The 143,792-nt window shown below is 42.3% G+C and overlaps 5 protein-coding genes across 5 annotated transcripts; 3 read left to right on the top strand and 2 right to left on the bottom strand.

The window, feature by feature from the left end:
• Positions 1 to 1,258: 1,258 nt before the first annotated feature.
• Positions 1,259 to 11,552, top strand: KRT85 (keratin 85). Its single transcript, XM_056798178.1, has 9 exons — positions 1,259 to 1,773; positions 2,563 to 2,771; positions 4,129 to 4,189; positions 4,350 to 4,445; positions 4,784 to 4,948; positions 7,519 to 7,644; positions 8,696 to 8,916; positions 9,373 to 9,404; positions 10,467 to 11,552. The coding sequence occupies exons 1-9, from the start codon at positions 1,354 to 1,356 to the stop codon at positions 10,658 to 10,660; spliced, it is 1,524 nt and encodes a 507-aa protein (XP_056654156.1). The 5' UTR covers positions 1,259 to 1,353; the 3' UTR covers positions 10,661 to 11,552.
• Positions 11,553 to 15,200: 3,648 nt separating this feature from the next.
• LOC130454434 (keratin, type II cuticular Hb5-like) lies at positions 15,201 to 38,632 on the bottom strand. The gene is made up of 9 exons (XM_056798179.1): positions 38,118 to 38,632; positions 34,217 to 34,425; positions 26,858 to 26,918; positions 25,349 to 25,444; positions 24,492 to 24,656; positions 23,570 to 23,695; positions 23,142 to 23,362; positions 22,636 to 22,667; positions 15,201 to 19,981 (listed from the first exon to the last, which is right to left on the bottom strand). The coding sequence occupies exons 1-9, from the start codon at positions 38,538 to 38,540 to the stop codon at positions 19,821 to 19,823; spliced, it is 1,494 nt and encodes a 497-aa protein (XP_056654157.1). The 5' UTR covers positions 38,541 to 38,632; the 3' UTR covers positions 15,201 to 19,820.
• A 27,911-nt stretch (positions 38,633 to 66,543) lies between these two features.
• Positions 66,544 to 76,483, top strand: LOC100026833 (keratin, type II cuticular Hb3). The gene is made up of 9 exons (XM_001377283.4): positions 66,544 to 66,967; positions 70,074 to 70,282; positions 70,786 to 70,846; positions 71,427 to 71,522; positions 72,528 to 72,692; positions 72,902 to 73,027; positions 73,889 to 74,109; positions 75,597 to 75,628; positions 75,999 to 76,483. The coding sequence occupies exons 1-9, from the start codon at positions 66,584 to 66,586 to the stop codon at positions 76,163 to 76,165; spliced, it is 1,461 nt and encodes a 486-aa protein (XP_001377320.2). The 5' UTR covers positions 66,544 to 66,583; the 3' UTR covers positions 76,166 to 76,483.
• Positions 76,484 to 93,941: 17,458 nt separating this feature from the next.
• LOC100026816 (keratin, type II cuticular Hb6) lies at positions 93,942 to 101,641 on the bottom strand. The gene is made up of 9 exons (XM_001377270.3): positions 101,230 to 101,641; positions 100,207 to 100,415; positions 98,983 to 99,043; positions 98,183 to 98,278; positions 97,272 to 97,436; positions 96,937 to 97,062; positions 96,392 to 96,612; positions 95,052 to 95,083; positions 93,942 to 94,905 (listed from the first exon to the last, which is right to left on the bottom strand). Exons 1-9 carry the CDS (start codon positions 101,599 to 101,601, stop codon positions 94,703 to 94,705), a joined length of 1,485 nt encoding a protein of 494 aa, XP_001377307.1. The 5' UTR covers positions 101,602 to 101,641; the 3' UTR covers positions 93,942 to 94,702.
• A 12,512-nt stretch (positions 101,642 to 114,153) lies between these two features.
• LOC100012075 (keratin, type II cuticular Hb1) lies at positions 114,154 to 124,457 on the top strand. The gene is given in 11 exon segments (XM_001362702.3): positions 114,154 to 114,588; positions 117,380 to 117,588; positions 118,410 to 118,470; positions 119,412 to 119,507; positions 120,488 to 120,652; positions 120,877 to 121,002; positions 122,032 to 122,252; positions 122,981 to 123,012; positions 123,793 to 123,833; positions 123,835 to 123,892; positions 123,895 to 124,457. Coding segments are annotated over 11 exon segments (1,521 nt in total). The 5' UTR covers positions 114,154 to 114,222; the 3' UTR covers positions 124,041 to 124,457.
• The last annotated feature ends 19,335 nt before the right edge of the window (positions 124,458 to 143,792 follow it).

Raw genomic sequence — 143,792 nt, forward strand, 5'->3', positions numbered from 1 at the left:
TTGGATGCATGAGGAATTCCTGGCTGGAGAAGAAAATGGATTTTCCATCTATTTGGCACCTTTTAGAAGAGGGGAGAACTATAAGGGCTCTTTCTTTTTTTCTCAGCTGGAGAAAAAAGCCCAGAACATGTCCTAACAGAAACCAACCAACTCTTTGGTTCTCCAACTTTTGGTTTTTCTAGACTCTTGGTTTCTCCTTTTGACCTTTTCCCAGTTTCCAAGTGTCCTTATTAAGGGCAATCAAGTCTTTTGAACAGTCCAGGGAAATGGTTTGTAGGGGAAGAACTAGAAAGGATTTTTAAAATTATCTGATGGGGGGGGGGGCAGCTGGGTAGCTCAGTGGATTGCGAGCCAGACCTAAAGATGGGAGGTCCTAGGTTCAAATCTGGTCTCAGATACTTCCCAGCTGTGTGACCCTGGGCAAGTCACTTGACCCCCATTGCCTAGCCCTTCCACTCTTCTGCCTTGGAGCCAATACACAGTATTGACTCCAAGAAGGAAGGTAAGGGTTTAAAAAAATGATCTGATGATTCTCATTCTTGTGACCATAAATAATCTAGAGGAGGTAGTTTAGGGTTTTACTAGGAAAGGAAGAAAAGCTAGAAACAGACCTTCTGGGCTTTAGTTTAGAGGGGACAAATAGGTTATCTGTCTTCTAGTCTCTACAGGCATTGTGAGAAGCTGGGGGATTACCAAAATGACCTCTCTAGGTTTTTGAAAGAGTTTTCAAGCACCAATGTATAGGTCTGGCACGTTCCTGATTTTATGCCAGTGGAGCTGGGTTGAATTCAAGGATGAGGTGGAATTGATAAGAAATGGATGAATACTGAAGGGAGGCAGGAGAGAGATGTAATGACTTTTTCAGGCTTCTGCTCAGCCCTAGAAATCTAACTGCTAGAAACCTTCAAACAACCAACATCCTCTAAGTCCCCTGCAACTCATCTTCCTGGTCTGTTTAGGAGTTCAGCTCAGTCTCTGGGTGTGGGTTGGGGATACCTCACAGGGAGACTGTGTGAAAATTAATTACTTAATATATGTAAACTAGCTTTGAAGATGAAAAGTGCAAACGCACAGTGTTCCTAATAACATCTTCAATACTCTTGCATCGCCCCAGAGTCGCCTCTGAGCTCACCATTAAGATGAGTCCTTGGGGAGTTGCTGGCAACCTCCCCAAGCTAATAAACAAGATAAAATGCATTTTCACTCCTTTTATGCAGCTAACCCCACCTCTGCCCACTAATAAAAGGTCCCAGGCAGATCAAAGAGGAGAGAAGGACTCTGCGCCCCACACTCTCGCTACTGGTACCTACCTGTCCATTCTTCCTATTCCATCGCTCAGACCCCATCAGCAACATGTCTTGTCGTTCATATCGTATCAGTTCAGGATGTGGCATTACAAGGAACTTCAGCTCCTGCTCAGCTGTTGCCCCCAAGACTGGCAACCGCTGTTGCATCAGTGCCGCCCCATATCGTGGGGTGTCCTGCTACAGGGGTCTCACTGGCTTTGGCAGCCGCAGCCTATGTAATGTGGGGTCCTGTGGCCCCCGAATCTCCGTGGGAGGCTACCGTTCTTTGGGCTGCAGCCGGAGCTTTGGCTACCGCTCTGGGGGTGTGTGTGGGCCCAGCCCCCCCTGCATCACCACTGTGTCTGTCAATGAGAGCCTCCTGACCCCCCTCAACCTGGAGATCGACCCCAATGCCCAGTGTGTGAAGCATGAGGAGAAGGAGCAGATCAAGTGCCTCAACAGCAAGTTTGCTGCCTTCATCGACAAGGTCAGTAACACCTCCTAGCCTCTTTGGGAGCACAGGATCCTAGGAACCACAGGATTTGAGCTGCAAATATGGCAGCTCAAAAATATTGTGAAAGTAGGATTTGAACCTAGATGCTCTGGCTCCAATTCTGTCACATTCTGTAATGAGGCTTCCATCTGCTGCACCACAGTACCTCCTATCTTTCATGCAGAGCTGAGCACTAGGCAGGAATATAGAGGGAGAGAATGCAGGATTTGGGAGATCCCAGTCTGATGAGGAGAATGGGATACACCTAGGAAGAACAAGAACAGGGGCAGCTTAGTGGCTCAGTGGATAGAGTACCAGGCTTGGAAATAGGAGGTTTGGGGTTCAAACCTGGCCTCAGACACTTCCTAGCTATGTGACCTTGGGCAAGTCACTCAACCCCCATTGCCTGGCCCTTATTGCTCTTCTTCCTTGGAACCAATACACAGTATTGACTCTAAGATAGAAGGTAAAGGTTGAAAACAAAAGTATCTACCTTGTTCAATAATTCTCCCTAAGAACACTTAAAGGTAGTGTTAGTCCACTGGCTTCTTCCCAAGTGTATATTTATTATTCACTTGGTCCCAATGTCCCAGGCAACCAGGGAGGGTCTTCCCTAAGAAAGGGAAACTGGAAACTGCTCTTTTGAAGGTCCCTTCCCAAGGAGACAGAGGACAGCTAGGGAACAACTACCCTATAGCATGCCTGGCCTCCTAGGGATGAGTGTGGTCTGCTCAGTGGCTGGCTCCAGGCTCTCCCATGATATCTTTCTCCATGGTGCTGTAGGTTCGGTTCCTGGAGCAGCAGAACAAGCTTCTGGAGACCAAATGGAACTTCTACCAGAATCAGAGATGCTGCCAGAGCAACATGGAGCCCCTGTTCAATGGTTACATTGAGACCCTGAAGCGGGAGCTGGAGTGTGTGGAGGCTGACAGTGGGCGTCTGTCCTCTGAGCTCAATCACATTCAGGAGGTGTTGGAAGGCTACAAGAAGAAGTGAGTCCTCTGGGGAGAGTGAGCCAAGACGTTCTCTTAGGATGTGACCCTGAAGCTTAGCATCATGAATAATAATAATAATAATAATAATAATAATAATAAAGCAGCTTAGCAGTGTGGCTTAGAAGGATTGGCAAGGGACTTGGTGAGGGCTGGGAGATTTATTATGTGGGTGATCTTGGATCGTGTAACCCTTGTGCCACAATTTCCCCACAATTCCATCAGAAAACATGGTCATTTGGTTTGTTTCCTGGCAATATTGTATTGTATGGAAACAACTTTAGCAAAGATAAGGACTGGAACTGTAATAAGAAGTTGAGATCTGTCTAATTTCCCAAAGGTCTAATGAGCTCAAAGGCTGATGACTTCCCCAAAAGGTCTCCTGAAGAGAGGTTCCCTATGACATGGTTGTTCCAAGCATTGGGTGATACAAAACCTCCTTCTAAATCGTTCTAAAGTGTCATGGATGGCATGTTCTTTGAGAGAAGCATGAACTTCCCAATGCAATGGCACCCTCATCATTGAGTGTGTATTCTTTAAAACAAGCCAGCTTTGGCCAAGGGAAATGGAGACCTCAGGATTGGCAGAGAATCCAGCCTGAAGCAGGGCAGAGAATTCTAGATTCAGAGCTGGAAGAGTCCTTAGAGACCATGGAGACTAGCCTGCTCATTTTCTAGATAAGGAAACGAAGACCTTAAGAGTTTAAGCGACCTTCCCAGCTAATGTCATTTAACTTCTTGCTTATGCTGCTTATTAAGGGAACAACTGATTGTGTAAATGACTTCTACAGTTAGGTGGGATTTGACCCCCTGTCAACCTGAGTCTAAGTCCATTACACCACACTGTCTTTCCATATCCTTCTATCCATGCAGATTAGTATCTGTTCAACTTAGAGGAAAAGGAAGGGAAGGACATAACATTTATTAGGTATCTCCACTGTACCAAACATGTGCTAAGTGTTTTACAAATATCATCTCATTCAATCTTCACAACAACTCTTTTCATCCTCATTTTACAGTTGAAGAAACTGAGGCAGGGAGCAATTAAAAGATTTGCCTAGGGTCATGCAGCTAGTAAGTGTCCAAGTTTGGATTTGAACTCTAATTTTAGAGAGTTGCTTAGGGCTCTGAGATAATAAGTAACTTGCAGAGGATCACTGGGCTAGTAAGTGTTCCAGTTGCAATTTGCACTCAAGTTTCCCTGGTCCCCAGTCAGGAAGCGTGATCTCCCATGAATACTACACAGAGCAGATTTGGGACAATGCATTAATGAGAACCAGAAATGAGTGTTCAACTTGTGGATTCTTGGACTTGGGTCATGGTACTCAGCTCCTGCTCTCTCCTCTCTCTGTGCCCAGGTACGAAGAGGAAGTGGCCCTCAGGGCCACCGCCGAGAATGAATTTGTGGTGCTAAAGAAGGTAAGTGGGCCAGAGAAATGGCAGCCGTGTGTCCCTTCTAGCAGCTTCTGGGGAACTAATCCCTGTCCCCTCTGAGCCCAAGAGGACTGGGGCGAGGGGAGGGCTCCATGGGAAGTCTGCCAGCATCTGCTTACCTTCCCTCTTTCTTCCCCACTTTCAGGATGTGGACTGTGCCTACTTGAGGAAGTCTGACCTGGAGGCCAATGCAGAAGCCCTCACAGAGGAGATAAACTTCTTGAGAGCCCTGTATGAGGAGGTGAGAAGGGGAGAAGGGAACTGGGTCCCCCGCCCTGAGGCAGCAGGTCAGGAGGAAGAGGAGGAGAGAGTGTGTGCAGGTGTGTTTGTATGTGGATGGGAGAATGGAAGCCATAACAGACCCGCACCTCAAGTCCATCTCTCTGGAGGTTCCGTGCCTGTGTGTGTGTGTGAATGAGAGAAGAGTGGAGCAGGGATTTCAGGGGGAAGCAGGAACCCCCCCAAAGAGGACATCTATTGGCACTTTGCCTGGCCCCTGGCAGGGGGGGGGGTTTCTCTGCCCTCTGGAGGTGTCAGGGACTGGCCTGAATGCCAGGGACTGGATGTTGGTCCCCACAGGAGATCCGGCTCCTCCAGTCACAAATCTCCGACACTTCAGTCATTGTCAAGATGGACAATAGCCGCGACCTGAACATGGACTGCATAGTGGCCGAGATCAAGGCTCAGTATGATGACATCGCCAGCCGCAGCCGGGCTGAGGCCGAATCCTGGTACCGTACCAAGGTAGGTCGGGAGATTTGGTGCCTGGCTCAGAGGTGCCCACAGAGGGATGGTGCTGTTAGAGCTCCCGTTTCTACAGTGCTTGAAGGGCTAACGAGTCTTTTTATCACGACAACTTTAGGAGTTAGGCATTCCCTAATGGGAAATCCAGTAATCTTCCCCCACACCACGCTGAGCTTGTACAGAAGGGTCTTCGGTCTTTCAGGTCCTGCTCCAAAGCTTCCTCTTCCATGGAGGAATCTCTACCTATATCTGTTTCTCTACTATTCTGTAGCTTCCCTTTTTCTCTCTTATTCTTTCTCCTCTTCCTATTCTTGTCCAATCTTGCCTTTGGCTCCAACCTTCTTGTTCCATTCATTCATGTTCTTCCTTTGCCAATATCATGCAATATATTTACATACACACACAAAGTATAGCCACAGCCTTGTGCAGTTGTCTAAGACAGCCAAACTACAAGGCCTGAAAGGATTTCCTCAAAAAAAGAAGAGAGAAGGACAGCTAGGTGTGTAGAGAGTCAGGCCTGTAGTCGGGAGGATCTGGGTTCAGATCTGTCCTCAGACCCTGCCTAGCTGTGTGACCCTGAGTAAGTCACTTAAGCCCATTTTCCCAATCCTTAAACCTCGTCTGCCCTCGAGCCAATACTCAGTAACAGTTCTAAGACAGAAGGTAAGGGTCTTTAAAAAAATGAGCAGAGAGTCTTAGAACCCTCTAGATCTGTGAGAAGCATTTCCAAATGGAATTTCCAATTCTGCCCAAGGGAATGGAAGAAACTAAATCAGGAGTGAAAGAAGCAAAGGGAAAGATTACAGAACTACAGTCAGGGCAGCGACAGAGATCTATGAGGCATCATCATGAAGCATTAGGTTCTGAACTTTATACCAGACTTATTTTTTGACTCACAAAATGGTATTCAAATGAATACACATTAGCCAGGGAATGAGGATCATAAAACTGTCTTTTGGGGAATACAAAACAAAGAAAACCTATTAGGAAAATTTCCATGTTTGATCCTATTCCAGCAAATGAGAGATTTTTTCCCTAGACTCAGTTATAGGACCTCTGATAAAATACCCAACTTCTCAGAGCCTCAGAGAGTCTTGGCTGTTATCCCACAAATGGTTATTTTCTGTCTTAGAATCATTACAAAGTATGGGTTCCAAGGCAGAAGGGCTAGGCATTTGGGGGTAACTGACTTGCCTAGGGTCATACAAGTTACAATACAAGTGTCTACGGTCAGATTTGAACCCAGAACCTCCAAACACTGGGCCTGCCTAATTCCTGCCCCTATTCCATAGCTTTTGATGAACTAAAGGTCCCAAATGTAATCTATAACTGGAAAGCTCTTCTCATCTGTAAAATAAAAAAGCTAGACTAAATGGCCTTTAAAGTTTCCTCTAGCTCTAACATCTCATGATTCTCTAATTCTAAATATTCATGGAAATTCATGCATTTCTGAATATCCATTCATCCACTTGCATTCCTGGCTAGTTGAACCTCAGAAATTCACTCTTCCTGTGTGCATTGGCACTCTCTGCCTCATTGGCACCTGTCTAACCCGTAAAACATAATAATAATGCTGTATGTTGGGGGAATGCCAAAAGGAAGATGCAACCAAGTTCAAACCAGCAATCCAACAAGCATTTATTAGGCAACTACTATGTGCAAGGTACTAACAACTCAAAGATAAAATTAAAAAGCAGTCCCTGCTTTCAAGAAAATGGTGCGCTCCTGGAATGTAGCCTGCTCTGAGCATGTTCTCAATCTAATGGAAGAGACGAGATGGATAGCTGGGATGTGTAGGATAGAGCTCCATGAAAGAGATGTAAATGAAGACACAATGGTGGACCCAGAAGCAGCCAGACAAATGGCCACACATCTACTAGGGCCCTGGTGCAGTGAAAGAGACAGAGCACCTGGTTTCTGAACCCAGCTCTGACACTTAAGATCTGTTTGGTTTTGGTCACATCAATTAAATCCTCACCTATAAAATTAAGTAGATGAACTAGATGACGCCAATCTTATGTCTATGGTCCCATGATTGAGCAGGGAGTAGTAGCTAAAGGACTAGAAATATGGTGGGTGTGTTCACTGGGGACAACTTACTGGAAGAGGGAAGTTTGGAAGGAGGAAATAAGATGAAAAGGTTGAGGGAAGAAAAAGATGGAGGATGCTTAGGCTGAGAATAACTTCAATGAACGTTCAAAAGTGTGAGAATCGCAAGTCACTTAACCCCCATTGCCTAGCCCTTACCACTCTTCTGCCTTGGAGCCAATACACAGCATTGACTCCAAGACAGAAGGTAAGGGCTTAAAAAAAAGTGTGAGAATCGAGTTGGAGGATGTGGGGATGTGGGAGACAAAGGTTAAGTTTGTCTGGTTGAGTAAGAAGAGGAAGTGATGGCGAGGAGATGGCAGATGGTGGAAATGGCTAGAAAGGTCTTGAACCCCAGAATGAAGAGTATGACCAGAAGTGGTAAGATCCACTTGGGGTTCTGAGGAGGAAGAGCCACAAGTGTCTCTGTCTCTGATAGTGGGACTGGCTTCTTTAATCACTTATTTGTTATACCCTTGCAGTGTGAGGAAATGAAAGCCACAGTGATCCGCCATGGAGAGAGCCTTAGAAGGACCAAGGAGGAGATGAATGAACTGAATCGCATTATCCAGAGACTGACAGCCGAGATTGAGAATGCCAAGTGTCAGGTAAGAGTGATTAGATGGAAAGATCTGGTGCAAATGCGTCTGCCACCCTTCTCCTTTCCTCCCAAAGACTTTTCTGAACCCAGCCTTAGTAGATTTCTGTGGGAAGCTTCAAGGATGAATTTCCTAAGGGCTCATGTTCCAAATGGGGAAACCCAGAAGGTTTGTAAGGAACTTTTATTATATCACACATTGTGAGAGGCTGGCTAGAAATGAGAGTCTTGTCTTTGGTTCCCACTGACCTTGGAGTCAGGAGAACAAACTTAGCTCCGATGAGACTCTGGAGGATGTAGGTGGTAGAGTTCTCCAGCCATTCCGATATGAAAATTCCAGGGGCCTTTCTCTAATCACTCCAGAAGGAGAGACTACAGTTAATTGGGAAGAACTTTCTAATGTGAAATTATGACATGAATTGTCAAGAGGGATTCTGGAATATGACCCCAAAGAGCAATAAAATGGGGTCAGTCAGCTATAAACTTTGATCACATAAGCTCTCTGAGATCTGATTTCCTTATCTCTAAGATAAAAGAATTGGACTAGATCATCTCTGAAGATATATTAGGAAGAAAAGACAACTATTCAGTAAATGACTACTATATGCCAGGCTCTGTGCTAAGCACTTTACAACTAGTATTTCATTTGATTGGCACAATAACCTTGAGAGGCAGATGCGATTGTTATCCTCATTTTACAGCAAAGGAAAGTGAGTCAGAGGTTAAGTGACTTGCCCAAGGTCACAAAACTAAGTGTCTGAGAACACATTTAGACTCAGCACTCTATCCAAGGTGTTATCTGACAATTTTTATCTTTAAACCCATTGCCCTCTCATTGCCATGGTGTAGTTTTGAGAGAGATTCTTGGGAGAAAAAAAATTAGATGAAGAATAAAATTAAGTCAAGAACCCTTTTTTTCCTACTTATCATCCCCATTTCCCCCGTCTCCCCCCAGTGACCCAAATTTATCTCCTTCTCTCTCCAGAAGCCTTTCCTCATCATTTGGTGCAAACAAAAACTGTTTTCTCATTCCTTGGTCCCTCTGTGTCTCTCCTCTGTAGCGCTGTAAACTGGAGGCTGCAGTGGCAGAGGCTGAACAGCAGGGTGAGGCTGCCCTCAATGATGCCAAGTGCAAGTTGGCTGAGCTGGAGGGCGCCCTGCAGAAGGCCAAGCAGGACATGGCTTGTCTGCTGAAGGAGTACCAGGAGGTCATGAACTCCAAGCTGGGGCTGGACATCGAGATCGCCACCTACAAGAGGCTGCTGGAGGGAGAAGAGCACAGGTGAGACCAGCCAGAGACGTCAGGCAATGTGGGCAGGATGAAAATCCCATGGAGCCGTATCTCTGACCATTGAAGCAGGACGGTTCCAGGTTTGATGAAGAATTTTCTAATGGAAAATGTTGGCATTGCCTACCAAGAGCAATTGTGGAATATGGGGCCAGAGTGGGTAACTTTAGGGGTCATAGAGCCTACAACCCACAGACCATCCTACTGATTCTAAACACGAGAGGTGCAACTAGAAGAGGGATTTTGGATAAGTTTGTAGGTAGAACTTAAATTTCCTACAGAGACTTTAGGTTTGGGGAATTCAAGAAAGGCACCAAAAGGTGCGGGATCCACAGGATCCAGACCTTCCCTCCACTTCTATAAGTGCGCCATGAATATCATTGTCTTCCCTCAAGGAAGGTAACTTGAGATGAGCAGAACTAACCTTATCCCTTCTTCCTTTTCCCATAGGCTATGTGAAGGTGTGGGCTCTGTGAATGTCTGTAAGTATCTTTCACCCAAACCTTTTGATGAAATGACTTCTTGGGCAAAGTTGGTGGTTCCAACTTAGCAGTCTGAATCCATAGATAACCTGTAGAATTCAGTGGGTCTTCAACCAAGCACCCAGAAATGTTCTTGGGAGGTTCCAGGGGAGAGGGTGGATTGCTGGGGCTAAAGCTACAATAAATAGCTTTCTGGTGGTGGCAACAATGTAGACTATGAGAATTGAGGAAGGCAGTCTTCTAAGATCAATCAGTTTTGGGGCAGTGAGAGGGCTCAGTAGATAGAGGGCCCTGGAGATGGGAGGTCCTGAGTTCAAATCTGGTCTCAGTCATTTGCTAGCTGTGTGACCCTGGGCAAGTCACTTAACCCTAATTGCCTAGCTCTTATCACTATTCTGCCTGGGAACCAATATTTAGTACTAATTCTAAGAATGAAGAGTTAGGGTTAAAAAAAGAAAAAAAAGATCAATTTTTTGTTGTTGTTGGAGAATTAGAGCAGTATTAGGGCACTGGATCCCTGAACTAGAAGTCCTACCACTATTCTGCCTAGGAACCAATATTTAGCCTTAATTCTAAGAATGAAAAAAAAAAGATCATCTTTTTTTGTTGGAGAATTAGAGCAGTTTTAGAGCACTGGATCCCTGAACTAGAAGTCCTACCACTATTCTGCCTAGGAACCAATATTTAGTACTAATTCTAAGAATGAAAAAAAAAGATCATTTTTTTTTGTTGGAGAATTAGAGCAGTTTTAGGGCACTGGATCCCTGAGTTAGAAGTCCTAAATTCTAGTTTCATGGTTGCTCGTACCATTAACTACCTTTGTAATATTGTGGAAGTCACCTCATTTGTTTGGGTCTCAGTTCTCCCATCTCTAAAATGAGTCAGTCGTACAAGATGGTCCCCAAGGTTCCATCTAACTCTCAAATTCCATGACCTACACACTATTTGACATCTGCTTGGTAATGGCTGATCCGATGACATGCCCTGAATGCTAGAGAGAAGACAGTAATGTGTGAGATGAGTCCATTTATTCCCTTCACACTTCTATGTCTCATTCCACAGGTGTCAGCAGTTCCCGGGGTGGGGTGACCTGTGGGGGTCTCACCTGTAGTACCACCCCAGGACTCCAGATTGCCTCAGGCCCTTCTGCCACTGGGGGTAGCTACACAGTGATGGCCCCTGATTCCTGTGGCCCCTGCCAGCCCCGATCTCTGGGCTTCAGCTGTGGGAGCAGTCGATCGGTCCGCTTTGCATAGAGAGCTGGGATCTCATGCCAGAACACACTCCTGCCCTCCCAACTTCCTGCCGCAGAACTGACGATGAATGGAATGTCTGTGTGGTTGCTTCCTTGAGACCGAATTCCTGAAGACTAAGCCTTGCCCTCCCTCCTCCAAATCATCCTCCGTGATAGCTGCCTTTCCACCCCACTCCCTGGCTCCCATTTTAGGGAGCTAATTGCCAGGGCTCTGTTAAACTTCCATTTAAGGGCTCGTTTCTAACTCCCTTCGCTATTTAGTTAAATCCCACTCATCATCATGCTGTCATCTCTGTATTACTCATCTCACTTCTACTGTCACTCTCTAGGATAACACCAATAATCCCCTAATGGCAGGGCAGCCTGGGAAATTTACCCATCCCTCTGGGCAGAGCCAAGAATAGGACTTCTCTAGCCTGGAAACCCAACAGAAAATAGAAACCCAATCCCCAACGCCTGCTTTCTCCTGGCCAGAGATGGAGGGTGTCAGCTGTCCAGGGGTATCTCTTTCAGGAAGCAACTGATTTTTTGTGTGGTTTTGTCTCTGATTATCTTCCTTCTTCTGCGTTAACCTGTTCTGGCTCACCTCCTGATGTGGTTTTGCAGTTGAGAGGCTGGTTATAGCAAAGAACTCCTCCTACCTGTAACCCTTTGAGGGAAGAGGATTGCACAGAAGTCGTACACCTTTAAACATTTCAAAGAAAACGGAATGGAAAGAGGGATTGCTTCAGATCTCCTCCCACTGTGCACAAAAGGTGTTTTACTAATGGAACCAACTAGGGTGGAGAAGAAGGTTAGGCCACTTCTTGTGTATCCCTCTTTGTTGTAAATGTCTGTGGGTGCCTTGCCTTCTGGTTGTCTCATTCTGTATTTCAATAAACTGTTGCAGCGTCTCAGAGGTGTGTATTTGAACAAAGGGGGTGGGTACTCCAGGGGGCACAGAGCATGTCAAGACTGAGCCTGACCTGCCCACAGCCCCTCCTGCTGGGAAGACTAGGGATGCTGGATCGCTTGCATTCAGGAGCTCTGAGCTAAAGTTGGCTGGACCATCGGATTGACTAAGGAAGGGCAAACCAACCCAAAGAAGAAAAGCAGGGCAGTCAACGTAGGCAACAAAGGACATCAGTTTCTTCTTTTTCTTTTTTTAAACCTTTACTTTCTGTCTTAGAATTAATACTAAGTATCAGGTAAGGGCTGGGCAATTGGGGTTAAGTGACTTGCTCAGAGTCATACAGCCAGGAGATGTCTGAGGCTAGATTTGAATCCAGGACCTCCTGCCTCCCTAGCCCAATTTCAAAGAAGAAAAAGAAAAAGCAAGAAACATGCCAAGACTGAGTTCATCATTTTCCTGCACCTGGGTTATCAATAACAATCTACCTTCATGCCTCCAACTTACTATTGTTCAGTTCTCCCCACATTCTCCATACCCCTTTCTCTGCAATGTTTATTTCTTTTGGGGGCTTTTTCCCCCCTTTTTAAATATTTTTCCATGGTTACATGATTCCTGATCTCCTCTGCCTCTCCCAAATCTGACAAGCAGTTCCTCTTGGTTAGACGTGTATCTTCACTTATTTCTTCACTTCATTCCTTCCTGTACATCTCTACAATGCTCAGCCTAGCCCAGGTCTTTATCAGCTCACTGCTGGAGGAGGCTTTCATAGCCTCACCACCATCTTCCCTACCCTAGTGCTTTCCCCCTGCCAAGCATCCCCAGAGCAATGGGATGCCATGAGAACTATCTGGGCAAACCACCTCTCTTTGCCTTCTTACAACAAAATCAGACTTCCCTGCCAATGCTTTAAGACCTCTCAACTAGGGTTCTTCCCCTACTCTGACCACTTCTCACCCCCATTTCAGCATCTTTTCAGTACAGATTCCCTGATTCTGGAAACCACCCCATCCAGGGAAAACTAGCTCTCCCGGCTCTGAGACTTTCCATCGGTCATTCTTCCTGCTGGAAACCCCACCCCCCCTTCCTTCCCTTCTGCTATACTTGGTCCTACTTCTCTACTCGACTTCACATTCCCCTTTCCTTGATTAGAATACTCCTGTTCTGTTCTCCCTTGCTTCCCTCAGCATTGGTGCCCCAGTTCTATTCTTATCTTTCCATCTCTCGCTAGGTCTAGATTGAGTGTCAGTCTCTATCCAATCTCCATCCTTTAAGGACAATCTGGACAGTATCCAGCACATTTCAACTAGGTGGCAGAGTAGATAGAGCGGAAGCCTGGAGTTAAGACAACTTGAGTTCAAAATCCAACTCAGATACTTACTAGCTGTGTAACTCTGGGAAAGTCAATCCCTCTGCCTCAGTTTCCTCATCTTAAAACTTGGGACAACAATAGATAGCATCTAGCTCCAGAGTTCATGTGAGGATTGAATGAGATGGTATCTGTAAAGTGCTTAGTACAGTACCTAGCACAGAGTAAGTCTTATTATTATTATTTAATCCAAAGAAAGTCAAATTGGAAGAAGTCGAGAAGGTGGGCAGACATGTAAGAGATCTGCGCTGCTCTACAGTTTCCTGTCACAGTCACAATTATTACATTCCTCAATAATATTAGCATTTCTCAGGTGAGTTTCTCCCTGTTACTGTCTCTTTCTGGCTTCTTTAGTCAAGACTAAACTCAAGCACCACTTTCTGCAAGAGATCTTTCCAGATCCCCCCAGAAGAAGTTAGTGTCTTCTGTCTACTTTGGTCGTATTTTGCTTATACTCATATATAGCCATGAATCCTCTAATAGAATGCAAACTCTTTGAGGAAAGGAACTAATTTTGCTTTTTTTTTTGCATTGTTTGAACTCTTTTTTATTTATTGAATTTCATTTTTTTTCAATTATGTATAGAAACAATTTTTATAATTATTTTGTGATTCAGATTCTCTTCCCTCCCTAAATAGACTGATAACATTTATATCAGTGCTTTCATGCAATGCATATTTCCATATTCCCCGTGTCATGACTGAAGACACATATCACACATACAATAAAAAAACAAACTCCTGAAGGAAATAAAGTCAAGGATGCAGTGCTTTGGTCTGCAATCAGATTGCATCAGTTCCATCTTTCTCAGCCCAGACTCTTTACAGTGATTGACATATAGAAAAGTGCTTGACAAGTCCCTGTTGTTTGGACCACAGCTACATCCCAGGTTACTTTTCCTGGGAGAGAGAAGGGGAAACTCATTCTGGTGTACCCCAGTCCCAACGGTTTGGCAGCCACTTGGGTAGTTGCCTTGCCTGAGAGAATTTCTCTCAGGAGAAGAAATTGGGACTCAAAATAAAAAGATATATATTAATTGTTTTCATATGTAATTAGGAAAATTAATTGTGTTTTAAAAAAGATAAACAGACTCAGTTTTCTCATTTTTAAAATTCAATTATTGGATAGGCCCTTTCAGCTCAAATATGGCAGACTGTGTGCTGAGATTCAAGTCAGAATGCCCAGAGTTCAAATCCTAACTCTGATCCCCACTAGCTATATCATTTGGAGATCACTTAATCTCTCTAAGCCTCAGTTTCCCTTTCTATAAAATGAGGTGGTTAGACTAATTGATCTCTAAAAATCTATTCTAGTTTGAATTCTATGATTTAATGATTTTGTAATCCTTGCCAAATCTACCAAGTTTGCTCACTCTCCTCATCTTTTCTAGTTTTAAAAGTTCCAATGATCTAATAAACTTCAATGACAATACAATCATTTGTTGAAACTCTGCAAACTTCACATTTCAAGCTTCCCTTTTCCTGTGACATTACAAAATTGTGCTCAGGGGGAATGAATGCCAGTGAATCATAGCAATAGGCTAAGAATAAGAAGGTCGAGATCCTAGTCCTAGCTCTGAAGTTCAGGTGACAGATAATTGACCTCCCTAGACCTCAGTTTCACCAGTAGAATGAAGGATCTAGATTAGATGACCTCTTTCAGGTCCATGATTATAGATTTCTTAATAATAGCTCAGATATATATAGCACTTTAAGATTTATATCCATCCTCATAGGAACTCTGGGAAGTTATTGTTCAATTGCGTCTGATTCTTCATGACTTCATTTGAGATTTTCTTGACAAAGATTCTAGAGGGGTCTGCTATTTCCTTCTCCAGCTCATTTGCAGATGAGGCAAACTGAGGCAAACAAAGTGAAGTGACTTGTCCAGGGTTGCTCACCTAGTAAGTTTGAGACTGAGATTTGAACTCAGGAAGAAGAGTTTTTGTGACTCCAAATTGGGCACAATACCACTCTGTCAACTAGTTGAATTTTATAGATGAGGAAACTGAGGCTGAGTTAGAATAAGAATTGCCCAGGGTCACGGAACTAATAAGTATCTGAGGCAGGATTCATACTCAAGTCTATCTAACTCAAGTCCATTGTTTTATCTACTAAGCCACCTAGCTAACAGTCAATCTGGCATAAGGAGTTAGCATGAATCTGCCTTAATTGATTCAAAAGCCCAAAAGGCAGGATGGGGGGGGGGGGCTATATGCTACTTGAATTGTTGCTGATGTTGCTTTTAAGCCCATCCTTGGTTGCCAAGATGTGGCCACTACGTGTCTTAAGTTGTTTTCCAATAACTGTGACTGGCTGGCAATGAGTCATCTTCACTCTTTCAGCCAGACAACTGGCATCTCTGTGGTGCTTCCTTTCTTCCAAGTTACTTTCTCATGGCAACAGCGTTTTCCATTGATGAGAAGTGGGTGGCTTTAAATGCAAAGAGCCCAGGCTAACCAAAAGACAAGAGTTTTTATTGAGAAGTGCTTACAAAAGAGAAACAGAAGACTTTGAAAAGCAGTTGGCAAACACTCAAGGAGTAAGAGCCCCAAACAATGAGTTGTTCAGGGAAGTGGTCCCCCAAAACACAGGTGAACAGAGCAGAGATACGCCCCATTTGAATAAAGCTCCCATAACAGGATAAACAATTCTGTGCTTTCTTTCTTTTTTTTTTTAAACCCTTACCTTCTGTCTTGGAGTCAATACTGTGTATTGGCTCCAAGGCAGAAGAGTGGTAAGGGCTAGGCAATGGGGGTCAAGTGACTTGCCCAGGGTCACACAGTCTGTGCTTTATTTCTAAGAATTCTTTTTCCTCTGAAGCCCCAGTACTGTTAACCAAGCCCTAGCAGGGTAGACAACCTGCTCAGAGACTGAAGAAGCTGCCTTCCTCAGCCTTATTAAAATATCAAGCCTTGAGTTATGGTCTGGAGGAAGAAGGGAGTCATGCTATTTGGTCATCTTTTTAAATCCCAGGGTGCCGTAGACTTTAACCATTATAGCTCCTTCCTCAGTCTTTCTGGGTACTTTAGACTCAGAATGAGACTGATAATAAAGACCACCTTGAATATGACTTATTGGAGAGGTCTGCCTGGGACTTCTACTTTGGGGTGCCATGTTGCTGTGCAACATGGGAAGCAGGTGATTAGGCAGCGAGAGAGGCGGCTTCAGATGGGCAGGAATAATTAACAAGGGAAAAACTTCCCAAAACAAAGAGGATTCATTGATATGATCAGCTGGTAACTACCAGTTTCCTTTCCACTGTCATCACCGAGCTGTGAGAAACAGCTGTGTGAACGAGGCAAGTCATTTCCCATCTTTGAGTACCTTTTCCCACATTTCTTAAATGAGGAGCCTGAACTAGATATGGCTGATAAAAAGCATGCTGTGGAAAGAGCCCTGAATTGAAATCGTTATGCCTTATTAGAATCCCAGCTCAGCTGCTAATTAACTTGATTAGCTGGGGCAAAGTCACTTCATCACTTGGGCTTCAGTGACCTCATCTATCACATAGAGGCCAGATTTGACTTGACACAAATGGACGGTGAAAACTCAAGATCAAATTTTTAGTAATATTGGAATCGCTCAAAAGCTCTATAATTTATTTCTAGGATGACTTCTCCCCTTTTTACAAACACACAAGCTGAGTTTTTAATTATTCCTTTTCTTATTAGCTCTCTTTTCGTTCATTTAAATTTAATTTCACTTGCTTAATCCTATTGATGGGGCAGAGAGATACACCCCCCTTTTCTCCACAGATGGCATGGGGGATGCGTTATGACCTAAGGACGATCTTTCAAAGGACAGTTTACACTCACTGCAGCAAGTGAATCAGAAACACAAATACTGCAATGTCCTGCATCATGCCACACAAACCCCATGCCCAGGCACGGTGGTCAGGAGATACCATTTAGAAGCATTAGTCCTAGGGTTGCCCAAAACATTGGGCAATTTTATTTTATTTTCCAACACTTAGGGTATTCCTAATGATTCTTCCCTCTAGAGGAAATGATGCCAGGGAAGGAAATCAGCAAGACGTTAGGGAAAAAAAAACCAAGGGGAAGCTATATGTAGATATACAGCGCCCCCTCCCACCCCAATCTCGAATTTCCCCTCATTCTTGAAAAAGATTTCTGTTCACCCTTAAGTTTCAGGCTGTAAAAAAAGCAGAGCAAAGAGGCAGAGCCGTGTGGTCCATGCCACGCTGGCCACAGAGATCAGTAGCCCTGGTGTTCAGACTGATGTTTTCAGATTGAGACTCCTGCTGACTATAACAGCATCTCAACCTTCTGAGACAATTCAATAGCTGAGCACCAGATCTAGAACCAACAAAGATTCCTAGGACCACAAGATGTCAGTGCTGTGGGATGAGAGAGGTCTATAGCAAAGATGAATTCCAGGGCACCTAGCTAATGGCTGCTGAGAGCCCTATGAGCCAGTGAAGAGGTGGGAAGGACAAACTCCCTCTTCTCCCAGTTTCCTCATCCCCCTTGATGCACGTCCCTGTTTCCCCAAAAGGAACTTAAACATGTAACATCTGCCCCAGATCTTACCACCTAGAGAAAGTAGGAGGATGCCATAGTTTCAGAAATCAAAGACGGTGTAACCAGTTTGTTCTGCACACTGTTGCTGCATTATAGATTGCTTGTGTAAAAGGATAATACAGAATATGGCAGATAGAGGGATATTGCACAAGTGTGGGGTGGGAGCTTGAGAACAGAGATGATTGTTTTTTTTTTACTATTTAAGTAATGTTGGAATTCTTCTGTAGTGTATACCTAGATCTGTACCGAGTCCAGAGCCTTTGCCACCTACAATTCCTGGAAGCCCTGGTAGGTGAGAGCAGCAGTAGTCAGACTAAAGCCCTCTTCTGGGCAGTGAGGAAACTACCACCTGGGAAAGCCTGAACATGGGCATTTGGCCACCTTCTGATGAAATTATTTGGCTGGACTCAAGGTAGAACCACATGGTGGCAAAATTATGTACTACATCCCCTTGTTAGTTAATTAACTAATTGATTATGTGGCAGCTTACTTCCCTGTATTTTACAGAAAGTAGAGAAAGGAGCCAAGCGTGGGCAGCAGAACCTAGCCACTGCCCTGTTTGTCTATGGTTAAAAGGAAAGTATACTTAGGGTTGGATGACTTCCATTCTGTCAGAAGTGGTGAAGAAGCAAAGAGTGAATCGTTTTTCTTTCTTTCTTTCTTTCTTTCTTTCTTTCTTTCTTTCTTTCTTTCTTTCTTTCTTTCTTTCTTTCTTTCTTTCTTTCTTTCTTTCTTTCTTTCTTTCTTTCTTTCATTCTTTCTTTCTTTTCCTTCCCTTACTCTCTTCCTTCCTTCTTTTGTTTCTTTTATTTATTTGTTTTTACTGGAATGGTTTGTTACTTTCTTTTCCAACTCACTTTACAGATGAAGAAAATAAGGCAAACAGTCAAGGAATTTGCTCAGGGTCACATAGCTAGTCAGTGTCTGAAGTCAGATTGGAACCCATGAAGATAAGTCTTCCTGATTCCAAGTCCAGTAGTCTATCCACTATGCCATTTAGCTGCTTCTAGTCAATAATTTTTAAAATCTTAGATTCTAAATTGAGTGTTTATGAGATGATCATAAAGGTATAAAGAAATAAAGATACTATTTCTAAATATATCTTCTCCCTGGTGTGGTGGGATGAATATTAGACATGGAGTCACAGACTGAAATGATTCCTAGTTGTCATTTTCCTGACCATGGACCATGAGAAAACCCCTTAATATCTCAGAGCCTCAGTTTCCTTGACTCTGTCCCTCAGGATCCTCCATTTCTCCCCATCTGTAAATGGATCTATCGGTACTGCTTTGCTTTACAAGGTTTTCTAGAGTCCCTTTTATTTCTGGATTCATGATCCTATGAAGGGTTCTAGAGAGAGAAAAGTGAATACTAAGTTTAGCAAAGCTGATATGAGGATGGCACTTCTTCTGCCCAAAAGGCTATTCTGATACTTCAAGCCAAAGGATACAACTTCCAGGGCTGGATCATCTGAATGATAACATCATTAGGGACTGGAATTAGGAATGGGACCACTCAAAAGTTAGCTGCTAATCTCTTTTCACTAAAACTAGTGGGAGGCAGAGGTAAACTACCCAGCAAATACCCAATCACCTTCTAAGTCTTAGAGTCTAAACAGAGGCCAACACTTAAAATCTGGGCTCTCTAAGCAAAAATTTCAGAAAAGGTCTGCTCTTTGTTAGTTAACTGCTTAATAAATTTGATCTCCAAAGAACTGTGCCCCACTCTTTCCATGTGCACAATTCTTTAAAGTGATTGGGATGTATCTTCCCTGCTACCTATAGGTTATGATCTCTGTTTACTCATTGTCTTATTCCTCATCATAAGTATCTGTCACTTAGTCAAAGGCAATGATTTGGATTCCCCCAACCCAAGATCTGTTAACTCTTTGGGCCTGAATGGCTGAGTTGATGGATCAGAATGTTTAGCTTGGAAGCATAATTTTGCATGATTCACAACCTCCAAATGAATAGGAAACAAAATTTAGAGATGGTGTTCTAGTAAAGGTGTTCCTTTTCAGATCCCTACATGTGGGAGGTCAACCAACGTGATGATAATATAGGTAAACAAGAGTAAATAGAATCAACAGACAGTAAAAAAGATCAGAGATCCATAAAGTTCCTCAAAGACCACTGAGTCCCACTCCTCCCTTTTACAGATCAGTAAACTGATACCCAAGGAGGTTAAGTGACCTAACTTTTAGTTTCAGGATAGACCCTCTGTCTCCAAAGCCAGGGTTCTTTCTACAGGACTTGGCATTGGAGAGGTAACTGAGAGTCCTTGGCTGGGTGCTTCATGAAACTTGAAAGGATCAAATTCACCTCTTCTTCAAGCCCCTTCTGTTCCAATCAGACTCCTCTTTATGCAAACCTAACGGACCTTGCACTGGAACAGCCAACTCCCCCTGAGGGAGAGCAGATCCCACCACTGCTGGTGCTGACCCCCACAGACCCTGTCCCTCGAGAGACAACAGTGGGGTAGAGATCTCCACAGACCACGCCCCCCTGGGAACGGCTCACACCTGTGGACAAAGACATGGCATCAGATTTCTCAGTCCTTTTCTCTCAGAGCAGGTTTGGACTCAACATGGTTTATAGTTAGTGATCAATTCTCTTCCCAAGGGGCTGGAAACATTAATGAGTCAAAACAGCAAATGGTCCAAGAGTAACTTCTAATCATCTTTGGAGAGAGGTAAGTTCCTTAATTTGGGGACAGTAGATTGAGCTTCCCCTAAATTCCCATGATGACAGCACTTCCATTGGGCACACTGTGATGGATGGATGGATAGATAGATAGATAGATAGATAGATAGATAGATAGATAGATAGATAGATACATAGATAGATAGATACATAGATAGATACATGGATAGATAGATAGATACATAAATACATAGATAGATACATAGATAGATAGATACATAGATACATCGATACATAGATAGATAGATAGAGAGATTAGATAGATAGATAGATAGATGGATAGATAGATGCATAGATAGATAGATACATAAATACATAGATAGATACATAGATAGATAGATACATAGATACATCGATACATAGATAGATAGATAGATAGATAGATAGATAGATAGATAGATAGATAGATAGATAGAGATTAGATAGATAGATGGCTAGATAGATAGATACATAGATAGATACATAGATAGATACATAGATACATCAATACATAGATAGAGAGAGATTAGATAGATAGATGGATAGATAGATAGATAGATAGATAGATAGATAGATAGATAGATAGGCAAATGTGGGAGGCAAAACCTGAGACCCCATTGAGTAAAGCTCTGGGGACATGGAAGGCACAGCCTGAGACCTATCAAACATAGCTCTGGGCCATAATGCAGCTGAAATTTGTCATGTATCTCACCTTTTCACCCCAAGGCATTTAGCCTCAAGCTCCCCCTTTCTCAAACCCCTGCACAATATACCTCATACAAAATCACTGATATATGCATTCTTTGGAACGCTGAGTATAGGTTGTTTCATGTAATGATTTATCTTCCTAAAGAAATCATTGACTAAGACGATGAGGTAAACAGATTGCACTGTAACCACTTAAGGCCACTCTGTAAATTATTACCTTTACTGTGTATGAGAAAAAGCTTGTGCAAAATCCCCAGCTTGTTTTGCCTTCTCTCTATAAAATAGTAGCTATTCACAATAAACCATGCCCCTGATAGCTCTCAGCTTCAGTGGCCCTCCTAATCCTGCTTCATTTTTGTCATTTTCCTTACCACCTTTTGAAGACCCCTGACTGATTTGTAAAGCTGGCCTTGACAGGAAGGTAGATAGGAAGGAAGGTAGGCAGATAGGTAGATAGGTAGCTAGCTAGCTAGCTAGACAGACAGACAGACAGACAGACAGACAGAGATAGATAGATAGACAGACAGACAGACAGACAGACAGACAGACAGACAGACAGAGAGAGAGACAGACAGACAGACAGACAGATAGAGAGAGAGAGAGAGAGAAAGAGATAGACAGACAGACAGACAGATAGACAGATAGATAGATAGATAGATAGATAGATAGATAGATAGATAGATACATAGATACATAGATACATAGATACATAGATAGATAGATAGATAGATAGATAGATAGATAGATAGATAGATAGATAGATAGATAGATAGATAACATATTTTGTTATATATTTAAAATAAGGACTGGTCTTGGATTTCAATGACATAAGAAACTCCTAGGTGGGGAAACTCTCTCTACCAGCACAAGTTGACACCTTCTCTCCAATTTTCAGTCTTAATGACTTGCCTAGAGAATACTGAGAAACTAGGGTCACATACTCCATATATCAGTGATGGGATCTGAATCTAGCTCTGAGGGCAATACCTTATCCATTGAATAACAACTGCTTCTGATATTATCATGTCATGTCAATATTATCATATCATATATTACAACAATGTACTTATTGACAGGAAAGAGGTGGAGATAGAGGCAAAGGGACTATGACTAGAGAGGTAAGCCAAAACAAAATGACAAAGTTGATAAGGATCTAGATTTGAAGTCAGGAAGACCTGGGTTCAAATCCTGCCACTAGCTCTGTGATGATGGGCAAGTTATTTAGTCTCTGAGCTTCAATTATCTCATTTCTAAAATGAGCATCATAGCACTTGTAGTTCCTACTTCATAGGTTCTTTTGAGATTCAAATAAGAGAATGTGTGAAAAATACTTTATAAACTTAAAAGCACTAGATAAGTGCAAATTTTTCAGTAGAAACAAAGCATTGCTATGGGCCACAGTGTGTGTTCCCTATGACAGATAACCAGAAGTTAAGGTCAGAAACCCAAAGTGCCTGGGTCTGAAGTCCAAATTAACCAACTCCTCTTTCAGAAATATGCTGCAGATTAAGCCTCATTTGCATCCATGCCTATCCTGCCTGGGCCCCAGTACTGAGTGGATGAATAGAGTTTGCAATAATCTAATTAAAATGAGTCCTTCAACTCTGAACGTGGATAAATTAGATTGCATAGACGCAAGATAACTAAAGATTCTTCTCCAACTTGTCCTTCCTTCTCCTTCCTTTCCCCCTCCCACTGCACACTGTACCAGAAAGATGAGACGTGGATGTCAACTATAGACTGGGCCCCATTAAGAACATTACCACAACTGAAAAGGCATACTTACATATGTTGACTGAGCCAACACCTTCGCACAACCTGTCCAAAAAAGGAAAGAGTACAAAGTGAGAAAAGGAATCCCCCATGTTTTAGTGGCTAGGAGGTCTTTCTCCAAAGCCCCTCTGAAGCCCTGGGATTAATTTTGGGCAGGAGAGAGAGAGAAAGGGGGGTATTCAACTCCTAGGAAGTAGTTGTACTCTCTGAGGTCCTTTTTAACTTTCTATTCTAGGATTTCATCCCTGAAAAGCATTGTGTGATCTGGGCTAAATTATTTCCATCCCTGAGATCTCTTGTAGGCTTATGATTCAGTTTCTGAGAAGAATTATGTGACCATGGGCAAGCTATTCCCACCTCTGAGGTCCCTTCCAGCTCTAACATTTTGGAATTCCATCTATGAGAAGAATTGTGCAACCCTGAGCAAGTCACAATTCCATCCTGGAGCGCCATTCCAGCTCTGACATGGTGGAATCCCATCCCTGAGAACTACCTAGTGGTCTTTGCCCTTGACCCCACCTGCTCTCCTCTCCTTCCAGCAGCTTCCTGTAGGTGGCTATTTCCACATCCAGCCCCAGCTTGACGTTCATCAGCTCCTGGTATTCCCGCAGCTGGCAGGCCATGTCCTGCTTGGCCTTTTGCAGGGCATCTTCCAACTCCGCCAGCTTGCATTTGGCATCATTCAGAGCTGCCTCGCCCTGCTGCTCTGACTCAGACACCGCAGCCTCCAGCTTGCAACGCTATGAGGGAGAGAGAGGAGTGCTTAAGAGATTTGAGGTTTGGGGGGGGCGTGACCCCAAGGGGTAGTGGGGACAAAGCACTGTATTGGGGCCAGTTTTGACCACATATTTGGCACTGCAGAATATAGATCGGATATTCAAGACCAGAGCTGATGGGGGAGACCTCCCCTGGGTACCTCTTGCTGCCCTTGTCCCATGCCCCCTGACCTGCTGCTTGGCATTCTGCACTTCTGCCGTCAGCCTCTGAATCAGGCGGTTCAGCTCATTGATCTCCTCTTTGGTTCTCCGGAGATTCTCTCCTTGCTGTGTCACAGTGGCCTTCATCTCCTCACACTGCAGGGGCAAACAGAATGGCAGAGATTCAAGGGCCCCTTTAGAGTTCCTCTCTTCCACCTGCCCCCAAATTATAGAGTGGAAAACTGAGGTCGGGGAAAAGCGGCAACCCCAATATCACACTCTAAGTGGCAGAGCCAAGAGGGTCATTCAGGCCATCAGCCTGGGCTTTCCTATTGCGGGGCCCTTGCCTGCTGAAGCCACCAAAGAGCTTGTCGGTGTCTACTTGACCTAGCTTCTTTGCAAGGGAAATGAAGGTTTTGTGCTGAGCTGGGTTACCATCCCTCTCCAATGACCTGGAGAATCAAGAGGATGCATGTTGGATCTCTTTGCTCTCCTTCCTTCCACCCAGAAATGAGTGAACTTCAATCTGAAGTTGCATCTGAATATGCAAACTTTCTCCCCTCTCAGAGCATTCCTAACATTGCACCCTCCTTACTAGCCCTGAATCTGGGAAGACTGAGGCTACATGTAGATCCAGGACATGTCCCACCCCCTCCCACCTGGCTCACTTGCTCAAAATCTACCCTGGGGGCAGCTAGGTGGCTCAGTGAATCAGGATCCAGACTCAGAGATAGGAGGTCCTGGGTTCAAATGTGGCCTCAGACACTTCCTGGCTGTGTGATCCTGGGCAAGTCTCAACCCTCATTGCCTAGCCCTTACCCCTCTTCTGCCTTGGAACCCATACATCGTATTAATTTTGAGATGGAAGATAAGGGTTGTTGGTTTGTTTTTTATCTTCCCTGAATCCTTCCCACCACAATTTCCTGGAGACAAGACAGCCAGACCCTCTAACCTTGCTGCGGTACCAGGACTCCGCCTCAGCCCGGCTACGACTAGCGATGTCATCGTACTGAGCCTTGATCTCAGCGACGACTGCATCCATGTTGAGCTCCCGGCTATTGTCCATCTTCACCACGACCGAGGTGTCTGATATTTGTGACTGGAGTAGCCGGATCTCCTACAAGAGTGGATGGCCATCACCTTCAGTTTATAGCCTCCTTCCCCTCCCCTTCTCAACTGCTAAGCTCTCAAAGGAGAAGTTCCACACCCTGAATCTTGGACTGAAGACCTCAGACAACCGTGGGAAGAGCTGACTAAGGAGGGACTTGCAGCAGACTCCCATGGTCAAGAGCTAAGGGCAGATTAGGCAAGATCTGGTTTCCTAGTCCAACTGGGCAACTCAAATGGAAGCATCTCCTCTGGAGCTTGGATGATTCCAACTGGCAGCCTGTGGTCCATCTACTGACCCAGCCATGGACTAGATTTGGACTCTGGAATTTGTTTTATCCATCTCTTCTTCAAGAATCAATAAGATAATTGCCTGAAATCCACATTCCTCGGTTATGGGCACACATTGTGCTGTGCAGAGGTAATCTAAAGGCCAGCATTCAGGATGCTCCTACAGATCAAAAGACAAATCGTTCTACATATGTCTGAAGAAACAAACAAGAAAAACGTGCTGTGGATGCAGCAGGAGGAATTAAAATGAGACCTAGAGAAGAACTTACTATCAGCAAGGACCATGAAGACCTTGGATAATTTCAAATCTATCCCTCCTATAAAAGGGGCCCCAAAATCTTATTAGGCCTTCATTGTTCCCCTCTTTCTTATTCCTCTTAATACAAGTGGTCTGGGGGGAGGTAGTGTTACCTCCTCATACAGGGCTTGCAGGAAGTTAATCTCTTCCATCAGGGCTTCTACATTTGCTTCTAGGTCTGCCTTCCGGAGGTAAGCACAGTCTACATCCTTGGGAAGAAAAGGATAGAAGGAGTCATTAGTCTTTCTCATCCATGACTTTCATTCTGCCTCTCAGAGCTACCCTAGTCCTGCTGGGCCCCTTGATTTGTGGTTCTTTCTCCCCTCATATGTCTTACACTCAACAACTAGAGTCATCTTCCATGAGCAATGTTCTTCCTCTGCCCAAAACAGAGACTCCTTCTTCTCTCGAATTTCTTATTCAAACTCCTGAGTTCTGTCTTCAAGGCCTTTCCACCCACTAGTCCTATCTCACTGCCTTTATTGCTTAGGACACCGAATCATAAGATGAAGTGAGAAAGAATTCAGAGAAGCACTAAATAGTGGGAAAACCACTGGACTTGGAGCCAGGAAATCTGCCCTCTAACCTCAGCTCTTCTACTTTATTACCAGACTCACCTTGAACCAGTTAATTAGCAGTCTTCATTTTCTCCTTTGTCAAATGAGAGGATTGGCCTCTCTAAGGTCCCTTTAAGCTCTAAAGTCTATGATCTTTATAGTACTGATGAAGTCTAATCTCACTCCATAGATTGGAAACCTGAAGTCTTTCAAAGGGGCAATAAATTAACCAAGAAAGTGCCAGAACTGAAACAAGATGTCAGGTGAGTGGTCTGGTCATTTCACCAGGTTGCCCCCATCCCAACACAGATTATTGGCTTGGTAATCCCTTCAGGGCAAACTGAACTCAGTTATCATTGTAGCTCCTTTAATAGGTGGAACCACTGATGGTGGGAGGGGAGACCTTACCACATTAGGACTTTGAGACCTTGCTGGCTAATGGAAGGCATTTTTTTTCATGTCTCAGAGAGGTGTAGCTGCTTCACTGTGCATGAAATAATGCACAAAATCACAAATGAAACTCCCAGAATTTGGCTCCCTAGAAAATCATTTGCTGTTTAAGAATGAACAAATTTTGACTAAATTTGATGCATCGTTAAACAGAATGAGGATGGACTCTAAGTTTGACTTATTGACTGGTCTGCCATTTTGGAATGGTGACCATTACAAGTCCTTTAAGAGGCACCTCAGATGGCAACTAGTCTGGGGTACGGGTCACAGAGGCTAAAGGATAATACAATCTATGATGGTCCATATCTACATAAACTCAAAGCACACGAAAATTAGCAATTCATCCAGTTGTTTACAAGATGGCAAAGCCACTTGGAATAAAACCAGTACTCAATAAATAGAGGGGACCAGCAGTCCTAAATGCTGACATGAAAGCCAGGGGAGAGATGAACTAGCCTCTTATTTCATTCATTTTTTTCCTGAATCAAACTGAATAATAGTAACCAGTGAATCCACTGTCTACTAATAGCCCTATAGGACAACTAAACCATACCTCTGAGCTCTGATTTCTCTTTGTGCTGAAATTTAATTCTTCTGAATGGAGGAGTCACTCACCTTCTTCAGGATCACAAACTCATTTTCAGCTGTAGCTCTGAGTGCTACCTCTTCTTCGTACCTATGGAGAGGGAGCAAAGGGGGTAGAAATGCCATTGAGACTGAAAATGCAAGACTATTTAATGCTGGCTTGCCTCTAAAACTCAAAGAACAAGGTCAGCCTCTCTTGGCTTCTATTTTCTCAAATTTAAAATGACAAGAATTGAATGAAAAGCTCAGATTGAGAGGCAGGACCTTTAAGTCTCATCTCTGCTGCTAACAGACCCTCTCAGGGCCTCACTGTCCACTTCTGTAAAATGAAAGGAAGGATGATTGATACCTTTCAATTTAAAAAAATCTCAGAAACTCTAATCCAAAAAAATGCTATTCTCTCTCAATTCCCTTCTACCTAGTTCTATCACTACTGACTTGAATCCATGTGTTCTGATAGAGCCGAGATGGGTTCAAGCTTCTCAGCAGAGATTTTCTCACCCGAAGTATGTTGTTTTTTCCTAAAGAATTTGGAGGTGAATTTAGCTCTGCCCCGGTTGACATGGAAACACACAGATTCCTCGGTTTGTTGGTGAGGTTACCACTACCGTTAAAATATGGAACACAGATATCTTGGGCAATTCTGGTGAGTGGCGACTGCTAAAAAACTTTGTTTATAATCCCAGACATCTGGGTTGAGGGATTAAAAAATGATACCTGCTAAATGAGGATCTGTTTTATTTCTCTGATAACCCAAATGAGACCAGAGCAAAAATTCATGTCTTTGGTTCCACCTAGAGGACCAGCTAGTTCACAGCCAAATTTCTACATTGGGCTTCTATGGAAGAAGGTTATGAAAGAGGGATCAGGAGAAAATAATGTGAAAAATAATGAGGAAATTATGTAGGTGATTTGGAGCAGTTTGGACTAGTAAGCTAGGTCAGGAGTTACTTTTGTAAAGGAAAACTTGAGCGAAGTTGGGAAGAACTTGAAAAAATGTAAAGAACAACTTCACAGATCATGTCCAGATTCTACTTCGTTGTGAAATGATCAAGCACCATCAAGGAAGACATAAAAGATTAAGGAGATTCCACAAGGATTAGGACTAGAAAGAAATTAAAGGGGTAGACTGAAAAAAGAATGAGGAAAAGGTGGTTGGCAAGACAAGGCATGATAAGGAAGAAAAGGCAGTGGAACAATGAAAAGGTAAAATTGATTCAAGGGAATGGTGGATGGGACAAATTGGGGAACCAGATAGGATGATGAAAGGCTAAAGAGGATGTGGATTTGATTGTTCAATTGTTGAGTCCAAGAAAGAGAAATTGAGTGGGAATGTCAAGTTATTGAGAATATAAAGGGTATTATAAATTTTCAGCCAAGGATTTATGGTAGAAGTACAAACACTCACATGTAGTTTAAAGGAGGGAAAGACAAAAAGATTTCAACAACCATTCTGCCTTTCCACCATGATCAAGTTATCTGTGTTCCCAGTTTGGCTGATCTAGACTCTTGAAGAATACTTCTTCATACTCCCAATTGTTATGCATAATGAATATGTTCCTAAAAGAAATAAGAGTGAGGCTTCCATAGGGAAAAAAAAAAAGGATCTGATGTAGAAGAGGGGAGACTTGACCTTTTCCAGGATAAAGAGGATGGAAAAGCATTACACAGATGAGAATGGGAAGGAAGGGGACAGCTATTTAATTAGAACTTGAAAACAGAATTAAGATTCTTTCTGAAAAAGAGCTATTCTGAGAGAGAAGCTGTTTGTCCTTCAAAGACTAATATAACAGGGTCATAGATGTTGACAAATAAGAGATTATAGATTCTGCTTACAGATATTTGATGAATTGGTTCCAAGACAAAAAAGCGGTAGTGCTAGCCAATGGAGGTTAAATGACTTGCCCAGGGTTACAGAGCTAGGAAGGGTCTAAGGCCAGATTTGAGACCAGACCATGATCTTTCATCTCTAGGTCTGATTCTCAATCCACTGAACCACCCATCTGTCCCTGATCCCATCTTTCATTACACAAGGTCTCACATATGTGATAGATGAGAACATTAAAAGCCCCTCGCCAAAGAGACCATTTATATGTTGCATTCAGAGATACAAAGCTAGACACTTAAGCATCTGTCTCCGTTTCCCTAGCTGTCTCTGTCTCTGTCTCTCTCCATGCAAAAAGTTCATCTGTTATCTGAGAAGCAAAAAAGGTGTGTCCCAAAGCCCCACAGGTGAATGTGTCTAAAGGACAAGTTATTCTTTACAGTACTCAGTAATTATTGAATACCCACCCAAAGGTACCATTTATGCTCTTTGTTAATTATCACATTTGGCTTTATTCCACACTCATGGCTTATTCATGGGGCATAAATATATAAAAGAAGTTTAAGCAAAGTAAGAATTCTAGAGTAGTTGATAGCCACAAAGAAACTGTGTCGTACTTAAAACAAGTCACCAATACAATAATGTCAATATCAAATTTCAGATTGTGACAAGTATATGTGTGTCTACATATGAAACATCTGTATACACATATATGTATGCATGCATTATATATATACCTACACACATATGTGTACAGACATGGACAATTTAGGAATTTGTTTTCCTGACTATACAAGTTTTTAAAGGGGACCTGAAAAAAAATAAAATTTAATTTAATAAAAGCAATAATATCAAGAACAATTCAATTAAAACACAACTTTTTTTAGGAAGACAGCTCAAGTCATTTGTGGTTTTGTCTGACTTTAAGTCCTTCAACATCTCTCCTAAATAGTACTAAATTTGACCTGCATATCAGAGGACTATAACCAGAATATGACAACTAGGTTGTTCAGTCAGTAGAGCACTGAACCTGGATGTAGAGAGACTTGAGTTTCAATCTATTCTCAGATACATATTATCTGTATGAACCTGGTCAAGTCACTTAACCCTGTTTGCCTCAGTTTTCTCATCTGTAAAATTATCTGGAGAAGGAAATGGCAAACCACTCCAATATTTTTCCCAAGAAAACCCTAAATGGATTCATGAAATGTCAGAAATGATGGAAACAACTAAACAACAAACATCTTATTAATGAGTTGATGTACATGAATGGTATCAAGTTACATGGCTCCATTGCAAAACACATTAAACAGTCACTTTATCTCATGGAAACTTTCTTCAATGATAGCAAAATGTCATTTGGAGTCAATAAGTATAAAAGTCTTAATATAAGACAAGTAAAGATATATACCAAAGCCTGTGAGATTGAATACAGAGATCCCATTAAACTAATGGAGAAAGATAATATCCACAGACACATTGTTCTCCTCTAGGCAGGACACATAAAATATAAAATTAACAAGGAAAAAGTTAAGGTTCAATATGTTGAAACTTACTGGCACCCTGAAAACAAAGCTCAATTTAAAAAACAAACACCTCGAAAGCAAATAACACCTACATGATATTAGGAATAAAAAATGGAACATAACATATCCGAAAAGTATCTTCTCAAAAACCTACCTAATTGGGCGCAACTAGGTGGCTCAGTGGATTGAGAGCCAGGTTCAGAGATGGGAAGTCCTGGGTTCAAATCTGGTCTCAGACACTTCCTAGCTGTGTGACCCTGGGCAAATCACTTAACCCCCATTGCATAGCCTTTATTGCTCTTCTACCTTGGAACCAATACACAGTATTAATTCTAAGATGGAAGGTAAATTTTATTTAAAAAAACAACAAATAAACCTATACAATATTAATGAAACATGGACCCATTACCCTAAGACAGCCATACAAAGATTAACACTACCCTACCAAAAAAAGAGAGCAAATTGGTAGACATTCTCAGAAGATATGATAAATAGGTCAAAAACTGCAGAAATGTTTTTGGAACAAGTAGACATTATTTCATTGAAAAATCATAAAGACTGCTAGCAGGAACTCACTGTTCAATTTGTCTAATGTGGCTGAATGAATTTTACCTCTGGATGAAATCTATTAAGATTCAAAAATGGAATTAAAAGACCCTCCATGAGTGGCATCTCCCAACCTCAATAATAATAAGACAAAATATTGAGAAAGAAGCATAGAATAAATGGCTGAATCATGCAGAGTTTTATATGGAAGTGGAAGGTCTTTTAATAGCAACAATTCAAGCACAGATTGTCATGTCCAAAAATTATACAAATGAGCCTGGACTTACTGATCAATGTCCATTATGCAAAGACATGGTAGAAACTGTGAAATGTATCACTGTAGGCTGAAAAAATAGCACCTTCCTAATAATACCGAGCGAGATATGACCTGATGGCAAGAATTATGCTTTATAAGCTCATTATCTTTCATGAAATGACAAATCCCCATACTAACCTCAAAATATCCTGGAGATTGAAAACAATAAACTGTAGTAGAACCTGGATCCTATCACAAGTCAGACTATTATCCACAATTTCCCAGTCATAACATTAACCCTTCAAAATTTAAGAATAGTGTTTTAAGCAGATGCAACAACACCAAATATTTAGCCTCTAAACTACCTGAGGCATCCAAGTGGCACTATGGATAGAGTGCTAAGTTTGGTGTCAAGAAGACCTGAGCTTATATGTGACTGTGGACACTTACTAAACTGTGTGATACTCGGCAAGTTATTTACCTTCTGTCTGCCTCAATTTCTTGAAGTTAAATGGGGATAACAACAGCACCTACTTCCAGAATTCCTGTGTCACACTCAGATAGATAAGCACTAAATTAAACATATGGATTTTACAGGCAGCTATTAACTTAGAAAAGCACATGCTAACATCCATATTCTAATGCAGTTCTATTTTTCTTCAATATTTCCCAATTACATTTTGATCAGCTTCAGACCATAGTCAAGTGTTGTAGCCAATGTGATTTGAGATCTCTGGTTGTAAGGACTGAATGAGATACTAATTACAAAGCACTTAGCATGGTGGCTGGCCCATGGGAGGCATTTAAATGCTATTGCTCTTACTCTTCGCATCTGGAACAAAACATTTCAAAATCTAGATGCTTATCATAGGAAATCCAAATCATGTGGGAGAATGTTGAGGTGCTTATTATTCTTGTTGACCTATTTGCTGCTGAAGTTGTGCAGAGGACTGTTCCTATCTGAACTCCATCAAAGAGGAAGAAAAATGATGGTGATGACAATTATGATGAGTATTCATGATAAAAATAACAACAACAATAATGACTACTGCAATTGTTCCAGAGGAGGCTTCAGTGATCCCTCAGAAACTGAGCTTATTTCTCAAAATTTATATTCGGTTTCAAAAATGAGTTAATTTATCCACTTGTATAACAAGCCATAGATCATTAAATGTAAGCAAATAATAGCAAGATAGCAACATAAACCAGTACCATTTCTATCTGAACTCCATCCAAACAAACAAACAAACAACTAAGAAGCTTCAGCAAAATAAGAACATTCACTTATGAGAAGGGATGCTATCCACATCCCAAGAAAGAACCGTGGGAGCAGAAACACAGAAGAAAAACAATTGTTTGATCACATGGTTCAATGGGGATATGATTAGGGATGTAGACTCTAAGTGATCACCCTAGTGTGAATATCAGTAATATGGAAATAGGTCTTGATCAATGACACATGTAAAACCCAGTGGAATTGCTTGTTGGCTATGGAAGGGGTTGGGGGAGGGGAGGGAAAGAACATGACTCTTGTAACGGAGGGAAAAGTATTCTAAATTAAATAAATAAATAAAATTTTAAAATGAACAAACAAAAAAGCATGATAATATTCGTATGATGCTTTAACATTGACAAGGCCCTTTGCTTATTATCTCATTTAATCCTCACAACTGCTCTGTGAAAAAGATAGGATAGATATAATTATTATATCCATTTTAAAGGTGAAAAACTAAGTTTCAGAGAGGGAAAAGAGACCAACTTGCTCAAGGGCATACAGTGTCAGGTTAGGATTTGAACCCAGAACTTCTTTCTGATTTCAGTTCTAGTGCATTTCCATTATGCCATTCTAGCTGCCTCACTGATAGTGAATCACAGTGGTCAACATACATTCAGGATTATAGGATTTAGATGTCCTATAAACATCAAGATATGATATGTATTGTAAGAGAGAAAATCCCATCCAGAAATGCAAAGGAACAGTCCAAGCAGGGGAAGGACAAAGAAGAACCAAGATTCCAGAAAGGAACAGATGAGCTGGAGAAGTTGAAACTGCCCTCCTGGAGTGGATGGTCTGAGAGAGGACCTGTGAGATAGAGGATACCTCTGGACATTGACTACCTTCCAGTGAACCCCTAAATCTCTCTGTTTCCAGCTGATGACAAAAAGTAGACTGGGACTTTGTAGAAAGCCATCTACTAAAGAAGATTTCTCTCTATCCCCAAAATTGTCCTTGGACTTCATCTCATAGCTAGATCAACTTAGGAGGAAGGACTTACCCAACAGCTGATCTAAAAGAGGGTCAGGCAGATAGCCTGAACCCCTCAAAACTTGGGAGGGAGGTCAGTCATAGGGATTCCCATCTCTCATTTTCCTCACCCAACAACCCCATTCTCCTTGCTAGAAAGAAGAAGGGAGAGAGGGAGGGAAGGAAGGAAGGAAGGAAGGAAGGAAGGAAGGAAGGAAGGAAGGAAGGAAGGAAGGAAGGAAGGAAGGAAGGAAGGAAGGAAGGAAGGAAGGAAGGAAGGAAGGAAGGAAGGAAGGGAGGAAGGAAGGGAGGAAGGAAGGAAGGAAAGAAGGAAGGAAGGAAGGAAGGAAGGAAGGAAGGAAGGAAGGGAGGAAGGGAGGGAGGGAGGGAGGGAGGAAGGGAGGAAGGGAGGGAGGGAGGAAGGGAGGAAGGGAGGGAGGGAGGAAGGGAGGGAGGGAGGAAGGGAGGAAGGGAGGAAGGGAGGAAGGGAGGAAGGAAGGAAGGGAGGAAGGGAGGAAGGAAGGAAGGAAGGAAGGAAGGAAGGAAGGAAGGAAGGAAGGAAGGAAGGAAGGAAGGAAGGAAGGAAGGAAGGAAAGAAGGAAGGAAGGAAGGAAGGAAGGAAGGAAGGAAGGAAGGAAGGAAGGAAGGAAGGAAGGAAGGAAGGAAGGAAGGAAGGAAGGAAGGAAGGAAGGAAGGAAGGAAGGAAGGAAGGAAGGAAGGAAGGAAGGAAGGAAGGGAGGGAGGGAGGGAGGAAGGGAGGGAGGGAGGGAGGAAGGAAGGGAGGGAGGAAGAACATATGCTTCCTCCCTTTTTATATACTCTATGATGGATCCTCCTTTGTCTTATGTAAATTCAAGCTAAACAACATGGGAGTCAAAAAGTTCTCGTTTGGAGTCAATGACATAGATCTTCACATTCCCCTTGTACTATGGACCTAGCCTGATTGGTGTCTCATGAAGACCTCTTGGATCCTTCTCTACCCAAGACTTACTTCTTCTTGTAGCCTTCCAACACTTCTTGCATGTGGTTAAGCTCAGAAGACAGACGCCCACTGTCAGCCTCCACACACTCCAGCTCCCGCTTCAGGGTCTCAATGTAGCCACTGAAAAGGGGCTCCATGTTGCTCTGGCAGCATCTCTGATTCTGGTAGAAGTTCCATTTGGTCTCCAGAAGCTTGTTCTGCTGTTCCAAGAACCGGACCTGCAGCACCAGAGAGAAAGACATCATGGGAGAACATGACTTTCCGTTTTTGTATTAAATAGGAGGCTTTGGTCTAGATGGTCTCTATGGACCCTTCTAACTATAATCAGATTTCTAGAAACTGGTCAGCTCCCTGAACTCTTGCCCTGCTGCTGCTGATGAACCTTGGATCAGCAATAGTTCTTTTCAATACAATGGCACAATGGATGCAAACTTTGATCCTTCTAGCTAAAAGACTACAAAAATTCTGGACTCTCCCCTGTGTGTCTCTGTAGCTTTAATTATATCAATTAATGAACCCAAGAATATGCCATTTCCATTATGATGCCTTTTCTCTTTGCACTGAACAGTGGAATTTAATCTTCTTAAGATAGCCTCAAACCAATAGGATGGAAAGGTTAAACTGATGCCTTCAACCCCCAAATCATAGCAGGTTCTTCTAAGCTGAGAAGGGTCATGGGTTATTTATTTAAAATTAGAAGGGACCCTAGAAGTCATCTAGTCCAACTCCCTTATTTTACAGCTGTAGAAACTGAGACCCAGAAGAGTTAAGTGACCTGTCCAAGGGAAATGGTAAGTAGCATGTACAGGATACAAACCCAAAGCCTGACTCCATATTTAATGCTCAAATGATATAATATTCATGAAGCATTTAGCACAGTAGGCACTAAGTACCTGGCACGTAGTAGGGTGTTTAATAAATGCTTGATGCCTTTCCTGCTTTACTCAATGGTTCATGATTCTGTGACTTGATAATTCTACAAAGTGAAAAGGAGACACAGCATGCTGTCAAATTTGCATGATGCAAGGTAGAGTGTGCTGGGAGGAGAAAGAAATCCAGGCCAAGTACTCTAGAAAAATTGAGAGAGGGGCAGCTAGTTAGCATAATGCTACCTAGGCCTGGACTCTGGAGGATCTGGGTTCAAATATGACCTCAGTTACTTTCTTGCTGTTTGACCCTGGGCAAGTCACTTAACCTTGATTGCCTAGCCTTTGTTTCTTTTCTTTCTTATAATTGATACTAGGACCAAAGGTAGGGGTTTGTTTGTTTGTTTGTTTAATTGGGAGGGATAACTACCTAGGTGTCTTTGGGCAAGTCATATAACCTCTATGAATCTCATTTTCTCATGTGTACAATGAGGCTTCAGAAGTCCCTTTTAGTACCAAACTCATTCTCCTAAGGATTGGGGAAGACTTCATGGAGGAGGTGTCATCTAAGATAAGCTTTGAAGAAAGATGGATTTCAACAGATGGAAATGAATAAGGGATGCATTACAGAATCAGAAAAGGAAGAAAAAAAAAGCCTGTGCATGTATGGATACATTTTGAGAACAAGGGAAAGGGAAAGCTAGTCTTGGATTCAACTCTATGATGATTCCCCAAAAGAAGATGAATCTTTAACTAACTGCTCAAACTTAGTTGAGAAGGGGGGTGGCACAGGCATTAGGGGAAAGAGTACTAGAGAGCCCAGAGGACCCGAGTTTGGCATCTTTTTCCTAAACTGACTATCTGTGTGACCTTAGTTAAAACATTTTCTCTCTCTGAGGCTTGATTTTCTCATCTGCAAAATGGGATGGAGTTAGACTAGAGGACCTCTAACTTCTCTCCAGCTCTGAAATAGTAGTCCCAGCTGACACGGTAGATTGAGGACGCTCCCAGTGTCCAGTGTGATTAGGATTGAGCCTCTCTACAGGTTGGCTCCTTCCCCAAGTCTTTCTCCCCTTCCTGAAAAAAGTCCTGAACCAGGGGTGCTCTCTCTTAAAACTAGAAGCCAGAAGACCTTGAACCATTCCTTTCCCTGAGCTCTAGTCACCTCCACTCTCTCAAGGCAGCAGGAAGCAACAAGTAATCATTTTCTATCAGGGAGGAGAGCCTTATAAAAATGGTTATAGGTTATAGAAGAAAGTCACTGATAAAAAAGTATTTGGATCATCACAAGGTCACGGATCTACTTCTAGGCTAATCCCCTCATTTTATAAATGGGGAAACCGAGGCCACACAGGAGAGTTAAGTGACTTGTCTAAGGTCACCCTGGCATTAAGGAATAGAGGTAGAATTTGAACCCTGAGTCTCAGACCCCAAACCCAGTGCTCTTTCCCCAGGCTCTTTCACATGCCTGTGAGTGGGTTTTTGGAAATCTTTGATCAACACAGGATCTCTTTTCATCTGTTCCTGTGGTAAAGGCAGACAGAATAATCCCCATCCCTCCAGCACTGAGGGCACAAATCCTCATGTAGGCTTTATGCCAAAGGCATAGATCAGCACAAATCCTCCCAAAGGAAGCCCTCCCTCAGCAGGAAGAACCCTAGACTGGAAGCCAGAAGGCTTCGTGCGTTGTACATTTTTTCATCATCTAGACTTTAGAAAAGTCTGCTTTTCTAATACCAAATGCTAAACAAAGCCAAATTATTAGTGCCAGGAATGCTCAGGAAAATGCTAACAATATAGAATAATTTCACATTTTGTTGCACATCATCCCACCCGCACAGCTGTGAACTTTAAATATTTACCAGGGCCTCTGGCTGAAATGAATCCAAGATCTAAAACCGTATACACAAAACACAAAAGCAGGCGGGACGCCCCAGCTCTCAAAGAAAGCAGCCATGCAATCCATGTGGGGAATGCAGGTTACGATAGATACGTGACTGCTCTGGGAATTCAGCATCCCTGGCGATGAATCCCAAGGCAGCCTCCTCAGCTGCACTCAGGAGGGGCTGGAAAGCTGCCCTGCTCCTCCCTGTTCTCTCTGAGCACCTTTTTCACACTTCTCACGTTCTGTTTTGTATTATTTGTGTGCATGCCTGCTCTCCCTTCCCAGACTGTAGACATATCAATCCCTAAGGACAGCCCAGACTTCAGATTGTTCTCAGAAGAGTATTACACACAGTAGGCTGCTTAATAAATATTCATTGAATGAATGAATGAATGAATGCACGAATGCTTACGTTTATAGCATCATTTCTTCAAGGGATGGTACCCATCTAAGCAGAGTCATCTATCTCCCCCTTCCCCAGGCAAAAGCTTATAGAACAGGGATGGACGAAGAAAGGAATTGTGGTTTTGTATTAAAAATCTTTCTCTCCTTCATTGTACACAGAGACAGATACACTGTGGCACAATTGAATATAATAGACTTCTCTACTAGCAGCAATGCAGTGATCCAGGATAATTCTGAGGGACTCATGATAAAGAACACTAACCACATCCAGAGGAAGAACTGTGGGAGCGGAAACCCAGAAGAGAAACAACTGCTTGATCACATGGGTCAATGGGGATATGATTGGGGATGTAGACTCTAAATGATCACCTGAGTGCAAATATCAATAATATGGAAATAGGTCTTGATCAATGACACACGTAAAACCCAGTGGAATTGCTTGTTGACTAGGGGAGAGGGTGGGGGGAAAGAACATGAATCATGTAACCATGGAAAAATACTCTAAATTAATTAATTAAATAGAGATTTTCAATTAAAAACAATCTTTCTCTCCTGATCCTCCTATGTTTCTTTTAAGAGGATTAATGGAGGGAGAGATGAACTCCCTAGAAATTAAGTGTGAAGACAGCAGTGCCCAATGAGAAGGAGAAACCAATGTTCTTCACACAATATGGGCAATGGGGCAAAAGAGAAGTGATGTGTCAGCTTCTGGACAGCCTTCTGACTCCCAGGTGATCCCAGACCCCACACTCACCTTATCAATGAAGGCGGCAAATTTGTTGTTGAGGCACTTGATCTGCTCCTTCTCCTCATGCTTCACGCACTGGGCATTGGGGTCAATCTCCAGGTTGAGGGGGGTCAGGAGGCTCTCGTTGATGGTAACAGTTGTGATACAGGGGGGACTGGGCCCACATAAGCCCCCGACTCGGTAGCCAAAGCTACCCCCACTTCGGAGAGGGCGTCCACAGCCTACCGAGATTTGAGGGGACCCCACAATGCACAGGCTCCGGCTGCTAAAGCCCCCAAGTTTCCTATAGCCCAGGCCTCCAGGGCTTCCTCCTCGGTAGGAGAGGGTAGTGACACCTGCCCGAGCCCCAAGCCTAGGTACCACAGCAGAACAAGAACTGAAATTCTTGGTTCCACTGTTACAAGTGATGCGGGAAGACCGGCCAGCCATGCTATCTCTTTAGGAGAAAGTCTGAGAAAATGGAACTCAGGAGAGGAGGCAATCTGACTTGTGACTGGCCTCACAACCATCCCGTCCTTTTATGTGTTCTGGGAGGGGGCTCAGACAACATAAAAGAGAAGAGAAAGTCATTTCATGCAATTTATGAGCGTGGGATTCTCCTAACTCTCCAGGCCATGGGCAAAGCTGAAACTTGCCCCTTTTTATTGGCCCATCTGAAAGACCCTACATCACAATAATCATCGCCCCTACCTTTTCAACCCCACATGCCCCGACATATCTATGGACCCATTAAGACACCATCATCCCCTGTGAGTGGGCAGAGGGTTATTTTCCCACATAAGCAAGTATAGACCTGGCCTAGGAAATAGAGAATTGGCAAGAATCAAAGGGTCCCTTGCCCCATTCTAGCAGAGATCTCATGCCCCTTGATGCTAGGATCCAGTTAAGTTTTTCAGTCATGCCTGACTCTTTCTGACCCCTTTTAGGGTTTTCTCGGCAAAGACACTAGAGTGGTTTGCCGTATCCTTCTCCAGCTCATTTTACAGATGAGGAAACCGAGGCCAACAGGGTTCAGTGACTTGCCCAGTACATGTCTTAGACTGGATTTGAACTCAGGTCTTCCTGGCTCTAACCCCAGAACTCTAACCACCACACCACCTAGTTGCCCAAAGAGTAAGGTAAGTAGGGAATAAGTGCCATGGAAGAGGGTTGGTCAACAAAGACTTCACAGAAGAGGGAAGGTCTGAGCTTGGTCCTTAAAAGTAAGTAGAATTTGGATAGGGAGAGGGAGAGAACTCTGGTGGGATCACAGTGTCAGTTCCCAGAAATAAATTGACTATCAAATTACCTAGGAGAATGTGCTTTGCATTCACCTTAAAGACACATGACAAAAAGACCCTCAGCTTGGAAGGGAGAAGATCAGGGAGTCCTGGCTTCTCCTATTAGACATATGTAATTTAAAATTAAATCCAAAATTAAATAAAGATTTAAAATTAATATCCAATAACTCCAACTATTATACTGTACAAGATTTATTAAGGATCACTTGAAATAGAAGAAATCAAAGGTCAAAAGGAAAAGCCTGAGTAAAGGAAAGTTTTCCTAGGAGCACAAGCAGGAAAAGGGGGGGGGGGTGAGGTCCCACACAAGCTCCATCTCCAAAACGCAAGGATGTAACATGAGAATGAAGGTGGGATGCTGGGATTCAGAGCCTGGGCAGCAGATGCTAATTTCACACATGTGAGGTCACCTCCCATCTCCGACTCTCCATTTCCCTATCCTTGCTGGGATCAGCAGGATTGTTGGAGCTCCAGCCAGAGCTGGGTTGTGAGACATTTACCATCACCCTGCTCTTGTTAAGGGTTCAATGACTTCTGAGCTCTTTATTTTGACCCCAAATAAAGCCTGAGCTAAGAGGGATGATGTCAGAGCACTTGTCTTCCCAGCCTCTCAGGACTTTGGGGAGGGAAGGACTTTTAACTTAATATGCTAGAGAAATGTGAGCTAACAATCATGGGTTGACAACAGGATAATTTAACCTCATAATGGAAAAAAAAAAACCAGGGGATGCCCTGGAGCATTAATAGTACAAAGGGATTTTAACTACCCGACCCAAAGCTCACAGCATTCCCTGCTTTCTGATGCTTTTCAATTTCCTTCTTCTTTTTTAAGTACCCTGGTAGTCAAGTAGCTTGGTTACACAGCGAGCAGCGGACCAGCGGGATTAAAAGCTGAGATTCTACTGGGAATTCCTTTTTCAAATGTCTTATTGGGGCAGCTGTGGAGAAAGAGCCAGATCTGGAGTTGGGAGGACCTGGGTTCCAATCCAGACTCAGACTCTTCCTAGCTGTGGGCCCCCCTAGCAAGTCACTTAATCCCCATTGCCTAGCCCTTACTGGTCTTGTGTCTTAGAGTTGTTACTAAGACAGTAAGGGAAATAAAGGGCGACACCACAAACAAATTAGAGGAACAAGGCAAAGCTTACCTGTCAGACTTATGGATAAGGGAAGAATTTATCACCAAACAAAATGCAGAGAACATCAGGAAAAATGAAATGGATAATTTTGATTACACTAAATTAAAAAAGGTTTTGAACACAGGAAACCAAAGCAACCAAGATCAGAAGGGAAACAACAAGTTTTATTGCTAGTATTAGGGTTTTCTTGGCAAAGATACACTTGCTAGTGTCTCTGACAAAGGCCTCATTTCTCAACTATATGGAGAACTGAGTCAAATTTATAAGACCACAAAGCATTCCCAAATTGAACAATGGCCAAAGGATCTAACAAGCAATTCTCAGAGAAAGGGATCAAAACTATTCAGTCATATGAAAAAAAATTTCCAATTCACTATTGTTAGAGAAATGCAAATTCAAACAACTCTGAGGTGCCACCTCACACCTATCAGATTGACTAAAATGACCAAAAAGGAAAATGATGAATGTTGGAGGGGACGTGGAAAAGTTTGGACACTGTTGGTGGAGCTGTAAACTGGTGCAGCCATTCTGGGAAGCAATATGGAACCAGGATCAAAGGGCCATAAAACTACACATACCCTTTGACCAAGCAATATCACTACTGGATCTGTATCCCAAAGAGATCAGAAGTAAGGGAGAAAGACCTACATGTGCCAAAATATTTTTAGCAACTCTGTAGTGACAAAGAATTAAAAGATGAGGGGTTATTCATCACTTGGAGAATAGATGAAGAAGTTGGGGGATATGGCAGTAATGGAATACAACCATAAGAAATAATGGAACAGGATGAGTTCAGAAAAACCTGGAAAGACTTCTATGAATTGACACAAAGTGAAGTGAGCAGAACCAGAACAGTGCAAGCAGTAACAGAAATAGACAATAATTAGCTGTGAAAGACTAAACCATTATCAGTGAAGCAAGTTTCTAAGAAAACCAAAAGGGATCCCTAATGAAAATGCTTTCCACAGCCAAAGAAGGAACTGTTGGAGTCGAAGTTCAGATCAAAGCGTGCCATCTTCCATTTATTTCTTTCATGGGTTTTTTAGTGTATGTGTGATATGTGTCTCCTATTACGACATGAAAAATATGGAAATAAGGATTGCATGAACTCACTGGTATAGCCTATATCAGATTATTTATTGTCTTGTGGAGAGTGGGGGAAAGGAGGGAGGGAGAAAACCTGAATCCTAAAATTGTTAGAAATTGTTTCTACATGTAACTGAAAATGTAATTATTAAAAAAACAATAAGGGTTCCCCTACTCCTGCTCCCAAATTCTTACTGATACTCTATTTTTATATCGTCAGTCACCCTTCTATAGGCGGCTAGGTGCAATATATAGAGGATTAGACCTGCAGTCAGGAAGACTTGGTTCAAATTCTGCCTCTAACCCTTAACTAGCTGTGTGACTCTAGGCAAGTCATTTAACTTCTGTGAGTCTTAGTTTCCTCATCCGTAAAATGAAGATAATACATAACACCTGCCTCCCAGGGTTGTGAGACCCAAATGAGCTAGCATAGGTAAAGTGCCATGTAAACCTTAAAGCACTATGTAAATGGTAGCTATTGTTATTCCCAGCAACTCATCTTTAAATAAAAACATTGATGCATATCCATACCTGACAATGTTTGCCTCATTTCACACCACCATACTCTGGTTTGAGAGCCAAACCTGTGGTCTCTCAAAGAGGAGGGTCCTTCTGACTAAGTTAAGCAAATAATAAGATGAGAGATGACTGAGTGCTACCTGTGCTTAGGCGTCACTCCGTTTTCTGCCATTGAATGGGATTTGCATTTATTTTATAGCTTCAGTGAATACATGCTTTTCTGGCACACAATTTTATTCTCAACATACATGTTTCCATAGAACCTAACAACAGAAACGAAGCCTAAGGAGATAGTCAACAAAACATTGTTGCTAAGTGCAGGGTCAGAAGGTAGAATCAACATGACCCAGATATATGCTGGGGAATTCAGAGCACAGATTTTCCAGAAGTTTTTATGCCTTAAAAAAGAGGGTCCTATCTAAGTGATTATATAAGAATCCTTGGGTTTAATTTTGTAAGTGGACTCTCCTGGTAATATTCTGGGGGGAGTGGGACATCTGTATTAACCCTACAAGCATGTTGCTCTCATCTGTTTTTCCTGGGGCTAAGTCAGCGTAATAATCATAGCAATTCCAATAATAAGGGGATGTGAATAAGTAAAGTCACTTAGGGGGGTTTCATTGGGTGTTTCCATCCTTCCTGTGAGCTGCTTCGCAGCCCCCAGTTTCTACATGTGGCCGGGTCAAACAGCATGGTCTTTGATGGCTCCCAGTAACTCTGTGCCAACAGGCACGAGACAAACTTTATCAGTGCCCTGGTCAGTGAGTGAGTAGGTCTGTTTTTCCACAGTCCCTCCAATGTTTGTTTCCAGCCCATATTAGACAGCTATGATTTCACTACTTACAAGGTCAGTCAGCATGGGACAGGATTTTGGTTGGGGAGGTAGCTTTCTTTTTGATGTGGCTCTAATTAGTCCCAGGGCTATAATTATGTTTACTTCCAATGTCTACAGGACCCCCGGGCTCTTAGAGAAAAGAGCTCATTAAAGTGGTTCTTTGTATGAGAAAGGGGTCTGTGTCAGAGAGGCAGAATGGGGAAATACCCAGCCCCTGCCAGCTCAGGAGAATTCAGACAAGAGAAGAAGCCAGACACTACCCAGGCTTGGAGACACCGACTTTTTTTTGCCCCCAACACTCAAAAGGGGGTGGGGAAGTGATCCTTCTGTTTACCACCAGTCTTAGTCTCACCCTTGTGTCTCTAGAGTTCTGTCTTGGTAGCTGGGAGTTGGAGAAAGAAAAAGAAAGCCAAGAATAACAGAACTGGGCTCTAGTAGAAACTTAACAGCTGATTTATCCAACTCTCATAGTTTACAAAAGAGAAGATTCAGGAGAGCCTCTTGCCCAAGGTCACTCAGGACTATTAAACGTCTGAACCTTTCACCTGACTCCACTATAACACACCAGAGCTCCTCTAGTCTGACACAGACACCATTCATTAGAATCACAGAAACATATCACGGAATCCCACTTAGAACCTAGTTCAATCTATACCTTAGCAGAAGCTCCCTCTAAAACATCCTCAACAATTGGTCATCCAGGCTCCTCTTACAAACAAACATCTAAGTGATGGGAAACTCACTGTCTTTCTGTCTCTCTCTTTTTTTAACCCTTACCTTATGTCTTAGTATTAATTGTTTTTTTAATCCTTAGCTTCCATCTTTGGATCAATGTTAAATATTAGTTCCAAAGCAAAAGAGCAATAAGAGTTAGGCAATTAGAATTAAACGACTTCCCCAGGATCGCACAACTAGGAAGTATCTGAGATCAAATTTGAACCCAGGACCTCCCATTTCTAGGCCTGGTTCTCAGTCCACTAAGCTATCTAGCTGCCCTTCTTATCATCAATTCTAAGATAGAGGAGTGGCTTACAAAGATTTGAGACCAATTTTGAACTCAGGTCCCCAAAATTTCAGATCTGATGGGATTTTTTTAAACACTTACCTTCCATCTTAGAATCAATACTAGGCAATGGGGGTTAAGTGACTTGCTCAGGGTCACACAGCTAGGAAGTGTTAGAGGTCAGATTTGAACCCAGGACCTCCCATCTCTGGGTCTGAGTATCAATCCACTAAGCCACTCAGCTGCCCCATCAGATCTGATGTTTTATCAACTGCGCTAACTTGCTTCTTCTGGAACTTTTCAAAACAGTCCATTTAATTTTAGGACAATTCCATTATTAAGAAGCAATAGCACACAGTTCCAGGTGCTCATAGGACCACAGATATGGAGTTGATAGCGACCTTGGAATTACCTCACATTACAAATGAATAAACTGAGGCACATAGAGATGAAGGTAGCTGCCCCAGATCAGTCAATTAATGCTGTTAATAGAACTTTCTTTCTCTGAGTGCCACAGAGCTAGTTGGTGAATAGGCACAATTCTTGAACTCCAAGAACCTGCTCCCCAAGAGGTAGGCTCACCACTTGACTCCACTGCCTGGCTGAGGCAAATTATTTCATCTCTTTGAGCTTCAGTTTTCTCATCTGTAAGTGGAGACCATGATACTTCTTACACACTTACTGTCCTTGTGTGGTTCTTATAAGGCACGTGTCCTACCGATCATAAGGCAAAATAGATACCTTGTTTTAGGACTCCACACGAGCTGCATGAAAGACGTGGTATCTAGAAAGGCCATCAGGGCCTTCAAAGCCTCCAGAGTCTCCAAAGTGAGAGCCCTTACCTCCTGGGGAGCACAAGACAGTGCGGACCCACCTCAAGGGGTGTGTGATCAACCAGCCATAATCCAAAGAAACAAAGATGGCTAAAAGTGTTTAAAATATAATTAGGAAATGTTGAAAAATAAATAAAAAGGCAATTGGATTTAACTAAAAAATAAATATAAATGAAAATGATGCATTCATAAATAATACACACACGGGAATGCACAGTATAGAAGTTTGGAGATTACTAGCCTAGAGGAAGACTGTTTTGCATTGATCTTTAATTGTTTCATTCAAACTCTTGCCTCAGCAATTTGTGCCCTGTGTGACATCTGCCGATCCCTCCCTCCAACCATGCCTCAATTTCCTCTCCTATGAAACAAGGTTGAATTTCATTTCAAAGGTCCAATCTAGCTCGCCATCATGGAGTCTCTCCACCAGAGGGCGAGCAAGAGCAAGGCCAGGAGTCCGGAGCTCGAGACTGGGAAAGTGTCAGCTATTGGCAAAAGGCAACGCCTGTGTGCCAGGTGCTGTCCAGCCATCCCTCCTCTGGGAACTAGACTAACGTGCAAGGCAACTGTGGGGAAGCCTGCCCCCTCTGTAGTGCTGGGGGGGGGGGGGGGCAAGAAGAGCTGCTTTTCTTAGCAGCCAAAGGAGATGAAGAGACAAGCAGGAAATAAAGTTGGCTGGGGGATGATGGGACTTCTCCTTTTAGGGGCCCAAAGTGGGAGTGGGGAGGTAAAAGCAGTGTTGTTCATTGGATTGATGCTCCTCCCTGGTCCCCAGACTCACAGGTCAGATAGCCAGTCCACAAGCATTAGTGCCAGGCACTGTACTAATCCCTGGAAATAGAAAAAAATAGAAATAATTGAAATAAATGGGGGGGGGGGGCAAAAGTCCTGTCCCTGACCTCAAGGAGCCCACAACCTAATGGGGAGGCCACATGCAGGTGACTGTATAGAGAAGCTGTATACAAAGAGAATAAGTTGACGATGAGAGAGTACGAAATCCAACCTTGACCTTTTATGTAGGAGGAAATTGGGACTGGCAGCTACTCTGGGAGAAAGGCAGCAGGATGCCTTGCAGAAGATGGACTTGAGCGGAGTCTTGGAAGAAGCCAGCCAGGGAAGCCAGGAGGTGGAGATGAGGAGGAGAAAGATTCCAGGCATGGGGAGAGGCTGGTGAGTGAGCCAGTAAGGAGATGGGGTGTAAGAAGCCTGGGAAAGGAGGAGGGAGACAGCCTAGCTTTGTAAGGCAAACAGAGGGTTTCTAATTTGATCCTGGAAATAAAAGGCCACCATTTCCTTCATCCAAGCGTATGCCAGGTTAGCAACTCTGGTCCAGATTTGTCCTTAGTTCCTTTCATCTGGTCACCTCTCCAGTCACCCCCCCCCCCCCATTGAACTGCTGCTTCCTGGACTTCTTCCCAGAAGTCAATCAAAGAGCAAGTCTACAGGGAACCATGGGAACTAACTCTTCCATGCCAATGATGGTCCCACCAGGAGACACTTGTAGAAAGAGCTTTGGTCTTGGAGTCAGGTCCTGAATTTGAATCTTGACCCAGATATTTACAATTGCTATGATTTCAAGAAGGTCAAGAAATCTCTCTGAGACTCAATTTCTTCCTCTAAAAGGGGGCTCAATATCTGTCTTCGTGCCTCAAGATCAGACAAAATTGGACATGTAAAATGTCTTAAAATAGACAGTTAGATGGCTCAATGGATTGATGATGGGAGGTCCTGGGTTCAAATATGACCTCAAACACTTCCTAGCTCTGTGACCCTGGGCAAATGACTTAGCCCCAATTACCCAGCCCTTACCACTCTTCTGTCTTGGACCCAATACTTAGTAATTGATTCTAAGACAGAAGGTAAGGGCTTTCAAAAGTAATCCAATGACACAACAAATTCTGTGCAGTGATAGCTGGAGGAGTTGGTCGCCTAAAAACTTTTCCAGACTACAAACCTCAAAGAGAGAAAAGAAGTCATCCTGTTTCTTTTGTATCCCACACAGACATAGTAGTAATCATACTAGCTGACATTTATATGGTACTTAAATATTCAATCAATCATTTATAAGTCCTTACTATGTATCAGCCATTGTGCCAAGTGCTGGCAATCTAAAAACAATGAAATAGTCCCTCAACACAGGGAGCTTATATTCTCTTGGGGGAGACATAAACACATCTAGTTCTAAGAAGGAAACATGCAGAGTTAATATAAAGTAAATTTGGGGAAATGTGAGACCAATGGGGAGTGATCGGGAATGGCTTCATGTACAAGGCATGAGAAGAATTTTGAAGGAAACTTGGGATTCTACGAATCAAAGTAAGGTGGGAATGAATTTTAGGGAACCAGTGATATGAAGATCCAGAGGTGCAAGATAATATATTTGTAGCAACTAAGAACAAGAAGCTTAATTTGATGGAGTGCAGGAAAGGAGTATTAGAATAAGACTAGAAAGGTAAATTGAGGATAGGTGGTGAAGAGATTTAAAAGCCAAATTAAGGAGTTAATATTTGGACCCAGAGGCTGTAGGGAGCCATTGTGGTTTATTGAGCAGGAGAATGGCATGATCAGACGTGTACTTTAGGAGAATCACTTTATTAGCTATGTAGAAGTCGACAGTAGGAAACTGTCAATAAACTAGGCAAAGGATGATGAGAGCTCTAAGGTGATTCCTTGTGAGTAAAGGGATTAACGAAGTGCCTTTTATATGCCATAGCTGCTTGTAGCTAATGCATTGGGTATGTACATCTAAAACTAATAGCTCACAAGCCCCCAGTTTACTTTCCTATAATAGTCAGCCAATAAACACAATTGACTCAAAGCAAATAAATGTCCTGAGGTGTCCATATAAGAACATTAAAAACAAGACATTTCAACACTGAGCCCCCCAACTCTAAACGTGGGCCCACTTACATAACTACATACAGCTCTTGTGTTGAGGAGATGCACACAATTAAAGAGCATATAAGACCCAGGCAATTCACACCTCTAGTATTACTATAGGCACCATATCCTTCCTCTGCTCCTGATGTCCTTGTGTTGCTGTTCCTGGGCTCATTGTGCTACTGAGTAATTCACTCAGCTATGCTCTCGGGAATTGTTCTGTCTCTGTTTCCGTCTGTGCGTCTGTCTGTCTGACTGTCTGTCTGTCTCCTCTCTCTGACTCTCTGTTTCTGTTTCTTTCTCTCCTCACGAAAATCCTCTGGTTTCATGCCTCGATTGACTGTGCCTGTCCTCTGCTGGTCAGTGCAGACTACTGGATGAGTGACTGCTGCAAGATGTCATGATGGATGGAGGAAGAGAAATCTCTTCCCCCCCCTCCCCCAAAGGGAAAACAATTCTTCCTCAAGGGATGGTTTCTTCCTGTGGAGGAGAGAAATGATAAGGCATGCAAAAGGACAAGAAGCTGGAGATTGATCAGCTGTCAATCAAAGGAAAATACCTTTAGGGGTGTGAGTTGAAGGCAAGCTTGCTTTTCTGATGCAGCAGACCTCAGAGTTATCAGCCTGCAAGATTGCCTCCTAGTATCTGCTTGCTTACTTGCCTTCCAATTCTGCTACCCAGAAGCCCCTTCACAAAATATTTTTGAAGGGAAGATGGATGTAGGAGTCTATTCAACCGCAGTGGTGAGCAGCAGGGATACGTGCCCCCAACTATCCCGAACCATTGTCACGCATCAATACGGCCAAAGGTCAGCTACAGACAGATAAATAGACGAAATGCATGAATACATGCGTGTGCACATATGTTTGAATACAAGATATTTGGTGGAAAGGCGCTAACAGCAGGGAGGGTACTCAGGAAAAGCCTCAGATGCTTCGCTTTGAAGAAAGCTCGAGATTCTAAGTAGCAGAAAGGAAGAGTGTATCTCAAACATAGGGGGGAAAACCCTACCCAAAAGCAAAGAAGCAAGAGACTGAACGTCACGTGAGAGAAACAGACCGTCAGCCCCGTTAGATGTGCCTCTGGGCACGTGCTAGGATGGACCAGAGAGTGCCTGAGGGGGATGAATGATGCGAAGTCCGGAAGGGTAGTCCGAGCCGGAAGGTGGAGGGATCTGAATGACGGAGGAGCCTTTATCGCACCCCCGCGAGTTCCTTGGTCTGCAGAGTGTTCTGGTCAGACCTGTGCTTTAGGAATATCACGTTGGCAGCTGTGGAGAAAGTGGATTGAAGAGGGGAGAGACCTGAGGCTGGGAGACCGATTAGCGGGCTATTGTAATCATCCCGGGGAGAGGCCACTGCTAGAAGGGGGCAGGTTGGGAGATTGTGTAAGAGAGAGCAGGCTCCTGCAATTGAGGAGGTGCGGGAGAAAGTGGGGAAGAGAAGGGCAGAGTAAAGGAGGAGGGAAGTAAGTTTGGGGAGAACGATAGGGACCTGGAAGGAGCAGGGGACGAAGGAGTTTAATAGGAAGGGCAGGGTTGGACCAAGCCTCCGGAAGAATTGAGCTGACAGAAAGGAGAAGGAATCAAGCAGTTTTCCCCTAGGAAGCTTTCACCTAATAATCATGAGAATTCGTAGTTTTCAAGCCACAAGACACGAATTGTCCACAGGTCAATAAAGACGCCAGAAGTTCAAGAAGGACAAGGCACTAAGTCCCTGCGGGATTCCGGACGGGTTTTCTGTAAGAAGTAGTCCTGATGGAAGCTGGGCATTCCCAGGGATGGAAGTGAGGAAGGAATGCTTTGTAGGCATGGAAAAGGGCGTGGGAAAATGCACAGGGTGGTCAATAGAATGGTGAATTCAGGGAACAGCTGGTAGGTGAGTTCTAAGATTATGAAGGATTTTAAATGCTAGGTAGAAGAGTTCGCATTTTACCCTAGAAGCAATAGGCAACCTCTCCCTCTCCCTTTTCTTCTCCCCTGCTCTCTCCCCTTTTTCTCTCATTTTCGCTCTCACCTCCATCTTTTTATCTTCTTCTTCTTCTCCGTCTTTTCCTTTTCTCTCCCACTTTTCTTCTCTCTCCCACCTCTTTTCTCTCTTTTCTCCTCCTTTCTCTTCTTCTCTGCCTCTTTCTCACTTCTCACTCTTTTTCTCTCCCTCCTCCGTCTTTTTCTCTTTCCTCTTCTTCTCCTCTTCTTTCTCACTTTTCTTCTCTCCCTCCCTACTCTCCTTTTCTCCCCCTCTCCCTCTCCTCTTCTCCCCTTCTCTCACCCTCTTCTCTAAATTTGTTAAGTTTGAGATGCCTATTGGCCCTACAAGCAGAGATGTCTAGGCAGCAATGGCTGATGCAGGACAAGAGCTCAGGAAAGAGATGAGGGCTCATTATCTAAGGGAAAACACCAGACACCTTCATGAGGAGTATTGGGGGGGGGGGTGGGAAGGGAAGAAAAGGAGAACAAGCCTTTACATAGCACCTGCTATGTGCCAGACAGTATGTTAAGTGTTTTTACAAATAGTATATCATTGTATCCTTACAACAGCCCCTCAAGATAGGTATTATCTCCATTTTACAGCTTAGGTAATTGAGGAAAGCAGAAGTTAAGTGACTTGCCCAGGGTCACAAATATAGTATGTGTCTGAGACTATAGTTGAATTCATTTTTTAATAATAGTGAGTGAGTGACTGCTGTTAGAGGAGGAAGACATAGAACAACGATTTGGAGTCCTTCCACATTCGAACAAAACAGCTCTACACAACTCAATAGCTAATAGTTTTTCCTGACTTGAGCCTGGAGGAATCAAAGCTAGAAAGAAGCATAAGGATAATTTGGTTCACCTTTCTCATTTTATAGAGGAATCGGGGACCCATCAGAGGTGCTCTGACTTGCCTTTAGATGTTCCTTCCTGCACTGCAACATTAATTCCTGACAATTACCAAAGGGTAGGGCACGGTGCCCACTCTTTCTTTTAGGAGACCCACTCAATAACTATGGGGGCATGTACTTAGCGGCTGACTGAGTTCAGACTTGTGTGAGAGACTGGCCACTAATAAGAGGCATTATATGGTCCCCTTTCTCATCTATTTTGGACCACTGGCTCACCAGGGGAAAATTGCTAAGGCAATTTGCTCATATCTGGGAGGCAGGTGGCTCATTGCATAGAGCCCAAAACCTGAAATCAGAAAGTCCTAAGTTCAAATCTGATCTCAGGCTCTTACAGGCTGTGTGACCTTGGGAAAGTCACTTAACTTCTGTTTCCCATGGTTAATTCATCTGTAAAATGAGGATAATAGCATCTACCTTCCTGAGTTTTTGTGAGGATCAAATAAGCTATTTGTAAAGTACTTAGCATAGTGTCTGGCATATAAATGTCACTGATTATCATCTAGGGTTTTTTCTTCTGTCTGGCTCAATGATTCATAAAAACATGTGCTTATCCAGTTTCCTAGCATCAATGGAAAACATTCCCATTTCACAGGCCAGCAGACTGGAACTCATTCATCAGAGTCAGAAAGTCTTTAAACCTCCCCATCCACAATACTTCAGAAGAAAAAAAAAATCACTGGAATCTAAACAGATTATGCTCTAACCACTAGAGGGCACTCCCGTCTGGCATCAGGAGGCACCAAATGTCACCACTCTTCCAGTGGCTCCTGAAATCCCCCTTCTTCCAGGAAGCTTTCTCAGGTTGCTCAAAGGGGAGTTGTCATCTCCCTTGTCCCCAGGCGGTCTTGTAGTTTTTCTTCCTGATCCGTTCTCCTCTCCAGCCTTCATTTGTTTCCCCCTGACACAAGTTTGATGTCTCTTAAATCCATCCCCCAACCTTTTCATTCCCACTTCCAGCATCCTAGCTCATGGTCTTGTTACCTCCCTCTGGGCACTGTCTCTGGCTCTCTCACTCCATTCCTAAGCAGTTATTCTTCAGCTTAACAGCCTTTCCTTGGCCATCCATTGCTTACAGAATAAAATACTCCTTGGCACAGCAATCTAAAACTTTCTTGGGTGAATGATCTGGACAAGTAATTTTAACCTCTTAAAACTGTTTCAGTTTCCTCATCTGTAAAACGGGAATAACAGTAACACCCATCTCCTAGGCTTATTCTGAAGATCAAATGAGATAATGATTGTAAAGTGCTTAGCACATATTGTTATTCAGTGGTTTTCAATCAAGTCTGATTCTTCATGACCCCTTTTGGGGTTTTCTTGGCAAAGATACTGGAATGGTTTGCATTTCCTTTTCCAGCTCATTTTACAGATGAGGAAACTGAGGCAAACAGGGTTAAGTGACTTGCCCAGGGTCATACTGCTAGGAAATATTTGAGGCTAGATCTGATCTCAGGTCTTCCTGACTCCAGGCATGGCACTCTATCCACTGAGCACCTAGCTGCCCATAGTAAGTGGATTTGAATGTTAGCACTTATCATTGGCTTTTATTTAGAAACTTTCCTTTCTAGTTTCAACTCCCATGACTTCCCTTCAGATACCTTCCACTCTAGACCAGCTGCTTTGAATTTTTCCCATTCTTCCTTTCTGAAATACTGGTCCCCCCCCCCACACACACACACACCTTCTCTCTTCCCCCATCCAAATTTCTATCTGTCCTTCAAGGCCCAACATAAGTCCCACCACTTCTAGGAAGTCTCTCACTTTTTATTAATTCACTCTATCCAATAGCGTTTTCTTCCTCCCCTGAATTTATAATACAGTAATGGTGTCACGAGTGCCTTATGGCATCTTTGTTTTATATTCATTGGTCCCTTTTAATGTGTGATAAATCCTTCATGTTGCCTCCCAAGTAATCTTGCTAATGTATTATTATGAGTCTGAGACTTTTCTCCAAAGAGAGAAGGGATAATCTCTCAGCAAATATTCATGGGAAAGAGTATGCCAGAAGCATCAATTAGGTAATGGCTAAACGACTTATGAATATAACGGAAGAAACGATGAATGTGATGAATTCAAAGAATAATTCAGGGACGACTGATGAATGAACGAAAAGAGAAGTAAATGGAACCAAGAAGATAATGGCACAAACAGAAAAAAATAATAGAAATTGAAGCTTTGTCCCTACAAAAAAGAGTTATGAGAATGAACATCCCACTCATCTTTGCATAGGTGGGGACTATGGGTATAGAACACTGAATACAACATCAGACTGGGTCAATATGTTTGTTGTTTTTTCCTAAACGTTTTTTAATTCTTTGTTTTAAAAGTTCTTTCTCCGTGATTTTTGTTGTAATCCTGGAAAAATGCTTTAAATTAATCAATTAAATAAAATTTAAAAGAAATAAATAAAAAAGGGGAAAAAAGAAAAGTTCTTTCTCTGGGAGAGTGTGGGAAGTGGCACATCGAGGGCAAAGTGGGTGATATAAAAACAAATAAAAAAGACATTAATAAAAACATTTAAAAACCCCTGTTTCCTGTATAGAACCTGAGCTGATTGATAACCGGAACCAAGAATTCTCCTCTCTTTCCCACTTACAATTTGTGCTCTAGGTGGTAAGGACTTAATAAATAGTTATTGATTAAATGACAATCTTTGTTATCCAATTCTACCTGGAACTTGTTGGTTCTAGGACCAGTCCTCTTCAAGGGATCCAATGAGAATTATACAGTCCTGGATTGTGACTCTGAAGGGACCTTAGAAGCCATTTAACCCAACCTTTTATTTTCTAAATAAGAAATCCAAGACACAAAGAGGTTATATGACTTGCCTTGGTAAATATGGTTGGTAAATTATAAGTGTCTGAGGCAAGATTTGAACTCACATTTTCCTGACTCTGAGTCCAATTCCTGATTTCCTAGATTACACTGCCTCTCTGAAGCTTGAGCTGGGCAAGCCAGGACATGGCCAAAGGATCTGGGTAGAGGACAGATAGATTCTGGAATGGTTTGTGCCCAGGGGAATACCTAGAAGCCCTGGGTCAAGGGATAAAAGGGAATTAGTAGCTGAGAGAACTAAACACAAACCGCCCAGAATAAAATCACTGGTCAGTGAGGCCAAAATAAAAGGTATCAGACATTAAGGGAATGTATTCAGACACATCAGATGATATTGTTTATGTGACTATATCTAATAAAAGTCCGTGAGTGGATTCATAGTATAATATATAAGTGTAAGAGGCAGCTACGTGACAGACTGAACAGAATCCTGGGTCTGGAGTCAGGAAGTCCTGAATTCAAATGTGGCCTCTCACTCCTATTAGCTGTGTAACCTTAGGTAAGTCATTTCATCACTGTTTGCCTCAGTCTCCTCATCTGTAAAATGGAGACAAACCAGTTCAGATTATATTTGTAAAGTGTTCAACGGTGCCTAGAACATATAATTTAAAATATAATACAATTCAATACTATACAAAGATACAAAACAATTTTTTGGCTGTTGTTCAGTTGTGACCAATTCTTCATGACCCCCATTTGGGGTTTTCTTGGAAGAGAGACTAAAGTAGTTTGCCTTTGCCTTTTCCAGCTCATTTTATAGATGAGGAAACTGAGGCAAACTGGGTTAAGTGATTTGTCCAGGTTCACACTGAGTAAATTTGTCTGAGGTTGGATTTGACCTCAGGTCTCAGAGGAGGCAGATTTCAAACCAAAGTTTTCCTGATTCCAAGTGTAGCAGGTTATCTACTATTCCAAACCAGCTCTGACTAAGATGGAGAAAAATGGTCCCCTGTCAACCCAACTGTGGGGAGCTGCTACAAGGTGCCATTGTGGTAGGAGGGACATCTATTTCTGGTAGGTTGGAATAGTTTCTCCTTAAAAGTCCAGGGAAACTCTCCTTGAAATCTGATTGGGTCAGGGAAGAAGAGCTCAAGGCCCAGTGTGGTTTCCTGGTCACCCAGGGCATGGAAGACCCAGCCAAAGGAGGAGTCAACGGCTCTGGGCTCCATGGAATCCCCACCTTCACTTGAGTCAACATCTTTGGCCATGTGCCAGCATGTTCAGGGGCAGAGGGGAGCAGCAATCCCTGAAAAGCCTTTTTATGGTCCAATAAACTCCCTTTTACTCAATGTCATATGGTCCAGAAAGGTTTCATCTCATTCCACTCCTGAGCTGAACCAGTGGGCTGGCCTGGATTCCAGAAGGCTAGCTTGGAACATTGAGTGAAGTCAGCAGAATTGGATTGGAATGGCCTTGAAGTTGACCTTGTAGGGTGGTGGAGAGGAAGGAGAGCCTCAGGAAAATGGGTGACCCAATCCAGGAGTCTGGATCCTTGCTGCTGCCCTTATGAGCATGCAAATGATGAATCAGGGGAAGGAGAATGAGCCTGCATGGATGTTTAAGGAGGCTTCCAGGGAGGGCAAAGGAATCATATTCCCAGGCTTTAACTCACTTGCCTGTTAAAAACTAGAGAACTAGAAATCAATGTAAATGCACTTTTCTTTTCTAAGTATCATTCAAAACAACTTATGGAATTAGCAGCAAGGACACATGCAATTCTGATGGGGGTCGGGAACAATTGACTTCAGGGGAGAAGTAAGCTCTCTGAAGGGCTCAAAGACAAAGGCATTGAATGTCAGACCTGGAGACAGAGATCCTGGGTTCAAATGTTGCCTCAGATATTTCCTAGCTGTGTGACCCTGGACAAATCACTTAACTTCAATTGCCCAGCCCTTACTGCTCTTCTGCCTTGGAACCCACAGTTAGTATTGATTCTAAGACAGAAGGTAAGGGGTTTTTCAAAATGCATTAAGCCTGGGCTGAAATAAGGGCTGTAAGGGAAGAAAATGGGACAGGAGTGAGACTGAGAGCTGGGAAGGGAACCAGGTGGGAAAAGAGTCTATTTTTTACCCCTATCCCCCCCCCCAATCCAAAAAAAGGATGTTTTCCTCCAAAGCAGTTGGAAGCCATGTCCATTTCACCACTGAGCTTGGGAGGCTGCATAAGTTTAAAGACAAATCTGATAACTCATCGGAACCAACTCACTGTTGATAAGGGCATGGTCCAAATGGGCCAGTGTGCAGCTTCTCCCAGCTATGGCATTCTTTTGGCCCAGGGCGATCACTAACCCTTAGAGGCCCTAGATATGGAGGATCCTTTGTCTCTTTTTAGTGGGCTATAACAAGGGGTTCTATTTATCTGGACCCATAAAGACAGATTTCCTCTGCAGTAGGCTTCCTGATAAAGCTTGGCAAGGAAGGGAATGAAATTCCTAGTATGAATTTGGTAGACTAGGTCTATGCCACTCCATCCCAACTCCCCTTGCCCAAATATGGTGATAAGCCTACACTGGGTCCAATTAGATATTGGCTTCCACACTGAACCCTACTTAAATAGCCTCAGGTTTTAGCTCTGGGCTTCCCATGGCCCATTATCTGGAACTGGGCAGACCAACTGGTAAACTCTGAGGTAGAGGTTAGGACAGCCAAGCAGCTGTCTCAGGAAAGAAAGCTAGCCATGAAAAGAGGCACCCTAAAGATTCTGGGAGAAGGCATTGTACCTGAGTCTTCCTGAATACATGATAATACACTCTCCTAAAGGAGAGTAATAAAGGTTAAGAGATAGATGCTCCATTTTTAAATAGGAGAGCAAAAATGAATGCCAGTGGGTAAAGGGAGCCTTTCACTTCATAAAAACCCTCCCTTGTTTTTATTTTGCTAGAAGGAGAAATAAAGAGAACCCCAAGTAAATACTAGCAAGGGATCCACAAAAGCACACAAAGGGGACAGCTGGAAGATCTTCCCCTGCCCCCCCTCATTCAGGACTGACTCACATCTGCCCTCAAGGGGATTGTTTTCCTCAATTCTGTAGGATTTTTAAAATTCATTTCGGGTATTTCATCTCTCTCTGCTGGCTAAGCAATACCCAAAGTTACACCAAAGTTTGGGGATTTCCCCAGGAAATACAGCTTTATTCTTCCTCTTATTTCAGTTACTTTCTCTTCCCCCACCCCCCACCACCTCACTCTGAATGCCCTCCTCTTTCCCAAGACTGAGCCTTTCTCCCAATCATCATCAGGGCTGATAATGCTGGCCATACCCCAAGGGCTGGTGGCTGGTATTTTCTCTCTATCTAGCTAGCTACCTACCTATCTATCCATGTCTTTTCAAAATACTTCTATCTAATCTATTTCTTTTCTATATACCATTATCTATCTATCTATCTATCTATCTATCTATCTATCTATCTATCTATCTATCTATTGCTTTTCTAAATACCTCTATCTCTTTTCTATATACTTATATCTATTGCTTTTCCATATACCTATATCCATATGTATGTACATATACATATTATCTACATAAATGTAGATATGCGTGTATCTATCTTTAAAGGGGAGACCAGAGGAGCACAAATCTAGAAGTCAGGTAACTGCTCAACTCTGATAAGGATGCTGAATAAATTTATGTGATTGCTGCTGCTATTCCTGACCTCATCAATATGGTGGACTAGATGGTCCAGTCTCAAAAATGTCTTTTATTCCATCCCTGTGGCAGAGATTAGTCAAGGAGCAGTGTGTCTTTGCCTGCAAACGCTTTGTCCATCAAGCCTTCACTGTCCTTCCTCAGGGTTAATCCATTTTTCCTCATATTTCCACATTCTGGTGGACTTTCAAGTTGGTCCAAGAACAGCCTTGGTCTTTAGGTCTTTAGAAGACCTAAAGTTGGCCATTCTGCAGTATCTCCCCTTGCTCAAACCCTTAGGAACCCAGGTTTTGGACCTTGAGGACCAAGCTGAATGGAGGAGTTTGGGACAGACACCAAAGGGTGACTAAATTAAATGACTCTTAAGCTTCTGAGTCTCAAGCTCTCCAAAGTGATCGCTCATTAAACTATTTTTAAAAAGCTATTGTCCTCCTATTATTGAGCCCCATTCGTTGCTGAACAGATGGAAGAGAGCCACAAAAAACACCTTTCATCCAGAGTTGCTTATTATACACTGGATGATGAAAGATGCTCCCTCTAACTAAATGATTAAGGAACAAGAGTAAAATTTCCATCATTAATTGGAAATCATATGTTCAAGACCACAATTGCCAAGACTGCTTAAATAGTAGCACCTTTTAGATTCAGAACAGATTGCAAATTTGTTAGTAGCTGAGGCTTCTAGTTTCAGCCTCAGTGGCTTGCCTTCTCCTAAATTAGCCCTAAATTCATGCCTCTTGAGAAATACAATTTTGCCTGATTCACTGATGCTTCTTCCTCTTATGAGAAAGATAAGTGTTCAGTCATTTCAGTCATGTCGAACTTTCCATTACCCTATTTGGAGCTTTCTGGTCAAATATACTGGAGTCACTCGTTTCCTTCTCCACCTCAAACAGGGCTACGTGACTTGTCCAGCGTCACACAGCTAGTAATTGGTGAGTCTGGATTTGAACTCATAAAGATAAGACTTCCTGATTCCAAGCACCACCTAGCTAGCCATGAGAGGCAAATATAACACACCATTAATCCAATAACTGGGATATTCTGAGAGATGTGAGTCCTGTCAAGTCCTCTAAATGGGGCCCTCAAAGACTATATACTTAGATCTCAACATCATCCAAAAGGTAGTCATGAAGCACCTCATTTGAAGACCTCTAATGACGAAGAAGATCCTGCTCCCCAAGGCAACTAAAAAGTGTTAAGTTAAGAAGTGTTTCCTTGTATCAGGAACAATCTGCCTCTATCTTCCACCCATCATTTCTAGTACTGCCCTCTAGGAACAAGCAAAACAGGTCTAATTCCTTTTGCTTCTCCTTCATATAGTTGAATAGAACTGTCATGGCCCTTGTATACATGATCTCTGAATTTTCAATTCTTCCTGCGCACCAACCTCACGTGTGTCCTGGAATAGTGTGTGAAAGCTGAAGGGAAGGAGCGTGTGTGTGTGTGTGTGTGTGTGTGTGTCTGTGTGTCTGTGTGTCTGTGTGTCTGTGTGTGTGTGTGTCTGTGTCTGTGTCTGTGTCTGTGTCTGTGTCTGTGTGTCTTTGTGTCTGTGGTCTCCAGGGTATGGAACCATGGAAGAAGCAGATGAAGAGACTCCAGTAATCAGAGATTTAGCACAGAAAATCAGGGAAGGAAAGAAACCAAACAGCCTCAGAGACCAAGAAAGTCTCCCTTCACGTGGGTTTTTTGGGAGCTGTGATATACAGAATGTTGTGATGAGGAATCCTTGGGCCATGGGAAGATCTCCTAAATCAATTTGGGGAAATAGCTGTATTTACCTGGGAAGCTGATTCTCTACTACTCCATGGGGCTCAGTCCTAGGGCAGGATCTTATACAGAGATGATCACTGTCCAGAAGTGGCTGCATAGCTACCATCTCCCTATGTCTCTCTCCTTTACCTACTATCACCTCCCTAGTCTTGGAACACTATGCTTCTACGTGTAGCTTAAAATTGCATTAGCTTTTTTGACTAAATGATTCTAAAGGAAAGGTAGGGCAACAAAAGGGAAGGGAAAAGAAGGGGAGGCAAAGCAAGGGAAGGGAAGGGAACGTGCATATATTAAGCACCTACTATGTGCCAGGCATTATGCTAAACTTTACAAATATTTTCTCATTTGATTCCCATTTATCTAATAATCCACTAAATCCTCAGAATATGTTCAGATGAACTGCTGTCTACCTATGCCTTCCCCATCTTAGGGAGCTGAATTGATGCCTTTATATTTATCCTTATTAAATTCCATCTTATGAAATTTGCCCCAGAATCCCAACTCTTTTTAAATTAGGGTTTTGTATTGGTTCTCCCTCAGAGCTTTCTGTTGCCTGCACATCTGATAAGCATATCATTTACATCTTAATTCAAATAAGGGGAAAGATTTCATTCCCTTCCCCCACCACCATTCACCACCTACTACCCCCAGCTCAGTTGTAGTAACAGGATATAATCATGCATGATGAAGTATTTAAATCAATTTTTATTTTGTTTTTGGACCCAATTTCTCCCCATCCCACCCTCCTCACCTGCTTCAAAAAGAGAGAAAGTAAGAAAAACAAAATCCCATTATAAATGTGTATAGGCAAGCAAAACAAGTTCCTGCATTGCCCATGACCCAAAAAAGGCTCAACCTGTACTCCGAGCCCATTTCCTTTCTATCAGGTGGTCAGCAACCTCATTCATCTTGAGTCCTGTGGAAACTGTGTTGAGATGATGAGATGCTAGTGGAATATAACAGGGTTTTAACATTCACATGGTGATCCCTTATCCATCTATTTGAACATCTTTCTCTGGTGGAATTAAAAAGAGCTTGACCAATAGACAAGCCAAAAATTGGCTGTTCTGAGTAACTTTAAATAGCTTCTAAATAGTTCTGAAGAGAGTCGGTTGATTCCAATAGAATCCATCAAGAAAAGAAGAAGGCAGCTTTACACCTCTCTCAACTCCCTTCTCCCAATTAAAGTCAGTGGCTTCCAACAATAGAGCTACCTATTTCCACAGAGGTAAAAATCACATCCAGCAGTTAGACAGACAATTTGAATTGAATTCAATTGAAGGAGCTATCAGTGAGGGAGCAGAGACACATACTGTGAAGACAAACAAGGTCTAATGAGGAAGTCACTCAAAACCAAAGACATCGTCAAAGGACAGGAGCCCTGGCAGCAAAGAAGAGAGCTGTAAAAGAACTGGCCTTCCAAACTGAAGTGGTTCTGTAAAGATGTCTGGCTGCTCAGGGACTCTGAGGACTTTCAGTACCAGAGAAGTGATTAGTCTTGACCAAAGGTGCCCTTCACTCATGCTCATCATTACCATTGTACTCTCTACCCATTTCGTGGATCGTCAGAAGATGCATCCCAGCTTGAGGAGGAGTGTTTTGTAGCTATTGCCCTAACTATACTGCCTTCGAATAACTGTTCTATGATTGCACATGTAAAAATCTATATGAGATCGCTTACCATAGCAGGAGGGGTGGGGAGAGGTAGAATGGAGGCGAGGGAGAGAATTCAAGACTCATTAATCTTTGGAAAATGTGGGAAACTTTTTACATGTCATTGGGGAAAAATAAAAATGTAATTTAAAAAGGGAATTGTGCCTACTGAGCACTACAGGGCTATTCAGGGAGAATTGCCACCTCTGGTGTGAGAACCCTTTTCATCCTTTGACATCTCCCTGCTACTCGGCTCTCGCCTATGGCTCCAGGAAGGTATAGCAGCCACACCCCAGTAAAATGTCTCAGCAGGCAGGCTAAACCAGATTAAAGGTAACCAATAGTCCTCACACCCATTGGTGAGTGAAGGCACGTGAAGACTTCCCCTTGGTGGAATAGGTGAGGGAGAATAATTTGTTCCAGCAGCCATGAAGGCAGCTCAAGCAAGTGTTATGGGATGCTTAGAGCTTGGCTAAACATCCAAGAAGCCAAGGTCATCCATGTCATCCCAGGCCATCACCATCCTGGCTTTAGTCTTGCCACTGGACTTTGATGACTCTGGAAAAGAGAGTGAAGCTGATGACTTTGTGCCATTCTGCCTCAATTAACCCAATTTATACTCAAGTCAAAAATCATCACCATAGTGACGTCATTTTTTGGTCCTCTTCAGCACAAAGGGCAAAAACCAATTAATAGGAAGCAAGCAGATGGATAGTAAAGTCAAGAGTGGATACCCAGAGGGAGCTCCTAGAACGTAAGGGTAGTTGCCTTCCTAGAGAACTCAAACTTCCAAAGTGAGTATTAATCAGCGAAATATTCTCCAAGGAAGTGCTAGTCACATCATAAATGAGAGTGTTATAGCATAACAATATGGACACAGATCACTGGATAACTCCACTGGAAACCACCTTCCACATTAATAGCAAATTATTTTTGAGTCTGGATGTGTATTTCTGAATCCATCAGTCCCTCTCAGGGGGACTGTGTGTGTGCACATACATATGAACACATATCACATGTGTCTATATAGATATGCACATGTGTTCCTGTGTGTACATGACTGCATATATGTCATAGACATGTCACACAACATACAGAGGTTTATATTGTCTCCCTACATTTCTCAATAAAGCTTTAATATCCTTAATTAATAAAAAGTAATATTTTTTATTTTCCTTAGCATTCTGATACTACTCTTGAATCACCAAAATTCTTACAGAATGATATGAGATAATATATGGAAACTGATTTGCAAAAATTGATATTCTGTATAAAGGTTCGTTGTTATTACTATTGCTCTGATTTGAATTCGTGGCTCATCAGCTACTTTGCTCTTATCTTCAGTATATGTTTTGACATCTAAGTCATTGGTAACTTACCTAGAGATTCACCTTAGTCTCCTTGGGCAATTCTCCCCTTTCTTCCTTGCTGGAATTTTTTCTCTTTGTATCTTCATTTTTTACAATAAAAATTCATAATAATAGTAATTTCATTCCCAAGAGAGCTTCTCATCCCTCCTAGTCAGAGCTGTCCAGTAGCATCTTGGGCCACAGAATCTTACCTTTTGGAATCTACTCTACTAAAATCTAAACTTCATATTAAACTAGGCTCAGATTCTCTGTCACAAATTCTAACATGGAGTGACAAATTCAACGCAAGGCTCTCATCATTTCCACCCCATCAAAGAGTACTTACTTGCAGGTGAGAATCAGATGCATAATAGAAATTTCTTTCATTGATTCTTTTACCTTTTAAAAGATGAAGTTTTCATCTTTTAGATTGTTCATTGCTCTGATTTTGAAAGAGAGTGAGCTCCAGCAAATGTTCGCATAACTGAAGTCTCCCATCACCACTATATCAAGTCTCTGTATCAGGATCCTGATGCCTCTCAATTACCTCATTTATTTTCTCTTTTGCTTCAAGCATTCAGCAAAATACATCAATTAGAATTTTTTCTATTTTCTCTCTAATGATTTTCAATCAAATGCATAACTCCACCATGCATAACCTCTCTGGTTATTTCCTTATGCAAGTATATAATATATGTGGAAATAAATTCACACACACTACAGGCACATCACTTCCCCCTTTGGAGGTATGTGGGGGGGAGGGTACTGTTCCAGGAGAATTAGTGCCTTTGGTGTGAGGACTTATCAAGTCCTTTCTAAGGCTGCTCACACCTTAGGTGTCTGCTTGTCACCCAATTCTCACCTGTGGTTCCAGAAACTGTTGCATGCGTAATGGCTATACCCTAGTAAACCACTTCAGGAGATGGGCTAAACCAGATTGAGAGTAGCATAGGTGATAGGTTTTAAACCTGTTGATAATCTAAAGCAGTGATGGTGAACCTTTTAGAGATGGAATGCCCAAATTGCAACCCTCCTGCCACATGTGAGTCACTCCCTTACCCCAGATAGGGGTGGGAGGAAGTGCTCCCATTGGGCTGCTGGACAGAGGTGATGAGAAAAATGTCCTCATAAAAGCATGAGGATGGGGAAGGGAACAGCCCCCTCAGCAGGCTCTGGCATTCATGCTATAGGTTTGCCAACACTGATCTAGGGGGATGTCTACTCCAAGCATGTGAAGTCTTCTCCTGGCCTATTTTTTTTCTCTTTGCATCTTTATTTTTTATAATAATAATTTATAATAATAGGAATTTCATTCCCAAGAGAGCTTCTCATTTCTCTTGGTCAGAGCTCTCCAGTAACTAGTGAATGAGACCAATTCCTTCCAATGACCACAAAGGAGGCTAAAGAAAGCATTGTGAAATGTTTAGAGATTAGTCAAATATCCAAGATGCCATGCTCATCCACTTCATCCCAGGCTATCACCAGTCTTCCTGCCTTTTATCTTGCCACTGGTCTTCAATGACTTGAAGACAGAGTGAAACTGATGAATTTGTGCAGCTCTTCCTTACTAAAATCCAGTTGACAGGCAAGTAAAGATATCATTTATCATGATGTCATTGGTTTTCTTAAAAAATGAAGGGCAAACACCAACACAATCCTACTATAATACTTAACTCCAAATTTTTTGAATACTTTGAATGATAAATTTCCTTATTTATCTTTCTTTATTACTTTTGACAATGTCCTAGTCTGAACATCATTAACATTTTTAATATCCTTTCCAAAGCCTAATGCATTTCTGAAACTAAATCAGGATTTCTAAACTTCCAGGTATATGACCAAGTACTCTTACTAAGTCTGGCACCAATAGAGTAAGCGCCTATTGGAGATTAGGGGTGAGTGAGGGTGGGAATGGTCTGCCTAAGAAGGAGTGAAATAGCTTGGGTTGGAAACTGAGCAGTACGAAGGGCCCATCTTCAGTGGGACTAGGCTAGTGAGTACTAGAGGCTGCATCTCCTGCCTGAGAAAGATAGGAAAACTCAGACTAAAAAATTTATTCAGGGAAGAGAACCTTCACTAGACTGCCAGAAAAAGGGTTAAAAATCCCTGTTCAAGGATGATTACAGAAAGAACTGGAAAGACCTTCATGAACTGATGCAAAATGAAATAAGCAGAACCAGATCGTTATACACAGTAACTAAAATATTGTGGAATGATCAAATGTAACAGACTTTGCTACTCTCAGCAATATAATGGTCTAAGTCAATTCTGAGGAACTTATGAAAAAGAATGCTCTCCACCTCCAGAGAATGAACTGTTGGGATAGGAATGCAGATGAAAACAGATGATTAATCACTTATTTATTTGAGTATGTGATTTGGGATTTGATTTTATAAGATTATTCACTTAGAAAAAGGAATAATATAGAAATGTGTTTTGTATAATGATACATGTATAACCCAGAAAAAAGTTAAAATTAAAAATTAAAAAGAACCCCTGTTCTTTTTTTAAGTCACAGAGACATTTTAAGTGGCTTTTGTTCTGTTTTATGAATGGATTAAGTCAACCTTTACCTAAACTCTGTGACTAGGTTATATATCTTATAGTGAAATTTTGTCTTTGTTTGGGAATGTTCCAAATTGCAACTCCAAGATGTTTGGCACCTGAGAGATTTTCAAAGACATGGGGAAACTGTGCCTTCTTGGACTTCTCAGTCTCTTTAAACAAAGATATTTAGAATAAGAATAATTGAATTAATGAAAATTGTCTCTGGCATGTTTGGGAACAAAAATCATAAGTTTCCCCCCTTTATCTTATATATAATGTTACTTTACCTCCACGCCAATCCATGTTATTCTTACTGTGCTTTTGAATAACATTCCAGGCCTGAATCTCATCTCACCAAATCTCAGTAATGACCGTGATATAAGAAATAGCATCCTGGACCCTATGCCCATTCTCCCACAGAATAATTCTTTAGCCATTCAGTAGGCATCACCATGAATCTACATCCCCACTTGATACATCCTTCGCTTGCTTCTTATTCCTTACCTATTTCCCCAAACTTCCACAGCTACAGAAGATGCCCTGGGTTGTCAAGGATCCTGATTCAATGCCCTTGGAAGAACAGCATGGAGAGACCAAAGGAGAGGGGCTGTGGAGACATCCATCCTTCTTAAGTTTGTTACCCAGTTTCTTTTAAAGTCATTGCCTGATGTCTACAAGTTTGTACCATGAAGTCTTTTTTTAAAGTTATTTATTTTTTTAAAACCCTTATCTTCTGTCTTAGAATCAATACTGTGTATTGGTTCTGAGTTGGAAGAGCTTTAAGGGCTGGGCAATGGGGGTTAAGTGACTTGCCCAGGGTCATACAGCTAGGAAGTGTCTGAGGTCACATTTGAATCCGTCTCAATTCATTGAGCCACCTAATTACCCTCTTGCCCCCTAACCTGAGGTCTTTCAGATTCCACCGACCATTGCAGAGGGCTTCTCTATCAAGGTCCCACACTTACTTCCCTATTTGACTGGAAACATTCTCATCATGAAAGGGAAATGAGAGTGCCAAAGCTCAAAGAACAGATCCAATGACGACCAGTGGCTAAACAGGATCCATAGAGGAGAGGTATTCTAATGCAAAGGACAACTGGAATGTGATGGTGACCAATCCAGGAAACCCAGCAATCAGCAGAGTCATCTCAGAATACACAAGAGGTCATGGAAACATAAGCCAAAGGAGGTTTGTGAGGAAGGAATTTATAGACTCAAACACTCAAGACAGAGAAGCTCTGATGACAAAAGAAAAACCCCAAGGCACGCTTCCATTGTCTTATATCAAAGCACACTCCTCCCCTGGGCCCATAAACATAATTGGATGCAAAGGACCAGCTGCCAGTCCAGGCAAAAGAAAAAGTCCTGGAAAATAATTCTGAGCATCTCGGCCTGTTTTTGAGTTAAAATCTGTTACTTAACTCCTTATGTGTCTCTAGTCAGATTACTTAAGTCTTCTGAGCTGCCATTTTGTCCCCTAAAAAATTGAGCAACTAGCCAAGTTCCCTTCTATCCTATCACTATATCCTATTAGTTATAATTTTCCTCAGTAAGGGGGGTGGGGAGTCATCAGTTCATAAGAACCCTGTGCCACCTTTCCACTCCACTGACATCTTTGAGAACCCAAGTTTTCCCTAATATTTTGTGAGCCGATGGAGCAAAAGAGAAAATTGTTTTTAGTGATGGCACCCAATCGAAGAAATCTAGACGGACGTGTTCCTAGGAAGTTGGGACACAGTTTACATTTTTTCCCACCCAAGGAAAGAGAAAAAAAATCAATCCCCCCCCCCATAGGTCTTATTTCTTGATGAAGTGGGTAAAGGAGAGAAAGAAGAAGGGGGTAGGATATGAGGGAGCAGAGTGGGACAACTGCTCACTATTGTGAAGCACTTTGCTTTTTTGCACTGGGTCGGGGTGGGGGAAAGTTTGATTAGAGGGGTGGGGGGGAAGCTTATAAAGGCTTTGAAGATGAAACGGGACCTGTGGGTCCAGGAGCAGTGATTGTTGACACAGCCATCCCAGAGAGGCAAGCTAAGTTGGTTCTTAAGAAGACAGGAGTGATGCCAAGCCAATAAAATGCACCTATCATCACCTTTTTGCTGCCCCCTTTAATGCAGCTCCCCCTGACAAATAAAAAGCCAGAGCCACTGCCCAGGGCACAGAAGCATTTGCAGGATTCTCATCCATCCATACCAGGACCTCCTGCCACCTTCACCATGACTTGTGGAATCAGCACAGTGGGCTGTGGAATTCGCCCCAGAAACTTTGGCTGTTTTTCAGCCTACGTGCCTAGGATGGGTGACCGCTGCTGCGTCAGCGCTGCTCCCTACAGAGGGGTGTCCTGCTACAGGGGACTGACCGGCTTTGGCAGCCGCAGCATCTGTGGGGGCTACAGGGCTGGCTCCTGCGGCCGCAGCTTTGGCTACCGCTCTGGGGGGGTGTGCGGGCCCAGCCCCCCCTGCATCACCACTGTGTCTATCAACGAGAGCCTCCTGACCCCCCTCAACCTGGAGATCGACCCCAATGCCCAGTGTGTGAAGCATGAGGAGAAGGAGCAGATCAAGTGCCTCAACAGCAAGTTTGCCGCCTTCATCGACAAGGTCAGTGGCATATTCCCTATGGGCTGGGCATTAAGGGCAGACTCAGATCAGGAAGGAAAAATGGTTGCTGTCCTTAGGAAACTCCTTGTCTGGCTGCAGAAGAGGCGGGAGTGAGAATAACTGAGTGGTCAGTGTGGCATAGTGGACAGGACCTTGGGTTGAAGGCAGGAAAACCTGAATTCAGCTCCTGCTCAGAAACTTGCTAGTTGGGTGATCCTGGAAAAGGTGCCCATTTCTTCATCTATCAAATGACTCCATTATCTCAGTGCCTTCTCATGTCCCTTCCAAGACTTAATTTGTGGTCCTTTAATACAAACGTAGATATAGGACACAATTAGGCACCTCTGGAAAGGGTTCTAGATCTCAGTGTCCCAGGTGGAGACAGAGAAAGAGCAGGGGGATGGAAGTGGAAAATCTTGTTCTATGAGTTTCAGTGAGGAATCAGAAATATTTAGTTTGAAGAAGAAAATAATGGATAGGGATGAGTTGGGATGATGTGTGGCTGTGGACAAGTCACTTCTGGGTCTCAGATTTCTGATCTATAAAAATTAGGAGGTTGAACAAGATGTCTTCTTCCAGATCTAAATCTCATGAACTTAGTCAAAGAATGACATGGGAAAGAGGGATTGAGTTTATTTTATTTGACCCCAGAAAGTAGAAATGGGGGTAAGGTGGAAGTCGATGGAGGGTCTAGTGCTACTTCGATAAACTTCCTAAAGCAAAATCTGTTTCAAAGTTGAATTATTGGCCTTTAGGAGGTAGCAGATTTCCCATTTGTGGAGCTCTTCACAGAGAGACTGAATGGCCACCTATAGGAGGAGGGTATTATAGAATGTACTCTTGACTAGGTTAAACCAGTTAAGATGATGCCCAAGGACTCTTCTACTTCTCTCTCTACACTTCTGACTTCCTGGTGGTGGACATTTTCATCTTGGGTTGTAACTTTGTGTGTTTAGCCTTCAATAAGTTGGGAGATGGCATTTAGGAGCCACCTAAGTGGCCCTAGCATGCCTGTGGAATAGAACTTTGGTTCATGATCTCAGGCTGATTCTCAAAGCTAAAACAGTGTGGGTCAAAAAAGTGTTGGTCCAGGTATCTTTAGTCCAATTAAAATGACTAAAAAATATAGAATATGCTAAGAAGCCTAGACGTTTGGAGTTGAAAGGAACCCTGGAGATCATTTAGTCCATGTCTTCATTTTACAGCTGAAGAAACTGAGGCCCAGAATAGCAGAATAGTAGCTAGCATTTATATGGGTCTTTAAGGTTTACAAAACTATACAAATATGATCTCATTTGATCCTCCGACAATCTGGAGAGAGGGTAGGTGCCAGTATTATCCCTATTTTAGAAATGAGGAAACAGAGATAGACAGAGATTGAGGGTCTTGCCCAAAGTCATACAGCTAGGAAGTGTCTACCGTCAGTTTGACTTGAGTTGTGGGTCCAGCACACTAATGACTATCTGGGAATGATTTACCCACTGGCACCCTCAGCTAATTAAATTTGATCGAGTAGAGGTTCAAACCCAGATCTCCACTAATACCCAGTCCAGTATTCTTTCTGCTACAGTGGAGTATTCTTTGTCCTAAACCTTAACTTCCTTGATTGTCTTCAGCCAGAACTAAACTGAGTTTCACTCTAGAAAGAATGGGACCGCCATCTTTTCTTTCCATTGAGTATAAAAGGAAATAACCTAAAACAGCAACATAAGGATTCTAGAACAGACGAAAAGAAAGACAAGTGCACCAAAAGGGAGAGTCATTGGACATGGGGTTAGGCTGGTGCAAGTTGCTATGAATCCTCTTCTCCGAGACACTCTAAAGCAAAAGAGATTTCTATGTAGTGAATGGATGGAATTGGATGGAATTCTGGCAGGAAGGGGAGGAGGCGGAGTGGGGAGCTCTGAAGTTTATGGTTATTAAACAGAGCGGACTGGGAGTCTGGAGAATTGGGTTGCAGTTCCTTTGCCACTGAGGTGCTGCATGACCTAAGGCATGTTGTGCAAGCTCTCTGAGCCTCCGTTTCCAGCTCCGTCAAAAGAAGGGCTGAGACTGATCATCTTTGATGTCTCTTTCATCTTGAACATTCAATAGCTGCCGATTCTAATTGCATCATTATGAAATAGCTCCGTGCTTTGTTCGTTATTCAGCCTTCCTATTCACCTTCTTTTTGGTGTGGGCATGGGAGGAAGTTTATTCTTTTGTTTAATTTTACAACATTCATGTGAGCATTGTGCTTCATGCTGGACACTCTGGAGGAAAAAAATCCAACAGAGTCTCTGCTTTGACTGGGGTCCAGGTCCTGTTGAGTCTGTCTTAATGATAAATCCCATTTAATAGAGCTTTGGGGTTGACAAAGGGTCTTCCTCACAGCCACACCAGTGAGGAAACCTGTTCAGCAAGCTCTGTTATGTTCATTTTACAGATAAGTAAACTAAGGCACAGGATCCGACATTTAGATTAAGATGGCACAGTAGATAAAGGACTGGACTTGGAGTCAGGAAGACCTCTCTAGGAATATTGGCTCAGATGCTTTCTAGCTGTACGACTCTGGGCAAGTGACCAGCGACCACTCCTTCCTGCTTCAGCATCCACATTTCTAAAATAGAGATGATAAGAACAACTATCCCATAGAGTTGGGTTTTTTAAAACCTCTTATCTTACATCTTAGAATTAATACTGTGCTTTGGTTCCAAGGCAGAAGAGTGGCAATAAGAGTTAAATGACTTGTCCAGGGTCACACAGTTAGGAAACGTATGAGGTAAAATTTGAATCCAGGATCCCAGACATAGCATTGTTTTGAGAATCAAATGAGGGAACATATATAAAGCATTTTTGCAAACCTTAAAATCCTATGAAAGAATAGCCTTTATTAAGCTCTCTGACCCCTGAGGATGGCTTGGAATCGTAGGCTTTAGCTACAGGAGGAACATGAAGCCAGCTTCCTCACTTCTCATCCGAGATACCTGATGCATTGAGGAGATAAGAGTTAGCCAAGTTCATTAAGGCTTCAAACCCAGGTCCTTCAGCACCAGATCCAATGCCCGTTTCCTTCTCCCTCCCACCCAGAGGCACACATTTAGACTTTTTGCCATTGACATCCCAGGTGCGGTTCCTGGAGCAGCAGAACAAGCTTCTGGAGACCAAGTGGCAGTTCTACCAGAACCGGAAATGCTGCGAGAGCAACCTGGAGCCCCTGTTCCAGGGCTACATTGAGACCCTGAAGCGGGAGCTGGAGTGTGTGGAGGCTGACAGTGGGCGCCTGTCCTCTGAGCTTAACCATGTGCAGGAGGTGCTGGAGGGCTACAAGAAGAAGTGAGTGTCTCGTTTTTGTAGATGTGTGTGTGTGGGGGGGTGGAGGGGGGTCCTGGTATCCTCTAGGGACGTTCCCCTACATCAGGCTTGTGAACTCTGCCCACATGCCCCTTCTAGGCTTGAATAGGGACTAGGGCAACTGGGCAGGAGGGATCCTAGACTTATCTTTGCTTACTGAGAAGAAACTCCCTGGTGAAGAAGAGTGAGGACATCCGGGGTGTCGACACTCTAAGGACTCTGGTCCCTCTGGGGGTATGATCTTGGCCTCCCGCTTCTTCTCTCCCTTCCAAACCACTCTCTTTCCTTGGCTTCCCCTTTTAAAGAAGAGCTGCCCTGGGGATGACTGGATTTGACTCCGCATCCAGGGCCAGTGGTTCCTTATGAGCCCCACTTCTGGGGATGGAGAGGAGTTTCCAGGGACATCGGAGGATGGGTCATGAACAGTCTAGATGATTGCATTCTGATAAGACCTCAGCCTCTTCTCTCTCTCTCTCTCTCCTCAGGTATGAGGAAGAAGTCACTCTTCGGGCCACAGCTGAGAACGAATTCGTGGTACTGAAGAAGGTGAGTGACTGAGGACCAGGGACTAGAACCTGATTCTACCTGCTCCCATCCTGTACCAACTTCTGGAGGCCATGAATCTGTATCCACTTCTAGAAAATAAGTGGAGGAGGTAGCTAGATGGCTTATTAGACTGAGAGTCACACCTAGAGACAGAAAGTCCTGGATTCAAACCTGCCCTCAGATACTTACTGGCTGAGTGACCCTGGGCAAGTCACTTAGCTCCCATTACCTAGTCCTTCCCACTCTTCTGCCTTGGAACCAATACATGGTATTGATTCTAAGATGGAAGGGAAAAGTTGGGTTTTTTTAATTGATTACTCCCCTTTCCAGTCCCTAACTAAGCTGAGACCTCAATAACTAGCAGCAATATGATATAATGAAAAGTTTTTATCTCAGATTCATGAGAATTGGTTTCCAGTCTTGGATCAAGCACTTCCTAGTTATGTGACCCTAGGCAAGTCACTTTACCCCCATTGCCTTGCCCTGACCGCTCTTCTGCCTTGGAACCAGTACAAGTATTGGTTCAAAAAGAAAAGTGAATGGATTTTGCTCAGTTGTTTCCCATCCACTCTCTCAACAGGAGGTGGATTGTGCCTATCTTCGGAAGTCAGACCTGGAAGCCAACGCAGAAGCATTGACAGAGGAGATTAACTTCTTGAGAGCTTTGTATGAGGAGGTGAGAGATGCCAAGCACTGAGGGTCCCAGGAGGCATGGCTACCCAAGAGAGGAATTTGCTGTTCTTGGGGACAGGCTTCCCACCACTCCCCACTGTGTTCCCCGCAGAGCTTCTGCTCAGCCCTATGCCCTCCCTCCATCTGTCCTCCTTCCCTCCATCCACTTTCTCTCTCCCCCTGCCTTCCTTTCTCTCATTCTCTGTCTATTTCTCCATGACCCTGTCACTCCCTTCTCTTTTCCTCCCTCTTTCCTCTCTGCTTCCACCTCAGTCCTTCCAACACCACCCAAGGCCACCACTGGGCAGGTAACTAGACTTGACTTTCCAGGGGATGGGGAAGGAATGGCCGGGTTTTCCTCCGTGGGTCTATTAACAAAGTGTCTAGGGACAACCAGACACTTCCCCCAACGTGCCAGAGGCTGACACTGGCGGAATATTCTCTGGGCTAGAGCTGACTCTCCTTTTCTGTGCTGGCAAATGGAAGCAACAGCTTGTCTCATCTCTCACTATGGGAATTCCCCGGAGCAATTCTATTGAGTTTAGGGAAGATGAACATGATTTCTCTGATAGTTGTTGTCCTTCCTAATTCTTTTAGAAGAAGAGAAGAGGAGTCCATGAATCCTGGGCTCAGTGGAATAAAGTGACCAAGTCTTAAAAAAGCCTTAGTGATAGAGTCCATCTAAAATCAAACAGAGCCAAGAAATCATGGGCATTGGGGCAGCTAAGTGGACTGCTTAGCTGGGTGGTCCTGGACAAGTCACTGAACTCCAATTGCCTGGACTTTACCACTCTTCTGTGTTGGAACTAATACTTGATAGCGATTCTAAAATGGAAGGTGAAGATTTAAAAAAAACAATTGGGATTAAACAAGGTCCACACTGTAGATATTCGCTAATGAATGTTATTTGGCCTGAAGAAGGTTACAGGAACAGGACCAGAGAGGTCTGGACCAGGAGCCTGGAGCCCAAATGAGTCGCTTGTCCTCTTCTCTCCCAATCCCTTTACAGGAGTTGCGGGTCCTCCAAACCCACATCTCAGACACCTCTGTCGTGGTGAAGATGGACAACAGCCGGGAGCTCAACATGGACTGCGTCATCGCCGAGATCAAGGCTCAGTACGACGACATCGCCAGCCGCAGCCGGGCTGAGGCCGAGTCCTGGTACCGCAGCAAGGTGAGTGGGTCTGGTCCCCTCGCCCTCGAGACCCTCCAGGAGCAGGAATCGGGTCCGAGAGGAGTAGACGTCAGGACGGGCTGCCCTCTGTTTGGAGACCCGTCTCCAGAACGGCTTGTAGTCTTCTCCCTGGGAGAGGCACCGATGACTTCTGAAGCTGGGATGCCCCAGGGGCGCCAAGTCACTCTTAGCCTCTCTGCCTCCCACAGTGTGAGGAGATGAAGGCCACCGTGATCCGCCATGGCGAGAGTCTACGCAGGACCAAGGAGGAGATCAACGAGCTGAACCGCATGATCCAGAGGCTGACCGCCGAGGTGGAGAACGCCAAGTGCCAGGTATGGACAGAGCATTCCCCTTCTGCCCCTCTCCTTCCCTCCCCTTACCAGAAAGGTGTAAAATGGAAGCCAGATGAATTCAGGTCGGGTACCATCAGGCTTCCTCCAAAAACAGAGGGAAATGATTTTTGTAACCAAGCAGGGAATAATGTCTGAAATTGACCCAATAAAATAGAAAAAAGGAATTAAAAATACAGAGGGAAATTATTTTTGCAACCAAGGAATAATGTTTGAAATTGACCAAATAAAACATTTTTAAAAAGGAATAAAAAAAAGAGGGAAATGATTTTTGTAACCAAGGAATAATATTTGAAATTGACCAAATAAAATAGAAAAAAGGAATTAAAAAAAAACAGAGGCAAATGATTTTAGTAACCAAGGAATAATGTTTGAAATTGACCCAATAAAATATAAAAAAGGAATTAAAAAAAAAAACAGAGGTAAATGATTTTAGTAACCAAGGAATAATGTTTGAAATTGACCAAATAAAATAGAAAAAAGGAATTAAAAAAAATAGAGGGAAATGATTTTTGTAACCAAGGAATAATGTTTGAAATTGACCAAATAAAATAGAAAAAAAGGAATTTAAAAAACAGAGGGAAATGATTTTTGTAATCAAAGAATAATGTTTGAAATTGACCAAATAAAATTTTAAACAAGGAATAAAAAAAAAAAACAGAGGGAAAGACTCGTTATGGACAAGCCAAGGCAGGTGAGACACCTCGAGCCAATCTGTAACCTTGTTTCTTAGAATAGTCCTATGTGGCTAGCCAAGGTGGGGAGAGGAACACTTGGGTCATCTCTGCTGGCATGGATAATTCTGTGTCTGTACCCTGCCCACCCTGTCTCTCCCCACCCCAGAACTGCAAGCTGGAGGCTGCTGTGACACAGTCTGAACAGCAGGGTGAGGCTGCCCTCAGTGATGCCCGCTGCAAGCTGGCAGGGCTGGAGGAGGCTCTGCAGAAGGCCAAGCAGGACATGGCTTGTCTGCTGAAGGAGTACCAGGAGGTCATGAACTCCAAGCTGGGGCTGGACATCGAGATCGCCACCTACAAGAGGCTGCTGGAGGGCGAGGAGTACAGGTAGGGATGCCTGGGCAGCTCCTGGTCTTTCAGATCACTCCGTTGGACAACTGGTGGCCTGAACTTGAACAGCAGGTCGGATGCTGGGTGCTGAGGGCACAAAGACAAATGGGAATCAGTGCCTGCCCTTAAGGACCTCAGTTCAGGCTGGGAGAGCCTAGGCTAAGGGCAGAAGGGTCCTGCAGAAGATGCCATTGGAGCAAGCTTAGAAAGCCAGGAGGGATTCCCCAAGACCCATCCAAGAAGAGGGAGAGCATTCCAGGCCCACAAAGAAGTGGGAGGAAGCCTGGTACATAATCAGCATTTAGTACATGCTTGCTGAATGGAAACAAAGCAAGATCAGTGTGTCTGGATTCTAGGATATGCACAAGGGAGTCATTTAGGTCAGAAAAGTGGGCGGGGGGGGGAACTGTAAAAGCTTTAAATGCCAGAGTTTGAATAGGATCCTAGAGATAATAGGAGCCCCTAAAGTTTGGGGGGGAGCTAGGAGGCACAGTAGAGAGAGCCCAGCCACTGGTGGTGTCTAGAGACAGGAAGATTCATCTTCTTGAATTCAGATCCTTTCTGAGATACTAGCTGTGTGATCCTGGGCAAGTCACTTAACCCCATTTCCCTCGGTTTTTCTCCTCTGTAAAAAGAGCTGGAGTAGGAAATGGAAAACTACTCTGATATCTTTGCCAGGATGGTAGCCCAGGCTCTGAATTCAAATCCTGTGTTCTGTCTACTATACCATACTGGCAATAAGGAATGACTTTTATGAGGTGCTTAGGGCAAAAGACTGTCCAGATTCTTGCTCTCTGAATGACAGGACCTGCATCAGAGTGGTCTTCAGGCCTGGGGACAGGGGACATTAAGAAGAGACAAACCACTGATTGGTGTCAGGTAGATTAGGGCAGGTCATTACGGCCACTTTGATTCAGAGAATGATATCTTCCTCCTCTCCCCCAATCCAAGAAGAGGACAAGGGATGCTGAGTCAGTGCTAGGATGAGGGAAAAGAGAAAACCCAACTTCCCAGAATACCTTAGTGAGGTCTTGGCTGTACACTGGCCCCTACCCCCCAGGAAACTCATCTGGAAGGTAATCAGAGAGGAGAGCAGGGTCTTAGACGTCCCAGACTTCAGCAGAGTCAATCACCCAATCGATAAGCATTTTCAACGTGTCTACGACGGGCCAAGCACTACCCTAAATGCTGGAAATACCAAACGAAGCCAAAGACAGCCCATGACTTCAAGGAGTGTGCAGTCTAATGAGGCTAGCTGATTTCTTTGCCAAAGTCCCACAAGTAGTTAAAAGCTGTATCAGGACTTTGAGCTCAAGCCCTCCGAGCCACGGGTGGAGGGCTCTTTCCATCCTGGGTCTCCAGCTGTCCTGCCCCCTAACCCCATCTCTCTACCTCCATCCACCCATTGCCCCATCCCTAGAAATGTAGTGTGCGTTGGGGTCTTATTCTGACTTCTCTTTTCTCCTTCGTTTTTCTCTTTTCAGGTTGTGTGAAGGTGTTGGTGCTGTGAATGTCTGTAAGTACTTTTGACTTGGAAAGGAGGGATTAAGATGAGGACTTCTTGCTTGGGAGGGTGGAGAAATCCTGCAAGAGGGGCTCCCACTAAAGCCAAAAAGAGGAGAAAGCACAGGAGACCAAGCATGGTCATAGGAGGGGCTGGGGATGGACTCAGTCCCAGACGTGAAGATGGGAGAACCCTAGAACAGGACAGCAAAGAAACTGCCAACACTTCCTCCCTGGGACGCCGGGACCAATTAGAGAGATCCTTCCCAGCATGGCTTGAGCTCAGAAAAGTGGCTGGCGTTGCCTGGAGTCAGGGGCTTGAAAGTGAGAAATCGGACCTTGTCCTGACCCCTCTCCCTTCGGCTACTCTCCTACTTCTTCAGGTGTGAGCAGTTCCCGAGGTGGTGTCACTTGTGGCGACCTGTGCCAGTCTGGCTCCCGACCGGTCACTGGCAGTGTTTGTAGTGCCCCTTGCAATGGGAACCTGGTGGTGAGCACTGGTTGTTGTGCGCCCTGCGGATCCCTCAGCACCAGCTGTGGAAGATGCTAGACGGAGCCAGAGAACCAGCGGCGCCCTTTCCATCATCTCCAGATGTGTCCTCTTCTCTCCTCCCCCTTCCGTAGATCTCAGCCTCCTAAAACAGCTGTTTTCCTACCTCATATTCTGAGAATACACCACACTTCCCATTCCCTCCCACTTTGGGTCTTCTGGAGACATAGCTCTGATGGTAGGGAAATAGGTCCACTGACAGCCCCTTTCTGGAACCTGGAATAAAGGGATTTGAATACAGGACATTGCTAATCTGCCTCCTCTCTCTCTCAATGCATACTGTCATATGTTTGTCCAATAAACTTGGGGAGCCATTTTGGTACTGACATGTGTGGCTTTCTTGGAGTGTCTCATCCAAGTGATGCCCGGGAGGAATATTGTTTGCATTCCTCCTGGAATAGTAAGTAAAAGCCCAAGACAAAGGAGAAGATGTCACTGATATGAGTACTTGAATGGATTTCAGGATTATAGATTCAGATAAGAGAAAACTTAGAAATGATCTGGACTGACTTACTAAAAGATACGGAAATTGAAGAACAGAACAATTAAGTGACTTGCCCAAGGTCACACATTCAATCTCTAACTCCAAATCCAGAGTCATTTCTGCTACACTCTTCCGTATTAACAGCAACCTACAATAAAGAGCTACATACCGAGGGGAGAGCTCAAGAATCGTGTCCCATCACACTCTCAGGAGCATAGACAGTCTCAGGAACAAAAGCTACTATACAAGACAGCTCCATTCTCCTCTTCAGTCCTACAGAGGAAAATGTTGGCTCTGCTAGGAAACTTCCTAATGAGACACTACTTGTTGGTGCCGACTAGCTTAGATTTGGTCAGGAAACCATGATCCTAGGACAGCTAGCACCAGAAGAGTTTGTATCTGATCCTCGAGGCAACAGATAACCATTAGTTTACTGATGAGGGGAGTGGCATGATAAGACATAGGGCAGGTAGGTGGCATAAAGTGTCATGCCTGAAGCCAGGAAGACTTACCTTTCAGAGTTCAAATCTGGCTTCAGACATTTACTAACTGTGTGACCTTAAGCAAGTCATTTCATCCAGTTTGCCTCCATTTTCCCATCTGTAAAATGAACTGAAGAAGGAAATGACAAATCATAAAGTATCTTTGCCAAGAAAACCCCAAATGGTGTTGTGAAGTGTCAGATACAACTAGAAGAACTGAACAGCAAACTGTGGTCCTGGGAAATGTTGTTGGGGGACCAGGGAGTGTGGGGTGGTCTCAGAGCGACAGAGAGCTATTGAATGGCAATTCAGCTCTTTTCAAAGTCTTTTCATTTATGCAACGAAATTCGACAACAATGCTGGGTGCTGGGGAAAATATAACCATTTTTGTAAATGCAGCACCTGATCCCAGAGATCAAGAGGATACAGTTCATGATAACATACAATACCTTGGACCCTAATCCCTATAACAATCAAGTGGGAAAGGGAGCTTTCTCACTTTTTGAAGGAAAAAAACTATTTCAGCCTACGTGGTAAGGACCTCCATACATTTGTGCTCCTTTTACATCCCACCCCTTGGTGGAAGGGTCTTAATGTTCTTCTAAAGGATTTTCCACCATTTAAGTGGCTTTAGGATCCTTACTGATCAGCTCTGACTTTAGGGGTTTAAGAAGTCTGACTTAGGTAGCACTGAAGGAAGAACTCATCAACAACAACAACAAAAACCATAATGTAACTGAGGATTGAAAGGAGCATTATATGGTGCCCTTTTTTTAATTCTACTTCATGACTTGGCACTAAAGGAACCTTTAGTAATCTTTTCATTGGTTACTGAGAAGGAAGAAGTGATGACTCCATTGTTGGTGATGCACAATCATTTTTACTTGTGACCCTATTTAGGGTTTTCTTGGCAAAGGTACTGGAGTGATTTGTCATTTCCTTCTCTAACTCATTTTATAGATGAAGAGTTGAGGCAAACAGGATTAAGTGACTTATCCAGGGTCACACAGCTAGTAAGTTTCTGAAGCTACATTTGAACTCAAGAAGATGAGTCTTCCTGACTCCAAGCCTGGCATTCTATCCACTGCACCACCTAGCTGATGATTCAGTAGTCCTTTAAAAAGGACTATACTTTACAGACTTTACTTCTGGCTCTCTCTTCCCTCCCCAGCTCTGGAGCTATTTTTAGGCAACTTGTTGTATCCCTAACACCAGTCATCATGAGGTTGTAGGCAAATGTAAAGGGAAGGAAGGAAAGGGAAGGAAAGGAACTATTCATCCATCCATCCATCCATCCATCCATCCATCCATCCATCCATCCATCCATCCATCTCTCTTTCTCTCTCTTCTCTCTCTCTCTCTCTCTCTCTCTCTCTCTCTCTCTCTCTCTCTCTCTCTCTCTCTCTCTCTCTCTCTCTCTCTCTCTCTCTCTCTATCTCTCTTTCTGTCTTTCTTCATCAGAGTAGACCTGAATATTGCATTCAAGCCTCTGAAGCATGAGTTAAGAGTCAGCTTCTTGTTTCTGAGCCCTATCTCTAGGTCCAGCCATACAAATGTGTTTCTCCAGACTCTGGTGGCAATTCATGATAGTCATTTTGTTCCTCACAGGTGAATCATTCAGGTGAGCTGTACAGATAAGTGATGACTTAAGGAACAAAAGTAAGTCATTGGGCTCCTATAAAATTCCAGAGGACCTGTTTTCTGGCCTCCATCATCAGGGCACACCATGCAATATCAACTCTTAGCCATTCCAGTAACTCCTGAAATACAACCTCACCCTCCTTCTTTCCTCCAAGAAATCATTACAGATTTATTAAAAGAATGCTGACTCAGGCTGTCCCTTGCCTAACCTATGATGGTAGAACTCTCCTCTCTTTCAGTGATGCCTTGTCCCCTGAATTTTCCATGATTAGCGTTCTCTTGTCTTTTCTAATATTTACAGTTTCTAGTCTGTCTGGAAGTTACGCATATGTAGTCTTCAGAAATTAAGTCTTAGTAGAAAAGGTATCAATGAATCATTGGGAAAAAGGGGGAAAAAGCACAGAAGGAAGTTCAGAAGGGTACAGGCAAGCAGGATAGGGTTGGAACTACCATGCTAAATTTATATAATGCAAAAAAATCCTTAAACTATACTTAATGGGGAAAAAACACACAAAACAATTCCATTTCAGTCCCCTTTTTGTTAATCTTTGTCGTGTTTCTGTTTGTTGATATTTATTAAGGTCATAAGAAAGAATATAAAAGACTAATACTGGAAATAAGAAGCCATGGGGGACATGGGGGAACCCAATGGAATAGGATTGAAATTTGCCTCATAAAGCAAACTAAGAAGTATAGACAGAAGATACAGAGAGCCAGTCTTGAGGTGTGGAAGCAAACAACTAGACATGACCCAAAGATGTATGGATTGCCTAGAAGGACAGTGGGTCCCCACAAATTGGAGGTCTACAAGTAGAGATATTGAAGATAACTCAGGGTGGGGGATGGATTAGTGATTGATGAATTAGGTTGATCTAGATGATTTTTAAGATCTCTCCCGACTCTGAGATTCTGTGAACCACTGCCCTTTCTCATTTAATCACAACTATTTGTCAGTTTCTCACTTAGAATGGGAATTCCTGAAGGAAAATGTCCCTGGATATACAAGTTGGGCCAGCCATGAGTGACATTTTAAAAAATATTTAATTTTCTCAATTTCAAGTAACAAAAGATTTCAAGCTCCAAATGGTGTCCCTTCCTGCCTTCCCTGACCTCTTCTCAGAGATGGTAAGCAATTTGATCTGGGTCGTACATTTATGATCATGCAAAACATACTTCCATACTGGTTGATGTTGTGAAAGAATACTCACATAAAACCAAAACCCCAAAATAAAACATAAATAAATGTGAAAATAGTCCACTTTGACCTGCATTCTGACTCCAACAGGTCTTTATCTGAAGGTGGACAGCATTCTTTGTCAAAAGTTCCTCAGAATTGTCCCAGATCATTGTATTGTATTGCTGAGAATAATGAAATCTTGCCCAGTTGATCATCATACACCTTTGCTGTTACTATGTTCTTGAGAAACACTATTTTTTTTTAAACCCTTATCTCCCATCTTGGAGTCAATACTGTGTATTGGCTCCAAGGCAGAAGAGTGGTAAGGGCTAGGCAATGGGGGTTAAGTGACTTGCCCAGGGTCACACAGCTGGGAAGTGTCTGAGGCCAGATTTGAACCTAGGACCTCCCATCTCTAGGGCTAGCTTTGAGAAACACTTTAAAACAGGCAAAGGTTATTACCATTGCCATCAACCACCATCTTACCAAAATGAATCTTAATCCATGAAGATGCCCCTTCCAAGAGTAGAAATCACAATCTACATCATTTTATCCCTTTTCTGTTGGGAGGGAAGGCAGGGATGGGCGATATGTAAATCCTCCACAAGGGATCCACTCCATTATGAAGGATGGGGTATCTTCTTTTGATATTGCCCAGATATCAATGAAGCCCATGAGCCATCCACCACTTATACTCTCCTCTCTACATAATCAGCCTACCTCATTTTCCAATCTTACGTCTGCCTGATGGCATTCTTTATATTACTTTTATGGCAAAAATCTTCTTTGGTTACATGTTGGAACCGACTCACTTCAACTACATATCTCCCCATTTGGGTAACTTTAATTCCTCTGAGATTGGCATATGACTCATAGCCATATAGCATCACTGGAAAAATATTTGTGTTAAGAGAGGATGCCCTTTGTTTCAGAGAGAAGCTTGAGATCATTAAAACATTGTGTAATTTCCCAAATAAAATCTACCTTGATTTCCTCCTCTAATTCAACTCTTAAGCAGCTCTATACAGGCATATCTCAGAGATATGGGTACAGTTCCAGATGATAAATTTTGGTTTCCCAGTGCATATAAAAATTATGTTTATGAAGTACTGGAATGTGGTAAGTAGCTAATAGCATTATGTCTAAGAAAACAATGTACATACCTTAATTTAAAATACTTTATTGCTAAAAAATGGTAACCATCATCTGGGCACTCAGCGAGTGGAGGGTCTTGCCTCAGTGTTGATGGCCACTTTCTGATCAGGGTGGTGGCTGCTGTAGGATGGAGTAGCTGTGGCAATTTCTTAAAATAAGACAACAAAGAAGTTTGCCGAATTGATTAACTCTTCCCTTCCCTTGAAGAAGCCATCATAGGATTATTGATAAGTCTAATTGCAATATTATTGTATCTCAGGGAATAGAGAAATTAGTAAAGAGGGAGAGAAACAGGGAAAAAGCTGGTTGGTGGAACAGTCAGAACACACACACACACCATTTATTAAGTTCATTGTTTTAGATGAGTGTAGTTTGTGGTAGCCCAATAGTAACCTTAAAGATCACACAGATCACCTTAACAGATATAATAACAACAAAAAAGTTTTAAATATGGAAATCACCACAATGTGACCCAGAGACAATGTGGGAAAATGGAGCCAATAGACTCGATTGACACATTCCCAAACAGGAGCTGAAAAAGTCACTCTCTATCAAGAATCCCTTTGTCATATAATTATGTCCCCATAATCTATGCCCTTGAGATCCTCCCTGACAGTAGCTTACATGTTTGGCAAGTGCTTGGTGCTTTACTTGAAATCTCTCCATCCTCTAGAAGATCCCTTCAGCCCTAGAATTCATGTCTTGTCAGTGCTGATCCCAGACCTCCGATTGGATGGATCCTCCCAGAATTTCCACTTAAGGAAGACCAATGTCCTCTTCATTTCTCACCAGGCTGCACGCTGGACTTCTCCATCATACTCTTGCACAGGGCTCCTTGTTCCCTCCCCTTTCAGCTTTCAGGGCTGCTCATCCCCCTTTCATGACCATCCCTCATCCAACTCTCACCTATGACTCCAAGATGCTGTAGCATCCACAGTGGCCACATCCTGATAAAACCATCTTAGTAGATGGGCTAAATCAAATTGGGGGGAACCGGTCTCAAATCAGTCAGTAAGTTGGGGTGGGGGAGTTGTCTACCATAAGAAAGCGACCTCCCTTTAATTCAATTCATATGGGGCAGCAAAGTGGTTCAGAAGATACAGGGTTTAGGCGTGAAGACAGGAGACCTGGGTTCAAATGTGACCTCAGACACTTCCTAGCTGAGTGACCCTGGGCAAGTCACTTAACCTCATTTACCTAGCCTTTGCCTTTTTGTTTTAGAAACAAAAAAATACATTTAAAAAAAATTCAATTCACAAGCAAGTCAAGAGATGTCGCTGGTCCTATTTGAAAGGAAAAATGAGCAATACTGTATTGTCTGCACGCATTGGAACATAAGCTGCTTGAGGGCTGGGAATGTCTTCTTGTTTGTATTTCTAATCCCAATACTTAGTATAGTGTCTGGCATATAATAAATGTTTCGTAAGTGTTTGATGACTGATTTATAAGATAGGCATGAGACAAAGATCTATGTTGCTATATCTTTCAATGAATCTTGTATAATTTTGACATAAGCAAGGGAAGCACCTTACTATAGGACAGCTTTTAAAGTGGCTGCTTAATTAATTAATTAACTGATTGATTAATTAGTAATTAGATGTGGGTTATTTTTCTTTAAGTTGATAAATCCTAATCACAGTAGATTCTTTTTTTTAAATCCTTACCTTCGATCTCAGAATTAATTGTGTGTATTAGTTCCAAAGCAGAAGAGCGGGAAGGGCTAGCTAGGTAAGTGGGGTTGAAGTGACTGGGAAGTGTCTAAGGCTAGATTCAAACCCAGGATCTCTCATCTCTCAATCCCCTGAACTACCTGGCTGCCCCTTCTTGTATTCACTATACTTATCAGTAAAGTGTGTGACAATGTGATCTGCTATAAAACATCCTTTATGATACCTGTCTCTTTCCTTCTCGTGCCTTCATAAATCATGCCCTTTGTGTATGCAGAATGTTTTCAACACCATAAAGAAGTTTTCTGTGTCATATTTTTTAGTAGTAATGAGGTCCCCAATTTTTAACTCTGGTATTCTTCCCCTCTCAAATATTTAAGAATTAATAGCTTCCTCTGTGACTCTGGGCAATCCCTTAGCCTGCATTGCCTAGAAGCAATACCTACTATTGATTCTTCGATGGAAGGTAAGGAATTTTTAAAAAATAAAAGAATCAATACCTTGCTTCCAGCATGGAACTTTGCTATGTACACTTTGTTGAGTATAGTTGCTTTCCCCATGTTTATTTTACTTAATGCGATGTCTAGTTCCTCATATCACTGTTCATTAAATCAGGATCAACATATGGTGATCTGCCGAAATTGATGGAGAAAAGAACTTATAACAATCTGAGCAGATCTTTTCCATATTTTTAATTTCTTCCAGTTTCCTTGGCTTTGTTTTTAATGCCTTATTGACGTTTTTGTGTCACTGTCACTTCTCTCCTTCTTGTAACTAAGAAGTATAGTCAACACATTGGCTGCAGCTGACAAAATAAAGCTCATTCCTCATTTTTAGCCCATATCCTCCCCGTCAAGAGCAAGGAAGTCACCATTAGTCCTCTGAAGTCATAATGAGTCATGGAATTGATCGAAGTTTTGATGTCTTGCAAAATTGTTTTCCATTATGGTTTTATGGTAATTGTATAAATTGCTCTCTTGGTTCAGTTTACTTCCCTTTGCACGAACTCATAAAAATGTCCCCAAGCATCTCTGAATTCCTCATATTTGTCATTTCTTAAGGCACTGAAATATTCTATTACATTAGTAGACTGCAATTTCTAGAGACCTTCCACTATCATTGAGAACCCACTCTGTTTCCAGGCTTGGTTTTGTTTTGTTTTGACCACTGTACCATGATAAAGTTGCTATGGGAGGGGAAGGGAGTTGTTGTACTTTTCCTTTTAACTTTAACCTCCTTAGAGTAGCTGCCCATTAGAGGCATCACTGGGACAAAGGAAATGCGGAGTTCAGTGACTTTTTTAGTATAATTCCAAATTGTTTTTACCAAGGGTTGGATCATTTCATGATACCATGATTATTTCAATTGCTCTACAGTTATCTACTCTGTTCTTTTCCTCAATTTTTTAAATTAACCAAATAGTTTTTTTTTTAACCCTTACTTTCTGTCTTAGATTCAAAACTAGGTATTGGCTCCAAGACAGTAAGAGCTGGCAACTGGGGTTAAGTGACTTGCCCAGGGTCACCTAGCTAGGAAGTATGTGAAGCCAGATTTGAACCCAGGGTTTCCCAGTTCTAGACCTTAGCCATCAAGCTGGCCTAAACAAATATTTTTTAATAAATATGACTTTAGGGGGCAGCGAGGTGGCTTAGTGGATTGAGAGCCAGACCCAGAGACAGGAGGTCCCAGGATCAGTCCATCTTCCACCAAGGAGATCTTCCTAAAATACAGCTGCAACTATGTCATTTCCTCTTGTTAGTAAACTCCAGGTGACTCCTTATCACCAACAGGATTGAATTGAAAATCCCTGGGGGCAGCTAGGTGGCTCAGTGGATTGAGATTCTAGTCTAGAGATGGCAGGGTCTTGAGTTCAAATCTGACCTCGTACACTTCCTAAATGTAGGATTCTGGACAAGTCACTTAACTCCTAATGTCTAGCCCTTACTGCTCTTCTGCCTCAGAACCAAAACACAGTATAGATTCTAAGATGGAAGTTAAAGGTTTAATTTTTTTTTAATTCTCTGTCATTCAAAGTCATTCATGACCTAATTCCCTCCTTACTTTTCCAGTCTTCTCAGACTTGATGCTTCCCCAAATACTCTTTAATCCCCGAGACTGTCCTTTGTGCTATTCCTAAAACAAGACCCTCAATCTCCCAAATTTAGGCATTTTTACTAGCTGTCTCTCTTGCCTGGAATGCTCTTCCTCCTTATCTCCAACTCCTGGGTTCCCTGGCTCTCTTCAAGTCCCAGTTAAAGTCTCATCTTTTGTAGAGAGTCTTTCCCAATCTCTCTTAATTCCAGCACCCTCCCTCTGTTGATTATTTCTCATACGTCCTGTCTATAGTTTGTTAGGACATGGTGTTTGTGTATTGTCTCTTCCATTAGACTATGAACCCCTCGAGAGCGGGGATTGTCTTTTACATTTCTTTGTATCCCCAGCCCTAAGCACAGTATCTGACACATGACAGATACTTTGATTAACTGACTTATTTGGAAAGACCCAGGGCTTTCTTGCTAAGACAGGTTCTGGATTGTTTTAGTCCCTTCTTTTTAGTAATTGATTTTAGTCATTTAAATTTCCTTAGGAAATAGTCAATGGCTCTGCTGGTGTCTGTTTATCCATTTTCCTTTTTTCTTTGCATCACTAGTTCATTTAAACATTTCATTTGGAAGTTGTTTTAATTGCATACCATATAATCCTATTTTTTTCTCCTAATTTGGCATTGATTTTGATCCTCACTCTAATGGGCCAATGGTCTGATGATTCATAATAGCTTCCACACTGGTAACGAGTAGTTTCCTGTCTGAAATTATAAGCAATTTCATTTTTTTGCGGCATTATTTAGTGCTTCCCATTTTCAATGCCTTTCAGTTTTCCTCTTGACTAAAAGATTCAGGATAATCCAGGTTTTCCCATAAATCTAAGACTCTTCAGACACCCTGTTTCAACATGAAACTTCTGAGTAGAGCATAATGCCCTTTCAGTTATTGAAACTCTTCCAGTTGTTATTCCTGAGTATATTTCCCAACATCTTCCTCTTTGCCCATCTTCACATTGAAGTCACTGAATAGAAAAGTACGGGTTGATTTATTTTGGAAGGTCTCATCCATTCTTCACATCATTTCCCTTCTTCATCCTCTGCATCAAATGTCAGGTAAGCTATAATTATCTTCACAGCAGCCCTTGTATAAAACTCAGCATAAGTACTAAAGTACAAAATGATAAAGCGTCTCATGAAATGATATTTCATGTTGCATTTGGAAGCACAATAAAATGAACTCTGCCAACTCCTTTGTTTGCCTCTCCAAGGAGTGGGAACCTGTGAGCAATCTTCCATTTATCTATGACTCCCTTTTTGTCTTCTGCTTTCATATGTAGCAAAAATGCCAATATTGAAATTAATCAGTTTCTCCAATACAGCATCCCCTCTGTGGTCAGTGGGCAAAGGTATTGTGCTGAGAGTGTCCACAGATGAATCAATATTTATATAATTTAACAGCAATATGACTCTTAGCACCTTCTGCTTTTTCTCCAACCACCATCCACCCTTCTGCCATCATCACTGCAGTAGTAGAAAAGGGGATAGGGGGCAGCTGGGTAGCTCAGTGGATTGAGAGCCAGGCCTAGAGATGGGAGGTCCTGGGTTCAAATCTGGCCTCAGACACTTCTCGGCTGTGTGACCCTGGGCAAGTCACTTGACCCCCATTGCCTAGCCCTTACCACTCTTCTGCCTTGGAGCCAATACACAGTATTGACTCCAAGACGTAAGGTAAGGGTTTAAAAAGAAAAGAAAAGAAAAGAAAAGAAAAGAAAAGAAAAGAAAAGAAAAGAAAAGAAAAGAAAAGAAAAGAAAAGAAAAGAAAAGAAAAGAAAAGAAAAGAAAAGAAAAGAAAAGGGGCTAGACAGGACTAAGACCCCTTTTGTGTTTTTTTTTTCTGTTTTATGGGTTGCCATGATCAAAAGATTCTTGACCAATCAGTCAGTCTATTAGTGATGCGCCTCTGGGAAAGGACCCCATGCCTGAAGCTTTTCCAGTTGGTAGAATTTGTAGCCTGTATTCTGACAGCATAACCTAAGGTCACCTTCATGTCATGACTCAACAAAAGAACAGTATTTTGTGGAGGACTATCACCATCATCACTCACAAAATGTTTACTGAATGTCTACTGTGTGCTAGAGGTAAGAATTACAGTGAGTTGGGAACACATAGCCCTCTCTCATGAAGTTTATCATCCATCCATATCTCATTTTAGGTCTTTCCCCTACTCCTTTCATGGTGGCCACTTTTCACTATGAACTCCCCAGCAAAAAGATGATGATCCGGGTCTATTCTTCCTCAGATTTTTTCAACAAAGGTACTCAAAGCACCACTTGGCACCTAGGCAAGTATTCACTGTTGCTGGCAAAGCAAGTAATTTGTCATCTATAATATATCTCATCAATTTTTTTTTCTTTCATTGCCCTTTCCACCAAGGTTTCCATGTCCCAATCCCAGGATACTCCCTACTCCAAAGTTCACACCACAAAGCACACACACACACACACACACACACACACACACACACACACACACACACACACCTTGGTACCCTCTTTAAGCACAGGAAGGAACTGACCAAAGTAGAATAAGCAGCTTCTGGCTCTATCCAGCCTTTAGATTCTATAACTCTATACGTTCCCTTTTTTGGGAGCTTCCTGCAAATATAGTCACAGGTCTCATCTCTCTCCCTGTCCAAACCCATCCTGTTTATGTCTTTATTCTGGCTGGCTTGTTGCAATCTCCAGACAATATTTTTAATTTAAATTTATTTATTTAATTAATTAATTTAGAATATTTTTCCATGGTTCCATGATTCATGTTCTTTCTCTCCCCTCTCATAACCAAGAATAAATTCCACTGGGTTTTACATGTGTCATTGATCAAGACCTATTTCCATATTATTAATATTTGCACTGGGGTGATCATTTAGAGGCTACATCCCCTATCATATCCCCATTGACCCATCTGATCAAGCAGGTGTTTTTCTTCTGTGTTTCCGCTCCCACAGTTCTTTCTCTGGATGTGAATATTGTACAGAAGTCTATTACATTCAATTGTGCCACAGTGTATGTACTTTATGCATACTATGTATATGTACTGTATGTATACTCTATGTACAATGTTCTCCTGGTTCTGCTCCTTTCATTCTGCATCAATTCCTGGAGGTCATTCTACTTGGAATGTTCACATGGAATTCCTCCAGTTCATTATTCCTTTTAGCCCAATAGTATTCCATCACCAACAGATACCACAACCTGTTCAGTCATTCCCCAATCGAAGGGCATTCCCTCATTTTCCAATTTTTTTGCTACCATGAAGAGCACAGCTATGAATATTCTTGTACACATATTTTTCCCTATTATCATTTTGGGGTACAAACCCAGCAGGGCTATGGTTGGATCAAAGGTCAGACAGTCTTTTAGTGCCCTTTGGGCATAGTTCCAAATTGCCCTCCAGAATGGTTGGATTAATTCATAACTACACCAGCAATGCATTAGTGTCCCAATTTTGCCACATGCCCTCCAACATTTATTACTTTCCTTTGCTGTCATATTAGTCAATCTGCTAGGTATGAGGTAGTACCTCAGAGTTGTTTTGATTTGCATTTCTCTAATTATAAGAGATTTAGAATATTTTTTCATGTGCTTATTGATAGTTTTGATTTCTTTATCTGAAAACTGCCTAATCATGTCCCTTGCCCATTTGTCAAATGGGGGATGGCTTGATTTTTTTTTGTACAATTGATTTAACTTCTTGTAAATTTGAGTAATTAGATCTTTGTCAGAGGTTTTTGTTAAAGAGATTTTTCCCAATTTGTTGCTTCCCTTCGAATTTTGGTTGCATTGGGGTTTTTTGTACAAACCCTTTTTAATTTAATGTAATCAAAATTATTCATTTTACATTTTGTAATATTCTCTATTTCTTGCTTGGTCTTAAATCTTTCCTTTCCCAAAGATCTGATAGGCATTCTATTCTATGTTCACCTGATTTACTTATAGTTTCCTTCTTTATATTTAAGTCATTCACCCATTCTGAATTTATCTTGGAATAGTGTGTGAGAAACTAGTCTAGACCTAATCTCTCCCATACTGTTTTCCAATTTTCCCAGAAGTTTTTTTTTTGTCAAATAGTGGTGTTTTGTCCCAAAAGCTGGGATCTTTGGGTTTATCAAACACAAGGTAGCTGAGGTCATTTACCCCAAGTCTATTCCATTGATCCTCCCTTCTGTCTCTTAGCCAGTACTGCTTTACAGTACAGTTTAAGATATGGTACTGCTAGGTTCCCATCCTTCACATTTTTTTCATTAGTTCCCTTGATATTCTTGATCTTTTATTCTTCCAAATGAATTTTGTTATAATTTTTTTCTAATTCAGTAAAAAAAGGTTTTTGGTAGTTTGATAGGTATGGCACTAGATAAGCAAATTAATTTGGATAGGATTGTCATTTTTTTATATTAGCTCATTCTCTGCATGGGCAATCAATGTTTTTCCAATTATTTAGATCTAGTTTTAATTGTGTGGAAAGTATTTTGTAGTTGTGTTCATATAGTTTCTGTGTTTGTCTTGGTAAATAGATTCTTAAATATTTTATATTGTCTAGGGTGATTTTAAATAGAATTTCTCTATCTAACTCTTGTTGCTGAGTTGTGTTGGAAATTGTAATGGAGAAATGGTTTGGGGTTGGTAAAATGAAGCAGGAATCTAGGAGAGATGGATGATGTTTAGGATTGGCTCAGAGAGAGGAGAGGAGGTTTGAAGATTTCCCCCCTTCACCCTTCCCTCCTTAGCTATGGCTGCTCTCCCAGATTTGCTCTTATCCCTCTTGTCCCCCATCCACTCCTAGAGACTAAATATTTCTTCTTAGGAAGACGTCTCTCCCCTTGATCTGTTCACTCACACTTGATTCAAAACTTGGAGAAAAGATAACTACTTTAATGTCAATTAACTCAATCAGGGTAATACAAAGGAATAACTGACAGGGAGAAGAATGGGCAGGAATAGTGGGGGAAAAGGGAATCCCTGTCTCTATCCAAACCCTTTTCCCTCCCTCCTTGAGTTTTTTTTTTTGGGGGGGGGACTCAGGCTTTGGTAGCCTGAGCCCCTTAAGAGATAGTCAAGTTGACTGACCCTGGGTTTGGCCCCTTGGTCACAGTTCAAAACCCAGGGCAAGAGGAGCTGAGGTAAAGTCTGCCAGAAATTCAAAATGCCTTTCTCAGGTTTCTCTTCAATAGTCTTTTCAATTGACAAATGTTGGGGGAAGGATTTCTAGTCACAAGCACAAAAAGTGGGTAACCCTCAGGAGAACATCTTATCCACCCCTCCCTCTTCAGCTTCTCTAGACTGAGAGACCAACTGCTCTTCAAGTGTGAGTGAACAGATCAAGGGGAGAGACGTCTTCCTAAGAAGAAATATTTAGTCTCTAGGAGTGGATGGGGGACAAGAGGGATAAGAGCAAATCTGGGAGAGCAGCCATAGCTAAGGAGGGAAGGGTGAAGGGGGGAAATCTTCAAGGGAACTTTCTGCTCCTCAAGATTCCAGACTCCTGGGGCCCCTTCCCTGTCAAGGTGATCAGATCCACACACTCTTCAGCCTGGCACTTTTCTTCTAGTGCCAGCTGTTGTCACAAAATGTACAGAAATGCTGATGACTTATGACTTCTTTTGTATCCTGCAACTTTGCTAAAGTTGTTGATTATTTCCACTAGCTTTTTAGTTGATTCTCTAGGATTCTTTAAGTAGACCATCATATCATCCACAAAGACTGATAGCTTGGTCTCCTCTTTGCCTTTTTTAATTCTTTCAATTCCTTTTTCTTCTCTAATTGCTATTGCTCGTGTTTCTAGTACTATGTTAAATAATAGCGGTGATAATGGGCATCACTGCTTCACTCCTGATCTTATTGGAAAGGCTTCTAATTTATCCCCATTGCAGATGAGGCTTGCTGATAGTTTTAAGTATATACTGTATATTATTTTTAGGGAAGACCCTTCTATTCCTATACTTTCTAGTGTTTTCAATAGGAATGGGTGTTGTATTTTGTCAAAGGCTTTTTCTGCATCTATTGAGATAATAATTATGTGATTTCTGTTGGTTTGGCTGTTGATATAGTCAATTATGTGGGTGGTTTTTCTAATATTGAACCATCCTTGCATTCCTGGTATAAATCCCACCTGATCATAGTGAAAAACCCTTCTGATCACTTGCTGGACTCTTTGTGCTAGTATTCTGTTTAAGATTTTTGCATCTATGTTCATTTAGGAGATTGGTCTGTGGTTTTCTTTCTCCGTTTTTAGTCTGCCTGGCTTTGCAATCATGTTTGTGTCATAAAAGGAATACTGATTTCTCTGATTCTCTAGTGTTGGCCCTCCTTTGTTTGTAGACTCAAGGGTAGACATAGTCCCAGTCCTATGTCCAATACCCTATGTCATCCTTCACCTCCTATTCCTCCAGCCACCATCAACCCAGCCACCTTTTGTGCTTGCAGTATCCTCCCAGCCAAAACTATCTTCTATAACATGCCTGAACTATTTATCTTAAAAATAGATCTAGTCACACCACTCCACTGGTTAATAATTTTCAGTGGTTACTCATGAAGCAAAATTCAAATTTCTTTGCCTTAAATTCAAGGCCCTTCCCAATCTCGCAGCACCCCCTTTTCCTTCCAGTTATTAACTTTTTTATCTCATACAATTTCCATCAATGTTATTTTGTTGTTGTTCAGTCGTTTTCTAGTCATATCTGACTTTGTGAATCTTTTCAGATTTTTTTTGTTTTGCTGAGATACTGAAGTGGTTTGTCATTTTCTTCTCCGTCTTATTTTCCACAGGAAGAACTGAGGCAAACAAGATTAAATGACTTGCCCAGCCAGTAAGTGTTTGAGGCCAGATTTGAACTCATGAGGATGAGCCTTCCTCATTCCAAGTCCAATGCTTTATCCATTGCATCACATAACTACCCCATATAATTCCTCTCTATAGTCCCAGCTAAAGTAGTATCCTCTCTGCCCCAAACACATCCTTTACTCTTCTGTCTCACACTATTCCCCATACCTAAAAGACCTTTTCTTCCTTTCACTTGTAGAATTTCTACCCATTCTTTAAAACCTACCTTAAAAGCCACCTCCTCCAGGAATACTTTGATTCCTCAGACACTGATGACCATTTTCCTTCAACCCTGAATATCCTTTTGTTCTATTCCTCTCTCATAGACCAGTACTAGTAACTATAGCATTTTTATAGCACTTTTAAGCTTGTATTATCTCATTTAGTCTTCACAACAACTCTGGGAGGTAGGTGCTCTTATTATTCCCATTTTGCAGATGAAGAAATTGAAGCAGAGAGAGATTTGCCCACAGTCACACAGCTAGTGTCGGAGACTAGATCTTGAACTTATGTCTTCCCAATGCCAGACCCAGGACTCTATCCACTGAGCCACATAGCCACACCACTAAAGACCATGGCTCCAGTTCTAATTCTGTCACTTAATTTACTATGGAGGGAATCACTTCCTCTCTCTTAGAGCCAGAGTTTCCTCAGCTAACAAATAGAGAGAACAGAAGAGCTGGCCACTAAAGACCTGTCCAATGATCTAAATGATCTATAGTTCTAGAATGCCAACCTCCTATAATTCTGTAGTTTGACCACTGTGTAGACCTACTTAACATAACACTGTCCAGGAGGAAATGTACTTTAATGTCAAGGACAGGGATTATCGTGGCACCTAAAACATTTGTAAATAATCAGAAACTTAAAGATGCAGCCAGATGGACTGAATCACTCAACAGTGGCTGAGGTAGGCTCATTAAAACATAGAATCTTAGAGCTAGGAAGAATATAGAAGAATAGATATTTACCCAATGTCACAAAAATCAGTGAGTCTCTTTAGATCTAAGTCAGTCTATAAGTCACACTTCAGTATAGCCACAATTCCAAAGATTCTTAATTTTTTTTTTTGTTGGTGGGGATTTAAGGGAAGGAGAAGCTAAGTCCTGGAATTTCAGAAAACAGAGGCCAAGCTTTACATTAAGATCATCTAAGGGGCAGCTGGGTAGCTCAGTGGATTGAGAGCCACACCTTCAGATGGGAGGTCCTAGGTTCAAATATGGCCTCAGACACTTCCCAGCTGTGTGACCCTGGGCAAGTCACTTAACTCCCATTTCCTTACCACTCTTCTGCCACAGTATTGACTCCAAGATGGAAGGTAAGGGTTAAAAAAAAAGATCATCTAATTTCTGGAAAAGATACAAACCATACGAACATACTCATACAAGAAGAATAGAAGAAGAAGAAATGTCCATAACCATGTCATTGTTACTCCTGGGTTCCCATCTTTGTCTGGCTTGTTAAAACTTTTTAAATGTTAGATATAAACATATAAATAGCCCAGTGCCCTGTTGGCCCTCTAGTTTCAGGGGTTGTGCATTACACTAAATATAATAAGAATCAACAGAGGAATCTCTAATCTCCTGGACTTCCAAAAGTTATTTGCACGTAAATGCTTTGGCTCCATGGAGAAGAATATCAGTCTGAATGAGTCTGAAGAATCAGTCTGAAGTGGGATATGGGGAAGCTAGGTGGCTATGTGGATTGAGAGCTAGAGCTAGAGCTAGAGACTGGAAATCCTGGGTTCAAATCTGGCCTCAGACACTTCCTAGCTGTGTGATTCTGGGCAAGTTATCTAGCCCCCATTGCCTAACTCCTATCACTCTTCTGTCTTGGAATGGATACACAGTGTTGGTTCTCAGACAGAAGGAAAGGGTTTAACAAAAAGAATGATCTGGGAGAGAGTTCTCTGATATATAAAAAGGTCAACAAAAATCTCTTATAAATGCAGCAAATTTGAGCTGGTCAAAGATCATAGAACCCAAGGATTGATAACAATTGCTTTGGAGTCAGGGGCTACTTTGATGGATATCCATCAGTCACTCTAACCATCCTTCTCACCACCAGGAAGGAGTCAGAGCTAGTCAGGCTATGTACATGAGGAGAGTATTCGGCCTTTGAAGTCATCTCACCCAAAGACAGATGACTGGATTTGAGCTGACTACCAACTGGAGAATTTCACAGCTTGCTCCAGTTCTGCATTACTTGCATGACTCATATTTGAGAGTTCAGGTCATTGGCACTTTTAAGACCCTGAGCCACCATACTTGATTCACTACATTGAGTTTATTGGAGATACAGAATGAAACAAAGACAAACATACAAGAAATTGAATTATTGGCTTCCTGGGAGCTTTTGGTTACAGACATGGGAAGGAAATCAGATGGGGTGGGAATACTGTAGAGTCAACTGAAAACAAAAATAAAGCAATGTTTCTCATCTGCCCATTCCAAAGGCAGCAGTCACAATGACAGCACAGACAAGGTGACTGTTGGCACAACCAAGGATCACCATCTAAAGCTACTGGGAAACACCCTACTCCCAGATGGGGTTTCTCCTCCACCTTCCCTAGAACTCGGTATTGCTACAGTAATAGACCCACCAGCCAAATAATCCAGCAGAAGACAGAAAGTTGGAGAAGAAGATTGTGAACCCATAGTACAGTGAGATAACTACTAGGAAATGAACTGCCAGGAAAAAGCAAGAAAAGGGAGCCATCCACCCATCAGAGAAATAGATCCAATTGGGTATTTTGATCAGGCCATCAACAGCTGCTGAGATCTGGGTTAAATAAGGGGCAATATGGAAGAAGACAGAGAGTCTTGGGAAATTTCATTTGGAGGGATAAACTGTGCAATTTCTCCTGCTTGGCTGTTGGAACTGTGGCTGGGCCCGTAGAGAGAGGATGGGACTGAGGGATGATGCATTGCTGTTCAAGAGCAGTAAGGGATGTGGTCAGATTGCAGTGATATTCCTGGGCTGAAATTCGGTTGTTTCCTCCTGACCTCCTAACACCTCCTGACTCCACAAGAGGTGGCACAAGAACGGGTGCTGTAGCCGGAGCCAACCCCACAGGGGGCACAGGCATTAGGTGCGCTGACCACCACACTGCCACCAGAGGGGCCAGTGCTACCGGTGCTGACAACACGGGCACCGGAGGTGCTGGTGCAGAGATCGCCACAGACGACGCCACCTCGGGAGCTGCTGACACCTATGAAGAAGAGAGGCAGGACAAAGAGAGGGTCAAAGGTGGGCTACAGCTGATCCACTTCATAGTATCCAGAAAGCAGCAACCACCACAAGACATACTCTAGCAACCCCATTATGAGCCAAGGGGGGAAAGCTGAAATTACTTACAGACATTCACGGCGCCAACACCCTCACACAACCTGTATTGGGGAAGGAAAAGGAAGAGAGGTCAGTCAACAAAAAACCAACATAATCCCTCAATTCACTCAATTAAGGTGAAATAAAACTCAGTCATTTAATATAAGCTGAATCTAGACTCAGAGAATGTATGTTTAAATTCCAGAACTGACACTTAAAAACCTTGGAGCCTTATCTTCTGTATTAGACTGGGACCTAAGTGAGGCAGGAGCTGGGTCTCTCCCCATCCTTCCAGCCCAATGCTCATAGATAAAGAGATGCTCAGTTTGGAGAGTTCTTCTACAGATTGATTTGACAGGCCGGCTGAAAGACCCAAGAGGCATGAACTGTATGTACTTGGACTAGATTTCTCTGGTCCAGCTCCTAGTGATTACTCCATCTAGAGACACTAGGATCATCTTGTCCATTCCCCTGCCTTCCACTAAACTGGATTTTACCACCAGTAAGAGGGCTATCATGTCCTTTTTGTACAACTCTATCCAAAAGGGGACACTGAACTTTTGGGGATCTCAATAGAAAGTTCCTCTTAGTGTCTAGCTTCAACTTTTGCTCCCATAAGTGATGCCAGTTTGGGGAACTCAACAAATCAGAATGGCTGTGGACAAGCCAATGAAAGCTTCCCTTCAGAGCCCTCAAGTATAAAAACCAATTAAGCTGACAGTAAGCTGGGGCTGGATTTGCCAGGAAATTGTGGGTCAGACCAGTGTGATTAATGCCTTATATTGCCAATGGGGCCAAGGAAATCAAGGATAAAGGATAGTGTCAGGAATGGTACAGATACTAAATGCCAGGACAAGAGGGTTAAATATGAGGGAGGAGATACCTTTAGAGGAGGGGGGTGTGTGGAATGGGGATGGAATAAGTGTCAGGGATGGGAAACTAAGAGCACAGTCAGGAATGGAGAGGAGTGAGTACCAGATTACAGGGAGAGTGGTACTCTAGGAATAGGAGGAGGCTAAAGTAGTGGTGGTGGAGCAGAGATCTGGGGAGGAAGTGCAGGTTATTAAGCCTGGGTTCAAGAATTCAACTCTGCTACCTTGCTTAGGAAACTATAGGCAAAGCCCTAAACTAAAGTCCCACAGCCACATCCAATGAGTCCAACTGAGGACCCCCACTCAAAAGCTTAGAACTGGTGGAGAAAGTACTCATAGGACTAAATGCAAATTACCTGTCCAGTGCAGGATGGGGGGAAGGTTCTAAAGGAGAGTCGGGTGATTGTTTCCTCTGCCCTAGTTCAGAAGGTTTAGGGACAGAGCAACCTGTGAGACCTGGCTGGATAGGGAAGAAGGAAGACTGTCCCAGGGACCCACCTTTGCTCCTCGCCCTCCAGCAGTCTCTTGTAGGTGGCGATCTCAATGTCCAGTCCTAGCTTGGAGTTCATGACCTCCTGGTACTCCTTCAGTAGACAAGCCATGTCCTGCTTGGCCTTCTGCAGAGCCTCCTCCAGCCCAGCCAGCTTGCAGCGGGCATCATTGAGGGCAGCCTCACCCTGCTGTTCAGACTGTGTCACAGCAGCCTCCAGCTTGGAATTCTGGGAGAGGGGACAGGAACCAGGGAGAAGACAAGTTAGCAAAGTGTTCTGGAATTATGTTTCCCAAATAAGACCAACTCAAATCTTTTACTGCTTTTGTGCACAATTCTTCCCTCTCCTTTCACACCTCTCCCCAACATACCAACATACCATAATATACCATATAGACCATAATAGACAGGAACTTCTCTAGGGGAAATGGTTTTATAGCACCCTTTCTCTCCTTTCTGGTTCACTGGGCATTATCCATCATACATACACTGAGTCCCTTCTGGTATGGTCTAATCTTATTCTTTCCTATCCAAATGTTATCTATGTCCATACCTGGCACTTGGCATTCTCCACCTCGGCAGTCAGCCTCTGGATCATGCGATTCAGCTCATTGATCTCCTCCTTGGTCCTACGTAGACTCTCACCATGGCGGATCACTGTAGCCTTCATCTCCTCACACTGTAAGAGGAAGAAGAGAGAAGAGGGGAAGCATGTGTCAGAAAGGCAAAAATCAGACATCCATCTCCCTTGCCTTAGTTCTTAGTTCCACCCTAGGAAAAGAGCCTCCATAGCTGCCCTGAAAAATGAGTCCTTCCCAAAGGCTACCCACCAGGCTCTCCACTGAAGTTTCAGGTAGAAGAGAAGGGAGGAAATTCATGCCCACTCACCTTGCTGCGGTACCAAGACTCAGCCTCAGCCCGGCTACGGCTAGCGATGTCATCATATTGAGACTTGATCTCAGCAATGACACAGTCCATGTTGAGATCTCTGCTGTTGTCCATCTTCACCACAACGGAGGTGTCTGAGATGTGAGACTGTAGAACTCTGATCTCCTACAAAATCAGGAGAAGTGATGAAGATACACAGTCCCAGGAAAGTCACACAGAGAGGAAGGGGCCTTCTAGGGAGCTTCCATCTCAATTGATCCCACTTCCTAATTTCTAAATCAGATCTATAGATTCCTCAGCTTTATCCTGATTTTCCAGAAGATCTGCTATCTGGTTTTCTAGTGAGAACCACTTGTCTTCATTCCTTGCCCATTCCTCTCTCCCAGACCCATCTGGGCACAACCATTCCTTTATCTCTAAACCTTCTTAACTAGAGCAAAAAAAAAAATTGAAGAAAAACGATTGTAAAATAGTCCTAATCCAAAGCTCACATTTTGGAGATGAACTTCCCTTACCATATTTCACTGCCCAAATCACTTGGACTTAGTCCTAGGAGCACTTTCTCTGACAATTCTTACCAATTCCCATAGAGGATCAGGAGATTCTAGCTTGGGGTTTTGTTGATAGGCTCCCAAATGAGGAATAGGACTGAATTCCTAAGTAAACTAGTACGTGGGCATTAGACCCTTTCTCCCCATTCCAATCAATGTCTCCTGTCCTAGAGAGACTATACTCCTTCTGTGTTGTTCAGAAGGAGTCTTAGATCAGGAGGCAAGCTACCCACCAGGAATGAACTATTCCTCACAGATTCCTCAGGCTCTGGCTGCTTCCTCCTGTCCTTAGACTGATCTCTCCCATTCCTTCAAGCCCAAGGTCTGTTTAGCTCCAGGAGAACCCACTCAGACTCTTACCTCTTCATACAAGGCTCTCATGAAGTTGATCTCCTCTGTCAAAGCCTCTGAATTGGCCTCCAGATCAGATTTGCGGAGGTAAGCACAGTCCACATCCTATTGGGAAATAGAGAAGGAAGATTGAACTCATCAAAATGGAAGCTGATAGCTGAGGAAACTGAGGATGAAAAAGGTAGTAAGATGCAAAGGTGGAACACAAATCTAGGTCTCCTTTTTGGTGAACATATTTCATTCCCAGTTTTAAAATGTATTCTTCCCCACTCTAAGATTTCCCATATGCTCTTTCCCAATCTGGGACAACATCCTCTGATATATTCCTCCTTTTCTTTCCAACTAATCATTTCGCTTCTCTTTAATTCCTTTCCTATCTCCTAAGCCTTGATATACTTAGGGAACTTAGGTTCCACCTCCAGGGAGCAGAGAAGAAACTCTTGGGGAGAAGATGTGAATGAAGAGATGCTTTCTTTGCTCCATGATTTGACAAAACCCCCTCTGCTTTCCAGATGATCAGTCACAAATTCTGAAGCAAGAAGGCTCCCCAAGAGTTCAATTCATAGCTGACCCTTCCTTGAAGCTAGGATACCATTGTATGATCAAATATCACCTGTCCCACCCTCTAACTATGTTGTTCAGCAGCTTGGCTGCCTAGAAATTGGTCCAGCTTGTTTTTGAAATACCAGCTTACCCTCTTCTGAAGATAACAAATCTCTATACTCTGAAGAAAGTTTTAAGGGTACACATTTCAAGGAACTCTCCTTTTTCCCTCTTACAAGCCAAGCCCTCTACTCAATGTCACTCACCTTCTTCAGAGCAACAAATTCATTCTCAGCTGTGGCTCTCAGGGAAACTTCCTCCTCATACCTGAAATAGAATGAAAGAAAGGTACCCAGATCAGTGGGAGGCAGATTGGTGAGAGGGGCACATCAACTGAGAGAAATCCCATGTATTGGGCCAAAAAATGGATCTTGGTTCTCCATATCAATGAAGGAACCACTAGGAATGCAAATTTTCAGAAACGTGATCATTTAAAAGTCATCCTCTGTTTGGACCTGGTACATGCTTTTGTCTTTAGGGTTGGATGTTAGCCATGATCTGGGAATCCATAGCACTTCAGAAAATTTCCCTGAAAAACTGTTTCAGGAGAAGCTAAAAGGCTATCCATCTTCCTGCATGACTTCATTTCACTGTCATAGGGCATCGGATCATTAGCCTGTATTGAGCTGCCTTCTCCTTCTGGGCTAGCTAGCTGTTATATGCCTTTCCCAGGATATGGGAGTAGATGATAAAGCAATAACACAAGACCTTTCTTTCTAGCAATCAACTGATCCATCAGATTCTTGGGAGCTGGGAATGTTCAAGGGAATGAGAGCTGATTAGAGTAGTGAGATGGTAGTTTCAACGGGGAATTGAAAGCTAATCCAAGATGGTGGAGCAATAAGTAACTATATCAAAAGATGCGAGTACCTCCTATGTTTTCCAGAAAGTCCTTTCTTCCCTTTCTAGCACCCAAACTGAGCAAGTTCTGACACTCTTCCTCCCCCCATTACTAGGGCATGATCTAACTCATGGAACCTAGTTCTCTCAGAGCTATCACATCATTCTATGCTAAGATCTCCAAGGAACAGGACATCAGGAAACCTTATAAAATGATAACCATTTCCACTGTCCTAGCTCTAGGGTTGATGCAAAAGCTGAAGTTAAGTCAAGACAAAAAAAGTTTGTTTCTCAAAAGCTTCAGCCTAGTCACCCTAGTGACACCCAGTGCCTAGGGACTGAAAGGAGGAGAATGAGAAAATGTAGGATTTAGACTGGTTTGTCTGGGAAAAAAGAAGATAAAAAGGAGAGGAGAAGAAACAAGTCTTCAAGTGGAGGCAGAGACTTCACTGCATTCATACCCTATGCACCCGAGTCTTCATTCTAGTGAAAGTCTCCTTGTCCCTGTGTTCTGGTCTCTAATACCTTTTACCACAGGGAAGGTCTTTAATGTAAGCCCATTTCCCATTGTTCTTTCCCCAAACACTCACTTCTTCTTGTAGCCCTCCAGCACCTCCTGCACATGGTTAAGCTCAGAGGACAGGCGCCCACTGTCAGCCTCCACACACTCCAGCTCCCGCTTCAGGGTCTCAATGTAGCCCTGGAACAGGGGCTCCAGGTTGCTCTCGCAGCATTTCCGGTTCTGGTAGAACTGCCACTTGGTCTCCAGAAGCTTGTTCTGCTGCTCCAGGAACCGCACCTATCGCCCAGGGAGGGAGGTAAATGGTCAGGATGGTTCTCTGCTATTCCCCATATTCAGTGGAGGATGCTTCAGAGGGAGCAAGGGCAGTCAGGAGCTCAAAAGGGGGAAATGAGCAACTGTCTTGGGAAAGGAAGGGGACAGCAGGGGAAGGAAGGCAATGAAGGCAAATAATAAAAGAGCATGAACAAGTGTCCTGCCCAGGTCAGAGAACAACTCCTCCAAAACCAAATCCCCGAACGGTTTCACACAGAATGGTAGCCAAAGCTCTGGATCTGGTGAGAGACATCAAGCTTTTCTAATCCAGAAAGTGTCTCATGAGTTGTTGAACATCTGGGTTTTCCAACATAGACGGGACTCAAGAAAAGAAAGGGTGGCTATGAAATCTAGAGCCAGAGGAGCCCTAGAGATCCCCTAGTCCAGCCTTCTTGTTTTGTAGTTCAGAAAACTAGGGACCCCAAAGAGAATCATCTGCTTCTCTGAGTCCTCAGGAGAAGTCTGCCCTAGTCCAAAGCCCAGCTTTCTCATTCTACAGGTAGAGGAAGCTAAGTTCCTGATCTCTGGAGGGTCTCTCCATTTCCCTACGCTCATCCCGTAGACTGAGAGAAGCTTGGAGGAGGAAGGTGGGGTTTCTAGGGATATCTGTGCTGATGGGGCTGTCCAGAAGGGAAGCTGGCTGGCAGCCCTTGTTCCCCCTTTCATCACGGTCCTACACTGGGTTCAAGAAGGCTGCTCCCTCTTCTTGACTGTGCCCTTCTTCCCTCTGGAGGAGCCATTCCCCCAGAGCAGGGCTCACTTCTCTTCTGTCACTGACCTTGTCGATGAAGGCGGCAAACTTGCTGTTGAGGCACTTGATCTGCTCCTTCTCCTCATGCTTCACACACTGGGCATTGGGGTCGATCTCCAGGTTGAGGGGGGTCAGGAGGCTCTCGTTGACAGACACAGTGGTGATGCAGGGGGGGCTGGGCCCGCACACCCCCCCAGAGCGGTAGCCAAAGCTGCGGCCGCAGGAGCCAGCCCTGTAGCCCCCACAGTAGCTGCGGCTGCCAAAGCCGGTCAGTCCCCTGTAGCAGGACACCCCTCTGTAGGGAGCAGCGCTGATGCAGCAGCGGCCAGGTCGGGGTCCACAGGCTGAGGCACAGCTGAAAGCTCTCACAGAGCCTGCACAATAAGATCCACAGGTCATGATGCTGCTTCTGGGCACGGCTGACTGGTGAGAAGGAGAGAGATTGTCAAAAGGATGCCAGCTCTGTGGTCCCGTGCTCCTTTTATACCTGTAGGAGCCAGGCTTGGCCCCTGCCACTGGCCCAAGAGCAATTAGCAGCCTTTATGGGCTTGGGACATTTTGCTGCTTCAGCTCCTCCCTTAATTTGTTTAATTGGGGGGCCAAATGCAGCACAGATGTTTATGAACCTTCACCCCCAAATGCCCGCTTTTCATCTTCAAAGGCCCAACTCACCCCATCCCCTCCCATTATGCAGGTGTGGAAACTGAGAGATTGCAGTGACTCAGGGCAGGAAACTGAGGCTGAGCCAGTAAGTGTGCTGAGGCTTCTTCTTCCCTCCCTTCCTGGATCCAGAGCTCCAAGCTCTCGGGTCAGGGCTCCCCTTTCTGGGAAATGTTTTCTGTGCTAAGTGGGGGGATCACAGTTGAAGGGGGGTCCTAAGTCAGACAGCATGTGGGGGAACAGCAAAAGATGCTGGACTGCTTTTCATGGTTCTCCAACTACTTGTTTAGCAGCATAGAAGCATACTTCCTTCCCACCTCTTGCTAGGACAGTATAGAAAGCGATGTGGGGTGTTTACAGGAGGGAGCCCACTCCCATGCAACATTGCCTGCATTCACCTGTGAATACATGCATGACTCTACACACACACAGAGCCACAATCATAGGATTAAAAAAAATTTGCTTCTGTTTTAGTAACAATTCTAAGACATAAGAGCAAGGGCTAGGCAAGTGGGATAAAGTGACTTGCCCAGGGTCACACAGCAAGGCAGTATTGAGGTCTCATTTGAATTCAAGTCTTCTTGGCTCTGGGTCTGGCACTCTCTCCACTGAGTCACTTAGCTGCCCCCACACTCCTAAGATTTCAAGCCAGAAGGGACTCTAGAAATCCTCTAAGCCTCTTGTTTCTTCAGATGGGGAAATTGAGGTTCAAAGAAGTAAGATGGCCTGCCAATGTCACCCAGATACTAAAATGAAAAACCAGGAACTGAACCACAGTCTTCTAGCTCCAAGTCCAGATACTTGCTACTCTCCAAAGTTTTCAGATGAGCTTTCCCTCTACATATAAAATACCTCCAGCCACTGGGAAGGTCTGTCCTTTGCATTATCCTTTCTGGGTCTCCTGAGAACCTAGAAATCAATCGCTTCCTTTGCCTCTGGGAGTCTGTGTGGGTTTGAAGTGTGCAGCTCTGAGTGGAGGTCTAACTAAGCACTGAACCCCTTTCCCTTAATTAAAGAGTGGTTTTTCTGAACAACTAGTAGTTCTGTGTTTTTTCTAGTTTGACACAAGTTATCAGGTTCTACCTTAATGGAAAAAGCACCAGGGCTTCTCCAAGACTTAACTTCCTTATCTGTAAATGAAAATTGGATTAGATGAAGGCTATGCTGTGCTGCAGTCAGCTGGAAACAGCTCATGAGGGCTGATTGTTAAATTTGCAGTGTGATCATTTATACCTCAGAAATTAACATTGACCATAAATCAGTATTTGTTTCATTGTCTTGTTGATTATCTACCCTTAAGAAAAAGATGGAAGAGGCAGTTAGATTATACTGTGGACAGCACGTTTGTAGCTGGGGAGACCTGGTTCTACCCTGGTCTCAGACACTTCCTAGCTGTGTGATCCTGGCAAGTCCCTTAACCCTGATTGCCTAGCCTTTGCCCTTCTGTATTAAAGTTTTTACTGATTTAAGGGTTTATAATTTTTTAAAAGGGATGGAGAAAATATTAATAATGCAGATTCAAGCTTTTGGGGAGGTGGTAATTAAATATTTACCAGCACAACCCTGGATTGGATGATATTTAAGCTTCTCTCTAGATCAAAATCCTATAATTTCTTAGGTGGCCTCTCTCTTTACTTCTTCTCTGCCTGCTTCTGCTTCTCTTTGTTTTCCATGAACAACTAAAATTGCTCTTATTGCTATATACAAAGGGTCCCCAAATATCCTGAATATCTAAAGCCTTTTTAGGTTCTCTGTCTCTTCTTTAGAAAGCCTTTACCAGAGTTATTTATTCCTAAATGATCACCAAAGCTTCAACAAACATTTACTAAACTGCCAGGAACTCTGGAGTTATCGATTTTTTAAAAAGCAAGACAGTACATGCCCTCAAGAGGTTTAAATCCTACTGGGAAGCCTACATGTTCACAGATCAGCAAATACTGAAAGTAGGGAGAGAAAGAGGAAGAGAAGGGGAAAGGGAGAGATAAGACAGAGACAGAGAGAGAAAAGGAGAGGAAAGGAAGGAGAGAGAAAAAGGGAGAGAGGGAAGAGAGAAAAAGAGAAAAGGAAAAGAGAGGGAGAGAACAAAGAGTGGGAAGATAAAACAAAATGATATAGGGGCAAAAATAACTGGGGGAATCAGGCAAGGACTCTTGAAAGAACTAACACTTAGGCTGAATTCAAAGGAAAATATGGATTCCAATAGGGAGATAAGTAGGGAAATTGTTTCAAGAAGAGGAACAACCTATTTCGAGTCACAGATATAGCATGCATTGGAAATAGCAAGGAGACCATTTTGGCTTTACTGTTAGGTATATGAGGAAGGATTGATATGTAAGCACCTGAGGAAGACAGATCAGAGACAGACTATAAAAGACTTCAAATGACATATTTAATGACAAAATTTAAAGATTTTTGTATTTTAATCTAGAGGCAATAGAGTCTAAGAAGCTTCTTGAGCAGGGGGGCTATGATGTTAGAACTGTACTATAGAAAATCACTTTGGTAGTTGTATAGAGGATCAATGAGAGGGAACAGAGATTGGATGGGAGACCAATTAGGAGGTCATTGAACTAATTTAGGCTAAAGATGATGAGGGAATTAGCTAAAATGGTTTAGGAGTGAGTGGAAAGAAGATAGGTTCAAGGATATTATGAAGGAAGAATTGATAAGTCTTGGCATCTGATTAGATATGGAAGGTGGAAGAGATTAAGGAGTTGAAGATGATTCATGGGTTATAAGTAAGGCTAGATGAGTTGAAGAATGGTGTCACCTTCAAAGGAAAAAGGGAAGTTAGATGGAAGGGATGAGGTTAGGGAAAAATTAAGTTCTGTTTTAGACATGTTGGGCTTGAAACTCTGATGGGACAGCCAAGCAAAGAGGTTCAGCAGGTAGTTGGAGAAATAAGACTAAAGCTCAAGAGAGAGGTGCATTGTGGGGGTAATCTGTATAAAGGTGATAGCTAAATCCATGGTAGTTAATGGAATCATCAAGAGAGAAAAAAGGAGAGGATCCAAGAAAGAGCCCTGGGCTCAGAATTATATGGTGGGACATAGATGATACTTCTCTAAGAAAGACTGAAAAGCACTTCTCAGAAAAGAAAGAAGAGAACCATGATAGTATAATGTCATGAAAACCCAAGGAGAAGAGTATCAAAAGGGTTGGGTGTCAATAGTGACATGCTCTGCAGTGATGTTAAAAAAAAGGAATGAGAAGCAAAAAAAAAGTCATTAGATTTAATAATAAAGAGATAATCACTGGAGAAAGCAACTTCAGTTGAATGTGGGAACAGAAACTATATGTCAAGGATTTAAGAAGTGATTGTGAGGTGAGAAAGTGAAGGCCTGGAATATAGAGCACTTTGCCTAGTTTGGCTATGAAAGGAAAGGGAGGCCAAGGGACAGCTAAAACAGTTTATAACAGAGCCAGAATCCAAAAAGATCTTGACAGGCAAAAGCACTGAGCTTGATCCAGGAAGACAAAACACAATAAGCATAGGTGCAAAATCTTACAATTTGGTTCAAAAAAATCAGTTTCATGAGTTCCAAATGGGAGACATGATCAGACAGTAATTTTTCTGAAAAAGATACCAAGGTTTTAATGGACTGGAAGTGTGATCAATTAACAATGATAGCTGAAAAAGCTTAACTTAAAAGCTTAAGTGATACTTAATAGGCATAGCAACCAGGGATGGGGGGGGGTAACTTTTCTTTAATAGCCTTCTTCTTTCATGATGTTCCTCACATAGAATATCTCATCACTCTCTCCCCCATCTTGTTTTCTTCAAGATTCAGCTCAGTCTCTACCTTCTACATAAATTTCCTGATTCCCCATTCTTGCCACACACACACACCCCCCGCTTCTAGAGCTCTCTCTCCCAAAATAATACTGTAATTCCTTTTTATATTTTCTGTATATCCTAAATATTTTTTGTATGTGCTGCCTCCCCTATTAGATTCTAAGTTTCTTGAAGGTACTGTTTCATTTTTGCCACTGAATGTCCCACAACTAGAACAATGCCTGGCACATAATAGACACTTTATATATGCTTATTCACTTATTAATCAATGATTAATTGTAAGCCCAACTAAAGGTTATTTTAGTTTATAGGCAACAGGGAAGGTGCCAATCAATAACAGTCTGCAGTTTAGAGGCAGAAAGGCTGACCCCCTAGCCCTCTTTCTCAGGCTCCAGTACCTTGGACAAATCCCCCAGGGTGATTCTACTCTCCCCTTCTTCCCAACCCTGCTCTCCAGTTCCCAATTTCTCTTCAGTCAAACATAAGGTTAAAACAGCAGTAGAATATAATTATATTTTTATTACTTTAGTCCCAACAAGGCTGGGATTTTTTGGGAGCCCAGTTTCTGCCTGAACAACATATTAATCCTTTTAGGTCATTGCACTCTGTATGAGCTGGCCCAACTGGTCTAGTTGCTGCTTTCTGTATCTCTATGACTTTGCACAAGCTTGAACCTCATGTCTAGAAAGCTCTTCCATCTTCTTTATCCTTCTTGGAATACTGAAGTCAATTTTAGGCTCAGCTCAAGTGCAGAAGACCTTTCATGATCCCCCTATTGTTAGTGCTTCCCTCCTCTCCCTCAATCAAATTATATTTATTTTTATATCTTTGATTGATTTTTCTGAAGGGGGTTGTTTTCCCTCACTAGACTGTGTTCTCCTTGATGAAAGGGGCTTTAGCATCTGTTTCCTCATACAGTGGCAGGCAATTTAATACATTTAGTTTTAATTCAATGAATTCAGGCAATTTAATAAATGCTTATTGAATTGAATGAATGACTCCATACCACCTCTATAAAGGACTAATCATTCTTTCTTCTGCATATTATAACCCTCCCCCAAATTCTAGATTTCATAAGTAAAATATGGAAGCACCCATGAACCCTCACTTCCTGGTTAACTAGGGTGATGAGGTTTAGAAATGGTCATCTTTTCTTCTAGAGAACCAGGTCATGGGCTCTCTCTCTCTTGGTCTAGGCAAGGAAGAATGAAAACAAATATTTATTTAGTGCATGCTATGTACTATATGCACTTTGAAAATATCTATATTGATCCTCACAACAACTATTATTTTATAGTTTAAGAAACTGAGGCAGGTAGCATTTGTGACTTACTCAGCGTCACACAGCTACTAAGTATTTGAGACCAGGTTTGAACTTGGGTCTTCTTGGCTGCAAGACCAAGACTCTATTATTCACTACTTAGATAGTTGGAAAGTGTACAGAAAGAAGCAAGTTCTCACCATCCCAAACTCTCAATAGCTATACTCTGACCTCTTAGGGAAGGCCTCATCTGACTTCTTTCTGGAAGATGGAAAATGTAGCTAATGGCATTGCAGGAGAGAATCTGGGGCATGAATAATCCAAACATTCTGGATAATTCCAAACAATGGATGATTCACAAATAATTTTTATCTGGCTTTAGAATACAGTCAGAAATAGTCAAATAGACCAGGAAGTAATGAGTTCTCCACCCCAAAAGGTCTTCTGAGACTGGATGATCATATTTAGGGAATGTTGTAGAAACTAGGAGTCCAGCTCATTTACTGGTTGAATTAAAAATGACTTCTAAGGTACTCACTAATTCTAAGATTCTGTCATGGATAATAAGCCTCAAACACACTCAATCCCTCCCACCCCTTTAGCACTTTATCCTAACTCAACCTGGATATCAGCAGGGTCTAGTTGAATAAGAGAGAGAAGGATTATTCCCCACTCCCCAAAAGAAGGCAGCAAAGGCAATCCTTTCATGGGTAATCAAAAGTAGAACCTCAGGCCAGTTGATGGCAAATAAGTAGTCCCAGATCTCTTTGTCCCTCAGTAAAGAAATTGTGTTCTAAGTAGAAGGCTATTCAAGAGATGAGCTTCAAAATGAGTAAGAGAAGAGAAAGCTGAGGATAGGGCATAAGAGAATGGGAGAATATAATATATAATATATTGTACAATATATTATATATAATATGTAATAGGGAAAATAATAAAGTTAAAGCCTCCTCAGAACTCTTAAAAATCATTCATATCTCTAGATTGGCTAACATGACAGCAAAGAAAAGTATTGAATTCTGGAGGGGATGTGGCAAAGTCAGGACATTAATGCATTGCTGGTGGAGTTGTGAATGGATCCAACCATTCTGGAGGGCAATTTGGAACTATGCCCAAAGGGCGATAAAAAACTGTCTGCCCTTTGATCCAGCCATAGCACTGCTGGGTCTGTACCCCAAAGAGATAATGGACAAAAATACATGTACAAGAATATTCATAGCTGCACTCTTTGTGGTGGCCAAAAATTGGAAAATGAGGGGATGCCCTTCAATTGGGGAATGGCTGAACAATTGTGGTATATGTTGGTGATGGAATATTATTGTGCTCAAAGGAATAATAAAGTGGAGGAGTTCCATGGAGACTGGAACAACCTCTAGGAAGTGATGCAGAGCAAGAGGAGCAGAACCAGGAGAACATTGTACACAGAGACTGACATACTGTGGTACAATCGAACATAATGGACTTCTCCATTAGTGGCAATGCAGTGATCCTGAACAACTTGGAGGAATCTATGAGAAAGAACACTATCCACATCCAGGGGAAAAACTGTGAGAGTAAAAACACCGAAGGAAAACAACTGCTTGAATACAAGGGTCGAGGGGATATGGCTGAGGGTGTAGACTCTGAATGAACATCCTAGTGCAAACATCAACAACATGGAAATGGGTTCTGATCAAGGACACAAGTAATACCCAGTGGAATTGTGCATTGGCTGCAGGAAGGGTGGGTGGAGGGGAGGGAGGGAAACAATGTGATTATTGTAACCAAGGAATAATGTTCTAAATTGACTAGATAAACTAATTCAAATGGGGAAAAAATCATTTATATTTCTGCCTGGATAAATCATGTTTTCCAGAACACTTTGAACAATATTATCTGAGATCCCACTTTATGCAAAACCCTCTCCTGGATACTGCAAGGAGAGAGAAATGCAGAGGAACCAGGAGTCTTTCTGTCATTTGGGAACTTCTAGTCCAATAGTGTAAGCAAGACACACATGCTCCAGGAACTTTGAAAAGATAAGAACACTTACAAAGTAAATAGCAATCGAATGCAAAAATGGAGTAGAGCTGAACAAGAGGTTTGAGGGAATGCTGAGTGATTTCAGTTTTGTGCAGTTTAAGGGCTTTCTCCTCTCTCAAGTCAGGGAGGATAGTCAGGGAAGGCTTCCTGGAGGAGAGGAATCTGGAACTATGTTTTTAGATATGAGGAAAACAGTATTTGAAGAAAGCATCCTTCATGAATAAGAGTCTCTAATGAAAGTAAAAGGGTAGGAGAGGAATAAGATTTTTGCACTGGATTGGAAATACATGAACCCTGCAAGAGGAAAGAGTCTGGATAAGTGTGAGAAGGAAGGGAGAGAGGCAGTGAGGTACCTTTTTTGGAGAGATTTCACTGCATTCCACCCCACCATCATCACCATTGGAGCCAATGTACCCACTGGAGACCAGTTATTTCCCACCACTGAGAATGGATAGGGCCATCAACGTACCCACATCTGAATGATAGCCAAGAGTCTCTTTACTGGGCATACAGGGCTAACAGGGCTCTGCTCTTGCCCCAGCTCTAAGATGTGACTATTATTAAGTCCAAAGCCCTATTGCTGAACATGGCAGTTACAGATTGGACCAAAGGCAAGAAGTATGGCCAGACCCCTATTGTAAGGAGGGAAGACTAGAAGGCATTATATAGTCAGAAATAGCACCTGGGCTTTTAAAGAAGGAACCTCAAGCCCACGCTCAAGCCCTAGCCTAGGCCAATGGATGAGTTAGACAGGCAAGACAGGCTTCCCTTTAGGGATCAACTGGGGAGCCCCCTTCCTTTCCTACAACATAAGCCCAACCAATCAGGTGGTCACAAGCCAGGGGAATCCCCATTAAGTCAATGGGAGGTGGGATGAGTATTGAAGTTTTGAAGGTCACTGTTGGGGAACCTCAGACAAAGAACCCTGACTCAGAAACCCTGCCCTCCCCCACTTCCTCCAACAAACACACCACAACCACCACTACCACCACTCAATCAAGCTATAAACTTCCCAACAAAAGCTGGGCCCACTGTAATTGCTGGGGATGGGCCCACCCCACCCCCAGTCATTGTTTTACACTTTGGCCAAAGGAGGACTCATTACTATTAAAGGAGGAGCCTCAAAGGAAACCCTGCTTCATTTCCCCCCAAAATCAACAACATTCCTTTGGGTTTGCTGAGCCAGGAAGCACATCGGCCCTGGGTACAAGTTTTTTTCTTCTTCTTCCCCTGAGTTAGTTCTTTCTGTACCTATTCTACCATGGATAGCTAAATGCAGAATCAAGAAGCTTTGATCTTAATCCCAGCTATGACATTTACTAGCTATGATGATCTGGGGCAGATCCCAACATCACTCTGGTCTTGGTTTCCTCATCTGTAAAATAAGAGAGTTAAGTCTCTAAAGTCCCTCCAAGTTCTAATCTACAATCCTATGGTCTGGGCTGCCTTCTTCATTGGTTCAAGAAAATCTAACAGAAGAATATGTAAATATGATTCCCCCCTCTTAACCTACCATTCAACAACGTAATGGACAGCTCCCAAGCTGGGAAATCAATGACAGTTGACTAATGAATAAGAACCATTTTGGCCCAAATGAAAAAATCTAGTAAAGAAATGTTTGCCTTGAAGTCATTAGTAGTAGCAATACATATTTCCTGAGTAGCAATGTTTTCAGAGATCAGGTAGGTTTTGTAAAATGGAAAAGAGAAGGGTGGAGAGAGGGACTAGCCAGTGAATACACAAAAAAAGAAAAAGAAAGAATATAGTCTTCTGGAGTTGGAGTCAGAGAATTTGGGTCTAGACCGTCATGCTTCCCAGGCTAACTGTATGACTTATTTGCCTCTCTGAACCTAAAAAGGGAGAGGGAAGCAGTAAGCCCTCCTCTACCTACCTATCAGGATTGTTGTGATTATCTAATGAGATAATGAATATAAAACATATTAGAGCCATAAAGTCTAGTAAAACATGCATCAATAGATTTTCTGAGCTATAAAAGAACCTTAGATATCATCTAGTCCATTCTTATTTTATGGATGGTAAAACTGAGTCATGGGGCAAGGGGGCAGCGACTTGCTTAGTGAGCTACTCACATTCCAGTCCAATGCCCTTTTATCGTATTCTCTTTGTTATCATTGCCTCTATCAATTGCAGTTACCTATAGTTAAAGATGGACTGCTTTGGGAGGTAGCAAGTTCCCCATTACTATATACCTATCAGCAACCTTTTTAGAGGGGACTCTTATTCAGGTGCAGAATGGCCTAGATGACCCCTAAGGTCCCTCTCAGCTGTAACATTACATCATTCTGTGACATGTTTCCAAGCTTAGGCACTAGCCACTGCTGGTTAACTGCCCTCTTAACTACTCCCTTCCAATTCATGCCCTTACCTCCACAAGAAATATTTCCGAATTAACTTCCCAATTTGATATTGCACCTTCATTTCGCATTCTCATTTGTACATATTAATGTAGTGCTTCCTAGATATATGTTCTGCTTCCCTAAAGGCAAGAGTGTGTGTGAAATAAAAAGACTTGTTGTTGGGTCATGTCCAACCCTTTGGGACCCCATTTGGGGTTTTCTTGGCAAAGAAATTGAAGTGGTTTGTCATCTCCTTCTTTGGCTCATTTTACAGAAGAGGAAACCAAGGCACACAATAGAAAGTGACTTGCCCAGTCTAGTGTCTGAGGTCAAATTTGAACTCAGGTCTTTCTGACTCCAGCCCTAAGTCTCTGTCCACTGATTAAATTATTAAAATAGCATCTCTAGATAAGGAGAGAATTCAAAGAAAGTCTGAAAAGTGATTAGGCATTCTTAGGGGGCAAATGTCTTCTTTGAGAAAATGAATGGATTTTTGATAACAAAATTCTCTGAAAGTCTTGAAGTTCAGAAACAAAGAACATGGGGCAGTGTAACTAGACCTGGGAGACTAGATTTCTAGGAAAGATTTAAAGTAAGCTTTCTTAGTATAGACTAATGTCAGGGCTTTAATTAGCAGTCATTGATAACAGTTGATGTTTACTGAGAAATGAATATAATGAATGAATTTTAAAATATTTATTAAGCATTTACTAGATGCAAAGCATCATAGTCCTGCCTCAAGGAGTTCACATTCCAGTAGTAGAAGGTAGTAAAACAGAGATTTCAGCTCCGAGTGGATGGTGATGCCTCTTCTTTAATGGCATTTCCATTTATAAAATCATATCCCTTTGATGGTATCAAGGTCTTTGGGGGTAAGCACTTTGTTTCCTGGCTCTTTAGTAGCTATAGCTACTTCAGGGAAGGAGGTAGGATGGTACCCATAGAGGAAATTGTCTCCTGTGCCTGGAATACTCTCTGTCTTCATCTCCATCTACTGATTTTGTTGCTTCCTTTTAAGAACAAACTAAAATCCCAGCTTCTAAAGGAAGCTTTTCCCAACCATTCTTAACTCTAGCTCCTTCCCTCTCTTCTTTATTTCCTATTCATCCTATATATTGCTTGTTTGTACGTGTTTGTTTGCTCAATGGAACGCCCATTAGATTGTGAGCTCCCTGAGAGCAGGGACCATCTTGTGCCTTTTTTTGTATTCCCAGTATTTAAAGCCTGGCACAGAGTGCTAAATAAATGCATATAGACAGACTTATTGACTGACTTGCCAGGCCACATTTCCACAAGGATTGTTCCCCTGGAAGATGGATTCAGGGGAAGGGCTAGATGGAGGTGGGCACAGGGGTAAGGGTGATAGTGAAAGTCAAGCCAGAAGTGCCATTCCCAGGGCTTATGGCTAAAATTTGTACCTTAACATTTATATTTCTTTAAATTTTGCTTTGGGGATTTTTTCTTACAAATTCTCAGGGAAACATTAGAAATGAATAATTAGGAAATAATTATGCTTATTATCTAAATAGTTTCATTGAATCCTGGAGGTGATCTTGCATTGTCAACAGAACCTTGTCACAGAAGCCATCTACTAGATGGTGGCAGGGCTGTGATTCTGAATTGGCTGGGACAGTATCCACGCTGACAAGAGCAAAGGTGCTTGAAGTATCAAAATACTTTAATAAGGACTGGTAGAAAGAACTGAGTCGACTGAAGTATGTTTGACTCAATTATCCACGCCACCACAGTTCACTTGTCAGCAGCTCCCTGAATTGCAAGCACAGCTCAGGGGAAATAAATGGACTCTAAAGTACTAGCCTGGCACCTTCAAACCTATAAAATGTTGGAAAATGTCACCCTCCCTGAACCACCAGATGACCTACATCATTTTTTAACCCTTACATTCTGTTTCAGAATTGATACTAAGAAGTAGTCCCAAGGCACAAAAGAGGTGCAGGCTAGGCAATTGGGGTTAAATGACTTGGATCACCTAACTTGGAAGTGTCTGAGGACAGATTTGAACCTAGGTCTTCCCAGCTCTAGGTCTGGCTCTCTATTCACTAAGCTGTCTAGATACCCCATAATTCTTATTCTTAGCTTCCCAGCTTGGCAATGTTTTTCCAAATGTACCCCCAATGTTTCTCCCCAGGTTCATTTCTCTTTCCCTCATCCGCAGACTTCTCAGAATCTCCTTTGCTTTTTGACTATAGCCCCAAGCTTCCCCCCTTTGCCCTCAGAGAATCAAAAATGTCCAGAGCCAGCAGGAAGCGGGGACAACCTTGAAAAGCACTTAGGTTTGCCTCCCAACCCAGAGACTTCCAATGGTTTGAGCAAAGACTCAACTTTGAACTAGCCAAGAGAATTGTCAGGATTCTACCTATTCTTTCTCCAGATTAGTTCTCTCATCTTTCCTCTGGCTCTTCCTAGTCTAGGAAGCCCCCTCCCCAGTTGCTTTGGGGCCCCCTTGGGGTCTCTCTACCTCTACCAAGGTTGGAGTTGGGGAGGCTCTTCCCTACCCACTGCACCAGCTTATCAGAAATTCATCTGTGTCGCCTCCTCTGAAGCATGGCCAACCAATCTCCTCTCCTACACCTAGAATTTCCGCTGTGCAGGGTGATGACTGGGTGTGTGCCCTGCTAGGGAAGCACTTTGAAGATGAAACATGCTAACTATTATTTGCACCTAGCTGTGGTGCCTGGGTGGATCCCACGTACTGGGGCAAGAGTGGTGGAGCTAACCACCCAAGCCCATAAAGGACCAAATTGTTCCATCACCATAGGTATAGCCAAGCCTCAGCTGGGGGAATAAATAGGGAGCCCAGCAGCTGAGGCAGCCACTTACATTGACCCCTGGGATCCCAAAGTCTCCCCAGTTCTTTTCTTCTTTTCCTCCAACACTTTATAGCCCTAGAGTTCCCAAGCACCATGACCTGTGGATCAGGATTTGGGGGCCGAGTTTTCAGCTGCTTCTCAGCCTGTGGGCCCCGGCCTGGCCGCTGCTGCGTCAGCGCTGCTCCCTACAGAGGGGTGTCCTGCTACAGGGGGCTGACCGGCTTTGGCAGCCGCAGCATCTGTGGGGGCTACAGGGCTGGCTCCTGCGGCCGCAGCTTTGGCTACCGCTCTGGGGGGGTGTGCGGGCCCAGCCCCCCCTGCATCACCACTGTGTCTATCAACGAGAGCCTCCTGACCCCCCTCAACCTGGAGATCGACCCCAATGCCCAGTGTGTGAAGCATGAGGAGAAGGAGCAGATCAAGTGTCTCAACAGCAGATTTGCTGCCTTCATTGACAAGGTCAGTTTCTGTCCTTCCTGACCAATTCCTGAGCTTTGTCCAGCTCCTTCGTGCTGAGCCATCTCTGACCTCCAGAGGCAGGAGGAAGGGGACTGGCCCTGTCCCATGGGAGAGCCCACTCTGATGGCAAAGACAGAACACACACAGCTAGGACCCAGGGAGGCACAGGAAGAATCCATAAGAATCTAGTGCTAAAGAGACATAGGCAGAAGGAACTCATCTAGAACTTGGGGAAACAGGGGGAAATGGCCCCCTTGAAGTCCAAATAAAAGAGCAGTTCAGGACAATGTCATTTTCCAAACAAAAAGAAAATACTTAGCCAGAGCAGGGGCAGGGGGGGTGGGGAGGAAAATCTAGTGTCCATTCTCTTTCCCAGCCCTAGTGATGTCCCATCATCACTAATCCTTGGAAACCTCACCTACCCAGAATCCTCTCCTAAAGAGTTGAAACTTTCTAGCTTCCCAGGGAGAGGCTATTCCATCTGCTGACTTTTGTATTCAGAGCAAAGGAGATGGACCTTTGGATAGAGCAGTTCTCACCAGAGACTTGAAAATTCAAGTTCCTAGATGCTCCTGGTTTGCAGCCTCTCTTTTCTAATCTCTACCAAAAAAAAAAAAAAAGGATGAGTTAGATTAGATCGGGGAGTTCACAACCTGGAATCTGTGACCTTGAATTGGAGAGGCAGAGAGAGAGGAAAGAAAGAAAGAGAGAGAGAAAGAGAGAAAGAGAGAGAGAGAGAGAGAGAGAGAGAGAGAGAGAGAGAGAGAGAGAGAGAGAGAGAGAAGAGAGAGAGAGAGAGAGAGAGAGAGAAAGAGAGAGAGAGAGAGAGAGAAAGAGAGAAAGAGAGAAAGAGAGAAAGAGAGAAAGAGGAGAGGAAAGAGAGAAAGAGAGAAAGAGAGAAAGAAGAGAGAAAGAGAGAAAGAGAGAAAGAGAGAAAGAAAGAAAGAAAGAAAGAAAGAAAGAAAGAAAGAAAGAAAGAAAGAAAGAAAGAAAGAAAGAGAGAGAGAGAGAAAGAAAGAGAGAGAGAAAGAGAGAAAGAGGAAGGGAGAGAGGAAGGGAGGAAAGAAAGAAAGAACAAACCAACAAAAGAAAGAGAGAACTAGATAGTAGATGGACAACAAATATATATACATAGATATATCTATGTATATATGTGGATATATATAAAACTACTATCAATGTATTTGTTTTCCTTTGTGCATTTTACTTTTTGCATCTAAAACATTATTCTGAGAAAGGATTCATGAATTTTACCAGTAAAAGGAGTTTGTGACACAAAAGATGAAGGGCACCACCTGGATTAGATTATCTCTTAGGTTTCATCCCTCTGGAGCAGCTGGGTGACACAGTAGATAGAGCATCTGGCCTGGAGAAGACTTGTCTTCCTGAGTTCAAGTTCAATCTCAGATACTTACTAGCTGTGTGAACCTGGACAGGTCACTTCACCCTGTTTGCCTCAGTTTTCTCATCTGAAAAATGATCTGGAGAAAGAAATGTCAAAGCATTCTAATATCTTTGCCAAGAAAACCTGAATGGGGTCATGAAGAGTGAGACATAGCTGAGCAACAACAAAAGCTCTGAATCGGTGATCATATAATCCACACTGCTTTCATTCTCAGAGGAGCTTTGAAACAAAGGGCTGCTTTACAGTGTCATCACTGAGGTTGGTAGGGGGATCAGGTCAATGAATATAGTTCTTTGGTTTGGTTGTCTACAAGAACCTCTCTGTAGGACAATGTGGATAGAGATGTGAGGTGGTTTAGTGGCAGGGTGAGGGGTGGGGTGGGGGCTTCATTGATTCCTAAAGGAGAAGGAAGATATTGATCTTTAGGTTCTCAGGAGGAGCTGAAAGGTGATGCTGAGAGCAAGAACTCTCAAACCTCTGGAGATATCTCTGCTGCTAGCACTTCTGAGTAGGGATTGATTTTACACTTAAGGAGTAAGCTTCATAAGAATGGGTGATTTAGTGATGGAGCAACAGGTTTAGAGTCAGAAAGATCTAGGTTCAAATCTGGCCTCAGACATTTTGACCTTGGGCAAGTCACTTAACCTGTTTGCCTCAGTTTACTCATCTGTAAAATAAGTTGGAGAAGGAAATGACAAACTACTCTAGTATCTTTACCAAGAAAACACCAAAGGGTCACAGAGTCAGAAATAACAAGATCCCATCCAAGAATTTTGTGACACTAACTAGAGCAGACTGAGTTCTCTGTCTTCCTCTCTGATCTCGCCTCTGAGTTGGAACATCCAAATGTTCAGTAGCTCATGAAATACTTTTTGAGAAGATAAAATAGATACTGTCTTGGGCTGGCAACCTTCTGAATCCCAACATTCATTTGTTCTTCAATTGTCTGTGGCAGGGAGTAGCTAACTGACTCAGTGGATAGAGAACCAGACCTGGAGACAGGAAGTCCTGGGTTCAAGTCTAGCATTAGATACCTTCTGAGTTGTGTGACTGTGGACAAGCCCTTTACCTCAATTACCTAGCCCTTTTTGTTCTTCTCCCTGGGAATCAATGTTTAGACAGAAGGTAAGGGTTAAAAAAAATTAAAAAAATACAAAAATAAACCATTTACTGTCATCTCAGTCAAAGAAACCAGATATCCAATTGGTTACTCTTTGAATTGGCCAGGGTCGATGTTGCTATGCCTCTTCCAGGTAGCCTCTGATCCCTTGGAAGTTCTGAGACCCTAGGCTGGAGTCATGGTCCTATGGGTCCCCTCTGTTGCAAGCAGGAATGACTAACCTGAAGTAACTACCATGACCATCTTTCTTCTTCCCTGGGCGATAGGTGCGGTTCCTGGAGCAGCAGAACAAGCTTCTGGAGACCAAGTGGCAGTTCTACCAGAACCGGAAATGCTGCGAGAGCAACCTGGAGCCCCTGTTCCAGGGCTACATTGAGACCCTGAAGCGGGAGCTGGACTGTGTGGAGGCTGACAGTGGGCGCCTGTCCTCTGAGCTTAACCATGTGCAGGAGGTGCTGGAGGGCTACAAGAAGAAGTGAGTGCTGGGAGCAGGGGAAACAGTGGTGTGCATGAAGGTCAGATGTTCCTCTGAATGAGGCTGGCTGGCTGTAATTACTGTCTGCCTGCTTACACTAGACCAGGCTTCACGGAAGGCAGAAAGAATTCCACAACTGTCCGTGCTCCTCTGAGTAGTTCTTGGGGAACAGAAGTGCCACAGCCCTTTGTGAAGTGTTAACCATGATCTCAACAGACAGAAATTTGCTAAGCTGACGTCAAAGTTCCCACATGCGGATTGGCCAGACCTACTTTTCTCTTTCCCTGACTCTGTCTATGTCTATCAATCTCATCTTTCTCAATGTCTCTCCTTCCATCTCTGCTTGTCTCTATCCTTCTGTCTCTGCCTCTTTCTTCTCTCTGTCTCTACCACTCTCTGTCTCTCTCTACCCCAATCCACTTGTAATTCCTAAAGGAAGAGCTAGTGTAGAATCTTCATCCCAAACTCAAGGCCCTGCATTGCTGGTAGTAGAGAACAATGGAAGCTAGTGGTTAAAATGAAGGACTTTGGTTTATTTGGGGTTATTGATCGTACAGACTCCCTGTGACTTGAGTAACTCAGAAGAACTGCACTAAATACCAAACAGGTTAAGACTCCCTGTGGGGGAAAGAAGAGTCTCTTCTTTGTAAAGCTCAGTACCCAGTTCTTCTAACACTGGCCTGGTTTCCAAAGTAAGAGCTTGGCCCACTATGGGGAAATTTTCTCATTCAGGACCTCTTACCTTTCTCCCCATTGAGAAGTATCTCCTTTGGAGAAAGAAAGTAAATCTAATAACGTCTTCTCCCTTGATCTCGTGGTAGGTATGAGGAGGAGGTAGCTCTCAAGGCCACAGCTGAGAATGAATTTGTGACTCTGAAAAAGGTAAGTGTCCATCTCCCCAGCCATATCCTACTTGAGATAGTCTCTAGGGGGATCATCGTGGTGATCTAAAGGAAGGAGAAGATGCAGGGAATTACTGCCTTTAGAAGCCCCAAGCCTGAAACATTGGGAAATCAACTCTGAATATAGATTGGAAAACAGAGAAAAGCAGAAACCAAGAACCTCCAGAGAGTTGGGATAATAATGGTGGCAATGAACTATAGGTGATTCAAGATGGTTTCCAAGAAAGAAGGAAAGAAAGAGAGAGGGGGGAGAGAAAGAAAGAGAGAAAGAAAAAGAGAGAGAAAGAGAGAGGGGGGGGAGGAAGGGAAGGAGGGAGGAAGAGAGGAAGGAAGGAAGGAAGGAAGGAAGGAAGGAAGGAAGGAAGGAAGGAAGGAAGGAAGGAAGGAAGGAAGGAAGGAAGGAAGGAAGGAAGGAAGGAAGGAAGGAAGGAAGGAAGGAAGGAAGGAAGGAAGGAAGGAAGGAAGGAAGGAAGGAAGGAAGGAAGGAAGGAAGGAAGGAAGGAAGGAAGGAAGGAAGGAAGGAAGGAAGGAAGGAAGGAAGGAAGGAAGGAAGGAAGGAAGGAAGATTTGGGGATAGGGAAATGGGGAATGGAGGTTGACCTATTGCTCATCAACTTGACATCCAATCGAGAATTTCAGTGTACTCTAGAGGAACACTTTTCTCTGAAATGCAGTATAGGTGTTCTAGGAGATATTATTTGAAAATTTCGGACCATTTCAGATCACTAAACTTGAAGAAAGGGGTTTTTTATCTGTTTTAAGGGTCTGTCTTCCAGGAAGACTGTAAAGATAGAAGGGATTCAAGTTGGAATATAGACCAAAGTATGAACTATGGGTCTGAGATGCTGGTGGGATAGCTAAAATGTCCTATTTGGGCTGTTCTTTGAACTTGAACGTGTGGTTTTTCTGTTGTCCTTATAGGAAGTCGATTGTGCCTACCTTCAGAAGTCTGATCTGGAGGCCAATGCTGAAGCTCTGACAGAAGAGATAAACTTCCTCCGGGCTTTATATGAAGAGGTAAAGGACAGACTCTCATAAAGAGAGATGAGAGAAAGTAAGATGGTAGCAGTGATGGCAGCCACAGCAGCAGAAAAGGAGTTGATGCTAATTGGAAATAGGTGTTAATGGTAATGGAAGAATTGAGGATTAGTCCTAGATTGTGAACTTGAGTAACTAGAATGGAGACTGATATCCTCAACAGAAATAGGGAAATTTAGTAGAGAGATAAGTTTTGGGGGAAAGCACAAATTGTATTTTGGATTAGAAATGCCTATGGGACATCAGCCAGATAGTAATGTTGACTTAGAGTTCAGGAGAGAGATTTGAATTGGATGTGTAGATTTGGAAGTTACCTGATAAATATAGAAGCTGAGGACTTGATGAGATATCCAAAGGAAAGAATAGAAGAGTCAGTGGGAAAACTGATACTATACACTTGGTGACTATTTTGAATGCAGTTCCCCATCCTATTTTTCCTCCTGGATTTTGTTATTACCATATAAAATGCAGTTGCTTTTTGTGGATTTATTTTGTAGACTATTACTTAACTACAACAATTGCTGATTCTCTGTGTGTTTGTTCTTAGTAAAACATCAGGTCAGCAAATAAAGATAATTTTGTCTCCCCCCCCAAAAGAAAAGAAAGAAAAGGAGTCGATGGTGACTATATAAAAGATCAACTCCTGCGGTCTCAGCTAGACAGAAACCAAGAGACACAAAGGGACCATGAGATATAATAGAAAGAGGACCAGAAGCCTGGAAATCTTATTTCTACCCATGGAACTGTCACTAGCTATAAAGGGATTGAACTAGATGGCCTCAAAAGTATCTTCCATTTCTAAAATGGATCCCATGACTTATAAGATAAAGGGATTGGTTTAAGGTCCTTTTGACCTCTAAATCTGATCATTAATTAGTCCTGACATCACCCCCATGTAGCTATAAGCCCAGGGACTAGATTCTGACCATATATCTGGCTTCCTTCCCTTTATCCAACAGGAACTCCGAATCCTCCATACCCACATCTCAGACACCTCTGTAGTGGTAAAGATGGACAATAGCCGAGACCTCAACATGGACTGCATCATTGCCGAGATCAAGGCTCAGTATGATGACATCGCCAGTCGCAGCCGGGCTGAGGCTGAGTCCTGGTACCGCAGTAAGGTAAGTGAATCTGGCTCCCTTGCCTCCTAGAAACTGAGGAAGGAATGCAGGGAAGTCTTCCCCTTTTAAAGACTCTATCCCCAAGATGGTTGAAGAGTGTCCTCCTCCAAGGATATTTAAGGGAGGGAAGATGGCTCTTGGGCTGAGGTGTCATGGAGGTAAAAGAATGGACCACTCCTGAATCCCTGTGTGAGTCACCAACCCAGTTTCTTTACTTCTTTCAGTGTGAAGAGATAAAGGCTACAGTGATCCGCCATGGGGAGAGTCTGCGTAGGACCAAGGAGGAAATCAATGAGTTAAACCGCATGATCCAGAGGCTGACCGCTGAGGTGGAGAATGCCAAGTGTCAGGTACAGGGCATACTGAGGACCTAAGCATCCGAGTATCCCCATTGGGTATTGACACTACAGCTATCCAATAGAAATCAACTTTTTTGGTATCCAATTTCAAGCCTATCCTCAATTATCCATGTCACTGCAGCTCTCTGAATTTGAATCATATATATTAAAAAAAAAGATGAGAGGTTCAATTAGATCAGTGTTGGTGAACTTTTAAAGATCACATGTCCAAACTGACCCATCAAGCTGCCTATGAGCCCCTCACATTACCCCAGACAGTGGAAGGACTAAGTGTTCACATTAAACTGCTAGGCAGAGGGATGGAGCGTGTAAAAAATATCCTCAGGTGCAGTGAAGAGGGGGAATGGAGCAGACCCCTCTGGCACACTAGGGCACATGTGCCATATCTTCACCAACAGAGGACTAGATAAGATTATGTGTAATCTGTTCATTCTCTAGAGATATACCCACCCATGTGCAAGGCTCTCTGGTGTAGTCTCCCAAGATGCCAAACCTTGTTATTATTCCACAAAACCCAAATCAGAATTAATCGGGTCTGTCTGGATTTCTGGGTTCTAAAGAGTGGCATTTTAAATAATGCATGTTTTAAAATAATATGTTAATATAAAATATACAACTAGGATTCAAACCAAAGTAAATTATTTTACCCATTTGGTATTCTCACTGCTCCAATATAGCAAAAGATTGGGTGGAATTTAAGGATTTGGGAAGGAGAGAACAGGTTGTTTCCATGGTAAGATAGCAACAGATTTGTGCCAAGTCCTTTCTGTCTCCCAAATATGCTTCCTCTTGTCTTCTGGCTGTCAATCCTTACCCACTTTCCTACTAGGCAAGCCTCCAGCAGCACTCATACCTAAGCTCTGGAATGGGAGAATAGAATGGGATCCAGATGAAAGGACATGAGACCTATGCCCTTAGTCAGGTCCTATTATAATGGAGTAGACAGAATTTAGATCAAGGACCCAGGCAGACACAAAGACCATAACACGTCCTTCTTCTCCCCAATTCCTATGCCATTAGAACTCCAAGCTGGAGGCTGCCGTGTCCCAATCTGAGCAGCAGGGTGAGGCTGCCCTTAATGATGCCCGCTGCAAGCTGACTGAGCTGGAATGTGCCCTGCAGAAGGCCAAGCAGGACATGGCATGTCTACTGAAGGAGTACCAGGAGGTCATGAACTCCAAGCTGGGGTTGGACATTGAAATTGCCACCTACAAGAGACTGCTGGAGGGCGAGGAGCAAAGGTGGGAACTTCCATCTTCCATATTCCACCTCAACATAAACCACACAGATCCAGTGTAGATTCCAGGTTTCATCCCTACATTAGTAACCACCATCCAAAAAAACTCAATTATGACTACGTTTGGTGCCCGATTTTATTTAAGGCTGATTCCTCAATGGGCAATGATGATACATCTCATTCAAAAGATGGGAAAAAAAGTTGTGACTACCCCAAGGTTGCTTAGTGAGGGAGAAGAGGAGCTAAGAAAGGAACCTTTGGGGTCCAAACTATAAGTGACTAAGTGATCGATGGAGGATTATTGCTTGGAAGTGGAATCTGATGGGCATCCAACATAAAGAGGTTCTCATTTTGCCCAGGCACCAAAGAGCAGTCATTGCCTCAGGGGAGAGGAAGGGCTAGGTTGGGGGGGGGCCAAGCAGGTGGGAGGAGCAGAGAAGAATTCTCTCCTTTGTATCATTTTTTGGGAAGTTTTTACAAGGTTTATTTATACCCTGATGAAAAAATCCATATTTTTTAGAAGTTAACTGTGCCATTAACCTCCTGTTAGGATTACTGTGCCATAAAAATGCAGACTTTCAGTTCCTTGGTCTAGCCTACTGGGTATGGATTGAGACTGCTCAGAGGAGTTTTTTCAAACCTGGTACCTTAAAGTCAAACCTGGTACCCCTGGCATGAGGACGAGCTTATGGTTAATCTCTAACATTGTGCCTTTCTCCTTCTGCTACCCAGGCAATGTGAAGGTGTTGGCGCTGTGAATGTCTGTAAGTAACCAAGGTCCTAAAAGGAAAATTCAAGTCCAATGAGCGAGAAAGTCTTTCTTCATAGGAGGATAGAAAAACCCATGGGAGTTTTTTGTAGAACCAAGTGAAGACACTGACATCTCAATAGGAGTTGGAGTTAGAACTTTTTTTTTAAATAACTCTTACCTTCTATCTTAGAATCAATACTGTGAATTGGTTCCAAAGTAGATAAGCGATAAGGCAATGGGGGTCAAGTGACTTACCCAGGGTCACACCAGTTAGGAAGGACCTCCAATCTCTAGGTCTGACTCTCAATCCACTGAGCCACCTAGGTGCCCCCTAGAAAACTTTTTAGCTGTGAGGATAAGGGAACCTAGAACAGGAAGGTCCTTTGATGAACTGCTTAAGCTAAAGGGAGAGTCTTTCTGATGATATTCTTAAGCACAGTCCCTGACACATAGTAGGTGCTTAATGTTTATCGATTGATTGATTAAATATTAGGGCTGGAATACACACTGAGTCCAATCCCCTCATTTTAAAGATAAGGCAATTTGAGGCTGGGAGGGGGAGGGTGTTAATATAAAAGATAAAACTAGGAATCAAATCAAAGTTCTCCAAAAATCTCCAATTCCATTGTCCTTCTCCATCACATACTTCCTTCCCGTTGGTCTCTGGATCTCTCTCATTGGCCAGCAGAGATCTCTGCTCAAGTAGGTGCTTAAGACATATGTATTAAATGAGGGGATCGATCAACTACACAAGATCTTGATTCTATGCTGATTTTATCTCTTCCTCTCATAGGTGTCAGCAGCTCAAGGGGAGGAGTGGTCTGCGGTGACCTGCTGCACATCTGGCTCCAGGCCAGTGACCGGAAGTGTCTGCAGTGCTCCCTGCAGTGGGAACCGGTGGTGAGCACTGGAGGACCTTGCGTGCCCTGTGGCCCCTGCAGCTCCATCACATCCTGCGGCCTGGGGTCAAGGGGTGTCGGATCCTGTGGTATCAGACTCTGTGGAGTTGGCTCCTATGCCAGCAGCTGCCGCAAATGTTAGGCTGGATCCATACCTGCTGAGCTCCGTCCCCATGCTTGCCCTCATCATGCCAGCTGGGCATGGCTCTGGGACCGTGAGCCCCAGTACGAGGGTCGTTGGCCTTTGTCCAGTCTCTCCCAGACCTGGCAGGTGTGTAGGACCTTTGTACAATCACTTGAATCGCACTTTAAAATCCACTCCAGTTCTGACTTCTGAGAGGAATGGGGGACTCTCCTCCTAGACTCCAGCCTCCCATAGACTGGCAAAGGATGCCCAGGGAAATCCATGGTAATTAGCTGCCCAATGTTCACTAGACTGCCTATGACCAATGGACAGAACTCCATGTCCCAACCCTTTCCCACCTCTTCTCTTTCTTCTCTGTCTTAGATATCTTTGTCCCAATCTAGGTAATAAATGAATCTAGCTCCTCATAGCCTCTGTGTGTATCCTTAGTCACAGGGACCAGGATGGAGAAGATCTCTTCTGTGCTAAACCTGGAAGGGGATTCAATTCCTAACCTCTTCTGCCAAAGCTTGCATATGCATGCACACATACATTCACAAACACACAGAGCTTACCCTTCTTTCCATTCCTGGATGAGAATATGGGAAAATACTTTCAATTGGGGACAGCAAGGTGCCTCAGTGGATTAAGAGCTAGATGCAGAGATGGGAGGTCCTGGATTCAAATGTGACCTCAGACATTTCCTGACTGTGTGACCCTGGACAAGTCCTTTAACTCCCACTGTCTAGCCCTTACCATTCTTCTGACTTGGAACCAATATACAATATTGATTCTTTTTTTTTTAACTCTTACCTTCCATTTTAGAATCAATATCATGTATTTGTACCAAGACAGAAGGGCAGTAAGGACTAGGCAATATGGGTCAAGTGACTTGCCCAAAGTCACCTAGCCAAGAGGTGTCTAAGGCCTGATTTGAACCCAAGACCTCTCATCTCTAGGTCTGGCTCTCAATACAGTATTGATTCTAAGACAGAAGGTAAGGATTTATATTTCAGTAGAGCCATAAAACTTAAGTAGAGCCTGATCACAGTTGAATAAACTAATGGAATCTATTATAAAGTGTGGAATCACTGAACTCTTAAGCAACCATGACCTATTTTCTGCTTCTGCTAAGCTGAAATCATTTGGGATGCTTACACCAAGTTTTTCCCCGAGCATATATAGGCATGTGGACAAAAGTATATGTAATTTACTTAGAGTTTCAAAGGGACTTTAATCAGGTACCTTACCAAAGGCTACTTTTACAATTGAGTCATTCCTGGGTTAGAAAAAATGCTTTGTTGTGACTAGGAAACTGACCTAAACTCAAGAAACAAAAGGCAGGAAGAATCTGTCCCTTCCCTGCCTAGAGAAGCATATATGGTAGAGTCCTCAAATATCAAGGCTGGGACCAGTTTCAGTAATTTTTTAAATAAATAAATTGAAAAGATGAATTCTGAAATGGCAATAAGTTCCTTTGGACATTAATATTTTAAGTAGATAGAAAAAAGATGTAAGATGAGACCAGAGTAGAGTAGTTGTAGATGGAACTGTGTCAGAGGAATTTCATGTGGATAACATAATGTATTTCAGGGGAAATAATCCAAGAAGTCAACCAATTAATCAGCATGCATTTATCTACCATAAGCCAGAGAGAAAGATGAAAGATGGATGGAAGGAGAGACAGAGAGAGACAGGAGAGAGAGAGAGAGAGAGAGAGAGAGAGAGAGAGAGAGAGAGAGAGAGAGAGAGAGAGAGACAGAGAGAGAGAGAGAGAGAGAGACAGAGAGAGACAGAGAGAGAGAGAGAGAGACAGAGACAGAGAGAGAGACAGAGACAGAGAGACAGAGAGAGAGAGAGAGAGAGAGAGAGAGAGAGAGAGAGAGAGAGAGAGAGAGAGAGAGAGGGAGGGAGGGAGAGATCCATACCCAGGACTGAGAATATAGGAAAATACTTTCAATAGAGCTATAAACCCCCAGCAGCACTTGGCCAAGCTAATGGAATCTGTTATAAAATGTGGAGAATCACTGAACTCTTAAACAAACATGACCTATTTTCTGCTTCTGCTAAGATGAAATCATTTGGGATGATTGCACCAAGTTCCTCAAGGGCATACACAGGCATGTGGACAAAAGCAGATGTAATTTATTTAGTGTCAAAGGGCTTTTAACAAGGTACCTTACCAAAGGCTAATTTTAAGTTTGAGTCATTCCTGGATTGGAAAGAATGTCTTGTCATGATTAGGAAACTAACATGAACCTTTGAAACAAAAGGTAGGGGAGTCATAAACAAGAATCATAAACCTCTGGTCACATTTGGATAAAACTCATGGGAAAAAAGGAAAAAGAAAAAAAGAATAAAAAGGAAAGTTACTGGCCCAAAGTGGCATACTATCATGGCAAAAATTATAGCTTACAATTTAGATATAGGTTAGAGGAACCTTTCATTCAGAAATATTCGGGTATAGAGGAATTCAGAAGGAATGATCCAATTTTGGAAGACATAAATCGTCATTGTTATTATAAGCTGCAGTAGGGTTGGCATCTGTCTCACATAACCTGAAATGCCTTCCCTTCAAGGAGGCAAAGAGGATGACCTGGGGATACATAATTGGTCCAGTGCTAGGTCTTCAACCTTTGTCATTGCTTTATCAGAGGTATTTATAAAATGTCCAAATTATAAAGACCCACACCTTGGAGGATTAGCAGAACTTCTTCTGCCCTCTGGTTTGCATTCCTGACCCTGCTCTGGATAAGGGTGGCAGTGGTCATTTGAATGAGTAAGTTGTATCCATTTAACCTTATAAGCAAATGTATTGCTTAAAAATAATTTCAGTGCTATTTTCTTCAGTCTGAGGAGACAGGTCCAACCAGCTTCTGAAAGTCAGAACTTTTCTTGCTGTATTGCTATCTACTGCTAAGATTTTGCAATTAAGAAAACTAGCACAGACTTCCGGTTAAGATGGCGGCTTAGAGAAAGCTGAAGTTCAGATCTCCGGAAAACCCTTCCCGACCGATCTCAAACTAGAAGCTCCTAAGGCGCCGAAATTCAAAACGATCAACAGCACAGACCCTGGGAACCCTCCTCCTGGACCTGGACCCGGTTCAAAAGGTACGGCTCCCCTTAAAAGCCAGAACCCGAGATCCCTCGGACCTCAGGGGTAGGAGCGCAGAGTCCTAGGCTCCCGGAAGCGGCAGCCGCGCCGGGCTCAGAGAGCAGGGTCTGAGGAACAACAACCCTCAGGGTCTTCTACCCAAGTCCCAGTCCGGGTGAAAGTTACTGCCTGGGGCCTCCGCTGCAGAGAGCTGGTCAAAACAACAGCAACCCTCAGGGCGGGTAAGACAGCCTCACGAGCTGGATCCTGCTATCCAAGTCTCAGTGAAAGTCTGTGCTCTCGGAGCTTGGGGAAGCTGCAGCCCATCCCCCCGCAGGCCGACGAAACAGCCTCACGGCCAGGGATTCTGAAGGCAACTTCCGGAAATCGAGCCAGGGGGAGAGTGTGGCCTCGTGGTCCGACCCTTCCATTCCAGTTCCAGTGAGGCATATTCAGTTTAACCCAGGGAAAGCTCATAGAACCATCTGCCCAGGACTGCCTCTGAACACCAGACAGAGGCAAGAAAAACTAATCCTCCACATTCAGAAATGGCAAACTCCACAGAACCACAGAAGCCCCAAAATACCAAGAAAAATAAGAAGAAAGGGGCGACTCTGGACACATTCTATGGAGCCAAAATACAAAATACAGAGCAGATAGAAGAAGATATACAAGAAAATTCTCCAAAATCTTCCAAAGGAAATAGAAACTCTCCACAAACCCATGAAGAATTTGAATCAGAAAGGACCAAAAAGATGGAAGCCCTCTGGGAGGAAAAGTGGGAAATGATGCAAAAGAAATTCACGCATCTACAAAACCAGTTTGACCAAACTGTAAAAGAAAACCAGGCTTTAAAGCAAGAACTAATAAAGCAAAGCCAAAACACCAAGAAATTAGAAGAGAACATAAAATATCTCACCGACAAGGTGATAGATCTGGAAAACAGGGGGAGAAGAGAAAATTTAAGAATAATTGGACTCCCAGAAAAGCCAGAAATAAACACCAAACTGGACATGGTGATACAAGATATAATCAAAGAAAATTGCCCAGAGATTCTAGAACAAGGGGGCAATACAGCCACTGACAGAGCTCACAGAACACCTTCTACACTAAACCCCCAAAAGACAACTCCCAGGAATGTAATTGCCAAATTCCAAAGCTATCAAACAAAAGAAAAAATCCTACAGGAAGCCAGAAAAAGACAATTTAGATATAAAGGAATGCCAATCAGGATCACACAAGACCTTGCAAGTTCTACGCTGAATGATCGTAAGGCATGGAACATGATCTTCAGAAAGGCAAGAGAGCTGGGTCTCCAACCAAGAATCAGCTACCCAGCAAAACTGACTATATACTTCCAAGGGAAAGTATGGGCATTCAACAAAATAGAAGACTTCCAACTTTTTGCAAAGAAAAGACCAGAGCTCTGTGGAAAGTTTGATACCGAAAATCAAAGAGCAAGGAATACCTGAAAAGGTAAATATTAAGGAAAGGGGAAAAATGTTATCTTCTTTTACTCAAACTCTCTTCTATAAGGACTACATTTATATCAATCTATGTATACTAATATGTGGGGAAAATGTAATGTATAAATAGGGGGTAAAGAAAGACCAAATAGAATAATGGTTCTCACACAAAGATTCACAGGGGAAGGGGAGGGGAAGAAAACTCCTATAAGAAGGAGAGGAAGAGGGGGGGGGGGTTTACTTAAACCTCAATCTCAGGGAAATCAACTCTGAGAGGGAAAAACATCCAGATCCATTGGGATCTTGAATCCTATCTTACCCAACAAGGGTAAGGAGAAGGGAAAACCAAGGGGGGGAGGGGGAGAGGGAGAACAAAAAGGGAGGGAAAGAGAGGGGGGAGGGGGAGGGAACAAAAAGGGAGGGACTAAAAAGGGAAACATCAAGGGAGGGGACAAGGGGGACTGATTCAAAGTAAATCACTGGACTAAAAGGTAGAGCCGAAGAAGAAAAGGTTAGAATTAGGGAAGGCAATCAAAATGCCAGGGAGTCCACAAATGACAATCATAACTTTGAACGTGAATGGGATGAACTCACCCATAAAACGTAGACGAATAGCTGAATGGATTAGAATCCAAAACCCTACCATATGTTGTCTTCAAGAAACACACATGAGGCGGGTTGACACCCACAAGGTCAGAATTAAAGGATGGAGTAAGACCTTCTGGGCCTCAACTGATAGAAAGAAGGCAGGAGTGGTAATCATGATATCTGATAAAGCCAATGCAAAAATAGACCTGATCAAAAGGGATAGGGAAGGTAATTATATTTTGTTAAAAGGGACTCTAGACAATGAGGAAATATCATTAATCAACATGTATGCACCAAATAATATAGCACCCAAATTTCTAATGGAGAAACTAGGAGAATTGAAGGAAGAAATAGACAATAAAACCATACTAGTGGGAGACTTAAACCAACCATTATCAAATTTAGATAAATCAAATCAAAAAATAAATAAGAAAGAGGTAAAAGAAGTGAATGAAATCTTAGAAAAATTAGAATTAATAGACATATGGAGAAAAATAAATAGGGATAAAAAGGAATACACCTTCTTCTCAGCACCACATGGCACATTCACAAAAATTGACCATACATTAGGTCACAGAAACATAGCACACAAATGCAAAAAAGCAGAAATAATGAATGCAGCCTTCTCAGATCACAAGGCAATAAAAATAATGATTAGTAATGGTACATGGAAAACCAAATCTAAAACCAATTGGAAATTAAACAATATGATACTCCAAAACCGTTTAGCTAAAGAAGAAATCATAGAAACAATTAATAATTTCATCAAGGAAAATGACAATGGCGAAACATCCTTTCAAACCTTTTGGGATGCAGCCAAAGCGGTAATCAGAGGCAAATTCATATCCCTGAAAGCTCATATTAACAAACAAGGGAGAGCAGAGATCAATCAATTGGAAATGCAATTGAAAAAACTCGAAAGCGATCAAATTAAAAACCCCCAGCAGAAAACCAAATTAGAAATCCTAAAAATTAAGGGAGAAATTAATAAAATCGAAAGTGATAGAACTATTGATTTAATAAATAAGACAAGAAGCTGGTACTTTGAAAAAACAAACAAAATAGACAAAGTACTGGTCAATCTAATTAAAAAAAGGAAGGAAGAAAAGCAAATTCACAGCATTAAAGATGAAAAGGGGGACAGCACCTCCAATGAGGAGGAAATTAAGGCAATCATTAGAAATTACTTTGCCCAATTATATGGCAATAAATACACCAATTTAGGAGAAATGGATGAATATATACAAAAATACAAACTGCCTAGACTAACAGAAGAGGAAATAGAATTCTTAAATAATCCCATATCAGAAATTGAAATCCATCAAGCCATCAAAGAACTTCCTAAGAAAAAATCCCCAGGGCCTGATGGATTCACCTGTGAATTCTATCAAACATTCAGAGAACAGTTAACCCCAATACTATACAAACTATTTGACATAATAAGCAAAGAGGGAGTTCTACCAAACTCCTTTTACGACACAAACATGGTACTGATTCCAAAACCAGGCAGGTCAAAAACAGAGAAAGAAAACTATAGACCAATCTCCCTAATGAATATAGATGCAAAAATTTTAAATAGGATACTAGCAAAAAGACTCCAGCAAGTGATCAGAAGGATCATTCACCATGATCAAGTAGGATTCATACCAGGGATGCAGGGCTGGTTCAACATTAGGAAAACCATCCACATAATCGACCACATCAACAAGCAAACTAGCAAGAACCACATGATTATCTCAATAGATGCAGAAAAAGCCTTTGATAAAATACAACACCCATTCCTATTAAAAACACTAGAAAGCATAGGAATAGAAGGGTCATTCCTAAAAATAATAAACAGTATATATCTAAAACCAACAGCTAATATCATCTGCAATGGGGATAAACTAGATGCATTCCCAATAAGATCAGGAGTGAAACAAGGATGCCCATTATCACCCCTACTATTTGACATTGTACTAGAAACACTAGCAGTAGCAATTAGAGAAGATAAAGAAATTGAAGGCATCAGAATAGGCAAGGAGGAGACCAAGTTATCACTCTTTGCGGATGACATGATGGTCTACTTAAAGAATCCTAGAGATTCAACCAAAAAGCTAATTGAAATAATCAACAACTTTAGCAAAGTTGCAGGATACAAAATAAACCCACATAAATCATCAGCTTTTCTATATATCTCCAACACAGCTCAGCAGCAAGAACTAGAAAGAGAAATCCCATTCAAAATCACCTTAGACAAAATAAAATACCTAGGAATCTATCTCCCAAGACAAACACAGGAACTATATGAACACAACTACAAAACACTCGCCACACAACTAAAACTAGACTTGAACAATTGGAAAAACATTAACTGCTCATGGATAGGACGAGCCAATATAATAAAAATGACCATCCTACCCAAACTTATTTATCTATTTAGTGCCATACCCATTGAACTACCAAAATACTTCTTCACTGATTTAGAAAAAACCATAACAAAGTTCATTTGGAAGAACAAAAGATCAAGGATATCCAGGGAAATAATGAAAAAAAACACATATGATGGGGGCCTTGCAGTCCCAGACCTCAAACTATATTACAAAGCAGCAGTCATCAAAACAATTTGGTACTGGCTAAGAAACAGAAAGGAAGATCAGTGGAATAGACTGGGGGAAAACGACCTCAGCAAGACAGTATACGATAAACCCAAAGATCCCAGCTTTTGGGACAAAAATCCACTATTCGATAAAAACTGCTGGGAAAATTGGAAGACAGTGTGGGAGAGACTAGGAATAGATCAACACCTCACACCCTACACCAAGATAAATTCAAAATGGGTGAGTGACTTAAACATAAAGAAGGAAACCATAAGTAAATTGGGTAAACACAGAATAGTATACATGTCAGACCTTTGGGAGGGGAAAGGCTTTAAAACCAAGCAAGATATAGAAAGAATCACAAAATGTAAAATAAATAATTTTGACTACATCAAACTAAAAAGCTTTTGTACAAACAAAACCAATATAACTAAAATCAGAAGGGAAACAACAAATTGGGAAAAAATCTTCATAGAAACCTCTGACAAAGGTTTAATTACTCATATTTATAATGAGCTAAATCAATTGTACAAAAAATCAAGCCATTCTCCAATTGATAAATGGGCAAGGGAAATGGATAGGCAGTTCTCAGATAAAGAAATCAAAACTATTAACAAGCACATGAAGAAGTGTTCTACATCTCTTATAATCAGAGAGATGCAAATCAAAACAACTCTGAGGTATCACCTCACACCTAGCAGATTGGCTAACATAACAGCAAAGGAAAGTAATGAATGCTGGAGGGGATGTGGCAAAGTAGGGACATTAATTCATTGCTGGTGGAGTTGTGAACTGATCCAACCATTCTGGAGGGCAATTTGGAACTATGCCCAAAGGGCGACAAAAGAATATCTACCCTTTGACCCAGCCATAGCACTGCTGGGTCTGTACCCCAAAGAGATAATGGACACAAAGACTTGTACAAAAATATTCATAGCTGCACTCTTTGTGGTGGCCCAAAACTGGAAAATGAGGGGATGCCCATCAATTGGGGAATGGCTGAACAAACTGTGGTATATGTTGGTGATGGAATACTATTGTGCTCAAAGGAATAATAAAGTGGAGAAGTTCCATGGAGACTGGAACAACCTCCAGGAAGTGATGCAGAGCGAGAGGAGCAGAACCAGGAGAACATTATACACAGAGACTAATACACTGTGGTATAATCGAACGTAATGGACTTCTCCATTAGGGGCGGTGTAATGTCCCTGAACAACTTTCAGGGATCCAGGAGAAAAAAAAACACCATTCATAAGCAAAGGATAAACTATGGGAGTGGAAACACCGAGAAAAAGCAACTGCCTGAATACAGAGGTTGAGGGGACATGACAGAGGATAGACTTTAAATGAACACTCTAATGCAAATACTATCAACAAAGCAATGGGTTCAAATCAAGAAAACATCTAATGCCCAGTGGACTTACGCGTCGGCTATGGGGGGTGGGGGGGAGGAAAAGAAAATGATCTATGTCTTTAACGAATAATGCTTGGAAATGATCAAATAAAATATATTAAAAAAAAAATAATTTCACTGTTTTTTTTCTATAACCATGGCTTCCCTCCAGTAAAACTCCTCTTCCCCAAAAGCAATAGTATTTCTAGAGATGACAAAAGAAAAAAGAGTAATTGACCATATTAACAAGCAAACTGACAAAAATCCCATGATTATCTCAATAGATGCAGAAAAAGCCTTTGATAAAATACAACATCCATTCCTATTAAAAACACTAGAAAGCATAGGAATAGAAGGGCCTTTCCTAAAAATAATAAACAGTATATATCTAAAACCATCAGCAAACATCATCTGCAATGGGGATAAACTAGATGCATTCCCAATAAGATCAGGAGTGAAACAAGGATGCCCATTATCACCTCTATTATTTAATATTGTACTAGAAACATTAGCAATAGCAATTAGAGAAGAAAAAGAAATTGAAGGTATTAAAATTGACAATGAGGAGACCAAGCCGTCACTCTTTGCGGATGACATGATGGTCTACTTAACAAATCCTAGAGAATCAACCAAAAAGTTGGTCAAAATAATCAACAACATTAGCAAAGTTGCAGGATACAAAATAAACCTGCATAAGTCATCAGCATTTCTACCTATCTCTAACCCATTTCAGCAACAAGAATTAGAAAGAGAAATACCATTTAAAATAACCCAAGACAATATAAAATACCTAGGAATCTATCTGCTGAGACAAACACAGGAACTATGTGAACACAACTACAAAACACTTTCCTCACAGTTAAAACTAGATCTAAACAATTGCAAAAACATTGATTGCTCATGGGTGGGACGAGCTAACATAATAAAAATGACAATCCTACCCAAACTTCTTTACTTATTTATTACCATACCCATTGAACTACCAAAAAACTTCTTTAATGAATTAGAAAAAAACCATAACTAAGTTCGTTTGGAAAAACAAAAGATCAAGGACATCCAGGGAAATCATGAAAAAAAAATGCAAAGGAAGGAGGACTTGCAGTCCCAGATCTCAAACTATACTATAAAGCAGTGGTCATCAAAACAATTTGGTACTGGCTAAGAGACAGAAAGGAGAATCAGTGGAATAGACTTGGGGCAAATGACCTCAGCATGACAGTCTATGATAAGCTCAAAGATCCCAGCTTTTGGGACCAAAATCAACTATTGGATAAAAACTGCTGGAAAAATTGGAAGACAGTGTGGGAGAGACTAGGAATAGATCAACACCTCACACCCTACACCAAGATAAATTCAAAATGGGTGAGTGACTTGAACATAAAGAAGTAAACTATAAGTAAATTAGGTGAACACAGAATAGTATACATGTCAGACCTCTGGGAAGGGAAAGATTTTAAAACCAAGTAAGACTTAGAAAGAGTCACAAAAGGTAAAATAAATAATTTTGACTACATCAAACTAAAAAGCTTTTGTACAAACAAAACCAATGTAACTAAAATCAGAAGGTAAGCAACAAATTGGGAAGCAATCTTCATAAAAACCTCTGACAAAGGTTTAATTACTCAAATTTACAAACAGCTAAATCAATTGTACAAAAAATCAAGCCATTCTCTAATTGATAAATGGGCAAGGGACATGAACAGGCAGTTTTCAGATAAAGAAATCAAAACTATTAATAAGCACATGAAAAAATGTTCTAAATCTCTTATAATCAGAGAGATGCAAATCAAAACAACTCTGAGGTATCCCCTCACACCTAGCATATTGACTAACGTGACAGCTATGGAAAGTAATGAATGCTGGAGGGGATGTGGCAAAGTTGGGACATTAATGCATTGCTGGTGGAGTTGTGAATTGGTCCAACCATTCTGGAGGGCAATTTGGAACTATGCCCAAAGGGTGATAAAAGACTGTCTGCCCTTTGATCCAGCCATAGCACTGCTGGGTTTGTACCCCAAAGAGATAATAAGGAAAAAGACTTGTACAAGAATATTCATAGCTGCACTCTTTGTGGTAGCAAAAAATTGGAAAACGAGGGGATGCCCTTCAATTGGGGAATGGCTGAGCAAATTGTGGTATCTGTTGGTGATGGAATACTATTGTGCAAAAAGGAATAATAAAGTGGAGGAATTCCATTGAGACTGGAACAACCTCCAGGAAGTGATGTAGAGCGAGAGGAGCAGAACCAGGAGAACACTGTACACAGAGACTAATACACTGTGGTATAATCGAACGTAATGGACTTCTCCATTAATGGCAATGCAATGTCCCTGAACAATCTGCAGGGATCTAGGAGAAAAACACTATCCACAAGCAGAGGACAAACTGTGGGAGTAAAAACACTGAGGAAAAGCAACTGCTTGACTGCAGGAGTTGAGGGAATATGACTGAGGAGAGACTCTAAATGAACACTCTAATGCAAATACCAACAACATGGAAATGGGTTTGAATCAAGAACACTCATGATACCCAGTGGAATCGCATGTCAGCTAGGGGAGAGGTGGGGGGGGGGGGAGAAAAGAAAATGATTTTTGTTTCCAATGAATAATGTTTGAAAATGATCAAATAAAATAATGTTTAAAAGGAAAAAAAAAGAAAAAAGAGGAAAAATCAGTATACCTGATCAATATATGCAATATATAACACTTGTAGACTTTCTAATAAGTGATGCTTCTTGTTTATAATTTTACAACATTCACTTCTGACATGACAGAGGTAAAGGGAGTATAGTTCTTTCCATTATATATTGTTATTACATATATTTATTATACATTATATATATTGCCTTCTTGTTTAAAATCAATAGCAAGATTTGTTGGCTTGCATCACTGACCTGGCTTGAGCTAGGTCTAGCCTAAAACACTTGGCATTGGTGGTATGACTGGATCAGAATGACCACATGGTTAATTTCGTGGTTGAATTGGTGGGAGGGTCACATGTAAGAAAGGAAACCTTAGATAACTGGATGACCACATAGGTGAATCTGGTACCTGTGTTTGCCATGCTTTTGGCTGAATATTAGAAGCTCTCTCAATGGGCGGAGGGAGGGGAGAATCTACTGACCCTATAGGATTAACCTAATAGAGGATACCAACCTTAAGGAGGAAGATGGGAGCATAAAAATATTGCAATTGTTGCTTAACTGAAGTAGATGGAGGTTAAGTGACTTGCCCAGAGTCAACATAGCTAGTAAGACTCAAGAGCCAGATTTGAATTCAGGCCCCCCCCCAACTTCAGATCTAACACCACGCTGTCCCTCCATTTCTCAATATGGTATCAATCACTTTGTCAGTCCCAGACAATCACAGCCTGTGATGGTGACAAGGGTAAGGAAGGATGCCAAACTAGTTCAATTTCAGATGAAGGAGTAGAGAATCCAGGAAGCCTGGTCTCTCCTCCTAGGGGAGGGAGCCAACAGGGCAGGCTCCTCCCTTCTCCAACTTAGCAATGGGCTCAGGAGTTATGTTGTTGTCCCTTCCAGATGGCATCTGGGACATTGCTTAGTGCTGGGTACCATGTTTTATATGGGAACCTGACCCCCTTCCAACTAAACCCAGAGGAGAGCAACCTGGAGAACATTTGTAAGTAGAACTTATGAGATGCATTATTCCACCTGCCAAATCCTCCTCTAGAAAAACAATGGCAAAAATAATAATGATAGCTAACATTTGAAAAGTTCTTCCTACGTGCCAGACACTGTGCTAAGTGCTTTACAGTTATGAGCGCACTTAATCCTCACAACAACCTGGGGGGTCGGTACGACTATTATTCTCAGTTTACAAAGTAAAATAAATCCTCAAATATCATCAGCATGTCTGGATAGTAACATCAAAACACAAGAAGCAATAATAGAAATGGAAACCCCATCTCGAATAACTACAAAATGCAAACAAACATCTGGGGACTAAGCTTCTAAAGAATACCCATGACTTGTATAGATTTAACCACAACGTGCTCCTTAAAGAAATAGAGGACAACTTGCTTATCTGGAGAAATATTTAGTGTTCATGTCTGAGCCCTGTCAATATCATAAACTACCAAAGTTAATTTGTATTTTTAATGTTAAGCCAATCAAATCGCCAAGAGAACACTTTACAGAACTTGATAAAATAGTAACAAAATTCATTTGGAAAAACAAATGTTGAGAATATTAAGGGGAGGGACGCAGGGGAATAAGCAGTTTTAGATCTCATTCTATTATAAAGCAGCATTGCTCAAAACCATCTGGCATTGGTTAAAGAATAGAGATGGGTCAATGGAACATACTAGCCAGGGGAGATTCAGAAACAATAGTACCCCAGTGTGTGATAAAGTAGAAAACATAAATTACCTAAGGAAAAACCTCCTCTTTAATTAAAAAAAAAAGTGCTGGAAAAAAAACCTGGAGAGCAGGCTGGCAGAAATTAGGCTTAGAATACTATCTTATGCCATATTCCATAATGCGTTCCAAATGATCACATAACCTGAATATTAATGATCAAACTATAGAAAATCAAAGAGAAACAAAGCCTATTTCTCTCCTCGCTATAAGTAGGAGATGTATTACTAAGCAAACAAGAAATGGAAGCAATTACAAATCTAAAATAAATAAACTGGATTGCGTGAAGCTGAAAGCTTTTGCACAAACATTAATGCATTTAGGATAAAATAGGGAATAAAAAGGTCTTTGTATCAAATTTCCTTTAAAAGGCTTTTGTATCCAAGATCTATCAACTTTGAGTGTGTGCGTGTGTTTTGTGTAAACTAATAGCCATTCCTTAATAGATAAATGGTCAAAGGTTATGAACAAACAGTACTCCAAGGTATCGCAATGTAGTCATGACATGAAAACAATCTCCAAAAACCACTAAGAGAAATGTAAATACAAATCCAAAGAACCCTGAGGTTCACTTAACATCTTGCAAATGGGCAAAAATGACACTCCCCCCCCCAAATGGCAACAGTCAATGTTGGAGAGTTGTGGAAATGTAGACACACTAATACATTATAGGTGGAGCTATGAAATGGCACTGCTACAATAGATGACAGAAAGCAATTTGGAATTGGAATTGGAATAAGTTACTAAAATGCCCATACCCTTTGAACCATTACTGTCTAAGGAAGTCATTGATAAGAAAAAAGTCCCTTTATGCCCCAAAATATTTATAGCAATATTTTTATGATAGCTAAGAACTGGAAACAAAGTAGATTCCCTTCAAGAGGGGATTGGCTAAACAAATTGAGGTACACGAACATAATAGAGTATTGCTAGATGTTGGAAATTATATATGTGATGAAAAAAGAGAAGCTTGGAAAGATCTATATGAATTGACATCAAATGAAATAATCAAAGTAAAAAATAATACACCCAGTGACTACAATAACTGTAAATGGAAAGAATAACCACAAATCAAAAGTAAATGTAACAAAATTAAAGATCAAGAAGGAATTAAATAAAAAGAAATGAGAAGAGACTCCCAAACTATCCCTTCATGGATGGAGGAAGTCCACAGATATTACATATTGCACATGTTTTCAGTCTTTTTCAGTGTATTGACCAATTGTGCTGACTTCTGTTTCCTCTCTAAAAAAAAACAAACTATTTATCATATGGGATGGCTCTCAGTGCTATAGCAATGTAAGGAACAGAAAATATATATTAAAAATTATTTTTTTCATTTATAGAGTGTACACAAGTACATGTACTCAGCACACCAAACTCTACCAAAGCCAGAAATGCAGAGCACAAATCAGAGAACTGAAACAAAACAAAATAAAATGTGAATTTAATGCAAGAAGCAATGAATTTGAGCTGGGGAGGCTAGGCCTCCTGGGATTCAGAGTGTTTTGGAGAAACTGATTGTCTTTAGGATCCACAGTAACCTGAAGAAATTCGTTGTCTGAAAATAGCAGTAAATAGCCACTGGCTTATCCTACCAGCTAGCTTATGTGGTCTCACTCTGAGATGAGCTAACCAAAAATGAGACTTGCATTTTCATGCAAACATGTCTAGGCTCAGACTTTCTGCCTGATTGAGTTTATCACTTAGCCTCAGCTTTGAGCTTTTTGGCCCTAAATCTCAGTAGGTCACTGTACTGCTAAAACCTTGAGACTGCGTCACTTCATACTCTTATCTTGCTGACTTATGCTAAAAATATGTACCAGCGATATCTTTGTTCCCCCTTGCACCTGGGGATCCATCACCCAGTTTCTGGGAACTCTCCACCCATACCACCCAGCTCCCTCCCTGGACCAGTCCCTTCCAGTCCCTTTCCTGCCTCCCTCCACTAAGAATTATAAAAGTAATTACTGATCATCTATACTTTGAATGCTTATTGGTTTTTTTTTCTATTTTATTTTTTTTTAGAATATTTTTCCATAGTTACATGATTCATATTCTTTCCTTCCCCCTTCCTGGAGCTGGCAAGCAATTCCACTGGGTTATTATCACTCAAGTATTATCACTCAAAACCTATTTCCATGCTATTCCTATTTGTAATAGTCATCTTTTAAAACCAAAACCTCAAATCATATATGAGTATATAACCAAGTGAGAAATCATATGGTTTTTCTTCTGTATTTCTACTCCCACAGTTCTTTCTCTAGATCTGGATAGCATTTTTTCTCCTGAGTCCCTTGGGATTGTCCTGTATCATTGCATTGCTATTAGTAGCAAAGTTGTTACATTTGATCATTCCACAATGTTTCAGTAACTGTGTACAATGTTCCCCTGGATCTGCTCATTTCACTCTGCATCAGTTCATGGAATTCTTTCCATTTCATACAGAAATCAAACAGTTCGTCATGCCTTATCATGCTTAATTGGGATAAGAGTAATTTGCTCCCATGCACATATATGTCCTTGCTTTAAAAAGATTGAGGAATTGGATCTCTTGCTTACCACTCAGTTCTGGGAAAGTGGGACACAGGTCTCTAGGGGGTCAGCACCTCTAAGACTTTTCTTGCCTTGGGGAAAAGAGAGTTCTATAGAGTTCTTGCTTCTATAGGATTATTACTTCATTTTACAGAGGTCTAAATAAAACTATTTTTGAAAAATTAAAAGAAACCAAACAAGCCATAAATGAACTTCCTTAGCAACATGCATCAGGACCAGATGGATTTACAAGCGAATTCCACCAAACATTTAAAGATCTACTGATTCCATTATTAAATAAATTATTTGAAATAATAGGTAAAGAAGGAATCATATCAAACTCCTTTTAGGAAACAAAAGGCAGTCCTGGAACGGGAACCCATACCACTAGGGAACCCTGATCACAGATGTAGTTCAAGTTAGGGTCTGGAACAGGGAACCCCTCCAACCTCTCTTAAGGTTCCAAGGGTTAACAAGTGGCCTGAACCAGTAGACAAGTGGTCTGTGACACCTGTTCCTGACCATCTCACCAGGTTACAAGCAATCGAAGCAGATGAATACTGAATACTTGCCCACAGACCAGTCTGAAATCAAAGATGTGCACTTCTGTCTTTACCTCATTTTTCTCGCAGACCTGCCATTTCTGAGGTTTTCCTCTTTCCCTAAAAGACAGGTCCTGATATTTGATGCCTGTGGCATAGGCAGTCTCTCAGAACAGAGATTCTGGAAAGCTTCTCCTATATACCTCTGTTCTAAGCCATAAATCTTTCTTTCTTTCCTTCCTTCCTGCCTTGTCTATCAGACACCACAGTGATGCATGGGAAATGTCTAGTGATGCTCAACCCTGGAAGCATGGACCTCGAGGGGTACAGAGTGGAAGCACTGGCTCAGACTTAAGAGCAGGCTCACCCCCCATCCAGTGCATCCAGACCAAAGAGCCTGTAACCCTCTTTAGCTGACAATAGATAACTGTGATTCGCCCCTCAATGAAACAGATAGGAAGAACCCTCTTCTATGACCCAATGTATAAACTTCATCTCCTTGTTCCTTCCCCCACAAGTCTCAGAGACAGACTCAAATATCAGGAAAAGGTTTCACCAAAGCCTTAGTGTACCTGCCACTGTTGTCCCTGCTCCTGCTAAAGCTCCTGACTCTCCTGTATGGAACCTCGTGTGTTGACCTGCCTGAGGAATACAACCTTTATGGTCCTTAACCAGGTTTTGAATCTCCCCCAGGAGGTCCCTTCTGCTGATTTTGCCTCCCCCTCTGACAGAGTGATTTCTTGGCCTTACCAAACTTCTCAGGAATGCTTCCCTGAAGGATAGGTGCAACCCTGTCTGGTGGTGTTCCTCCTCCCCGATTGCCTCTGTATACACAGATCCTGCGTTCCTTGTCCTAGCCCATTGGGAGTCTAAGAGCAGAAGAAGGTTCCTGAAGGGGGAGATCTGAGGATTTTCCACTATATTCTCCCCTTATGAGGTTTCCTTAAAATTAGTCAAGGGTCCTCATCCCTTCTCTTCCAGGCTTTGCAAGGCTGACCCACCCAGAAACTTGCTACAAACAGGATGTCCTGCTAGAACTCCAGAACAAAGCAAGTGGTTCCACTTCACAGGATGTGGTTACTTCCCATGCATGCTGTGACTTGACAGATCAATGATGGATTGATGTTCTAGACTTATACTGTCTGTACCATACTAAGGACTATACAAGCCTGGGCCCCCCCTTGAACAAAGCTACAACAGGATGTAGGGCTGCTTCCCCTTTTTTTTATCCAATCATGGAACTCCCTGTCTCTATATATGTCCAATCATGTGTGTCCAATCACATAACCTAAGTGCATAAAATAACAAGAACTCTTTTCCTCAGTGCTCAGACCTTAGAGGGATGATATTGTCTGGGTCCACATGTGTAATAAATCTCCTTCCTTCCTTCCTTCCTTCCTTCCTCTAGGTGGCTTGTGGTTTCCTCTCACTTCACTAAACAGAAAATTCTGCAACCATGGTACTGATATCTAAACTAGGAAGAGAAAAAAATAGAGAAAGAAAATTATAGACTAATTAACATGGATGCCAAAATCATAAATAAATCTTATAATTAGAGAAATGCAAATCAAAACAACTCTGAGGTACCACCTCACACCTAGCAGTTGGCTAATATGTGAGCAAAGGAAAGTAATAAATGTTGGAGGGCATGTGGCAAAATTGGGACACTAATGCATTGCTGGAAGAGTTGTGAACTGATCCAACCTTTCTGGAGGGCAATTTGGAACTATGCCCAAAGATCTATAAAACTGTGCATACCTTTTGACCCATAAATACCTCCATTGGATCTATATTTCAATTATACTCTAAAGAGATAACAGGGAAAAATATGTGTACAAAAATATTTATAGCCGCACTCTTTGTGGTGGCAAAAAAAAAATGGAAAATGAAGGGATGCCCTTCGATTGGGGAATGGATAAATAAATTGCGGTATCTGTTGGTGATGGAATACTATCGTGCTCAAAGGAATAATGAACTGGAAGGATTCCATGGAGACTGGAACAACCTCCAGGAAGTGATGCAGAGCAAGAGGAGCAGAACCAGGAGAACATTGTACACAGAGACTGATACACTGTGGCACAATCGAACGTAATGGACTTCCCTACTAGCAGCAATGCAGTGATCCAGGACAATTCTGAGGGACTCATGAGAAGGAATGCCATCTACATCCAGAGGACTGTGGGAGTAGAAATACAGAAGAAAAACATTTGCTTTATCACATGGTTCGATGGAGATATGATTGGGGATATAAACTCTAAATGACCACTCTATTGCAAATACTAATAATATTGAAATAGGTCTTGATCAATGATACATGTAAAACCCAGTGGAATTGCTTATGGACTATGGGAGGGGGGAGGGAAGAGGGGGGAATAGTACATGAATCATGTAATCATGAAAAAATATTCTAAATGAATAAATGAATTTTTAAAATCATAAATAATAGCAAGGAGACTACAACATATCATAAAATTTAAATAATTGGAGAAATAGCCATTGTTCTTAAATGGGCAGAGTCAATATTACTAAAATGAAAATCTGACCTAAGCTAATCTACTTGTTCAATGCCAGCCCAATTAAATTACCAAAAAAAAATTTTTAAGTTAGAAAAATAATGACAAAATTCACTTGGAAGAATAAATGATCAAGAATATCTAATGAATTGATGGGAAAAATGTAAAGGAAGGTCTAACAGTATCAGATTTTAGTTTGACAAAGACTAGATATAGACTGATATCTTATGCCATTCACTAAAATAAGATCAAAATGGATAAATGACCTAGACATAAAGAGAGATAACATAAGTAAATAAGAACAGGGAATATACTACCTATCATGTTTATGGATAGGAGAGGAGCATATGAGTAAACAAGAGATGGAGAGCATTGTGAGATGTAAAATGGGTAATTTTGATTAAATTAAATTTAAAAGTTTGTTGACAAATAAAACTAATATAAGCAAGATTAGAAGGAAAACAGAAAATTGGAGGGGAAATCTTATAAATGGTTCCTAGGATAGAAGTCTCATATGTAAAATACACATAGAACTTTGTCAAATTTACAAGAAGGACAGGTGTCCCATTTGATAAATGAGCAAAAGACATGAACAGACAATTTTTGGATAAAGAAATAAAATTCATACATAGTTATGTGAAAAAATGTTCTAGATCACTAATGATTAGAGAAATGCAAGTTA

This window comes from Monodelphis domestica, chromosome 5, assembly GCF_027887165.1.
Source record: "Monodelphis domestica isolate mMonDom1 chromosome 5, mMonDom1.pri, whole genome shotgun sequence".
NCBI lineage: Eukaryota > Metazoa > Chordata > Mammalia > Didelphimorphia > Didelphidae > Monodelphis > Monodelphis domestica.

Excerpts from the sequence above, each read along its gene's own strand:
- KRT85 (XM_056798178.1), top strand. The coding sequence starts at position 1,354 with ATGTCTTGTCGTTCATATCGTATCAGTTCAGGATGTGGCATTACAAGG. Across the intron at positions 1,774-2,562 it reads TTGCTGCCTTCATCGACAAG|GTTCGGTTCCTGGAGCAGCA; the intron begins GTCAGTAACACC and ends ATGGTGCTGTAG. Across the intron at positions 8,917-9,372 it reads CTGGAGGGAGAAGAGCACAG|GCTATGTGAAGGTGTGGGCT; the intron begins GTGAGACCAGCC and ends CTTTTCCCATAG.
- LOC130454434 (XM_056798179.1), bottom strand. The coding sequence starts at position 38,540 with ATGGCTGGCCGGTCTTCCCGCATCACTTGTAACAGTGGAACCAAGAAT. Across the intron at positions 25,445-26,857 it reads AGTTTGTGATCCTGAAGAAG|GATGTAGACTGTGCTTACCT; the intron begins GTGAGTGACTCC and ends TTTCTTCCCAAG. Across the intron at positions 22,668-23,141 it reads CTGGAAGGAGAGGAGAGCAG|GTTGTGCGAAGGTGTTGGCT; the intron begins GTGGGGTCAAGG and ends TTTTTTGGACAG.
- LOC100026833 (XM_001377283.4), top strand. The coding sequence starts at position 66,584 with ATGACTTGTGGAATCAGCACAGTGGGCTGTGGAATTCGCCCCAGAAAC. Across the intron at positions 70,283-70,785 it reads CTGGAGGGCTACAAGAAGAA|GTATGAGGAAGAAGTCACTC; the intron begins GTGAGTGTCTCG and ends CTCTCTCCTCAG. Across the intron at positions 73,028-73,888 it reads TGGAGAACGCCAAGTGCCAG|AACTGCAAGCTGGAGGCTGC; the intron begins GTATGGACAGAG and ends TCCCCACCCCAG.
- LOC100026816 (XM_001377270.3), bottom strand. The coding sequence starts at position 101,601 with ATGACCTGTGGATCTTATTGTGCAGGCTCTGTGAGAGCTTTCAGCTGT. Across the intron at positions 97,437-98,182 it reads TGAGAGCCTTGTATGAAGAG|GAGATCAGAGTTCTACAGTC; the intron begins GTAAGAGTCTGA and ends CTGATTTTGTAG. Across the intron at positions 97,063-97,271 it reads AGTCTTGGTACCGCAGCAAG|TGTGAGGAGATGAAGGCTAC; the intron begins GTGAGTGGGCAT and ends TTCCTCTTACAG.